Source organism: Trachypithecus francoisi, unplaced genomic scaffold, assembly GCF_009764315.1.
Source record: "Trachypithecus francoisi isolate TF-2019V2 unplaced genomic scaffold, Tfra_2.0 Lachesis_group5, whole genome shotgun sequence".
Lineage (NCBI taxonomy): Eukaryota > Metazoa > Chordata > Mammalia > Primates > Cercopithecidae > Trachypithecus > Trachypithecus francoisi.
In genome coordinates, this window is record NW_022681470.1 from 57,281,366 (window position 1) to 57,403,261 (window position 121,896).

Here is a 121,896-nt window from a genome sequence, read left to right on the forward strand (position 1 = left end):
ACACAAAAATAAAACCCACAAACCTGACAGCGGTAGGAGGAGGCTCTGGAACGATTGCTGAGGCACCAAAAGCTGCTTCTCATTAAGGGTGAGATTTAGTGTACAAGTTTAAACTGGGAACTTGCAAGAGAAGGTAGGTGCTGGAAGCTCTGTCATACTTATTTCTACCTGAGACAAAGCAGTGGATGGGGCTTTGGGGATGGGAGGAGCATGAGTGACCCAATGCCCTTCTTGATGACTTACTAAACAGCACCCATTCTAGGCCACCCATGGCAACCTGTCCTCCTGCACCACTCTGAGGCTTTCCTTCACACCCTCCCTCCTCAAAACCCACTCTCTCTCTTTTTATTTTTATTTTTTTAGAGACAGGATCTTACTCTGTCAGGCTGGAGTGGAAGGAAGAAAGGAGGGAAGGAAGTTATACTGCATATGACTGCAGTAGCGTAGTCTCTTAGACTCTTAGAGCAGGTTTTTGGTTTCACCTACCAGATCCTCACCTCAGGCTGTCCTTTTTTTTTTTTTTGACAGAGTTTTGCTCTTGTTAGAGTGCAATGGCATAATCTTGGCTCACCACAAACTCTGCCTCCCAGGTTCAAGTGATTCTCCTGTCTCAGCCTCCCGAGTACCTGGGATTACAGGCATGCACCACCACGCCTGGCTAATTTTGTATTTTTAGTAGAGACGGGGTTTCTCCATGTTGGTCAGGCTGGTCTCAAACCCCCAACCTCAGGGAATCTGCCCGCCTTGGCCTCCCAAAGTGATGGGATTACAGGCGTGAGCCACAGCACCTGGCCCAGACTCTCCATCTTCACGCTGCTGTGTGCTGACTTCTCAGTCTACTGCAGCTCTTTTGGGGCAGCAATCCTGTCTTCCTGACATTGCTGATTTCAGCAATTTAAATTGTCTTGATTATGTTGATTTCTTAAGGGTTATTTTTAAATGTGATGAAATATTTTATCTTTACATGACTTTATTTTATTTTATTTTATTTTAATAGAGACAGGGTCTTGCTGTGTTGCCCAGGCTGGTCTCGAACTCCTGGGCTCAAGTGATCTGCCTGCCTTGGCCTCCCAAAGTGCTGGGACTACAGGCATGAACCACTGCACTCAGCCTTTTACATGACTTTATATAAGTAAGTGAACAAATCAATAAAAACCGTTTTCTAGAAACACATGACTATTTTTATTCTGGAAACATGATCGCTATACATTTCTTCCTTTGACAAATCGTTCTTGATACCTGCTGGGTATCTGACACATCTGGAAATGATGAACAAAATAGATACATCATCACTGCCCTAATGGAGTTCACAGTCTAGGCAGGGAGACAATCCAATAAGAAAACAAATATGACAGCCGGGGGCGGTGGCTCACGCCTGTAATCCCAGCACTTTGGGAGGCTGAGGCAGGCAGATCATGAGGTCAGGAGATCAAGACCATCCTAGCCAACATGTTGAAACCCCGTCTCTACTAAAATATAAAAAATTAGCCAGGTGTGGTGGCGTGCACCCATAGTCCCAGCTACTTGGGAGGCTGAGGCAGGGGAATTGCTTGAACCCAGGAGGCAGAGGTTGCAGTGAGCTGAGATCATACCACTGTACTCCAGCCTGGCAAGAGAGGGAGACTCTGTCTAAAAAGAAAGAGAGAGAGAGAGAGAAAGAAAGAAAACAAGTATGACATATTAAAAAAACAAGGGCTTGGGTTTTTTAAATTGGCTTTGGAGCCAGATAAACCCATGTTCAAATTTTGAATCTACTATTTACTAGCCCTGTGACCTTGAACACGTTACTTAACCTCTCTCTCGATTTCCTTGCTTGTAAATTAACAATAACAATAGTATTTTTCATACCTGGCTGGAGTGAGGATTAGATGAAATAATATATGTAAAGCCTTTGGAACAGTGCCATATAGTGGTATCTCAGTAAACAACAGCTTCTGTGATTATTATTATTATTAATAAAGCTCCCTTTAAAACATCATCTCCAACCATGTCTAATGAATTGCCACTCAGTATTTGGGTCTCTGAAAAAAACACACATAGATACGAATTAAAACTAAACAACAAACAAAACATTACCTAACTTCCATTCTAGGTTGGACAGTCTTATGAGCACTTCAAGGATAAACACTGCTAGAAATTCTCCCATTAGCTTTCAGTATCTCTGGATGTCTCCGAGTGAATGTCTTTTTTTTTTTTTTTTGGAGACGGAATCTCTGTCATCCAGGCTGGAGTGCAGTGGCATCATCTCAGCTCACTGCAACCTCTGCTTCCAGGGTTCAAGCAATTCTCCTGCCCCAGCCTCCCAAGTAGCTGGGACTACAGACACGTGCCACCGTACCCAGCTAATTTTTGCATTTTTAGTAAAGACAGGGTTTCACCATGTTGGCCTGGCTGGTCTCAAAGTCCTGGCCTCAAGCGATCCGCCCACTGTGGCCTCCCAAATTGCTGAGATTACAGGGGTGAGCCACCATGCCTGGCGTTATGTGTGTGTGTGTGTGTGTTTGTTTGTTTGTTTTAGACAGTCTCACACTGTCGCCCAGGCTGAGTGCAGTGGTGTGATCTCAGCTAATTGCATCCTCTGCTTCCCAGGTTCAAGTGATTCTCCTGCCTCAGCCTCCCAAGTAGCTAGGATTACAGGCACCCAGCACCACACCCAGTTAAGTTTTTTTTTTTTTTTTTTGGTATTTTTAGTAGAGACAGGGTTTCACTATGTTGGCCAGGCTGGTCTCAAACTCCTGACCTCGTGATCTGCCTGCCTTGCCCTCCCAAAGTGCTGGGATTACAGGCATGAGCCACTGTGCCCAGTCTTTTTTTTTTTTTTTTAACCAGGAACAATATGAGAATTTTATCAGCAGCCTCAATCAAGACCAGCTCCCAAATGTGCATGGAAAACCAAGAATAGAAATCAGGCTCAAACGGCACTCAGAAACTGACTCAGAAAACCCTGAGAGCCTCGTACATGCACAGTCAGTGTTCATAAACTATAATAACTGCGTTATTTATATTGGCTTCCAGGTATAAAAATGGATATAAAATGTCACAAGAGAACATTTTGAGAGTGTTTAGAGATATTTTTTTCACAAATTTAAGAAGAAAAAATTGATATTTTTATGCTGCTTCTTTCATCTCTTTTTAGTTTGTTTTGAAGACTTGAAGTCCAAGAGCAAATACCCACTAGTGCCCCAGAGTGGGTCATCATAATCCTGTGATACACTGCCATCTAGTGGCCAATGTGAACACAACAGTGGATGGCTAGACCTCTGTCCCTCAAACTCGAGGTTTTATTGTGCAAACCTATGAGATTCCTTTTGCTGGTACTCCCACTGATTATACTGCCAATAGCTTCTAGGCCCTCAAATGAATGTTTTTCTTTTCTCAATGTGAAGGGCACAAATGGGCTATAATAAAAACCATAAACTACTTGGGTTGAAGAATTAAGTATTTTTCATATTTGGAAAAATGCTATTTGGATAGAATGAAAACCCAGCTAATTTGTAAACAGTGAAAGTGACAGCACAAATCTACTATTTTGAGATCTGAGGGGAAAGCAAGCATTGTGTGAATTCTGTGTCTTAACAGTAATAGCAAATAATGTTGAAGACATATGATCAATGCAGAATAGGTCATTTACTACATGTATGTAAAGCATGATGGGGCTTCATATATGTTATTTCATGCAGCCCTCACAATGGCACTGCAAGCTCCATTCATGCCTACCTAGCAGCTCAAACAGATGAAACTTACACAGCTAGTAGGTGAGGATTCAAGACCAAGACTATATTTTCCTGAAGGCAGATACCCTTCAGTCCTGTCTTCTTAGCTAGTATCTGGCACATAATGACTATTCGGTAAGTATTTATGAATGGATGAGTGCATGAAGAAATGAATGAGTCCTGCCCAGGCACGGTGGCTCACGCCTGTAATCCCAGCACTTTAGGAGGCTGAGGTGGGAGAATCACCTGAGGTCAGGATTTCGAGACTAGCCTGGCCAATATGGCAAAACACTGTCTCTGCTGAAAATACAAAAATTAGCCAGGTGTGGTGGCAGGTGCCTGTAATCCCAGCTACTCAGGAGGCTAAGGCAGAGAATTGCTTGAACTCGAGAGGTGGAGGTTGCAGTGAGCTGAGACCGTGCCATTGCACTCCAGCCTGGGCAACAAGAGTGAAACTCCGTCTCAAAAAACAGAAAGAAAGAGAGAGAGAGAGAGAGAAAGAAAAGGAAAGGAAGAAAGAGAGAGGAAGGAAGGAAGGGAGGGAGGGAGGGAGGGAGGGAGGGAGGGAGGGGGGAGGGAGGGAAAGAAAGAAAGTCCTATGGCAGAAGCCACTAGTACTCACCAATATCTGTGCTCCTCACTTCTTCCTGGGCACACTGCTAGACTGCATTTTCCAGTCTCCTTTGAGGTTAAGTGTGGACATGGGACTAAATTTTACCCATTGGAATCATTACATCCAGACCTGGCCTATTAAAATATTCTACATAGGATGCTCCTTTTCTTTTCCCATCTGCTGGCTGGAAGGAGGGTGGAGCCACAAGGTAGAGTTGGATCCCTGCATGACTGCATGGAGTAGAGTGCCCCACTGACCCACATTAAAATGTGACATGAGTGAGAAATAAAGTTTTATTGTGTTAAGCTGCTCAGTGTAAGGGTTGTTTGTTAGAGCAATCAGCTTGCCCAGACTACTAAAATTCCAAGATAGTCCATTTGAAGTTGTGAATATCGCCTTCTCTATACTAGAAAGATATCCAACATTGTTACCACTTTAACTTAAACCCTGCACAAGTGAATAAAGATCTTTAGATTTACTTTTATAAGTAGCTCACACAATCATTGGTCAGTCTTTATAAAATCAGGGAACTTCTCTCCCTCTTTCTTTTTGTTAGATTTCCACTGAAGCTGAGTTAGACCAAAGGAGGAAGAGTTTTTGCTCAGTCCACTTAAAATGCTAAAGTTTCCATTAGGGTTTAGTATGCAGCCTGTAAGACTCCATGTTTCATGAAATAAAGCTAAATCTGCTCTCCAACACATCTATTTTTAAGATCTCCAGCAACTGATCCTGACTCAGCTAAGCGAATCACGCTTAACTCTGTTGGTGACACATCAACCCACAGAATGGAGGGGTGTAGGACACAAAACACAGTGCGGCTGGGTTTATACTGACACAAGCTCTTTACTACCTGCACAGAGAGCATTCCAAATTATGAAGGAAACACAGCTTGTGGCCATTCTCTTGAATATGTACAATCTATTTATGGTTAAAGCCACTTTGACTCTTTTTACATACGTATGCATGTAATTCTACTTCTGCAACTGCCCACTTAACTTTTTAGTAGGTTTTAAGGCATCTAATTTTTTTTCCTTTCTAATTGTTCTGACAAGGAAATACGTAATGTTCAATACTAGTCACCCAAGACGGCTATTATCTGCCTCTAATTTTCCTCTCTGTCATCTGCCAGGGACTTTCAAGAGGCTTCCTCCTGTGGGATTAGAATTAGCAAGACACCTGAGGAAAGAGGCAGACACATTCATGGGAGAACACTTTATTTCAATTGGTACGTATGCTTATAAAATTCAAAAATTTTTAAATTTGACAAAATCACTTTAGCATATATCTGAAATAATAGACAGTTGAGAATAGTTAGAAAATTCCAACAGAGAAGAATGGTAAGGGAGAATCTGCCTTACCAGATATTAAAGCCAACTGAAAGACACATTCACTGAAACAATGTGGTAGTGACACGAGAATAAGTAAATAGATCAGTGAAGTACAAAAGATGGTTCTAAGATGGACCCTAAAATATTTAAGCTATTAGGATATGGTGTGGTATTTTTAAAATCACAAATCAATGAGGAAAGGTACAGTGTGAAATAAATACAGTTTTCACAAATGGTTAACTACTTGGGGAAAAATCCTCTTTACAACTCATTACACAGCAAAATAAGCCCCAAATACATTAAAGAATTTAATGTGGATGGACCCGGTGGCTTATATCTGTGATCCCAGCATTTTGGGAGGATGAGGTGGGAGAATCACCTGAGCCCAGGAGTTCGGGACCAGCCTGGGCAACATGGTAAGACTCCATCTCTACAAAATATACAAAAAATTAGCCAGGTGTGGTGGTGCGTGCCTGTAGTCCCAGCTACTGGGGAGGCTGGGGAGGCTGGGATGGGAGAATCATCTGAGCCCAGGAAAGTTAAGGCTGAAGTGAGCCCTGACTGTGCCATTACACTCCAGCCTGGGCAACTGGAGTGAGACCCTGTCTCAAAAAAAAAAAAAAAAAAAAAATTAAAGTGAAAGCATTAAAAAGTAGAAAAATATAATGGTGACTATTTATACAATCTGAAGATGATGAAAGATTTTCTAAGCATAAAATTTATGGAAACAAGCCAGGCTCAATGGCTCACACCTCTAATCCCAGCACTTTGGGAAGCCGAGGTGGGCGGATCACAAGGTCAAGAGATCGAGAACATCCTGGCCAACATGGTGAAACCCCGTCTCTACTAAAAGTATAAAAATTAGCTAGGCATGGCAGTGCACGCCTGTAGTCCCAGTTACTTGGGAGGCTGAGGCAGGAGAATCACTTGAACTCGGGAGGCAGAGGGTGCAGTGAGCTGAGATGATACCACTGCACTCCAGCCTGGTGACAGAGTGACACTCCATCTCACACACACACAAAAAAAATATGGAAAGAAACAATGAAACAATGGAACAAGATACCAATTTTGACCCTGTAAAATTTTAAATTACTGATTTTCAAAAATATAACAAAAGGCAAACTAAAAACTATAAAAACACTTGCAATGCATATGATAAAAATGTAGTATTCTTAATGTAAATAAAGCCATAAAAACAAACCAAAATAAAAGCCAAACTAAAATAACAACCAAATGAAAACCCATAAATGGCTTAATGGAAAAATGATCAAAAGGCATAAACAATTTCTTCATAAAAGAAAAAATATAAGTGGTTGTCAGACACAGTGGCTCACGCCCGTAATCCCAGCACTCTGGGAGGCTAAGGTAGGCGGATCACCTGAGGTCATGAGTTCAAGGCTAGCCTGACCAACATGAAGAAACCCCATCTTTACTAAAAATACATAATTAGCCAGGTGTGGTGGCACATGCCTATAATACCAGCTACACGGGAGGCTGAGGCAGGAGAATCGCTTGAACCCAGGAGGCAGAGGTTGCAGCGAGTCGAAATTGCACCATTGCACTCCATCATGGGTGACAGATAGAGACTCCATCTCAAAAAAAAAAAAAAAGGAAGAAAGAAAAAGGAAAAATATGTGGTCAATTAACACATGGAAAAAATGTGTAACTTCATTGATAACTGAAGCATGAAAGTGAACCAAAAGTAAGATGTAATTGTTCACCTATCAAACAGCTTAAAATTTTTAAAAGTGATAATATTGTTGATAAGGTTATGTTGAGACTGATGTTTTCATATAATGGTGATGGAAGTATAAATGTATTAATGTATATTAAACTTCTTTGCAAATTTCATATCTAGCCAGGCACAGTGGCTCACACCTGTAATCCCAGCACTTTAGGAGGCTCAGGCAGGAAGATTGCTTGAGGCCAGCAGTTTGAAACCAGACTGGGCAACATGACAAGACCCCATCTCTACAAAACAAAAAATTAAAATTTAGCTGGCATAGTGGTGGTTGCCTGTCATTGGGAAAGTTACTCAGGAGGCTGAGGTGGGAGGATTGCTTGAGCCCAGGAGGTTGAGGCTGCAGTGAGCCATGACCGTGCCACTGCACTCCAACCTGAATGACATAGCAAGACCCTGTTTCAAGTCAAAGCAGCAACAAAATAACAAATTCCATACCCTTGGATATTATAATCCCACTCCTATGAATATATCCTCAGGAAATAATCAGAGATGTAAGTATTTATGTACCAAAATGCTTGCTGAAGCATCATCTGTAGTAGTGAGAAATTGGAAACAACACAAATCTCCCAAGCTAGAAAATGGTTAAATAAATTATGGTGCACTCATAGAAATGGATTTATGCCATCAGAAAAAATAAGGCTTTAAAGGAATATTGAGTGCTATGAGGAAATGCTGATAATAAGTAAAGAAAAGCAGGGTATATATTACATATATAGGTACATGTATTTGCATACATATATTATATTCGAGAACTAAACAGATATAACAAGATTCCTAAATGTTAACATAATTTTCCTGGGAAGTAAAATTGTGGATGATTATTCTGTTCTTTTTGCTTTTCTACCTTTCTAAGTTTTCCTACAGCAGAACTTAATTATTTAAAAAAATTTACATTTAAAAAAACTATTGGTGTGGCTATTGTTCCTTCAACATTAGTTTGAAATGATCTTTAATATATTTGGGAAGTGGAGGACACGTTTCTTGGGATTCTTTTTCAGATGATTCTTACTCAAAAAATATCCAAATGACATTTTCAGAAAAATTATTCCCATTGTTTATGATGTGGTATCTGGAGTACACACGGGAATTTTTTTTTTTTTTTTGAGACGGAGTCTCGCTCTGTCACCCAGGCTGGAGTGCTGTGGCCGGATCTCAGCTCACTGCAAGCTCCGCCTCCCGGGTTCACGCCATTCTCCTGTCTCAGCCTCCCGGGTAGCTGGGACTACAGGTGCCGCCACGTCGCCCGGCTAGTTTTTTGTATTTTTTAGTAGAGACGGGGTTTCACCGTGTTAGCCAGGATGGTCTCGATCTCCTGACCTCGTGATCCGCCCGTCTCGGCCTCCCAAAGTGCTGGGATTACAGGCTTGAGCCACCGCGCCCGGCCGGGAATTTTTTTTTTAAGGGACAGGGTCTCGCTCTGTCGCCCAGGCACTGGAGTACGGTGGTGGGGTCACAGCTTGCTGTAACCTCAAACTTCTGAGCTCAAGTGATCCTCTTGCCTCAGCCTCTGGAGTATCTAGGACCATAGGCGTGTGCCACCTCACCTGGCTAATTTTTTTTATTTTTTGTAGAGATGGGGTCTCTCTATGTTGCCCAGGCTTGTCTTGAATTCCTGGCCTCAAATAATCCTCCAGCCTTGGCCCCTCAAAGTGCTGGGATTATAGGTTTGAGTCACTGAGCCCTGCCCCACATGGGAATTTTCTTTTTTTTTTTAGACCAAGTCTCACTCCATTGCCCAGGCTGGAGTAGCAGTCAATCTACACAGTATGGCTGGGACATCATTCCAGCTCTGACCTCTTCCCCTGCAACTGCTCACACAATCTCTGGTCCCCAGTATCTCAAAGACCTACAATCTGACCCCAAACCACCCTTCTCAATCTCGACTGCTCCTCTCTCCAGCATTGCTGTGATGTTCTCCGTATCTGGGGAGCACACCTCACCCTCACCCTCATTTGTTCTGTTCCATCCACCTGCAGGGAACAATGCCTGGGATTCCCCCAACCTCAATTCTGCCCATGAGGTCTTCTCCAAGCCCACCTCCCTCCAGGAAGTGTCCTCCAAACTACACAGCCATAATGGCGGCCCTCTCTTCTTCTCCGATTAGTAGCAAGATCCTTTAGAGCAGGGATTTTGGCACAGGGCTTGCATAGGACAGGCACTCAGTAAAGGCTGGTTACTTGGTGGTTGATGGAAGGAAAAAAGGAAGAGAGGGAATGAAGCAGGGAAGGGGAAAGAAGGGAGGAAGGAAAAGGGAGGGAATAGAGCTCACCGGTAGCTGGAGGCTCAGGTTCCTTTTGAAGCTAAAGGCAGAGGACTGGTAGTACTCCAGTGTTTAGAGTGTTCAATACCTATTCTTGATTCTTTAAAAATACAAGAAAAGAGGGATCAAGTAAAGAGAAAGGATAAAAGAAGTCTTGGAGAACGCAAGTACCTCAAATTGACTGCTTTGTATCTCTCTACGTTGATCAGATAGCAAAGAGCTAAGCACTGAAATTCAGTAATGCCTATGCTATGCTATTTACCCTACTAGACACTCACCTGGGCAGGCTAATTTTGTTTTGTTTTGTTAAAAAAGAGCTGAACAGGCCGGGCGCGGTGGCTCAAGCCTGTAATCCCAGCACTTTGGGAGGCCGAGACGGGCGGATCACGAGGTCAGGAGATCGAGACCATCCTGGCTAACACGGTGAAACCCCGTCTCTACTAAAAAAATACAAAAAACAAGCCGGGCGCAGTGACGGGCGCCTGTAGTCCCAGCAACTCGGGAGGCTAAGGCAGGAGAATGGCTTAAACCCAGGAGGCGGAGCTTGCAGTGAGCTGAGATCCGGCCACAGCACTCCAGCCTGGGCGGCAGAGCGAGACTCCGTCTCAAAAAAAAAAAAAAAAAAAAGAGCTGAACCCTGCCTTCCCCCTCATTTCAACATGAAATGATATTTGCCTCAATTCATCCCATGCCTTTCAAACTTTCAGATCCATGTAGTGAGAGGCCAAAGCATATATTATTCCCTCATACATATAAAATAATGAATTACACTGTTATTCATTGAAGCATTGTAATGATAAAAGATTGAAAAATCTATATGTCAACTAATGAGGGGTGAGGCCAGGTTTGGTGGCTCATGCCTGTAATCCTGGCACTTTGGGAGGCCAAGGCTGGAGGATCACTTGAAGCCAGGAGTTTGAGACAAGCCTGGGCAACACCGCAAAACCCTGTCTCTACAAAAAAGACAAAAATTAGCCAGGCATGGTGGTGTGTGCCTGTGGTCCCAGCTACTCGGGAGGTTGCAGCAGAAGAATTGTTTGAGCCCAGGAAGTCGAGGTTGTAGTGAGCTATGATCATGCCACTGCACTCCAACCTGGGCAAGAGAGTGAAACTCTGTCTCAAAATAATAATAATAATATAATAATAAGGGATGGATTGACTATATTATGGCCTAGACAATTGAATACTAGGCAGCTGTAAAATAGAATGGGAAGCTCTTTATGAACTGCTTTTGAAATGATTTCTAAGACATTGCTATGGGAACCAAGCAAGGTAGAGAAGAGTATACACAGAACACACTATTTGATTTAAAAGGTGAAAAATAGGCCGGGCGCGGTGGCTCACGCCTGTAATCCCAGCACTTTGGGAGGCCGAGGCGGGCAGATCACGAGGTCAGGAGATCAAGACCATCCTGGTGAACACGGTGAAACCCCGTCTCTACTAAAAATACAAAAAAATTAGCCGGGCGTGGTGGCGGGCACCTGTAGTCCCAGCTTCTAGGGAGGCTGAGGCAGGAGAATGGTGTGAACCCGGGAAGTGACGGAGCTTGCAGTGAGCCGAGATTGTGCCACTGCACTCCAGCCTGGGCAACAGAGCGAGACTCCGTCTCAAACAAAAAAAAAAAGGTGAAAAATATATATATTTTCTTATAAATGCATAAATATCTATGGAAGGATACATAAGAAACTGGCAAAACAAGATGACTGGGGAGGGAAGAAGGCTTTTTTTTTTTTTTTTTGCCACCCTTTTGTGCCTTTTGGATTTATTTTTATTTTTATTTTTTGAGATGGAGTCTCGCTCTGTCACCCAGGCTGGGGTGTAGTGGCACGATCTCGGCTCACTGCAACCTCTGCTTCCTTAGTTCAAGGAATTTTCCTGCCTCATCCTCCCGAGTAGCTGGGATTACAGGTATGCATCACCACCCCTGGCTAATTTTTGTATTTTCACTAGTGACGGTTTCACCATGTTGTCCAGGCTGGTCTTGAACTCCTGACCTCAGATGATCTGCCCACCTTGGCCTCCCAAAGTGTCAGGATTACAAGTGTGAGCCACTGCACCCATCTGCCTTTTGGATTTTTGAACCAGGTGAATGCATTGCCTCTTAAGGAAATAAGTAAATAAAGCCTCTTATCAAGGACATTTGCGGATGGGTTTTGGCTGGGTATTATACACAGTGATTTACACAGATATGGCCTCTGCCTGCCAGGAGCTTGGGACAGAATCAAACCTTAGTGAGAGGAAAGGCCCAAACGAGAGCCCCACTAAGAGAAGTCAGTGATGGGCAGCCGGAGGGCCGGAAGTGCCCTCCCACACAGAGCAGAGCTCTGCCCTGCGTGCTTCCCTCTCCGGGCTCTCAGACATTCATGTGTCATGAATCATTTTAGATTTGTTTTCTTTGCATTACAACTTGACCTGTTCTAATTTGTTCTAAAAGAAATGCAGTATATGGGTTTGTACTCATGGATCTGGTGAGTCTCACAGGAATAAGAACAGAACTATCAAAGGAGATACTTCAGGGCAGACCTGTGGGCCAAGACTTCATGTCTGATGTCCCTGGAGTGTAGCAGCACAAATCAGAGAACCCAAGCTGAAAGATTCTGTGAATTTATCATGGCTGCTAACAAATCATTATCATGGTCTTTACATTATTTTTATTTTATTTTATTTTATTTTATTTTATTTTATTTTTTTGAGATGGAGTCTTGCTCTGTCACCCAGGCTGGAGTACAGTGGTGCAATCTCGGCCCACTGCGACTTCTGCCTCCTGGCTTAAAGCGATTCTCCTGCCTCAGCTAGCTGAGTAGCCGGGACTATAGGTGCACACTACCATGCCCAGCTAATTTTTGTATTTTTAGTAGAGACAGGGTTTCGCCATGTTAGTCAGGCTGGTCTTGAACTCCTGATCTCAGGTGATCCACCCGCTCCAGCCTCCCAAAGTGCTGGGATTACAGGCGTGAGCCCCTCGCCTGGCCTATTTATTTATTTTAGAGAAAGAGTCTCACTCTATAGCCCAGGCTGGAATGTAGTGGTGTGATCATAGCTCACTATAGCCTTTACCTCCCTGGCCCAAGCGATCCTCCTATCTCAGCCTCCTGAGTAGCGGGGACTACAGGCATGTGTTACCACACCTGGCTGATTTTTAAATTTTTTGTTGAGACAAGGTCTCACTATGTTGCCCAGGCCAGTCTCAAACTCCTGGGCTCAAGTGATCCTCCCACCTCAGCCTCCCAAAGTGCTAGGATTGCAGGCATGAGCCACTGTACCTGGCTTATGGTGGGCTTTATTAATGTCATTGCTGGCTTCTTGCCCAGTGTGCTCTCAATTTTGCTATCTTCAAGCCTCAGGAAAAATCTAAATTGACTAGGATTTTTATTTTCTTCTGGTAATGGGGAAAAACTCATTATTATGAGAAACAGTTTATTAAGTGGTGTATTAAAATACACTTAAGTTTTAGTGTGAGTTCTGCTGACACTTCATTTTCAGTCAGGTCACCTAGTCCTGTGACATCATCAATGGAAATTAATGTTCTGGAATAATGACAGTGCACACAGACTAAGTTACCAAGGAGAGATCTGCTTGTGCATGTCCATATAAGGACATTTAAGTCATATTCTGAGAAATATTTGATGACACAGGAAAGTATTCATGAAACAGAAAATGTTGAATAAGAAAAGCAAGATGCAGCATGCCGAACATGAGAAAGACTGGATGGAAATTAAAATTTTAAAGCTGTTATTATTTCTGTGCAGTAAAAACTATTGGTGATATTTATTTTCTTCTTCTTTTTCCTATCTTCCACAGTTTTACAAATGAGCATTTTTTTTTTTTTTTTTTTTGGAGACAGAGTCTTGCTCTGTCTCCCAGGCTAGAGTGCAGTGCTGTAATCTCGGCGCACTGCAACCTCCGCCTCCAGGGTTCAAGCGATTCTCCTGCTTCAGCCTCCTGAGTAGCTGGGATTACAGGTGTGCACTACTACACCCAGCTAATTTTTATATTTTTAGTAGAGATGGGATTTCACCATGTTGGCCAGGCTGGTCTTGAACTCCTGACCTCAGGTGATCTGCCTGCCTCTGCCTCCCAAAGTGCTAGGATTACAGGCATGAGGCACCACACCCGACCTAATATTTTCATAATTAGACACTAATTTTTAGAAAGATTTCAGCCTGGGAAACATGACAAAACCCCATCTCAAACAAAATACAAAAATGTACCAGGCGTGGTGGCACACACCTATAGTCCCAGCTACGTGGGTGGCTGATGTGGAAGTATCACCTGAGCCCCGGAGACTGAGGCTACAGTGAGTAGTGATCATGCCACTGTACCCCAGCCTGGGTGACAGAGTGAGACCCTGTCTCAAAAAAAAAAAAAAAGAAAAAGAAAGATTTATTTGTATTTAGTGTACTCTACTAGCTAGGAACAATAAATTTGGGCAAGATATCCAGCAACTCTGAAGCGCTGAAACAAAAATACTCAATTTACTAAACCGTTGCTCTCCCCTACTCACCAATGAATTGAGGGTTCCTGCACTTTGAACAACATTTCTGTGATGAACAGAGTTTGCTGCAGGGATCATAAACACCTCAGGTCAGCTGCTCACCTGAAGACAACCTAGTCTATGGAAATGCGTGGGCGGTGGCCAAACCTCTCACCAACAAAGGAGGTTGTGTGGCATTTCTTGCAACCTGACGCCTCGCGATTGATTCAGACCTGTTATGGGGGGACCATTAAGAGGATAAAGTTAATGAATAATAAATAACATATTTACACAGCCCTCGCTATCCCCAAAGAGCTTAAAGTGCTTTATAAAAGAATGATAAATTAGATATTGGGGACACATTCTCTGCTACTGAAACGCAGCCTCTTCTGGGGAGAAAAGTGGCAGTTGTTGAATGGCGCACAGTCCAGATGGACAGGAAGCCCAGAGCTTCTTTTTTTTTTTTTGAGAAGTTTGCTCTGTAGCCCAGGCTAGAGTGCAATGGCACAATCTCGGCTCACTGCAACCTCCACCTCCAGGGTTCAAGAGATTCTCCTGCCTCAGCCTCTCGAGTAGCTGGGATTACAGGCGCACACCACCATGCCCAACTAATTTTTTGCATTTTTAGTAGAGACAGAGTTTCACAATGTTGGTCAGGCTGGTCTCGATCTCCTGACTTCAAATGATCCTCCCACCTCAGCCTCCCAAAGTGCTGGGATTATAGGTGTGAGCCACCGCGCCCAGCCTCCAGAGCTTCTTTTAAAGTTAATTTTACCATTAGCCGGGCGTGGTGGTGCTCACCTGTAGTCCCAGCTATTCAAGAGGCTGAGGCATGAGAATTGCCATAACCCAGAAGGCAGAGGTTGTAGTGAGCCAATATGGGACCACTGCACTCCAGCCTGGGTGACTGAGTGAGACCCTGTTTCAAAAAAAAAAAAGTTAATTTTACCAGAGGAATGCAGATTTAAAAAAACAAACAAACCAGTCACTGGACAATCAAGGAAAAAGGTAGGGGCACCCAGCCCTTAGCAAATGGAAGGAGTAGAAAGAATGAACCCACATTCGTTCAGAAGGAACCAGAATCCCACCTTGGCCTGCTCTCTCTTCTCTTCAGAGCCTGTGACCAAGGAATGCATCTTCCCAGTCAATTGACAGGCATTCGCTGTTGCTGGGGAAATCTCCTGAATTGCACAAGCCTTGGTTTCCTCATCCGTAAAATGAGGATGTTAATATACAACTGAGGCTACAATCATGCTGGAGGAATTAAATCAGATAAAACAGGAACAATGCCTATCTGAGAGAGGTGGTAAAGGAACAAAGTTGTTTTTTTTTTTTTTTTTTTTGAGATGGAGTCTAGCTCTGTCGCCCAGGCTGGAGTGCAGTGGCGCGATCTCGGCTCACTGCAAGCTCCGCCTCCCGAGTTCACGCCATTCTCCTGCCTCAGCTTCCCAACTAGCTGGTACTATAGGCACCCGCCACCACGCCCGGCTAATTTTTTGTATTTTAGTAGAGACGGGGTTTCACCGTATTAGCCAGGATGGTCTCGTTTCACCGTATTAGCCAGGATGGTCTCGATCTCCTGACCTCGTGATCCACCAGCCTCGGCCTCTCAAAGTGCTAAGATTACAGACGTGAGCCACAGCGTCTGGCCTTTTTTTTTTTTTTTTTGAGAGGGAGATTCACTCTTGTTGCCCAGGCTGGAGTGCAATGGCGCCATCTCGACTTGCCGCAACCTCCACCTCCCGGGTTCAAGCAATTCTCCTACCTCAGCCTCACAAGTAGCTGGGATTACAGGCATGCGCCACCACGCCTGGCTAATTTTGTATTTTTAGAAGGGACAGGGTTTCTCCATGTTGGCCAGGCTGGTCTCGAACTCCTGACCTCAGGTGATCCACCCACCTCAGCCTCCCAAAGTGCTGGGATTACAGGCATAAGCCACCATGCCCAGTCAACAAACTTCCTTTCTACTTTACCCATGACAAAATGTTTGCGTGCCTGTCAGGTTTAATGTAAATATGGAATTTTACTTTTAAAAATGACTATTGTGTGGGATCTGAATTTTAATTTTTAAAAAATGATTAAAGGTGAGTGAGGAAAATATTTCATACCTCAGACTTTGTTGACGCCCTTGAGGTTATTGGGTTCTGCACATTTATATTATTCTGTGTCAGACTAGAAGAAGCCACATCTTCCTGAGCAGTGTTGACTGGACTATGGAAGACTGAACACAAAATTAACACTGACTCCTGTCTCAACAGATCTCCAAGTAGGCACTGGTCTAATCTGGAAAATTCTCGCATCTCCTCTGAAGGTGGCATAAGATTTATTCCAAGCTCAGGCCTCACAGGAATCTAGATTTGATACATCTTAACTCATTCAAAGACAGAGATAATGGCAAGGGATAAAGAAAAAACCCTTCCTTCTAGAAATATAATCATGAAAGTTCTCACTCTCAAAGGGTTGTCCAAGGGGTGTTCAGGAAAAATGGCTCGTGCTAGAATTTTTCCTCAGGACTGCAATTTTTTTTTTTTTTTTTTTTTTTTTGAGACAAGGTCTCACTCTGTCATGCAGGCTGGAGTGCAGTGGTGCCATCAGAGCTCACTGCAGCCTCAATCTCCCTGGGCTCAGGTGATCCTCCCACCTCAGCTTCCCAAGTCGCTGGGACTACAGGCACATGCCACCACACCCGGCTAATTTTTGTGTTTTTTGTAAAGATGGAGTTTCACCATGTTGCCCAGGCTAGTCTTGAACTCCTGGGCTCAAGCAATCTACCCGCCTGGGCCTCCCAAAGTGCTAGGATTACAGGCATGAGCCACAGTGCCCAGCCAGGACTACAAAATATTCTATCACCCAGATTAGTGGTAGAGGTGGGAGGTAAATCCTAAAGCAATTCTCTAGATCAAAATAAGAGCAAAGCTATTATGGATATTACTACTAATGACAGCCACCACCTCTGGAACACTTACGATATGTGTAGCCTGTGACAAACCTTTCAGACAATCCTGGCAGCTCACGGTGTGATCCATAGACCAGCAGCATTGCCGTCACCTGGAAGCTTGTTAGAAAGGTGGCCTCAGGCCTTGCCCCAGACCCACTGAGTCAGATCTGAGTTTAACGAGACCCCCAGGTGATTCGTGAGCACACTATGGAGTGAGAAACACCAAACTGCAGATCTCAAACGCAGCCTCTCAAAACACTTTTGCAACTTCATCCTACGTGGTCCTTACAACTCTGCGATGTGGAGTTTCAAGGAAACACAAGGAAACATTATTTGCCCAAGATGGCATCGAAAGATACAGAGCTGGGCCTGGAGCAGTGGCTCACGCCTGTAATCCCAGCACTTTGGGAGGCCAAGGCGGGTGGATCGCCTGAGGTCAGGAGTTTGAGACCAGCCTAGCCAACATGGTGAAACCCCGTCTCTACTAAAAATACAAAAAAAGTTAGATGTGGTGATGGACGCCTATAATCTCAGCTACTTGAAAGGCTGAGGCAGGAGAATTGCTTGAACGTGGGAGACGGAGGTTTCAGCGAGCTAAGATGGTGCCACTGCACCCCAACCTAGGCAACAGAACAACACTCCGTATCAAAAAAAAAAAAAAAAAGGCCGGTGTGGTGGCTCACGCCTGTAATCTCAGCACTTTGGGAAGCTGAGGCGGGTGGATTGCCTGAGGTCAGGAGTTCAAGACCAGTCTGGCTAACATGTGAAACCCCCATCTCTACTAAAAATACAAAAAAAAAAATTAACTGGACATGGTGGTATGTGCCTATATATATATATATATTTTTTTTTTTTTTTTTTTTTTTTGAGGCGGAGTCTCGCTCTGTTGCCCGGACTGGAGTGCAGTGGCCAGATCTCAGCTCACTGCAAGCTCCGCCTCCCGGGTTTACGCCATTCTCCTGCCTCAGCCTCCCGAGTAGCTGGGACTACAGGCGCCCGCCACCTCGCCCGGCTAGTTTTTGTATTTTTAGTAGAGACGGGGTTTCACCGTGTTAGCCAGGATGGTCTCGATCTCCTGACCTCGTGATCCGCCCGTCTCGGCCTCCCAAAGTGCTGGGATTACAGGCTTGAGCCACCGCGCCCGGCCGGTATGTGCCTATAATCCCAGCTATTTGGGAGGCTGAACAGGGGAATTGCTTGAACCGGGGAAGTGGAGGTTGCAGTGAGTCGAGATTGCACCACTGCAGTCTAGCCTGTGTGACAGAGCAAAATTCTGTTTCAAAAAAAAAAAAAAGATACAGAGCTGGAACCTAAGCTCAGGTCGCTGATTCTCTTTCTTATGCTGTTTTTAGATTAAAGTTGTCCTAACCTTGTTTTCCTTCTTTTTTTTTTTTTTTTCCTTTTTGAGACAGGATCTCACTCTGTCACCCAGGATGGAGTGCAGTAGCGTGATCACCACTCACGGCAGCCTAACCTTCTGGGTCCCAGTGATCCTCCCACCTCAGCCTCCTGAGTAGCTGGGACTACAGGCGTGCACCACCATGCCTGGATGGGGTTTTTTTGTTTGTTTGTTTTTTGAGGTTTCTTTTTGTAGAGATGAAGCTCTTACTATGTTGCTCAGGCTGGTCATGGATTCCTGGGATCAAAGGATCCTCCCACCTCAATCTCCCAAAGTTCTGGGATTACAGGCATGAGCCACCACTCCAATGGCTATAACATGGAGGGTAGAATGGGGTACGATGGAGACCCAGGTGACCCTGGCACCCAGTGTCCCCTTGCTGGGCAGGTCTGAAAGGTCAAGCCACTGCTTCCCTTCCTGACGTGAGTAAGTTTAGCCAGACTTTTCTTCCCTGAAACTGCAGTTTCTACTCAGCACCACGTCACTGCCTCTCCAGATTGAAGCACTGCAGCTGAGTGAGTCAACAACTAATTCACAAACGCCTCCCAGAGCCTCTTCTAACCCCTAATTGTTCCCTGATACTCTTTAGCAGCAGATGGGCTCCAGGTCGCTGGAGGAAGGACAACAGATGAAGAGCTCAGAGGAGCTTTTGAGAGTGTGCTGGCTATGAGGGAGGCCCTATACTAGGTGCCATGGGGTAGTTGAGAAGTGGTTACCTCTAAGAAGCAAGAATTTGAGAAAAGGAGATAAGGAAAGATTAGGAAAAAAATTGAAAACAGCTTTGACTTTTCTCCAGACTTTGACATCTACCGATTTAGCCTCTAATTTTGTACAGATTTCCACAATTTAGAAAGATACTTGGGCCGGGTGTGATCGCTCATGCCTATAATTCCAGCACTTTGGGAGGCTGAGGCAGGCGGATCACTTGAGGTCAGGAGTTCAAGACCAGCCTGGCCAACATGGTAAAACCCTGTCTCTACTGAAAATACAAAAATTAGCCGGGCGTGGTGGCTCATGCCTGTAGTCCCAGCTACTCGAGAGACTGAGGCTAGAGGACTGCTTGGACCTGGGAGGTAGAGGTTGCAGTGAGCCAAGATTGCACCACCCCACTCCAGTCTGGGCAACAGAGTGAGACTCTGTCTCAAAAAATAAAAATAAAAAAGTTTACAAAAAGATATTTGATCCTCAAAAACTAACATAAATGAAAATAAAAGTAAAATAAAACCCCATCCTGGATGCACAGGTCTTTTCACTTCTGTACCCCACCTACCACCACCTCTACTAGGGACCTAAATTCTGACACAAAGTCATGACTAATGGTGGAAATCCTAGCACTGGAGAAGGCCACTTAGATATTTGGGGGGCAGACAGAGAGATCTTTCCAATCCCCTAGCGATCACGCCACATGGGAAACGGTCTCTCTTTGTAAGCCAGCATCCAGCTGCAGAAGGCTGCGTCAGCCAAGAGCCTGTCATGTTTGAACTTAGGAGCCTGGAAGTGAGGATTTTTGAAGAACACCTTCAGGAGCAGTGAAGTGACTCCAGGGGAGACAAGAGGATTTGACGCAGAAGAGGCTAAGTGAGCATTCCAGGCCTCAGCAAGAACAGCATTGGTTGCCTATAAATCAGGCCTCATTAACTAGTGCCCTGCCTTTTCTCTTCACAAATCTATTCTGAAGTTAGCTGAATAGACAAAAAAAGGAAAAGAAAAACCTTTGGCGTTCTCTGTTTCCCATCGTGTGCCCTTTTAAGTAAAGGGCTTCTCTACATTGCCAAAAATCCCTGCAAAGATAACTTCCCCAGACTTCTTCCTGAAATGCCTTTTTAATACTGTGTGATTATTGCTCAAGGGACATCCAGGAGCCAAGTCTCTTTGCATAAATCACTAGAAACTTTAAAGGAGACCCATTCTTACTCTGAGGATTTAGAAAATACCTAGTGAGTCAAATATCTATTACATCACAATGCGTGCATTTTCCAACAATGATTACCAGGGTTATATTTTGCAGCTGGTAGATTAAAATGTGTCACCGCCAATACTTCAAGTTCTTCTAAAGAATAAGTCAGGGAAAGCAGCCACTGAGAAGACAGCATTGTAACTGCTGAGTCAACTCCATTCATGTTGTTGTGCTTATTCTAATTCTTAAAAAAAGAAAGAAAGGAAAAAGAAGAACTACGGAAACATGAACTCTTACTGTTCTAGAAACCACTGAACTTTCTGATAATTGCATGTCTACTTTAGAGGCAATGAGGGTAAACTGGAAAATTCCAAGCATGGATAAAATAAGTCAGGAACCACTGGGAAGCACTCGTGTATTTGTTACTAACCCAGTCGACTAATCCCATGACCAATAAGGTCCAAATTGATCTAGGTTTCACCAGAAACATGGTAGCTTCACTTACAGTGTTTCCTAGAATTTTTTTTTTGAAATGGAATCTCTGTCACCAGGCTGGAGTGCAGTAGCTCAATCTCCGCTCACTGCAACCTCTACCTCCAGGTTCAAGCGATTCTCCTGCCTCATTCTCCCGAGGAGCTGGGACTACAGGCATGTGCCACCACGCCCAGCTAATTTTTGTAGTTTTAGTAGAGATGGTGTTTCCCCACGTTGGCCAGGATTGTCTCAATCTCTTGACCTCGTGATCCACCCGCCTCAGTCTCCCAAGGTGCTGGGATTACAGGCTGTGGGCCCCTCTCTGAACCCCTCTCTGAGCCATCACGCCCGGCCTAGTGGAAATATTGATATAAGCTTTAATCAAATTTGACATTTTGCATGTATTTCCCAACAGTGTTTTTTGAGTATTGGACCACGGGTATCAAATATATGAAATTTCAACCATCCTTCAATGCCAAAGTAGCAATGCACTTAGAAGAGTCATCTGATCCAGGGTTTTTTTGTTTTGTTTTGTTTTGTTTTTGAGACAGAGTCTTGCTCTGTCACCCAGGCTGGAGTGCAGTGGTGCGACCTCAACTCACTGCAAGCTCCACCTCCTGGGTTCACGCCATTCTCCTGCCTCAGCCTCCCGAGTAGCTGGGACTACAGGCGCCCACCACCACGCCAGGCTAATTTTTTGTACTTTTAGTAGAGGCAGGGTTTCACTGTATTAGCCAGGATGGTCTCGATCTCCTGACCTCATGATCCACCCGCCTCGGCCTCCCAAAGTGCTGGGATTACAGGTGTGAGCCACCACCCCCGGCCTGATCCAGGTTTTAGACCTTCATGGAAGGGTTATCCTATAAGTATCAGAACATCCTTACAATGACGTCAAGTGGAGAAGTGAAAAAGCATTGCTTTTGACAGTGGGTTGCCCAGCCCTGTAGGACAATGATAAAGTACCAAGAAGCACATTTACACCTGCAGCAGATGCCAGGCGCTAACAGTTGAAGGTGTGCTTTGCAACAGAAAGGGCAATCACTAGAAACACTCCTCAGGGCCACCCAAAACTTGACAAGTTGGGCTGTGCTTGTTCCAACAGCTGGCTCACTACACATTTGCTGGTCCCCCATGGGGAGCTGAGAACTGGTGCACCTGTGAATCAGCCTGGGAGCCTGGGGAGGCCTTGCACCCCCGCAGCTCTGACAGCCACACCTCCACTCCACTCTGAAAGCCAAGCTCTGAGAAGTCAAGGCCCGTATGTCTTCCTGAGTTCCCCCAAGGGACTAGAGGTCAGACGCCTTATCTTTCCTTAGACAAGCTGCCAGTAGAGTTGTACTGCTTTCTGTCTCCATACTGGCCACCATGCTGTTTCCTGGAAAAGCTAAAGATACTTGCTCCAGCCCACAGCCCTGTCTTTCCTGGGATAAGAAAGGCTTTTCAGACAACAGGTGACTGGGATCAGAGAGGGGCCCACCGCCTGCCAGGCCCCCACACTAGGGGCTTCTGGGCCTTGCTGTGGGCAGAAATGGACTGTCTGGACTCTGTCCTATCATGGACCTGCTTGCCTCTCTGCCCGGTCTGATGACCACACGCACCAGTTGAGCCTTCAGCAACCTTCCCCCAACCCCCAGACATTAGCACTGTTTTGGTTGTCACAGAAACGTAATTGCCTCATGTAACCCAGAAGTCCAGTAGAGCAAACCCTCTCTTCAGACACAGCTGGATCCAGGAACTCAATTGACATCCTTAGGCCTCTGTTTCTTTTTCCCTCTCCTTGGTCAGGCCTAGGCCACATGACCATGACCAAGGATGGAACACTGCAACTGGAATCAGATTCACATGATTTAGAATAAGGAAAAAGCAGTTCACCCAATGCATGAGGGATGCTAGACAGAAATTTTAAAAAATCACTGTTCGATACAAGACGCTCGGGAACGTCTCAGACTGGGGATTCTACTCTCAGCCCCCGGGGCCATCTCTAAGGAAATCTCTAAGGGAAAATGTGCCCCACCGTACTCCAGATGACAGAGACACTCAGGGCACCCTCATTAGGCATGCCACAGATATGTGGCTGGCTGTCAGTCATGTCTTATGCAGCCCATCCTCCTGAGGCTCAGCTCTTTTACACGATGCCTTTCTACTGCCTCTCCTTTCTAATGCCTGAAGGCATTTTTGTGATTTCTTATGCTACTTCTTAGAGACACAACATTTATAGCCAATCACACAAGAATGCTACTGTGCCTGCTGGACTGCCAACTGGCTATGTGACTTTCAGTACTTTAAAATCAAGAAGTAACCGGGTGCAGTGGCTCATGCCAGTAATCCCAGCACTTTCAGAGACTGAGGCAGGAGGATCGCTTGAGTTCAGGAGTTTGAGACCAGCCTGAACAACATAGTGAGACCTCATCTCTACTAAAATTCAAAAAAATTTAGCCGGGTATGGTGGTACACACCTGTAGTACCAGCTTCTCAGTGGCAGGGGTATGTGGGTGGGAGGTTGAGGTGAGAGGATTGTTTGAGCTGGGGAGGTTGAAGCTTCAGTGAGCCCTGATTGTGCCACTGCACTCTAGCCTGGATAGCAGAGCAAGACCCTATCTCAAAAAACAATAATAATAAAATAAAATAGGTCAGGCGCAGTGGCTCACACCTGCAATCTTACCACTTTGGGAGGCCGAGGCAGGGGATCACCTGAGGTCAGGAGTTCTAGACTAGTCTGGCCAACATGGTGAAACCCCGTCTCTACTAAAAATACAAAAATCCCAGCTACTTGGGAGGCTGAGGCAGGAGAATTGCTTGAACCCGGGAGGCAGAGATTGTAGTGAGCTGAGATTGTGCCATTGCACTCCAGCCTGGGCGACAGAGCTGAAACTCCGTCTCAATAAATAAATAAATACATAAATAAATAAAGATAAAATAAAATAAACAAAGAGGTGTAGTACATGACTTTCATGTTCTTTCCGTCTCCGCTGTTCTGTGACTCATCAGTCCTAGACGTCATGTGGTCTTTGCTAAGGGAACTAGGATGATGCTGTCATTGAACTGTGTTTAGTAACTGTTCCAATTGCACTTATGCTTTAAAGAATTGGGAAGTTAACTCTATCATTACTTTAGTGTGTGATCAGTTACCTTATTCTGGGATTGTCTTCACAAAAGCTGGGTTGTTGCCCTCCAGGTATCCTTATCGAAGCCGGATCTACTCAAATGAAAGTGGCAGTCACTGGGCCATGCATGCCCAGCTTGGACTGAGCACATGAATCACATGGCTCTGGGTGATTGCCCTAGCCCAGGACAGTCCCCTGCTTTGTCCTTGTCCTTGGGAACTGAAGAGCATCATTCAAAGAATAAAGACCAAGCCCAGAGCTGACAACTAGCTGCCTAGTCCATCCATGGCTCAAATTCAAAAGAAGAGAAGTGCAAAGCCACTTTAAGAAATAGTAAGTGTCAGCAGAAAATCAGGTTTCCAAAAAAAAAAAACTGCATAACTGAAAACACCATGAGTGATTCTGTGAAGCTCTCCCATTAACATAAGGTCTTAAAGAGGTTGCAAGAGGGGAGCCGGACCCCTTGGTTGTAATTAGAGCCACTAACGTAAAGCAAGCCAGATTTACTGGAGTTTTTGTTTGTTCTGAAAGCTCAGAAAGGTGCGGTGGCCTGATTTCCTGGGTACTATGCAGCTGGGGGAAACCTAAGAGTTGTAACACTGTTTCAAAGCTGCCTGCATGATTTCATATTGTAAAAGTGAAGTGTGAAAAATCTTTCTTTTTAAATTTTACCTGCATTAGATCACCTTCTAAGGTTACTAAAGCTCCTAATTAGAGGGCAGGACTCATTTAGAATGAAAAGTGGTTACCATTTTAACCAGTGATAAAAGCTGGCAGACCCTAAGAAATGACTAACAAGAATGCAAAGTAATCAAGAAGCCCTTGTGTTTTACTAAACTGTAAGTACCTTTTGCAAATCTTGCTAAGTGGTCACCTCCAGCAGCGAGGTAGGATGTTTGAAGGTGAGACAACTCATCAGAGTGCACTGGGTTCAAATCCCAGCCCTGGCCCTTGTTAGCTGTGTGAATTTTAACCTCCTCTCCGTGTATAAAATGGTGAGCTTAAGGGGCTCCTGTAAAAATGAATGAACAGTGTCAGGCAGTATGTGAGTGTGTAGGTATCTCTTTAAATGTGCTTATCCACCAAGTATGGTGGTTCACACTTGTAATCCCAACATTTTGGGAGGCTGAGGTGGGCAGATCACTTGAAGTCAAGAGTTCAAGACCAGCCTGGTCAATATGGTAAAACCCCGTCTCTACTAAAACCCCATCTCTACTAAAAATGCAAAAATTAGTGGGGCATGGTGGTGCACACCTGTAATCCCAACTACTCAGGAGGCTGAAGCAGGAGAATCACTTGAACCCGGGGGGCAGAGTTTGCAGTGAGCCAAGATCGCGCCAGTGCACTCCAGCCTGGGCAACGCATTGAGACTGTATCTCAAAAAATAAATAAATACAATAAATGTGTTTACCATATTGCCTGAATTGTGAAGCATATACACTCTCATTTTCGTGGACCGCATTGGTTGGCTCTGTGCTCTGTGTCATTTTTCTGCCTCTCCTAGAGCCTTTGGTGTTTGCAACAGGAATTTCAGGCTTCTCGACTTGATAGGGGAAAAAAAAATGTGGCGGCTAAAGGGCCACCCTGTAAACCCGACCCCATTAGGTAACTGCAAACCTTACAGAAATAAATGAACATATCAGTGCTGGTTTATGTGTCAAGTGAGGTGTGTTCCCTAACCTGTCAGCAAGCCGTATTTTATTTGGATAAAGACCCTGAAATCAAGCACCTTTACAGGCTGTTGCAGCCACTCCCATTCTGCTCAGCTAAGCGGCTGCACCCTCAACGTCCCCACAGTGCAGCTGTGATCCTTCCTAGGGGCCCTGGGCTCCTGTATGCAGACTAGTTCAAAGCATCTAGGCCACACCACCACATCCTCTGCACTCCATAGAGGTGAAGTGGAACTGAGCCCACATTAGGCCAAAACCTCCAAAGAAGCAAAATTTTGCATTTTGTAATGGGTGGTGATTAGCATCCATGCGGCCTTACCATGCCCTATCCCGGGGAGATCCCAGAGAGGACACTATTAAAGTCTCCCACACCTCGCCCATGTCACTTCCTGGAGTATGATGTCAGGAGTATAGGGTCCTATAGCAGAAGACAGGCCTTTGTAGTAGAATCTGTTTGTGACTGCAAGTGTGTGTGGGTGTGGGTGGGTGTGGGTGTGTGTGTGAGAGAGAGAAGAGAGAAGAAAGAAAGTCACAGTTAACACTTATTTGGCACTAACTTTGCACCTGGGCACAGGCTAAGTGACTTTCACACGGTCTGCCTCCTCCTGCAACAGACAAAAGACCTTTTCCCTTTATGCCCTCTCTTTCTGAAGACCTGTCTCCTGCTCTCTGCAAACTTTCTTTCCCCAAGAAGTGAACAGGTTTCAAGGGTATTGCATTTTTCTCATTCTCTGGTGGGAGGGTGGGCCCCAGCTTCCCTCTCCGTTTCATTTCACTGCTGGGTAGAGGAGATGGAGCAGCTTCTAGTCCCAGGAGGGAGGGGAGAGGGCAGGGAAGAAATGATGTGGGATGATTCCTTTTCTGCTTGTTGCAGTTTGGTAGATTCCCTCCCCTCCATTTGTTTTTCTTTGATTATCACTTGGGAAAAGGGAAAGTCAGGCCTATTAATAACCCTCATCAAGTCTTCATTCAAGATCAACTCGTCTATTAACATGACTTTGACTTTATTATGTGAATGAAACGTTTGTCCCCTGTTCCACCTAGTGTTCCTTACATAGTCCTATATAATTAATTTCACACTGGAAGGCAGGCACTATGCCCAATCTCTCTATCCTAAGTCTTTTCTTTCTTTTTTTTTTTTTTTTTTGAGCAGAGTTTTTACTCTTGTTGCCCAGGCTAGAGTGCAGTGGCATGATCTCAGCTCACTGCAACCTCCGCCTCCCAGGTTCAAGCAATTCTCCTGCCTCAGCCTCCCAAGTAGCTGGGATTACAGGCACCCGCCACTACACCGAGCTAATTTTTGTATTTTTAATAGAGATGGGGTTTCACCATGTTGGCCATGCTAGTCTCAAACTCCTGACCTCAAGTGATCTGCCCGCCTCAGCCTCCCAAAGTGCTGGGATTACAGGCGTGAGCCACCACCGCGCCCGGCCTCTCTATCCTAATTCTTGAATTCCCCTTCCAGTGGGGGAAGAGGCCGGGAAGGGCATTTCCTCCACACTCCCAATAGGACCTTGAGATTGTTTGCCTTTCTGAGTCTAAACTAAATCCTCTTCACTTGGCTCTATGCTGGGGAGGCTGACCCATACGGCCCATTCTAGGACATTCTCTTGCCTTATCTGGCTTCTTGTTGGATTTGGCCCCAGAGGAGTCTGGAGGGAGGCAAGAGAGTGAAGACGAGGCAGTCATTTCCCCTGCTCCCTTCCTCGCTATGGTTTTACATCAGACGAATTAGGTCCCTGACCAAAGGAACTATCAGGTAGCCCACTCCACAAAGCCCACACGACTTTGTTGTTGTTGTTATCTAATTAAGAACAACAACAGTTAATCAATTCTTCCTGTGTGGGTTTATCATACTCAAGACACTTTTTTTGAGACAGAGTTTTGCTCTGTCGCCCAGGCTAGAGTGCAGTGGTGCAATATCAGCTCATTGCAATCTCCACCTTTCAGGTTCAAGGGATTCTCCTGCCTCAGCCTCCCGAGTAGCTGGGATTACAGGTACCCACCACCATGCCCGGCTAATTTTTGTATTTTTAATAGAGATGGGGTTTCACCATGTTGGCCATGCTAGTCTCAAACTCCTGACCTCAAGTGATCTGCCCGCCTCAGCCTCCCAAAGTGCTGGGATTACAGGCGTGAGCCACCACCGCGCCCGGCCTCTCTATCCTAATTCTTGAATTCCCCTTCCAGTGGGGGAAGAGGCCGGGAAGGGCATTTCCTCCACACTCCCAATAGGACCTTGAGATTGTTTGCCTTTCTGAGTCTAAACTAAATCCTCTTCCACTTGGCTCTATGCTGGGGAGGCTGACCCATACGGCCCATTCTAGGACATTCTCTTGCCTTATCTGGCTTCTTGTTGGATTTGGCCCCAGAGGGAGTCTGGAGGGAGGCAAGAGAGTGAAGACGAGGCAGTCATTTCCCCTGCTCCCTTCCTCGCTATGGTTTTACATCAGACGAATTAGGTCCCTGACCAAAGGAACTATCAGGTAGCCCACTCCACAAAGCCCACACGACTTTGTTGTTGTTGTTATCTAATTAAGAACAACAACAGTTAATCAATTCTTCCTGTGTGGGTTTATCATACTCAAGACACTTTTTTTTGAGACAGAGTTTTGCTCTGTCGCCCAGGCTAGAGTGCAGTGGTGCAATATCAGCTCATTGCAATCTCCACCTTTCAGGTTCAAGGGATTCTCCTGCCTCAGCCTCCCGAGTAGCTGGGATTACAGGTACCCACCACCATGCCCGGCTAATTTTTGTATTTTTAGTAGAGACGGGATTTCACCATGTTGGCCAGGCTGGTCTCGAACTCCTGACCTCAAATGATCCTCCTGCCTTGGCCTCTCAAGCTGCTAGAATTACAAGGCATAAGCCACCACGCCCGGTCCACTTTCTTCTTTTAAAAGGGGCCCATGACTAATATTAGACCCTGTGAGGCTGCTGGCATCTGATGATTAGCTGGGCAATGCATGGTAATCTGCAGTTGTTTACTTCGCCTGTGGGTGTCGCCATTGAGCCAATGAGTGACTACCCAGGTGGCACTGCCTCTCACTTGCTGATTGGAAAGTGGTTTCTGCCCTTTTCAGGTGTGTTTGCATCAAAATATTATAATAAAAATAAGTACCATTTATTGACAGATATCGAGTAATTTCTCATTTTGCCTGCACAATAGAAAAAAGGCTGCAAAAACCTATTTATAGGCCATTGCTATCCCAGATCAATTATAAATCAAAATCTCTAAAAGTCAGGTTTTGTTTTTGTTTTGTTTGTTTGTTTGTTTGTTTTGAGATGGAGTCTCACTCTGTCGCCCAGGCTGGAGTGCAGTGGTGCAATCTCAGCTCACTACAACCTCCATCACCCAGGTTCAAGTGATTCTCATGCCTCAGCCTCCCTAGTAGCTGGGGTTACAGGTACCAGCCATCACGCCCAGCTAATTTTTTGTATTTTTAGTATAGATGGGGTTTCACCATGTTGGCCAGGCTGGTCTCGAACTCCTGACCTCAAGTGATCTGCCCACCTCAGCCTCCCAAAGAGCTGGGATTACAGGCGTGAGCCACTGCACCTAGCCAGGTGTTCGTATTTTTAAAAAGCTACCCAGTGCTGGAAGCAGTGGTTCACGCCTGTAATCCCAGCACTTTGGGAGACCAAGGCTGGAGGATCATTTGAGATAGGAAGTGGAGGTTGCAGTGAGCCAAGATCATGACCATTGCATTCCAGCCTGGGAGACAAAGCAGGACTCTGTCTCTGGAAAAAAAAAAAAAAAAGCTACCTGGGTGATACTGATGTGCAGCTAGGTTCGGGACTCTGCTCTTGGTGCCTAAAAGCAGAATGTTTAGATCCAGATTACCTGGCTTCATCCCATCTTCATCATTTACCTGTAGCAGCTGTGTGACATGGGGTAAGTCCCTCAACCTTTCTGTGCTTCACTCTTCTAAACTTTCAGAGAGAGCTAATAGCTCCTAACTCATAAGGCTGTTGTGAAAATTAAGTGAATCAATGGATAATTATTTAGTAAGTGTTTGCTAACATTGTTTTTATGTCTAATGAAGTTGTGGGTAACCCTTGAGAGTCTCCAGAAAATTCTTTCCAAGTCTCATCAGAAGCTGTCAATTATGTATATGGTTGTTATGCATATGGTGTAGAACAGAGCTGCTTCTGTCCTGAGCAACAAATGTAGCTATGTGCCCCTGGTGTGGGGCCTAATTTATCTGAACCAACCATTGGGGTCTGGTCATTGCACTTTCTGTATTCCCTTGTTCCTCTGCCTAAACGCTACAATTCTTCTGATCTCTGAGGTCTTGCAGAAACTGATAACAATTTATGCATTGTAACTGCTGTGCTGCTTTGTTACATAAACATTAGGTCAAGAGCAAGACCCTGAGAATGCAGTTCTGACCAGCTGAAACAGATGGTAACTGAGCCTTCCAAAGGCCACACTCCCCTCACATTTATTTACCTGGCAGGCAGCAGAATGAGCCCGTTTTGCTTTATGTGCAAAACTTTCCTCTCCGGCCAATTTTCTGGTGCCCCTGATGACATATCGCAAAATGAAATAAAAGTATCAAGAACAGTAATTTATTCCTGAAATACATCTTCCAAGAGTTACAGATATCTACCACGTCGACCTCTCTTAGCCCGAACCTGAGCTGTCACCCACATTAAATTACTTTCTAAATCAGAGGTAAACTTTATATCATAAAATACCATTCATAGCCACATCAATCCAACCTGAAATCTGCATTACTCTCTTGACCCGAACTCCTAGATATCCACAATTCACAGATCGACCAGCTTTGCTCTATCAATATGCCTTACCCTGGTGGTGTATTACACTAATAGATTACTGGAGCCAAAGCTCACTTTGTTGATGTATAAGAGCAATACGTTAAGAGAGCCCCAGCTCACTTGGATGATGTATAGTTGAAATGGTCGTCTGGGGGAAGCATGCTGGTGATGTATGGCCCTGACAAGGGCATCAACTGGAGAGAACAAGTTCAAAGTGGGTTCAGTTTAACTTGTAGAGGCAAAGAGAAACACAACTTAGATCCCACCAGGCCATGTTCCTACTGGCCTCCCAAGGCCTTCTATTTGCAGGAAAGTAAACAGCTGCACATGCAGTTAAAGAGTGAGGTCTTAACCACTTTTGCCGTAGAAATTATTGTTTGCAACTACTATAAATCTCTCCAGAGGCTTAGATGAAAACAGAGACACATAGATGTTACTTTTACTTTTTGGGTATAAATTTCATAATAAAATTAATAAAGGAAATTACATAGGGACATATCAGTAATTTTTACATTATTGAGCAATGGGGAAAACTGTAGATGTGTGCACCAAAAGATATGTCCCAGAATGTTGATATCAGCATTACTGTAATTACCAAAAACGGAGAATGACACCAAGGTCCATCAACTGTAGAACGGAGTGTCAGGTAACTATGGCCACACTTATCCCCACGGCATACAGCAATAGCATACTTTTTAGCTCATGCTTCTATGGCTGGCTCATCTAGGCTGGGCTCTGCAGGGTTCGATGGAGCACTGCTTTACACACCTCTCATCCCGCTCCTAGGACCAGCTTGCACCTATTTGTCTCATGGCAACAGCAGAGAGACAAGAGCTGGCAAAACGAATCTTCAGAGCACTTTTTTCAAGATGGCATAACTTCTGCTAATATCCTCATAACCAAAGCAAATCACATGGTCAAACCTATGGCAGGGAATTGCACCCTGCCCACAGTGGGAAGGCACTGAAAAGTTACATGACAAAGGCTATGGATACAGGAAGGATGGTCAGTAATGCAGTTTATCGGCCAGGCATGGTGGCTTATGCCTGTAATTCCAGCACTTTGGGAGGCTAAGGCAGGTGGATCACCTGAGGTCGGGAGCTTGAGACCAGCCTGCCCAATATTGTGAAACCCGTCTCTACTAAAATTACAAAAATTAGCCGGGCATGGTGGTGTGTGCCTGTAGTCCCACATACTCAGGAGGCCAAAGCAGGAGAATTGCTTGAACCTAGGAGGCAGAGGTTGCAGTGAGCCGAGAACCGAGATCTCACCACTGCACTCCAGCCTGGGAGACAGAGCGAGATCCGTCTCAAAAAAAAAAAAAAAAAAAAAGCCGGGCACAGTGGCTCACGCCTGTAATCCCAGCACTTTGGGAGGCCGAGGCGGGTGGATCATGAGGTCAGGAGATCGAGATCATCCTGGTTAACACGGTGAAAACCCGTCTCTACTAAAAATACAAAAAGTCTCAGCTACTTGGGAGGCTGAGGCAGGAGAATGGCATGAACCTGGGAGGCGGAGCTTGCAGTGAGGCGAGATCGTGCCACTGCACTCCAGCCTGGGTGGAAGAGTAAGATGCCGCCTCAAAAAAAAAAAAAAGAAAAGAAAAGAAAAGAAAAAAGAAAATGCACCCTATCACCGTTTATTATTATTATTATTATTTTGAGATGGAGCCTCGCTGTCTCCCAGGCTGCAGTGCAGTGGCGCGATCTCGGCTCACTGCAAGCTCCACCTCCTGGGTTCACACCATTCTCCTGCCTCAGCCTCCGGAGTAGCTGGGACTACAGGCGCCCGCCACCACGCCTGGCTAATTTTTTGTATTTTTAGTAGAGACGGGGTTTCACCATGTTAGCCAGGATGGTCTCAATCTCCTGACCTTGTGATCCACCCGCCTCGGCCTCCCAAAGTGCTGGGATTACAGGCGTGAGCTACCGCTCCCGGCCACCATTTATTATTAATGCAATAATAAGTCTAATTTATTATTAGATGAATAAATTGTGACAGTCATACAATGGAATACTATATAGCAATGAAAATGAACTACCACTATACGTAACAACCTAAATCTCATAGAGATAATATTAAGCAAAAAAGGTTAAACACAGGAGTTCATAGGTATGATTCTACTTATAGAAACCTCAAAAACAGGCACAACTAATGATGGTGTTAAAAGTTAGGGTGGGGGTTACCTTTGGGATCAATGACTAGGAGCAGGCATCAGGAGGGCTTCCAATGTTTGTGATATGATACACCATTTCTTTATCTAAGTAGAAGCTACATTGATGCATTCACATAGTGAAAATTCTTGTGGGACACATATAGTTTCTGCATTTTATACATTTGTTATGCTTCAATTAAAAAGTTTATTTGAAGAAAACTGAGCATGCAAAGTAGCATGACATGCCTGGGGCAGATTAAAAAATAAGAAGACATTTAAAACAAGAATGACAGGACAGATCATCAGAGGGGCAAAGAAAGGAAGGAGCTTCCCTCTGGGAGTTGGTTTAGTCTTGTCCTTCTACGGTTAAAAACAAACAGGCCAGGCACAGTGGCTCACACCTGTAATTCCTGCACTTTGAGAAGCTGAGGTGAGAGGATAGCTTGAGCCCGGGAATTCAAAATCAGCTTGGCCCACATGGAGAAACGCCGTCTCTACAAAAAATACAAAAGATTAGCTGGGCTTGGTGGCATGCACCTGTAGTCCCAGCTACCCGGGAGCCTGAGGTGGGAGGATCACCTGAATTTGGGAGGTCAAGGCTTCAGTGAGCCCTGATCAGTCACTACACTCCAGCTGGGCAACAGAGTGAGACCCTGTCTCAAAACAAACAACAAACAAACAAACATTAAAAATGCTTGCTAACTAAATATACACTCAAATGAAACCAGAGAGGATTTGAGTCTGAGAGTGCCATCTATACTTTCAGAGTACTGCATTAATTAGCAGAGAGGATAAAAAAAAAAAATTCTCCAACAAACCTGAGTTCTAATCCTGGGCCCTACCGACTTTCTTACCCTATAACCTAGAAGAATTATTGCTCCAAGTCTCAGTTTCTTTAACTAGGCTAGTAATGATAACAATAGTACCTCCTTCATAGAGTTGTTTTGTGATTATATGAGCAGTTGCATATACACTGCTTAGCTTAGTAATTGCCTAATAGTAAGTGTTCAACAAATACAAGCTCTTGTTATTATCTATCTATCCACCCACCTATCCTCCACCCACCTATCCATCCATCCATCCACCCATCCACCCATTCATCTATTCACCCTCCCATCCATCCACCCATCTAGCCATCCATCCACCCATCCACTCATCCACCTGTCCATTTATCCATCCATCCATCCATCCACCCACCCACCCATCCACCCATCCATCTACCTACCCATTCATCCATTCACCCATCCAGCCATCTACTCATCCATCCATCCATCCATCCACCCACCCATCCACCCGTATATCCGCCCATCCACCTTTTCATCTATCCACCCACTTGTCCACCCATCCATTCCTCCATTCATCATTCAACCCTCTCTTCCTACCATCACCACTTCATCCACGAAGATTTATACAGAAGTGTGGAATTTGGAGTTTATAAACCAGTATTTGAGACCTAATTCTAATTCTTTCTGCCTGTGCAATCTTGAACAAATAGTTAAAATTCTCTACATTTTTTGTTTATTCTTTGGTAAAATGGAAGAGAGTGCTTATCTTTACATTATGAAACTACTATGAGAAGTAGATGATTCAACTGGTTGGGTGCGGTGGCTCATGCCTGTAATCCCAGCACTTTGGGATGCCAAGGCGGGCTGATCACCTGAGGCCAGGAGTCAAGACCAGCCTGGCAAACATGGCGAAACACCATCTCTACTAAAAAAAATACAAAAATTAGCTGGGCATGGTGGCAGGCTCCTGTAATCCCAGCTACTCGAGAGGCTGAGGCAGGGAGAATTACTTGAACCTGCGAGGTGGAGGTTACAGTAAGCCGAGATCGAGCCACAGCACTCCAACCTGAACAATAGAGCAAGATTCTGTCTCAAAAAAAAAAAAAAAAAAAAAAGAAAAGGAAAAAAAAAGAGAAAAAAGTGAGAGAGAAGTAGGTGATTCATTGAACTCCCCTGAGGCAAAATATTTACTTATTGGTGTGACAAGGTTTGTCTGACAAAAGGAGAGCTATGCCACAGTATGGAAGTATAAAAGACCTATAAAGCAGTCCCCTTCATACATATCCTCACCTTCCTACTGCATATCACACTGTGGCCGTGCCAAGATCCCTCACATCAACAAATTTAAAACTCAGTTTATGATGTCTCCTCTTATGAGCTGAATTAAGTGTTATCCTCAAAATTCATATGTCGAAGTCCTAATCCCCAGTGCTTCAGAATGTGATCTGATTTGAAGACAGGGTCTTCACAAAGGTAACCAAGTTAAAATGAGGTCATTGGGATGGATGCTCATCCAATACGACTGTGTCCTTATCAAAAAGGGAAATTGGAAGATGACGTGCAGAGAGGGATGATGATGTGAAGGGACAAGGAAAAGACAGCCATTTGCAAGCCAAAAAGAGGGGCCTGGCTGAGCATGGTGGCTCTCGCCTGTACTCCCAACATTTTGGGGCACCGAGTTGGGAGGATCACTTGAACCCAGGAGTTCAAGACCAAATTGGGCAACATAGCAAGACCCTGTCTACACCACACACACACACACACACACACACAAAATGAGGTGTGGTGGCATGTGCCTGTAATCTCAGCTACTCAGGAGGCTGAGGCAGGAGGATTGCTTGAGCCCAGGAAGTTGAGGTTGCAGTGAACCATGTTCACACCACTGCACCCCAGCCTGGGAGACAGAGCAAGACCCTTTCTTAAAATAAATAAATAAATAATAAATTTTTAAAAAGCAGGTAGAAGGAACAATTGGGAGACAGACATGCATAGAGGGATGACAATGTGATGAGACAGGGAAAAGATGGCCATCTATAAACAAAACGAGAGGCCTTGTTGGGCATGGCAGCTCATGCCTGTAATTCCAGTGCTTTGGGAGGTTGAGGTGGGAGGATTGCTTGAGGCCAGTTCAAGACCAGCCTGGGCAACATCATAAGATCCCATCTCTACATAAAAAAAAAGTAACTGGACAAGGTGACATATACCTGTAATCCCAGCTACTACTCTGGAGGCTCGGGTGGGAGGATTGCTTGAGCCCAGATGTGAGATGATTGCTTGAGCCCAGGAGTTCAAAGCCACAGTGAGTCATAATCATGCCACTGCACTCCAGCCCAGGTGAAAGAAGGAGACCCTATCTCAAAAGAGAGAGAGAGAGAGGACTGGAACCTCCTACCTTTCCTCACAGCCATTGTATTCTCAGTGTCTCAGTGGCAGGCAGGGCACACCACAGGCATTCCATGTATATTTGATTGAAAGATTTTCGTAAAGGAGGTAGAATTTGAGGGATGGCTAGGACTGGATAAGATGGAGAAGAGGAGAGATGGCCTGGAGCGGACAAGGGAATAATTAAGACCTGTCATGCTGCAGAAAGACCAAGGAGCATCAGAAGCTCCAGAGATTTTTCATTTTTCTTGTGACGACCCTTCTGAAAGTACCGCTCTGCAAATAACTCAGAAACTCCTTGCTGATTTGCACATGGGTTAGTAGGAACTTGGGTTGCTGTTGTGGAAATTTCCCTTAGTGTCTAATACATTTTATTTTACTTCAGAAGGGATTTTCCATAATCTAATCTGTGTGAATATCACTTGAGTACTTAAGCTTTTGGTAAGTTTCTGGTCATGTATTCTGGGCCAATGTGAATTTACTTGCCAATGGGGACACTTCACATTTCTTAATCCGTTAGCCTCAGGATAACGTGACAACCTATTGGTTAGGGAGGATATGGAAACTGAGAGAAATGCAAAAAGAAAGAAAGATCTCTATATAAGCAAAAATTTCAGACTAGCATTAAGGCTTTTGTGTCATTCTAAGGATTCTGCAAACTGTATCCTTCCCTCTAAAAGTAATTGAAATGGGAGTTGAGGGGCCAGACTTGAACATAAATACAATACAGGCCGGGCACGGTGGCTTACGCCTATAATCCCAGCACTTTGGGAGGCTGAGGTAGGTGGATCACAAGGTCAGGAGTTCAGGACCAGCCTGGCCAACATGGTGAAACCCCATCTCTACTAAAAATACAAAAATTAGCCAGGTGCAGTGGCGGATGCCTGTAATCTCAGCTACTTGGGAGGCTGAGACAGGAGAATCACTTGAACCCGGGAGGCAGAGGTTGCGGTGAACTGAGATCACACTGCTGCACTCCAGCCTGGGTAACAGAGCAAGGCTCCATCTCAAAAATAAATACAATACAGTATAATGCAATACAGTACAATACAATGCAATGCAATATAATACAATACAATACAATACAATACAAATGATGAACTGTAGCAGTGTAAGGTAGTGGCAAAAAGTACAGAATTTGGTATTCAACAAACCAAAATCTTAATCTTTCTGCCTCCTCCCGCTGTGTGATCTTGCCCTAGTTATTTAACATCTCTGAGCCTTAATTTTGTTATCTGTGAAATGGTGGCAATAATGGCACATTGCGTGTTATTTTGAATTATTGTGAACATTAAATGAGATCATGTTTGTAAGACACTAGCCCATGTAAGTACTCAACAAGGTCACAGTGCAAGCTCTCAGGAAGTGTTAGCTATGACCGTATTTGTCAGGGAAGACCGATGGCCAGAGGTCGATGACGTTAATATAGGTGCGTGTCCAGCGACTCCTAAAAGGAAACAATGCCCACTGGACATTCCACACTGACTGGGCTGCTAAGTCACCAGGAGAAGCGGTGAAGAGGCTACAAGTCTTTTTTTTTTTTTTGAGACCGAGTCTTACTCTGTCACCCAGGCTGGAGTTCAGTGGTGCCATCTCAGCTTACTGCAACCTCTACCTCCCACATTCAAGCAATTCTCATGCCTCAGCCTTCTGAGTAGCTGGGATTACAGGCATGTGCCACCACGCCCGGCTAATTTTCGTATTTTTAGTAGAGACAGGGTTTCACCATGTTGGCCAGGCTGGTCTCAAACTCCTGGCTTCAAATGATCCACCTGCCTCAGCCTCCTAAAGTGCTAGGATCACAGGCACAAGCCACCATGCCCAGCCCTGGCAGTCTTTTCCTGGGTTAGAATGCTTAAAAAATGGCTGATTCAGAACTGAGGGACTAGGACTTAGCCTGCCAGAAAAACCTGAAGAGGAAGCACAGGTGTAAGTATAAAGAGCACAAAACACAGACAGTGAAGGGAATGAAGCCTTGAGAAGCAGGTGAAGATGGAGAGTCAGGCCTCTCTGGCACAGCTCAGGGGCTGAGGCACCTGGTTGCCACAGCGGGACCCAGCAGGGACAGGAGACAGTCCAGGCAGGGTCTGGGACTGGAAACTGGGTAGATAATATTAATACACTCATAATAACAAATGTAGTGAAACCTGCATGCCGGTCACTCTCTGAAGCAATTCACATGGCTTAACATTTCCGTTCTCTCACAACGACCCCATGAGGATGTACGATCATCTCTGGGGACCATGAGAGAAGCAGGATACAGGGAGGCTGCAGAGTCATGCAGTAAAAGGCCAGGCAGAAACTCCAACCCACGTCTGGCCGGCCCGAAATCCCACGTTCTTGCCACTCAGTGCTGCCTCTCTAAACTCTGCCCTTTCTGCTTGCACTTTTGTGTTTCTGTGTGTTTGGTTTTTACCCTCTGCCTCTTTCATCAGCTGTTTTGGGCAGTAGAGGCCCTAGCACTGTGCTCGGCTCCAACACAGTATTCTTGTATTTTTTTAGCTTCTCCCCAAACTTGTAATTTTACTTTGTGAAAAGAGTGAAAACAAGGAAGCACTAAAAAAAAAAAAAAGTTAAAAGTTTAAATCTGTAAACTGTGAGTTCTGGCCGGGCATGGTGGCTCACGCCTGTAATCTCTTTGGGAGGCCAAGGTGAGCGGATCACAAGGTCAGGAGATCAAGACCAGCCTGGCCAACATAGCAAAACCCAGTCTCTACTAAAAATACAAAAATTAGCTGGGTGTGGTGGCACGTGCCTGTAATCCCAGCTACTTGGGAGGCTGAGGCACGAGAATCACTTGAACCCAGGAGGCAGAGGTTGCAGTGAGCTGAGATCGTGCCACTGCACTCCAGCTTGGCAACAGAGCAAGACTGTCTCAAAAAAAAAAAAAAAAGTAAGTTCTATTTTTAGCCTCCACTTTATATAAATAATCACCAATCCCCTCACAATGGCGATGCAATGTCTCAAGCGATTATGAGCCCATGCCAAAGTTTGATTTCAAAGTTGCTGCCAGAAAGAGGTTTTTGAGCAAGTCAGTTCAACGAGTCCTTTTTGGTAGAGACATTTTCTGGAAAGAGAAGAGAATGGTTAGAGACTCATTTTGTGTGTGTGTGTGTGTGTGTGTGTGTGTGTTTGAGACAGAGTCTCCCTCTGTCACCTAGGCTAGAGTGCAGTGATGTGATCATGGCTCGTTGCAACCTCGACCTCCCAGGTTCAAGCGAGCCTTCCACCTTACCCTCCCAAGTAGATGGGACCACAGGTGCACACTTCCACTCCTGGCTAAGTTTTTTTTGTTGTTGGGTTTTTTGTTTTGTTTTGTTTTGTTTCGTTTTTTGTAGAGACAAGTCTCACTATGTTGTTTAGGCTGATCTTGAACTCCTGGGCCCAAACAATGCTCTCACTTTAGCCTCTGGGCTATGTTAAAAAAAAAAAATTTGGCCAGGTGCGGTGGCTCACACCTGTAATCCCAGCACTTTGGGAGGCCAAGGTAGGTGGATCACCTGAGGTCAGTAGTTCAAGACCAGCCTGGCCAACATGGTGAAACCTCATCTCTACTAAAAATACAAAAATTAGCAGGGCACTCGCCTGTAGCCCCGGCTACTCAGGAGGCGGAGGCAGGAGAATCACTTGAACCTGGGAGGCAGAGGTTGCAGTGAGCTAAGATTATGCCACTGCACTCCAGCCTGGCAACAGAGCAAGACTCCATCTCAAAAAAAAAAAAAAAAAGTCTGGTTAAAGAGTGTGTAGTCAGTCAGGTGAGTGAGTAGCCCTGGCTTCCCAGAAGTTCAGAATCTCTTTTTGTTCCAGTAGAACATTCCTCAAGCATTGTATCAGGAATGCTAATTCCTTCCCAGAAGGAGGTTGTGAGTTACATCATAGCCTGGGGTTGAGGCAGTTTTCTTTTTCTTAAATTCCTTCCTTGTCCACTTGAACTAACTTGTTTCTTCTAAATTATGTGGTGGGGAGGGAGGTTTAGTTTTAAAGAGGAAAGTAGGAAAAGAACATGAACTCAAATCAAGAAGCTTAAAGAAGTCTTTCTCACTTTTCTGTTCTTGAATAGTAAATAGGTGAAGTTTTATCTAAAATCCCTAAGGGGACCTGGAATGTTGGCTCACGCCTGTAATCCCAGCACTTTGGGAGGCTGAGGTAGGTGGATCACTTGAGGTCAGGAGTTTGAGACCAGCCTGGCCAACAAGGTGAAATGCTGTCTCTACCAAAAAATACAAAACTGAGCAGGGCATGGTGGTACGAGCCTGTAGTCCCAGCTGCTCGGGAGGCTGAGGCAGGAGAATCACTTGAACCGGGCAGACTTCAGTGAGCCGAGATCGCACCATTGCACTCCAGCCTGGGCAATAGAGCAAGACTCCATCTCCAAAAAAATCTCCTATATCCTCCAGGTGATCTCCCTGTTTCCAGCAGGGGAGATCACCTGGAGGATATAGGAGATGCTATTCTGATGCTCTCAGAAGCAGCAGGTTCTGGGCAGCAAGCAAGTGGGTCAGGGAAGGAGGAGATGGGGGCATTGTTGGAGCCCAACTGCCCTGGAGTGAGATGGAGGAGAAGGGATGTGAGGGAAGGGGAGAGCATTACAGGACTCTGAGAAGCTTAGAGCCTGCTGATCTGGGAGGTCTAAGGAGGTTATTAACAGATATGACCTTTATGATCTGGAAGAAAAAATGCAAGAAGGACGACTTCCAAATCCTAAGAGCTGAGCTTGCACTAAGTATAATGCCAAACTTAAATGACAACAATGATAACAACAAAAAGACAGAGCGATCCATCTGGACAAGTTTTCAAAAATGGAACTAACCCAGGCTTTGCTCAGCAGGTGAAAGGATAAACCCGTTGCAGTATAGCAATACAATGGAATATTCCTGAGCAATAAAAGGGCCTAACTACAGGTTCATTTAACAACATAGATAAATCACAAAACATTTTGTTGAGCAAAAGAAATCAGACACATACCTAAATATATACTGTGGCCAGACATGGTGGCTGATGCCTGTAATCCTAGCACTTTGGGAAGCCGACGCTGGCACATCTCTTGAGCCCAGGAGTTTGAGACCAGCCTGGGCAATATGGTAAAGTCCCATCTCTACCAAAAATACAAAAATTAAACCAGGCATGGTGGCGCACACCTGTGGTCCCAGCTACTTGGGAGGCTGAGGTGGGAGGATTGCTTGACCCCAGGAGGTCGAGGCTAAAGTGAGCTGAGATCATGTCACTGAACTGTAGCCTGGGTGAAAGAGCTGGACTCTGTCTCCAAAAAAAAAAAAAAAAAAAAAAAAGCAAATATGTACTGAATTATTCCATTTTTATGAAGTCCAAGAACAAGTAAAACTAATTTATTATGACAGAAATCAGAAAGTGGTTTGGCCATTGGGAGGAGAGAAATGGCTGGAAACGGACATAAGATAACTTTCTAGAATGATGGAAATGTTCTATACCTTATTTTGGGTGGTGATTATGTGGGCAAATACAATTGGCAAAATGCACTGAACTAAAGGCTAATGACATGTTCATATTTTGTATGTGAATTTTTCCTCAATTAAAATAATTTACGCTGGGCTCAGTGGCTCATGCCTGTAATCCCAGCACTTTGGGAGGCCAAGGTGGGCAGATCACAAGGTAAGGAGATTGAGACCAGCCTGCCAACATGGTGAAACACCATCTCTACTAAAAATACAAAAATTAGCCAGGTGTGGTGGTGCATACCTGTAATCCCAGCTACTCGGAAGGCTGAGGCAGGAGAATCACTCGAACCCAGGAGGTGGAGGTTGCAGTGGGCAGAGATCGCGCCATTGCACTCCAGCCTGGGCAACAGAGCAAGACTCCATCTCAAAATAATAATAGTAGTAATAACTTAGGCTGGGCATGGTGGCTCATGTCTGTAATCCCAGCACTTTGGGAGGCTGAGGTGGGTGGATCACCTGAGGTCAGGAGTTCAAAACCAGCCTGGCCAACATGGTGAAATCCTGTCTCTACTAAAAATACAAAAATTAGCCGGGCGTGGTGGTGCATGCCTACAATCCCAGCTACTGGGGAGGCTGAGGCACAAGAATTGCTTGAACCTGGGAGGCAGAGATTGCAGTGAGCTGAGATGGCACCATTGCACTCCAGCCTGGACAACAGAGTGAGACTCTGTCTCAAAAATAATAATAATAATTTAAAAACAACTATGGATCTAGAAAGTTCCTCTTAGATGGTAATTTTTTAATCACACAAACTGTAACTAGGGTTTTGTCTTTTCTTTGCATTTTGTTTTGTTTGTTTGCTTCATTTATTTATTCAACAGGTATTTACTGGCTCCTACTACGTGCCAGGTGTTGTTAGGTGCTAGAGATACAACAGTGTGCACAACAAATGAAAAATTCCTGCTCCCACAGAGCTTACCTTCTAGTGAAAGGAGATAAACAGTAAATAAGAAAAATAGGCCAGGCACGGTGTCTCATGCCGGTAATCCCAGCACTTTGGGAGGCCAAGGCAGGCAGATCAGGAGGTCAGGAGTTCGAGACCAGCCTGGCCAGCATGGTGAAACCCTGTCTCTACTAAAAATACAAAAAATTAGCCGGGCATGGTGGTGCGCACCTGTAATTCCAGCTACTCCAGAGGCTGAGGCAGGAGAATCACTTGAACCCAGGAGGCGGAGGTTGTGGTGAGCAGAGATCGCACCATTGCACTCTAGCCCGGTCGACAGAGCAAGACTCCGTCTCAAAAAAAAAGAAAAATAAGAAAAAGTTATGGCATAGTATTTAACTGGTGAAAAAAAAAGCCAAGAAGACATTAAATCAGGGAAAGAGGACAGAGCGAGTTGTGAAGGAAGGGAAGGAGAGGGAGGGAGGCCTCGTGGAAATGACACTTGAGTTAAAACTTCCAGGAAGTGAGACGGAGCCACAGGGATTCCTGGAGGAAGAGCGTTCCCCGCAGAGGCAACAGCATGTGTGCTTCTTAATTAGCTTCCAACAGGAACTTATTTTAGAAAAAAGGGATATAGAGCGTGGACTTCGGCCCAGGAATTCTGGTTCTGAGATTCTGTACTGCAAAGCCAAGAGGGCTCATTTTCCTCATCTGCAAAATGGGATCATAATAGCACTCACCTCCTGGGGTTATTGTGGGGATCAGGTGTGGTCAAATAGATAATAAGCTTAAGATTTTTGGTCTGGGTGACTTTGGATGGATGGTGGATCCATCTGGGTGGATGGTGGCATTTTCAGCAAAAATAAGGAATACAGAAATAATTAGATTTAAAAAGTATAGAGTTGGGAGGCTGAGGCAGAAGAATCACTTGAACCCAGGAGACAGAGGTTGCAGTGAGCCGAGATAGCGCCACTGGACTCCAGCCTGGGCAACAGCGTGAGTCTCTGTCTCAAAAAAAATAAAAAATAAAAAAGATATAGGATATGAGTTAATTCTTTAGATACTGTTAGATTTAAGGTGCTTGTATTATGGCCAAGTAGACAATTGAATAAGAGCGCTCAAAAGAAAGAAATGTATATTTGGGAGTACCAGCTTATAAACAGTGGTTACATCATTCAAGTAGATAAAATTAATAATCATGGCCACCATTTCTTGAGTTATCATGCATCGGATTTTCTGTGCTAAGTGCCTGTGTCTGTGAGGTGTCGTGTCACTTAGCCCTCAAAGCCATGACCCTCAGGTAGGTACTGTTACTATCACCAGTTTAGAAATAAGAAAACTGAAGTTCTAAGAGTTAAGGAAGTGGGCAGAGAAGTAGGGAGTAAGAAGCAGAACCTCTAGAATCCACGCCCTCAACAGCTTCACTATGCATTGATCTCTAGGGAAAGTAAGGAGACTGCAAGGAAAAGGTCACACTAAGCACCAATTTTTTTTTTTTTTTTTTGAGATGAAGTCTCGTTCTGTCCTCCAGGCTGGAGTGCAGTGGCATAATCTTGGCTCACTGCAACCTCTGCCTCCTGGATTCGAGTGATTCTCCTGCCTCAGCCTCCCAAGTAGCTGGGATTACAGGCGCCCGCCACCATGCCTAGCTAAATTTTGTATTTTTAGTAGAGACAGGGTTTCACCATGTTCGCCAGGCTGGTCTCGATCTCTTGACCTCAAGTGATCCCCCTGCCTCAGCCTCCCAAAGTGCTGGGATTACAGGTGTGAGCCACCGCTCCCGGTCTGGGCGCCGAATTTTTCTGTACAAATTTGTGGAGTACACATGACATTTTGTTACATGTATATAATGCGTAGTGACAAGTAACTTAGGGAACTTAGGGTGTCCATCTCTTAAGTACAATACATTTTTGTTCAACCAACACACAAAATTCTAATGTTTAAAAGATCTTGTGGAGAATAAGCAGCTCATGAAAGAGATGAAAAAAGAACAATCAGAAAACTCTGGCATATTCTACCATGGAGACATGAGAGGAAAGAATTTCCAAAGAAAGGGAGCAATTAAGCGAGATTAAGACTGAAAAATTCCTTTGGCTTTTGTAATTAGAAGTTCACTGATGACCTTGGTGAGAGCAGTTTCAGCTGGGGGAGTTGAGGCAGAGGGCAGTGGGGTGACTGGGGAGAGAAGGAAGGGAAAATGGTGATCACGCATCACAGCACCCGAAACAGGATCCTGGAGAGACAAAAAGGGAGAAGAAAATGGGCAAATAGCTGGCGTGGCTATTTGTGCTCATCATCACTAATCATCAGGGAAGTGCAAACCAAAACCACAATGAGATTTCATCTCACACCTGTTAGGATGGCTGTAATCAAAAAGACAAGAGGTAAGTGTTGGCAAGGATGTAGAAAATAGGGGGCCCGATCGGGGACGGTGGCTCACGCCTGTAATCCCAGCACTTTGGGAGGCCGAGACGGGCAGATCACGAGGTCAGAAGATCGAGACCAGTCTGGCCAACATGGTGAAACTCTGTCTCTACTAAAAATACAAAAATTAGCCAGGCGTGGTGGCACTTGCCTATAATCCCAGATACTCAGGAGGCTGAGGAAGGAGAATCGCTTGAACCCGGGAGACAGGTTGCAGTGAGCTGAGATCGTGTCACTGCACTCCACCCTGGGTGACAGAGCGAGACTGTCTCGAAAGAAAGAAAGAAAGAGAGAGAGAGAGAAAGAAAGAAAGAAAGAAAGAAAGAAAGAAAGAAAGAAAGAAAGAAAGAAAAAGAAAGAAAGAAGAAAGAGAAAGAAGGAAGGAAGGAAGGAAGGAAGGAAGGAAGGAAGGAAGGAAGGAAGGAAGGAAGGAAGGAAATAAATTAGGGGGCCCTTTTACACTGTTGGTGGGAATGTGAACTGGTATAGCCATTATAGAACATGGTATGGGGGTTCCTCAGAAGCTGAAAATAGAACTACCATATGACTCAGCCATCCCTCTTCTGGGTATATACCCAGAGAAAATGAAATTAGCACCCTGTAGAGATGGCTGCATTCCTATGTTCATTGCAGCAATATTCACAGTAGCTAAGATCTGGAAGCAACCTAAGTGTCCATTGATGGATGAGTGGATAAAGAAAATGTTACACACGCACACAAACAGGAATATTCTGCCTTAATAAAGGAAATTTTGCCATTTGCCACAACGTGGAGGGAGCTTGAGGACGTTGTGCTAAGTGAAATAGCAGACACAGAAAGACAAATACTATATGATCTCACTTGTATGAGGATTCTAAAAAAGTCAAATTCACAGAAGCAGAGAGGAGAAGGGTGTTTGCCAGGGGTTGGGGATGGGGTGAGGAAAATGGGGAGATATTGATCAAACGATACAAACTTTCATTTATCAGATGAATGAATTCTGGGAGTCTAATGTATAGCAAGGTGACTCTAGTTAACAATACTGTATAGTAGGCTGGGCGCAGTGGCTCATGCCTGTAATTCCAGCACTTTGGGAGGCCGAGGCAGGCAGATCACAAGGTCAAGAGTTCAAGACTAGTCTGATCAACCTGGTGAAACCCCTGTCTGTACTAAAAAATACAAAAATTATCCCGGCATGGTGGTGGGCACTTGTAATCTCAGCTACTCAGGAGACTGAGGCAGGAGAATCACTTGAACCTGGGAAGCGGAGGTTGCAGTGAGCCAGTATCCTCCCACTGTACTCCAGCCTGGGTGACAGAGCGAGACTCAGTCTAAATAATAATAATAATATTAATAATAATACTGTATAATATACTTGAAATTTGCTAAGAATAAATTTTAAGTGTCCTTACCCCCTACACGCACATTCACAAATAGTAACTATGTATGGTGATGAATGTGTTAACTTTATTGTAGTAATGATTTCACAGTGTGTTTGTATATCAAACCATCACATTGTACACCTTGAATATATACAATTTATTTGTTAATTATACCTCAATAAAACTGGGGGAAAAAACCTTTATTTTTTTTTTGAGATGGAGTTTTGCTCTTGTTGCCCAGACTGGAGTGCAATGGCGCCATCTCAGCTCACTGCAACCTCCACCTCCCAAGTTCAAGCAATTCTCCTGCCTCAGCCTCCCAAGTAGCTGGGATTACAGGCACCTGCCACCACGCCCGGCTTATTTCGTATTTTTAGTAGAGATGAGGTTTCACCATGTTGGTCAGACTGGTGAACTCCTGACCTCAGGTGATCCGCCTACCTCAGCCTCCCAAAGTGCTGGGATTACAGGCGTGAGCCATCGTGCATGGCCTTTTTGTTTGTTTGTTTGTTTTTTAAATAAAGGCCAGGTCTCATTATGTTGCCCAGGCTGGTCTTGAATGCCTGGGCTCAAGTGATCCTCCCACCTCGGCGTCCCAAAGTGCTGGGATTATAGGTGTCATCCACTACGCTTGGCCCGTAAATACACCACACACACACACACACACACACGTATATATATATATATATTTTGAGATAGTCTCGCTCTGTCGCCAGGCTTGACTGCCATGGTGCGATGTCGGCTCACTGCAACCTCTGCCTACCGGGTTCAAGTGATTCTCCTGCCTCAGCCTCCCGAGTAGCTGGGACTACACGCAAAGCTAATTTTTGTATTTTTTAGTAGAGTCGGGGTTTCACCAAGTTGGCCAGGATGGTCTCCATCTCTTGACCCCATGATCCATCCGCCTCAGCCTCCCAAAGTGCTGGGGTTATAGGCGTGAGCCACCATGCTTGGCCCATAAATATTTTAAAAACAGGGGGATGTAGGGCTGTAGAAAATGATATCCATTTTCCAAATTCCAGAGATTCTCCATCTTCTTAGTGGACAGCACAATCTGCTCTTCGTGAAAATGAGGCCCTCTAGTGGGCAGATGCTCGCTCTTTAGACAAATTCACAGGTTTTCACTGAATATTAGCCAGAGAAACGAAAGCCTGTGACTTACCACAAAATAGCTCTTATATTCTTTTTCTTTTCTTTTCTTTTTTTTTTTTTTTGAGATACAGTTTTGCTCTTGTCGCCCAGGCAGGAGTACAATGTGGCCTTCTCAGCTCACCGCAACCTCCGCCTCCCAGGTTCAAGCGATTCTCCTGCCTCCGCCTCCTGAGTAGCTGGGATTACAGGCGCGTGCCATAACGCTGGGTTAATTTCTGTATTTTTAGTAGAGACGGGGTTTCACCTTGTTGGTCAGGCTTGTCTCGAACTCCTGATCTCAGGTGATCCACCCCTCCCGACCTCCCAAAGTGCTGGGATTACAGGCGTGAGCCACCGTGGTTGGCTAAATTCTTTTAAAAATCTATGATTCTCTGAGTTTAGGACCGTTCTGCAACAGGAAATACGCAGTTTCCAGTTACCATCTGCTTAATCAAAAGTTTACCCCTGAATTCTGTCTTGAATAAGTCAGCGATTCTCTGGTGGTTCTCCTGTATGTTCGAATGTAGTGTGTGTTTTTTGTTTGGTTGGTTTTTTGTTTGACAGTCTCCCTCGGTCTCCCAGGCTGGAGTGCAGTAGCGCAATCTCGACTCACTGCAACCTCCGCCTCCCAGGTTCAAGCGATTCTCCTGCCTCAGCCTCCCGAATAGCTGGGATTATAGGCATAAACTGCCATGCCTTGTTATTTTATTATTATTATTTTGTAGACAGAGTCTCGCTCTGTCACCCAGGCTGGAGTACAGTGGCGCGATCTAGGCTCACTGCAACCTCTACTACCCGGGTTCAAGCCATTCTCCTGCCTCAGCCTCCTGTGTAGCTAGGATTGCAGGCCTGCCATGCGTCACCATGCCCGGCTAAGTTTTGTATTTTTAATAGAGATGGGGTTTCACCATGTTGGCTGGGCTGGTCTCAAATTCCTGGCCTCAAGTGATCCACCCGCCTCAGCCTCCCAAAGTGTTGGGATTACAGGCATAAGCCATTGCACCCGGCTGAGTTTAGCGTGTTTAGAGGTCTTTTTTTTTTTTTTTTTTTTTTTTTTGAGACGGAGTCTCGCTCTGTCGCCCGGGCTGGAGTGCAGTGGCCGGATCTCAGCTCACTGCAAGCTCCACCTCCCGGTTCACGCCATTCTCCTGCCTCAGCCTCCTGAGTAGCTGGGACTACAGGCGCTGCCACCACGCCCGGCTAGTTTTTTGTATTTTTAGTAGAGACGGGGTTTCACCGTGTTAGCCAGTATGGTCTCGATCTCCTGACCTCGTGATCCACCCGTCTCGGCCTCCCAAAGTGCTGGGATTACAGGCTTGAGCCACCGCGCCCGGCCTAGAGGTCTTTGACATTGAGAAAATACAATGTTATGAACAACTGGGATCCAATAATGTTAGGCCTTTCAAAAGTCCATGAGGCAATCTAATCTTTTTCAGGTTGTTATGGCTTAACACCAAAAGCATACCTAGCATTAAGTAAATAATTATTGGAATGAACGAATGAACCTAGCTATCAGATATTAAAACAAACTTAATGGCCATGCTCCACATCTAAAAATCCCATAAACTAATATTGGCTAAAGGAAGAAAGATGGAAAAACTCAGTCTTAATTATATCATGCAGTGACTATAACTTGCAAAATCCGGAGCACAAACTTACCTGATGAATCATGCACAGGAAGCTGGGCACAGAACTGTTTTTAAACTGAACCAAACTACTGATACCTTTTCCCCTCACCTATGATTAATTCTTACTTTCCACATTTAGGGAAAACCTTGAAATGCTTACTGGCACACAGGCTCTGTAAACTGAAGTATGCTAGTTAGCTAACTAGACAAAACAACCTTTTGCTAAAACTTTCAGATGGACTCCATGGAGGACATATAGCACATTATACCTTCTTTAAGAGCAGTAAGATAATGTTTAGTTATCTTTATTGTCCATTTATTATCATGGGACAAAATGACAGCAGATATATTTTCAAATATGCCATATTTAAAGGACTGCTATACAATTTGGTACATTGGCAGAATGTTATAAATGGCATATGCCTGCACCAAGTGTGATCTTATATACATAGCAAGGGTTTTGTAGCTGGTAATGAAAAGGACAGAAAATAAATTTACTAACAGTCTACTACTTGCCAGGAGTTATTCCCACATTTTTCTCACTAAATGCTCATAGATATCCATGAGGTGGGTATTACTTTTCTTTCTGCAGATGAGGGAAAGGGAGTGAAGACAGTAAGTAACATATCTAAGGTCATGTAGTTACTAAGCAGCCTAGCTGGGATTCACACTCCAAACGTGTGAAAACTATGTCAAACTCCAAAGCTCATGCTCTTTCCACATACCACATGGTGATAAATCTATTCCTGGCATAATCAACTAAAGAGAGGCAGAACAATGTTAAAAAAAGAAAATAGTTGTTATGACAATATTAATATTTGTTTAGTGTTTCCTAATTATTTATTTGATTTTCAACACTAGCCTAGCTATTATCAAGGCAGAGCTATTTTGAATGAAGAGTAAACAAAGAAAATCAGTAAAATAAAAAAGCATAGACCAAGAGGCAATTCTAATGCTGAAAAGATTTATTAAAGGCATTCTCTTTATAACATTTCTTGTCAGTGCACATGATTCCAATAGCAAATATTATTTCACCATTCATTCAAATACAGTATCACAATGTATTTAGTATAAATATATATACAAAATTTTATAAAGACACTAAAAAGTTTCTGACCAATTAAGTCATGAGTTTACAAAGCACAAACTGAAGATTAAATACTGAATATTAAGATGAAAACTACTATACAGATACTTTAGGAAGTTCTTCAAAGAACTGCACCTCCAGGGAAATCCTCATATGTACATCTACACTCCAGCAAACTGGACAAAGTGCTACTTGCCAGAGTATTGACTAAATACAAATACATATAGAGCTTCAGAAAGAATACAAGGTCAAATGCCAAAAATAAAAAAGAAATGAAAGCAAATGTGCTACATTGCACCATTTTAAAGAGCTTGAAACCACCACACAGGTTCACTAATACTGTTCTGACTGCAGTGACCGTATTTACTTACAATCTCTTCCTAACAAGGAAACTATCAGATTTATACATGGTACTAATGGCCAATTTCAACTAGTTATGCCAAATGTACAAGTAGTATCTGTAAATTTGAAAAGGACAAATGAAAGGATCAGGTTATTTAAATGACTTATTCTCTAGGAACTGCTTGATATCACCCAAGCAGAGTTAATAAGTATCTCTTCAAATTATACATACTCTTGAGGTCAAAAATGTCAAACTATTTCCTTAATGTAAGATCCCACAAGTAGAATGTTATCTTTATTACTTGATCATAAATAAAGGTTTTTTTTAAAGCTGTGGAATATAAGGATCTTTAATCTTCATCAAACCATATACAAATTATTTCATTATACCTTTAACAAAACAAGCATTATCAAGAGAAGGTCCAATCTCTGATCTCCTAACCTCATCCAACAGTTGAGTATTATTCTGGCAACATTTAATTAGTTTTAAATTATATTCATAAACCCATTGTGGAACACAGATAACACAGTAAACTATTATGCCAGAAAGCCATATTATTAATATATAATTATACTATATTTAGGTAGCTACTTATAATTTGGAAAGAAATAGCAAGCTACACCCTTGAACATACTATTCAAAATGGCAACCAGTTAACCCTTTGAGAAAAGAGTTTTTGATTAACGATGCAAATTAAGTTGTCTTAGTTAAACCTGTATAGGCCATTTCACCATAAACGTCATCCCAGCTGTTTGAGGAGAGAGAAGGCATAGGCACAAAGGTAACTGATTGTTCAGGTTTCCATTCATGAGAAAATAACCCTTTATAAACAGACTAATGAACCAACTACGGATAGTATACCAATGTTAAACACTTTAAAGATAAAAGGGTATTTTATTTATTTACTTAGATGGAGTCTCACTCTATTGCCCAGGCTGAAGTGAAGTGGCATGATCTCAGCTCACTGCAACCTCTGCCTCTCAGGTTCAAGTGATCCTCCTGCCTTAGCCCCCCTAGTAGCTGGGATTACAGGCATGTGCCAACATGCCCAGCTAATTTTTATATTTTTAGTAGAGACAGGGTTTTGCCATGTTGGCCAGGCTGGTCTCGAACTCCTGACCTCAGGTGATCCACCTGCCTCGGCCTCCCAAAGTGCTGGGATTATAGGCGTGAGCCACTGCACCCAGCCTTTGATGAAAAGATTTTTTTTTGAGACGGAGTTTCACTCTGTCGCCCAGGCTGGAATATAGTGGCACAATCTTGGCTCACTGCAACCTCTGCCTCCCAGGTTCAAGTGATTTTCCTGTCTCAGCCTCCTGAGTAGCTAGGATTACAGGCATGCACCACCATGTCCGGCTAATTTTTTGTATTTTTAGTAGAGACAGGGTTTCACCATGTTGGTCAGGCTGGTCTTGAACTCCTGACCTGATGATCCGCCCGCCTCGACCTCCCAAAGTGCTGGGATTACAGGTGTGAGCCACTGCACCCGGCCAATAAAAAGATACTTTACAGATAAAAAGACATGGACTTTTTTGAAATATCTGTACTGATTTCTCTTTATACTCTCCTGCACAGAGAATTTTGCATATAATTTCCTGCATAGAGAAAATTGCCTAGCAAGTGTTCTTTTTCTTTCATGGGTGGTCATAAAAGTGCCTACATATCAGTATTCACACCCACTGAATCCTACTGGGTGTGCATTCCTCTGGGCTCACTGCTGGGGATGAGCCATGGAGCTCATAGACACGCTTTGGTACACCTTTATTCTTGCTGCCATCAATCCCGCTTGATTTAGATTGTTGGTGTTCTTCTTCGGTATTTTGATTATAAGTTTCCCAGGGTTTCAACAAATCAGGGCTTTCTTCAGATTCAAAACAAAAGAGGAGAGACTTAGCTAGAGATTCTAGTTCCTTGTGGACAACATTAGTTACTCTACTCTCATAGCTGTCAACAGAAGTAGAAGGCACACCGAAGTCACTGTAAAAATCACTGGCCAAGTTGTGAATACTTTCAACACAATTCTGGAGAAGATTTACATCACTACTGCATCCTATATGCAAGAGAGAGAGGGAAAGGTTAATTAGTCTTTTCAGTTTTCATCAGGCATTTATGACTTTTATAGACTCTAGATATCTTTCAAGTCAGAGTGATCCTATTAAAACAATTCCAAACTACTGAAGATTAGTCACATAAAGTGTTTATTTGCTAGATAAGCACTTGGTTTTTCAGGATCTAATTATTTAGGCAGAAGTACTGATATGCATATTACGTGGGAATTTAATTACAAATACAAGTTCCTATATGGGTAACTAATATCAGTGAAGTAGCATTGGGCAGGCTTCAGTTAATGACTAAAACAATGAAAAGGTTAGAAATAAAAAGGAAAGATGTCAGCCGGGCACTGTGGCTCATGCCTGTAATCCTAGCACTTTGGGAGGCCGAGGTGGATGAATTGTTTGAGGTCAGGAGTTTGAGACCAGCCTGGCCAACATGGTAAAATCCCATCTCTACAAAAATACAAAAATTATCCGGGCCTGGTGGCACATGCCTGTAATCCCAGCTACTTGGAAGCTGAGGCAGGAGAATCGCTTGAACCCAGGAGGTGGAGGTTGCAGTGAGCTGAGATCGAGCCACTGCACTTCAGCCTGAGCGACAGAGCGAGACTCCATCTCAAAAAAAAGGAAAGATGTCTAAGGTTCCTTAAAATATAAAATTCTGGTTATAAACTCCATTTGAGAATATACCTTTCAGTGCAGAAATAATAATTTCAATAGCTTTCTCTAAGCAATGTTTTAACTTTAAGAATTCTGGAGCACGATTAGCCATCTTCTTGAAATCTTGGTATTCAAAGTTTTCTTCTTTTACTTGTCTTCGGAAACTTTTCTGTATAAATAAAGTTAATGTTTAAAATAATACATTAACAGGTTCGATGGCAGTAAGGCTTAGTCAATATGATTTCATTTGCCAGAATCTTCTCTTTAAGAAAGAGAGTTTAATTTCCTCACCAGTGCTTAACTCTATTTCTATAAGCAAGACCAAAATATAATATTAATTACTGTTTTCAAAAGAAATCAGAATTTTCAATTAATTTTCAGTCTGTCATCCTATTACATGAGAAAGGAATAAAGTAACAGTGCCATTTATTATCCAGTACCTTAAAAGATACATTTATTTCATTTTTAAGAGCTCAAGTTTATAATAGTTCTCATTTAAATACAAATTTTTAAGCCATAGCGATTACTCTCCTTTTTAACACATTGATCATATACTTAATTTTTCTCTTTACCTGTGACATGAGAATAATCTATCTAATCTATCTAATTCACCTGTATTTTAAAATCTTTGAGCACAGTGATTTTTTTTTTTTTTTGAGACAGAGTCTCTCTCTGTCACCCAGGCTGGAGTGCAGTGGCCGGATCTCAGCTCACTGCAAGCTCCGCCTCCCAGGTTCATGCCATTCTCCTGCCTCAGCCTCCTGAGTAGCTGGGACTACAGGCGGCTAGTTTTTTGTATTTTTTAGAAGAGATGGGGTTTCACCATGTTAGCCAGGATGGTCTCAATCTCCTGACCTCGTGATCTGCCTGTCTCAGCCTCCCAAAGTGCTGGGATTACAGGCTTAAGCCACTGCGCCTGGCCCACAATGATTATTAAACAAAATTTTTTAGCCTATAATGACCATCCAAGCAAAAGCTGAGGTATTAAACCAGCAGCAATAAGAAACAGATACATTTAAAAATTTCTATACAATCCTTTATCCATTACTAGAACTAGTAAGTTATGACACACATGAAAAAGATAAAGAGCTATCTTACATGCTACAATTAAACATATACAAGAGTTGTCTCTGGCTAAGGATAAAAACGGAAATAAAAATATCTAAATTTGAACCAAGCAAAATGATAAAAAATAAGCAAAATTAAAATCAATTTAAAGCTTCTCTTACAATTTTCGATTCGGCAAAGATGTTTTCAAGAGATCTAATCAATCCCATGGCATTAGTTTTCATTTCTTTGGTAACCTATAGAGAATGTTAAAATGTTTTATTATACTTTATTATTCAGAAGTATAAAAATCATAGAATTGCATAGGACCAGACTTATAAAGTTCTAGTCTAGAAGCCCAAAGATTGGAGTTCTATTTCTGAGATTGCAATTAAATAGCTTGAGAGTATTTAAATCATATATGTGAAATTTCTTTCAAAATAAATCGCACATTGACTTCTTTCCAAATAAGTTTATTTGAGTTTTAAGAGCTCAACTTTATAATCTCTCTCATTTATTTTATTTACATAAAAAACTTCAAGCCATAGCAATTACTCTCCTTTTAAACACATTGATCATATAGTCTGTATTTTCTATTTACCTGTGACATGGGAAAATAATCAGTCTAATTCACCTGTATTCACTAATAATTTCTTTCAAAATAAATTGCACATTGATTTCTACATTAAATATGGATACCCCCTAATATTTGTTATAACAGAATTTGTTATACTTAAGTATTTATAGATACGAAATTTCTAAAATTTCCCTTGGAAAGGGGTAACATATCAAGCAAATACTATAAGAACTTCACAAATGTTTTGTTATTTGATTCTCCATTATAGTCCTATGTTGCCCATGGTGTACCTCATTTTATAAGTAAGGAAACAGACCTTGGTTCCTAACTCCTAAGACTGAGAACTAGGGTGGGAGCCCACATCTAAATTCTAAGCCTTTGCTTTTATTCTATCCAATGCTGCCCCCTAAGGTGCTTTCCTGCACAATTTCTGCCGGGGGATTCTTTTTCAGTATTTAATTGGTTTTGCTCACAGAGCTCTTCCCTAGCTCTAATTCAGATTTGTGTTACATGCTTGAAAAAAAAAAAGAATATCCAAAAGAATATCCAAATTATCTTTCCTTCCTGACTCCAGCTTTAAAACTGTAGCTCCAATGCCTTTTATGTTTCAGCTTATTTTCTATTTCTTTGGATATTTTATTCTTCTCCGATAGGGTCTTAGAGGAGTTTTAACTCACAAGAATAGATAAACTAAAACCCTACCATGAATAACAAAGTACAGGTTTGTCATACTATAGAAAGAAAATGAGAGAAAGGAGGGTATGTAGATAGTGTCAATTGTATACAGGATGGGCCTGGCCCTTTTGCTGCTTATTTCCTCAAAACAATACCAAGGCTAACACCTGCACCTACTTCAACAGCTTACTAAGCACATTTCCATATATTATTTCATCTATACTTTTAATTTATTCTATACCCTTCTGCACTTATCGCCAGCAGAAATTCTTTGCAATAGTGATAGACTGCAAAAGTGGTATCACTTTGCAAATATGGTGAAGTGTTTTAGTGATAAATGGTGCTGCTGCCGAGCAAAACCAAATTTGAGATGTCAGTGGTGGTCTGAATGAGCCTTTGACAGCTCAGTATGTCCCTTTCTTCAAAGTTGCACTATGGAACTGAAATCAGCCTCATGCCTATTGGAGCGCAAGCTTGATTTAGTGACAATATGAGCTCCTAAATTTAGTAACAATGTGTTATTTTTATTATTATTATTTTTTTTTTTGAGACGGAGTCTCGCTCTGTCGCCAGGTTGGAGTGCAGTGGCACAATCTCGGCTCACTGCAATCTCCACCTCCCAGGTTCAAGCAATTCTCCTGCTTCAGCCTCCTGAGTAGCTGGCACTACAGGCACGCACCACCATGCCCAGCTAATTTTTGTATTTTTAGTAGAGCCGGGGTTTCACCAACTTGGCCAGGATAGTCTCATTCTCTTGATCCACCCACCTCGGCCTCCCAAAATGCTGGGATTACAGGTGTGAGCCACTGCGCCCAGCCGTCTTTTTATTTTTTAAAACAAAAAAACACAAAGTGAGAGAGGCAGACATATATTGAGAAAAAGAGAACGTGTGCAAGTAAGATGAATGACTTAAGATTTACCAGGCACTACATTTTGAGTATTTTCATATATGTTGTTTCTTCATCTCATATGATCCTCAAACAATTTTATGAAATAAGTATGATCATCCTCATTTAAAAATGGAATGACTGAGGCTCAGGTAAGTTGTTGAAGGCTACATAGGAAGTAGAAGAGCAGCTTAATGTTCCATGTCTTCGGCCGGGCGCGGTGGCTCAAGCCTGTAATCCCAGCACTTTGGGAGGCCGAGACGGGCGGATCACGAAGTCAGGAGATCGAGACCATCCTGGCTAACATGGTGAAACCCCGTCTCTACTAAAAAAAAAAAATACAAAAAACTAGCCGGGCGAGGTGGCAGGCGCCTGTAGTCCCAGCCACTCGCGAGGCTGAGGCAGAATGGTGTAAACCCAGGAGGCGGAGCTTGCAGTTAGCTGAGGTCCGGCCACTGCACTCCAGCCTGGGCGACAGAGCGAGACTCCGTCTCAAAAAAAAAAAAAAATGTTCCATGTCTTCCCCTATTCTGAGATGGAGTTTTTCTGGGCAGAGAGAAATCTATATAACCCTGTAGTATGAGCAAAGGGATGGAGAATCTCTGTGGCTTACACAGAGTTTCACCTCAGATTCTAAGATGAGCTAGAAGTACATTAATACCAAGGTTTTTCTACACAACAACAACAAAAAACCAACTTACTCCATGCCTTCCCAGAAACAACCACCCAGAGGGACAGAAGGCAATAGTCCTCCACATGATCTACTTTTCTAGATCAAACAATATGTATATAAATGAGGAGACATCTTAGTAGCTAAGATCTCAGGAACCTCAATGTCCCCAGGTAGCACTGTCCCAGCCACTTGACTCCAGCAAGAGCAATGGAATGGACAGGGATGGTTTTTGTTTGTTTGTTTGAAACAAGGTCTTGCTCTGTCGCCCAGGCTGGTATGCAGTGGTGCAATCACAGCTCACTGCAGCCTCAAACTCCTGGGCTCAAGTAATACTACTCCTGCCTCAGTCTCTGGAGTAGCTGGTACTACAGGTACATACCACCATGTCCGGCTAATTTCTGTATTTTTTGTAGAGACGAGGTCTCGCTACGATTCCCAGGCTGGTTTCGCACTCTGAGCTCAAGCTATCTTTCTGCCTTGGCCTTTCAAAGTGCTGGGATTACAGGCATGAGCCACCATGCCTGGCCAGGGATGGTTTTAATATGTTGTGACAAGACTCTAAAACAGACAAGTCTCTGAAATTCAGTCTCATAAGAATTCGAATTTTTTTTTTTTTGAGACGGAGTCTCGCTCTGTCCCCCAGGCTGGAGTGCAGTGGCCGGATCTCAGCTCACTGCAAGCTCCGCCTCCCGGGTTCACACCATTCTCCTGCCTCAGCCACCCGAGTAGCTGGGACTATAGGCACCCGCCACCTCGCCCGGCTAGTTTTTGTATTTTTTAGTAGAGACGGGGTTTCACCGTGTTAGCCAGGAAGGTCTCGATCTGCTGACCTCGTGATCCGCCCGTCTCGGCCTCCCAAAGTGCTGGGATTACAGGCTTGAGCCACCGCGCCCGGCCAAGAATTTGAATTTTTATCTTCCTAATCCCCACTTCACTAACAGTAATTGTCAATAAAGAAAACTAATCCATGAACAATAGTTTTAAAAACTTATTTACGTAGCATGTTGAGTTTTGGAGTCAGGCAGAATATAAAATCCTGGCTCAGGGCTTAATAGTTGTGTAATTAGGCAAAGTACTCCAATTCAATGAAATGAAGAATATAAATTCCCACCTTGAAAAGTGATATGAATATGAAATATGATATTCATAGGGCTTTTTCTTACTGACAAAGTACAAATGCATTAAAGAAATGGCTAAGATTTACCACTGTTACATGTAAAGCACCTAGTCCAGTAACTGTCAGAGGAAATTAATCAATAAATAGTTTACAGCCTGTGAAGTAGGTATGATTACATGTGACAGGTAAAGAAATAGGGTCAGAGCATTAAGTGACTTGCTAAATGATAAGTGGAAAGTGATAGAATCAGGTTTCAAATACATGTCTTCTAATATTAAAACCCAGATCTTTCCTAAGGTGCTAAGTAATGTTAGTTAGCTGGAGGATGGGAGGACACATATTTTAGGAAATCACTGAAATGCTTATTGGTTCTGTATCTTGATATGAAATATCTTACGTGAATGCCCCAGAAAAATATTTAGTTCAATATACTGAATCAATAAATGTTACTAATAGTTTCCATTCTTAGAAGAGGCGAGGCCTAAACAAAGCTAAGGAAGAAAATGACAACCAGAAAGCGAACACTAGGTGTCACTACCACACTCCACTCTCTGCTTAGGAGTTTACAGACTGAATCTTGAAAATAGCTGCAATAGGATCAAGCAAAGTATTAACAATAGAGGCTACAGTGAATTAAGAATAACTTGGGAAAATATCACCATAAGATCATGATGTCAGCCTCTTCAGTGAAAAATAAAACAAATTAAAACATGAATTTATAGAAATCAAATTTGTTGATTGAAAAAAATCAACTTTATATATTATTTAGTACTATACGGAATATTCTTTTATTCATCTTACCTCATTTTTTGTACACTGCCTTAAGAGTTCATGCTGAAGTTCTTTTGCTTTTTCAAGTCCAGAATCTAATAAAATCTTCATTCCTAAGCCTATACCATCACAAATAGCATCCATGAATTCCTCCTAGAAAAAGTATTTAAGCATTAACTAGAAAATTTAGGTTTTATATATTTTATTTAAATTCAGGTTTTATATATTTTAAATTATCAAGTAATTAAATTATATTTTCTGCTTCCTTTAGGACTATAATACAGCCCAAGTTTATTAAGTTCAACTAAAGCTAGAATAAGAACTAACAGTCTGTAGTCTATAAAGAAATAAAATTAGCAAATCTGTAATTTAGTCTCCCATATATAACATATTGTAAAGAAAGTTCATCATCTTTAAGCAGGGCTCTATATTGCTAGAACACAGGAACTTTTTTTTTTTTTCCTGAAACGGGGTTTCGCTCTTGTCGCCCAAGCTGGAGTGAAACAGCACAATCTCAGCTCACTGCAACCTCCTCCTCCCTGGTTCAAGCTATTCTCCTATCTCAGCCTCCTGAGTAGTTGGGATTACAGGCACCTGCCACCACACCCAGCTAATTTTTATATTTTTAGTAGAGACGGGGTTTCGCCATGTTGGCCAAGCTGGTCTTGAACTGCTGACCTCAGGTGATCCACCAGCCTTGGCCTCCCAAAGTGTTGGGAGTACAGGTATGAGCCGCCGCGCACGGCCAGAGGACAGCAACATTCTAATATAATACAATATTTTCAATAGCATAAATAGTGAAAGTAAGAAGATACAAATTTTCTGGTATTACAGGGTTTTTCATGTGTTGATTGGCTGAGAAAACACTCCATGGTAGATGGCTAGCATCAAATTAAGGATCCGAAAGGTAAAATAAGGTTTGCAAAATAATCCAATATATTTAAAACAGTTTTTTTTTGGCCGGGCGCGGTGGCTCAAGCCTGTAATCCCAGCACTTTGGGAGGCCGAGACGGGTGGATCACGAGGTCAGGAGATCGAGACCATCCTGGCTAACACTGTGAAACCCCGTCTCTACTAAAAAATACAAAAAACTAGCCGGGCGAGGTGGCGGGCGCCTGTAGTCCCAGCTACTCGGGAGGCTGAGGCAGGAGAATGGCATAAACCCGGGAGGCAGAGCTTGCAGTGAGCTGAGATCCGGCCACTGCACTCCAGCCCGGGCGACAGAGCGAGACTCCGTCTCAAAAACAAACAAACAAACAAAAAACTGTTTTTGTTTTTTTTTTTTTTGAGACGGAGTCTGGCTCTGTCGCCCGGGCTGGAGTGCCAAAAAAAAAACAAAAAAAAAAACAAAAAAAACCAGTTTTTTGTTTGTTTGTTTTTGAGACGGAGTCTCACTCTGTCGCCCGGGCTGGAGTGCAGTGGCCGGATCTCAGCTCACTGCAAGCTCTGCCTCCCGGGTTTATGCCATTCTCCTGCCTCAGCCTCCCGAGTAGCTGGGACTACAGGCGCCCGCCACCTCGCCCGGCTAGTTTTTTGTATTTTTTAGTAGAGACGGGGTTTCACAGTGTTAGCCAGGATGGTCTCGATCTCCTGACCTCGTGATCCGCCCGTCTCGGCCTCCCAAAGTGCTGGGATTACAGGCTTGAGCCACCGCGCCCGGCCTTAAAACAGTTTTTTTTGTTTGTTTGGTTTGGTTGGTTTTTTTAGATGGAGTCTTACTCTGTCACCCAGGCTGGAGTGCACTGGCACAATCTCAGCTCACTGCAACCTCTGCCTCCTGGGTTCAAGTGATTCTCCTGCCTCAGCCTCCTGAGTAGCTGGGATTACAGGCATAGGCCACCATGACTGCCTAATTTTTGTATTTTCAGTAGAGACGGGGGTTTCGCCTATTGGCCAGGCTGATCTCGAACTCCTGACCTCAAATGATACATCTGCCTCGGCCTCCCAAAGTGCTGGGATTAGAGGCATGAGCCACCATGCCCGGCCCAAACAGTTTTAAATCTTACTGCAAAACTACTAAAAGTACAAGCTATTTTGAAAACTTAAAAAGAACTTGCCATGTTTAGTACTGTCCTATTATCAAAAGTCTAATATTCCCTCTGATGAAGTCTGTCTAAACTAACACTGCTAAATTACCTGGACACTGGCAGCTTTATCGTTACCATTTTCTAGAAAATGCAGCTTGCTCCCTTTCAGAACTGCTAACTGCCCCACATACTTTACAGCTTGTTGTACAATTTGGATTGCATTCTTTTGAGCCTCTTTTATCATTGATGAAATATCCGAACAGCATCCCTGTAAGATAAAAATGGACAAGTGTATCAGATACATGAGATTATAACAGGTGGTAAAGAAAAGATAAGGGCCGGGCACAGTGGCTCAAGCCTGTAATTCCAGCACTTTGGGAGGCTGAGGTGGGTGGATCACCTGAGGTCAGGAGTTCAAGATCAGCCTGGCCAACATGGTAAAACCCTTTCTCTACTAAAAATACAAAATTTAGCCAAGCATAGTGGCACACGCCTATAATCCTAGCTACTCAGTAGGCTGAGACATGAGAATTGCTTGAACCCGGGAGGCAGAGGTTGCAATGAGCTGAGATTGTGTCACTGCACTCCAGCCGGGGCGATAGAGTAAGACTCCACCTTAAAAAAAAATAAAAAAAGAAAGAAAGAAAGAAAAGAAAAATGTGCCGGGCATGGTGGCTCACGCCTGTAATCCCAGCACTTTGGGAGGCCAAGGCAGGCAGATCACAAGGTCAGGAGTTTGAGACCAGCCTGGCCAATATGGTGAAACCCCACCTCTACTAAAAATACAAAAATTAGCCGGGCGTGGTGGCGGGTGCCTGTAGTCCCAGCTACTCAGGAGGCTGAGGTAGGAGAATTACTTGAACCTGGGAGGCGGAGATTGCAGTGAGCCAAGATCGCACCACTGCACTCCAGCCTGGGTGAGAGAGCGAGACTCTGTCTCGCTGATTTTCAAAAAAGAAAAAAAAAAAAGAAAAATCATCTGGAGAAAATAAATTCTGCATTTATTGACATAGTGATCTCACTTCATAAATGTCTCAGAACCAGAAAACATGCAGCCCTGTAGCTACTAAAGGTGATAAAATGAGTAAGACAGTCTCCACCCTCAAAGACCATACACACTAATAGGAGACATAAGGTAAGTATAAAATTAACTAAATATAAGACAGAATTAATAAGTAAAAGCCAAAAGAAAGACAAAGAAGGGTGGCTCTTTTGCCTCTGAACTTTTCCTGTTCTGATAACCATCTGACAATTAATAAAGATACGATTTTCTCAGGAGAAATCGAGAGGGAGAGGAAGGGGAAGCAAAAGGGGTGAAAAAAAACCCAAACCCCTTCAAACAAAAGCCTTCCCACATGCACTCAGAGAACACATATAAAAAAGGAATAAGGAAGCTTCTCTTGAGCTTTTCCTCTTTCTGTTACCTGCCCCCTGTAGTGACTCTTCAAAATACTTCTCTTGGCCTGCTTTGTGGAATATGCTAATTGTATTGCTACAAGAAAAGGATTCTCAAACTATACTTAGTAGAAAGAATAGTCACTAAATTCAGGTTTACTAGCTTAACACAAGTCTCTCCTGAGCGTAATCTAACTTCGCCTCCAAGTCACCTGGTCTCTCCATCCTTGATTCCTTGTATAAGATTTCCCACAGGGCTATGAGTTGAAACCCACAGTTCAGTTCAAAGTGTTCTTCTCAGAAAACGAAAAGAAGGAAAGAAACTTCACACCAGTTACCCTAAGAGAGACATTCTTTTTTTTTTTTTTTTTTTTTTGAGACAGAGTCTCACTCTGTCGCCCGGGCTGGAGTGCAGTGGCTGGATCTCAGCTCACTGCAAGCTCCACCGCCCAGGTTTACGCCATTCTCCTGCCTCAGCCTCCCGAGTAGCTGGGACGACAGGAGCCCTCCACCTCGCCCAGCTAGTTTTTTTTTTTTTTGTATTTTTTAGTAGAGACGGGGTTTCACCATGTTAGCCAGGATGGTCTCGATCTCCTGACCTCGTGATCCACCTGTCTCGGCCTCCCAAAGTTCTGGAATTACAGGCTTGAGCCACCGCACCCGGCTGAGAGACATTCTTATAACATTAATTCATCTGATCCTCACAGCAATCCTGCCAAGTAGGCATTTCCAGTTTTATTTTCCTGTGAGAAACAGGAGACTCAAAAATTTAAGCAGTTTGCCCAAAGAGGCACAACTAATTTAGCACGCGTTCAAACATCGGTTTTTCTTTTTTTTTTTTTTGGACAGGAAGTAGAATTTATTGGTGAGTATTAAGAAGGGGGCAGCATATTAGAAGTCCTCATGAGTGCAGGGCCCGCCATTTGTCCAGAGGACCATGATTGGGGGTGTACTTGACCCCACAGCCATCTGGGATGAGCCGCTTTTCAGCCACCATGTCTTCAAATTCATCAGCACTGAACTTGGTGAAGCCCCACTTCTTTGAGATGTGGATCTTCTGGCGGCCAGGAAACTTGAACTTGGCCCTGCGCAGGGCCTCCATCACATGCTCCTTGTTCTGCAGCTTGGTGCAGATGGACATGATAACTTGGCCAATGTGAACCCTGGCCACAGTGCCCTGGGGCTTTCCAAAAGCACCTCACATGCCTGTTTGGAGCCTGTCAGCCCCAGCACAGGACAACATCTTGTTGATGCGGATGACGTGGAAGGGGTGGAATCGCACCCGGATATGGAAGCCATCCTTGCCACAACTTTTTACCATGTACTTATTGGCACAAATTCTGGGCAGCCTCCAGGGCTTCAGAGGACAGCTGCTCATATTCATCTGACACCATGTGGCCACAGAGCGGAAACTCATCCACTTTTGCCTTCTTCAGCCCCAGGTCGAAGATACGAATCTTGGCATCAGGGACACCTTGGCAGAAGCGAGACTTTGGGTACGGCTTGTTCTTACAATACCGGTAACAACCGGCGGGGCAGCGGCCCATGGCGACACCAGGATCTTCAGCGGCGCGCCGAAGGGAAAGAGCCAAACATCAGTTTTTCAAGTGCCAGTAGTGAGTTTTTGTTTCGGGTGTTCTCCCACTATTCTAGTACTGCCTCTAAAATCTGAGAGCCAACTAAGCACTGACCATCCTTCAACAAGCTTCCTTTCCTAGGCTCGAACTTAAGTCAGACCCTTCCCTTCTGGGTCTCTAGCTTTGCTCTCTGGCCAGTCCTACCTTTCTTTTTCATAGTTCTAGGCTGTCAGAAATTCTCCTTCATCTACTACTTCATCCACACCTGTTTGCAGTCCACCACCACCACCACCCTTTGTCTTAGTCATCCTATTTCCTCATTACCTATGTCCAAAGTCATCCTTCATCTCATATGAATTTATAATTCATTCAATAACAAGTATCCAACTGAACATCTATCACATAATGGGGCCTTGTGAAAAAAGACACCCACTGTCCTCTACCTTCTCAGAGCTAACTGTCCACTGGGATGTACAGGTTTATAAATAGTATGTTATATTAAAAGTCATAACGGGTGAAGTTCAGGGTTACTAGAGAAGCAAATAAGACAGGTGCCTAACCAAGTCTCGGGGAGACCTAGAAAATCCTCCTGAGGGAGAACAATGGACATTAAAAACAATCATCTGATTTCAAGTTTACTAGTTAGATCAGCTAAAGATTTCCAAATACCAGCTAGTAAACAGCCCATTCAGGAAGTATTTGACACAACAAAACGCCTACCACAATAATAGAATTTGGAAAGTCTTTTGATGGGCACTATAACATAAAATTTGTTCAAGTGTCCTAGAACATTTTATTACACGGTCTAATTATCCTTTTTTAAAAGTGAAATCTAACCCTCTTAGTATTTTCTTTTTAAAAATTGTTTATTTTTTGTTATTATTATTGAGACATGGTCTCATTCTGTCATCCAGGCTGGAGTGCAGTGGTGCAATCATGGCTCATTGTAGCCTCGAACTCCTGGGCTCAAGCAATCTTCCCACCTCAGCCTCCCAAGTAGCTGGGAACATAGATACATGCCACCACAGCTGGCTGATTTTTAAATTTTTTTAGAGACAAAGTATCTAACAAGTTGGATACTTGTTATTATTCTCTATGTTGCCCAGGCTCCTCTCAAACTCCCAGGCTTAATTGATCCTCCCAAAGTCCTAGGATTACAGGCATGAGCCACCATACTCGACCATTATTTCCTTATCTGCTCCTTTTGTACATTCAATGAATTTTTATGAAGGAATTTGTTAATATGGTAGATGACTAAGTATTCTCCAATATCAATTTTCCACTTCTTCCATAGATCCCTTGATTTTTGGCTTGGCATATAGGTGTCCAGAATTTTTTTTAAAAATAAATTTCCTCATGACACTTGCAGCTAGATGTAGTCAAATGATAAAATTCTAGCCAAAGATATATACATAGATGTGTCATATGGTGATTTCCAGAAACCTCCCTTAAAAGAAGGCAAACTTGGTCGGGCGCGGTGGCTCAAGCCTGTAATCCCAGCACTTTGGGAGGCCGAGACGGGCGGATCACGAGGTCAGAAGATCGAGACCATCCTGGCTAACATGGTGAAACCCCGTCTCTACTAAAAATACAAAAAAAAAAAACTAGCCGGGCGACGTGGCGGGCGCCTGTAGTCCCAGCTACTCGGGAGGCTGAGGCAGGAGAATGGCGTGAACCCGGGAGGCGGAGCTTGCAGTGAGCTGAGATCCGGCCACTGCACTCCAGCCTGGGCGGCAGAGCGAGACTCCGTCTCAAAAAAAAAAAAAAAAAAAAAAGAAGGCAAACTTCAGCCAGGCATGGTGGCTCACGCCTGTAATCTCAGCACTTTGGGAGGCTGAGGGGAGCAGATTACCTGAGGTCAGGAGTTCGAGACTAGTCTTGCCAACATGGTGAAACCTCATCTCTACTAAAAATACAAAAATTAGCCAAGCATGGTGGTGGGTGCTTGTAATCCCAGCTACTCAAGAGGCCGAGGCAGGAGAATCGCTTGAACCTGGGAGCGGAGGTTGCAGTGAGCCGAGATCGCGTCACTGCACTCCAACCTGCGTGACAAGAGTGAGACTCTATCTCAAAAAAAAAAAAACAAAAAAACAAAAAAGAAGGCAAACTTCGCCCTATCCTTCTCACCACTCCTTCTACCCTGCTGTGCTGAGCTCAGATGGGGCTCCTCCATGGTGGGTCATGAAATCAGGGGCTACACTTTGGGCATGGCGGAGGGGACCACTGGGAGGAGCCTGGATCCTGAGGACTCTGTGGATCACAGCCACCGTGTCTACATCTAGATTTTATGTGAGAGAGAATAAGCTTTCCTCTTACTACTTCTTACAGCCAAACCTAATCTTATCTGATACAAGATAAGCAGGAAAACAAAATTATTTCCTTGTCTCTGTGTCAGCAGGATTGTGGCCAATTGAGTCTGAGTTGAAACCCAATCCCATACCCTGAGCAAGACTCCGTCTCTCTTCCCAGTATCCCTTATTGAGGGCCAGCATGGTATAATGGTAGAGCACGAACTGCGCCCAAGACTGCCTGGGTCCAAGTCCAACTCAGTCATTTACTAGTTAGGTAACACTGGATGGTATATTTATTTTCCCTGTGCCTCCATTTCCTCATCTACAAGACGGTGATAACAACAGTGCCCACTGCTGGGGTTGTTATAAGGATTAAATGAGTTAATATTTGTAAATCACTTAGAACTACTCGTACATAGACAGCCATGTAAGTCTTTGTTCAATAAATCAATTACAGACATCCACAGTCTCAGGACTTCAAAACAGAACATACTTTTGAAAATCATACAGAGCTAATATTGGGGAAGATACAGACAGTAGAAAGTCAATAAATAATTATTGAATGAATCCTTCAAATGATAATAAGCAAATCAATTTACCTGCAAAAATAACTGTAAGTAGCCTCCCAGTTTTTTAACTTCTTGTCTCAATTCATCCTCAAGTCTTGCCATGTTGGTGGTACAAGGCAGTATATTACTCAGCCAGTGTTTCATTAGCACTACTAGCTGCTCAAAAGCACATGCAGTCTGAATGGTAAGTGACTGGATTGCTCGATCAGAAGAAAACACTTTGAAAGAAGAAGAAAAATTACTAGAAGAAATAATATCCAAATAAAAGAACTCATATATGATCATCATTGAAACATTTAACATAGTTAAAAGATGCATGCCAGATGTGCCAAATAATCATTCAAAACAAAGTGCAATGTGCAGAAAATAATCATTTATGTGAGTTAACAAAAGCAGTGGGATTGCTTACAGTTATCTTGACTTTCTTCATCTTGTTCTTCATGAGCCTTGGAAATGGCAAATAGCCCATTATAAATTTTAAGAAAACTATTCATTAGGCTGTCTGCTATAGTTCTTTCTTCATCATAACTCTGTCCAAGAAAATCTAATGAAGAACCAATCAATTCTTTGCAAATTCCAGGAAGAAATGACTCTGCTGAATTTGAGTAAATGGTGCTTGATTTGTCCATTAAACCTAGATCAACAGAAAATAGCCATTTTAAGCCTTGTTTTTGGAATAATACTTTCTTTTTTTAAAAAATGGGATCCTTACTTTATGTATTTCCACATTATTTAAATGTATTACAACAACAAAGCATTTTTGTGTTCGTTGTGAAATTAGAAAAACAAAACTATTAGTATATATAACATTGTATGCTATGCTGTACTTGGAAGTATATCTTCCATGCTATACTTGCATATGTTGATTTCCAGGGTGCTCCATAATGTTAATTCTGCAGAAACTGCCCCTCTGCGGCTTGCAAGTGTTACTCATATACTATTTCTCTTCCAAAAATATTCAGGCATAATGCTTTCAAACAGATGTTTTAATGCAAGCATATTATAGGATCATTGATCAATAAATTCAACATAGGCTATACTTATTTCAATTCAGCCTCATTTCTGTATGCTAAAGTGAAAACACAATTCTATTTATGGATCAATTAACCTTTCAACAGCATCAATCAATCCATAGATTTAGTAGCTCCCTGACTGTGCTATGAGACTATAGAGAATCCAAATATCCCACGTAACCATTGGTTTAATCTCTTTATTTTTTGGTAGGAATTAATTTTCTTTTCTTTCTTTTTTTTTTTTTAAGAGACAGGGTTGGGCCAGGCACGGTGGCTCACGCCTGTAATCCCAGCACTTTGGGAGGCCAAGGCTGGCAGATCACAAGGTCAGGAGATCGAGACCATCCTGGCTAACACGGTGAAACCCTATCTCTACTAAAAATACAAAAAATTAGCTGGGGGTAGTGGCACGCACCTGTAGTCCCAGCTACCTGGGAGGCTGAGGCAGGGGAATTGCTTGAACCCAGGAGGCGAAGGTTGCAGTGAGCCGAGATGGCACCACTGCACTCCAGCCTGGACAACAGAGCAAGACTCTATCTCAAAAAAAAAAAAAAAAAAAAGAGACAGTGTCTTGCTCTGTTGCCCAGGCTGAAATGCAGTGGTTACTCACAAGCGTGATCATAGCATACTGAGCCTCAAACTCCTGGGCTCAAGCAATCCCTTGGCCTCAGCCTCCACAGTAGGTGGGACTACAAGCATGTGCCACTATGTCTGATGGGATTAATTTTCCCTAACACCTAAAGAACTGTAATTGATGAAAACAATGACAATTACATAAGATAAATTTAGAAATATAATTGGATTCACAAACTGGAAAAGTAGGCAATTATAAACTATATTAAAAGTAATGTCTCAGCTGGGCACAGTGGCTCATGCCGGTAATCCCAGCACTTTGGGAGGCTGAGGTGGGCAGATCATCTGAGGCCAGGAGTTAAAGACCAGCCTAGCCAACACGGTGAAACCCTGTCTCTACTAAAAATAAAAAATTAGCCCGGCATGATGGTAGGCGCCTGTAATTCCAGCTACTTGGGAGGCTGAGGCAGGAGAATTGCTTGAACGCGGGAGGCAGAGGTTGCAGTAAGCCAAGATCGTGCCATTGCACTCCAGTTTGGGCAAAAAGAGCGAAACTCCATCTCAAAAACAAAAATCAAAAACAAAAAAAAACATAATGTCTCAGTACTTCTACTTTACAATAGTTTCTCCTTGAGGTGTATTACAATCAAGGTAGGCTAAAACCAACTGATTATCTACAGTTTATACAGCACATCTCTGAGAGATGGATCTTCTAAGCACTTCTAAACCAGAAATAAATGAAAAGTTTGAAAGATTCATTCAGAACCTCTGGAAATAACTTTATCCTGGAGTCCTAATATATTGAGTATAATTATTCTTATTTAATAGACAAGATTAAGTTTTCTGGTTCATTTCATAGGTGTTTAAAAGCAGCAAACTAAAAGGAGATAGAATAAAGGCATAGGGTGGGCAATATTAAAACACTAGAACAAAGGTAAGAGTTTGGTTTCTAGGCTAGGCGTGGTGGCTCACGCCAGCACTTTGGGAGGCCAAGATGGGCAGATCACAAGGTCAGGAGTTCGAAACCAACCTGGCCAACATAGTAAAACCCTGTCTGTACTAAAAATACAAAAAACTAGCTGGGTGTGGTGGTGGGCACCTGTAATCCTAGCTACTCGGGAGGCTGAGGCAGGAGAATCGCGTGAACCTCGGAGGCGAAGGCTGCAGCAAGCCGAGATGGCACTACTGCACACCAGCCCAGGCGACAGTGCAAGACTCCTCTCAAAAAAAAAAAAAAGAAGGCCAGGCGTGGTGGCTCACGCCTGTAATCCCAGCACTTTGGGAGGCTGAGACGGGTGGATCACAAGGTTGGGAGATCAAGACCAGTCTGGCCAACATGGTGAACCTTGTCTCTACTAAAAATAAAAAAAAAAGAGTTTGGTTTTGTAAAGAGAAAAAAGAAAAGCTACAAAACCCAAAGCTACAGTAGGGTAACGATGATTCAATATCATTATGGTGATAATGACTATAGTATAGTCATCGAGAATAGTTAAGTACATATTCTCTATTTAAGAAGATAATTGTATTAATGCATTCTAAAATCCAACAAAAACATTTTAGAAATATCTGCAAAAATACAGTAAAATATATGGCCCTGAATTTTACAAGTTAAGATACTTGCTCAACTTCCCAAAGCTAGAAAGTGCTAGACACTGGGGTACAGCCCCCCACCCCCAGGCCTGGTGCCCCTTCCACCACTCACAGCTGCCCAGACAGGGTCCTACTAAGTTCACATGTGGGTTTCCATTTCCGTCTTTGAAAACCGCAAATAAATAAAGACCTTTTCTATCTCTGACTTCCCTTAAAATTATTTTTGTAAAGTATCTTACTCAGATAATACCAAATAAATAAGTTGCTACCACAGATATATATCTTTTTATTTTGCTGGTAAATAAAAAACCCACAGCATATTTTAATCTACCTTAGATTAAATAAGTAGTAGGATCACAATTATCTTCCTAAAAGAAATCCTAATTTCTAAAATTTTAAGATGAGACATAATACCTTTTATGGCTACTCATATCCTATTAGAACCTTTATCAAATAGATATTATGTTACATAATTATTTTAAAATTTTTGTTTACTAAATATGTGTACTGTAAAGTGCATATATCTTAAGTGTACAGCTGATTTATATATGCGTACATATGTAAACCCCACTTAGTTCAATGTATACAACATTTCCACCATTCCATCCCAACAGGTTTCCTCTTCTGGGTTACTAACTCCCAACAGAGGTAACCACTATTCAGTTCTGAACTACTCTGGCTTTTGTCACCATAGTTTAGTTTGCCTGTCCTTAAACTTCATATAAAAGGAATCACGTAGTATACACTCTTTTGTATCTGGCTTCTTTAACTCAACATTATGTTCCTGGAATTCGTCCAGGTTATTGTGTGAATCAGTCATTCCTTCTTTTTCATTGCTGCATAGTAATCTATTGTTAGCAGGTAGTAATTTTTTTTTTTTTTTTTTTTTTGATGGAGTTTCATTCTTGTTGCCCAGGCTGGAGTGCAGTGGTGTCATCTCGGCTCACCGCAACTTCTGCCTCCCAGGTTCAAGTGGTTCTCCTGCCTCAGCCTCTCAAGTAGCTGGGATTATAGGTGTGCGCCGCCACGCCCAGCTAATTTTGTATTTTTAGTAGAGACGGGGTTTCTCCATGTTGGTCAGGCTGGTCTAGAACTCCCAACCTCAGGTGATCCACCTACCTCAGCCTCCCAAAGTGCTAGGATTACCGGTCATGCAGGTGCCTGGCCCAGCAGGTAGTGATTTTTAAATTGTTAATTATTACAGGTAGTTACACATATACAATTTACAGTGTATCCTCTCCTCCTACATTTTAAAATAACATTATAATAAATATTGGTACAAAATATTTAGAGGAATAATTCCTTAAGATTTTTTTAAAAATTGAAATAATTTTGGGATAGATGATACATAGATCATTATGCAAAATTCAGAAGAAACCAAAGGGTATGCAGTGAAAAGGGTGCCTTCCTTCCTGTCCTGTCTCCATCCCCACGCTGCCATGTACCACCAGCACTTTGGGGTTTTGGTGTAGTTCTCCAGAGAGATCTTATTCATTTACAAGCACCTATGTCCACATCTTCTTTTTTCTCTTCTTCACACAAATGATAGAATAAAATACTCACATAATGAGTATTTTATTTTTCTCTTTTTTCTCTTCTTCACACAAATGATAGAATAAAATACCTCACACAAATGATAGAATAAAATCCGCTGCACTTGGCTTTTTTCACTTGTAAGGAAGTAATGTTCTCATACATTTTGGAACAAACACATCTTCCACATTTGAATTAGTTATTCTACTAAAAGGTTTTGAAATAAATCACAGAGCACAGAATTTTTGAAGTGGAAAGGAGTTTTACAGAGGAATCGGAAGCTTCCAGGAAATGAAATGATTTGCACAAGGACAAGAAAAAATGTAATGGTAGAACAAGGACTTAATGCTTTTCTTGCCATACAGAAAATGTGAAGAAAAAAATACCTGATGAATGTGAAGAATGCAAATTCTTAATTGGGTGAACTTGTATGTCATGTAAACAACCAGAAATTCTTCTATTCTTCATCAAACTCCTGCTCCTGAAAAAACACAAACCATAAGATTAGCAGTTCTACACCACATGGAATAATATTATTAAGAATATTTATAAGTTCTCTAAAGAAAATGGACATTCATGTGTGTGTTTTTCATTAAAAATTTTCATCCAAGGAAAAATTCATTTGGTTAACTGAGCAAGAATTTTACTATTTACAGGCACTGTTCTAGGCAGATAGTTAATTAAACAGAATAAATATTTATTGAGCACTACTATTTGCAGGCTCTGGATATTGTGGTAAAATGTGGCAAACCTGGTTTCTGGGCTCACTAGGCTTAAAGTCCAGAACCAAAGACACAAATTAGGCAAATAATGACAATAAAGTAATGAATGTGATGAAGGCATACAGTGTTGTGGCAGACTCTATAAAAAAACTTGACCTGGCCCAAGAAGCCAGGGGGCCTCCTTGGAGCAGTGACCCTCAAGGATAAGTAAAACTTAGCCAAACAGAGGGCAGGCTTGGGAAACAGGGAATAGTGTCTCAGACACAAGCAACAGGAAGACTTGATAAATGAAAGTAGTGTACATGCAATGAACTAAACGAGGTTCAGAAGGACTGTGGCCTATGATGTAAGAGACAGAGTACCAAGGGATGAGGCTGGGAGGTGCACAGGGACCAGCTTGAGGTGGTCTTTGTATGTCAATAAAGCTTGGATTTTATCCTGAGCAAATTATCCAGGGAAGGATTTTATCTTATTTTTTTAAGTGGTCGAGTTGGGATTTATTTATTTTCTTTCAACTTTGATTTTAGGTTCAAGGGGTACACGTGCAGGTTTGTTACATGGATAAATTTCATGCTGTGGGGGTTTGGTCTACAGATAATTTTGTCACACAGGTAACAGGCATAATACCTGATGGTATTAAAGAGTTTTTCAATCCTCACCTTCCTCCCACCCACCATCCTCAAATAGGCCCAGTGTCTATTATTCACTTCTTTGTGTCCATGTGTACTCAATATTTCAAGGAAAGATTTTAAACAGGGAAGTGATTTAGGTAAATAAACATGTAAGTAGGTATCTACTACACTGTGTGCAAAGCATAATACCTGTGAAGTGCAGCAGTGGTACAAATGGAAGAAATGTTTCTATCTCTAATTGCTCTTTTTGCTGACCTCTTTTTCCTCAGCCTATAAAAATGCCCCAATTTCTGCTTTGAGTTTGCTTGGCTGCCTAAGCTATTATTTTCTTTCTTTCTGTTTGCTTCTTGAAAATGGAGGCCACCCTTTCTGCTACTGGAGAAAGCAGCCTACCTCCATATTGCCATTCATCTATAAATTTTTAAACCCAAATTCTAATTCCTATGTCGATGAAACTAACAGAGCAGTGATCTAGATCTAAATTTAGTGGATCCTTTTAAGTATTTTTTCCTAACACAACTCTGTACTACAGTTGGCCACTCAAAGAAAAATACTATTTGTTGAAAAGATTATTAAGCCAAAGCATTCTATCACTAGTAGCCTAAATGTTTCAAATATAAAATTTTTGCTATGAACTCCTACAAGAACACAGAAATAGGACTGATAAAAGGGAAAGGAAAGATCAATTCTCAAATACTAGTTTTTCTACTTAGCGGTGAAAAAAGTATATTATTACAGCAAGTCTAAACTAGGAAAACAATTATTCCTGCAACAATATCATAGTTAAACAATGTTTAAACCCAAGTAAAATGCTTGTCATATTACTTTCAAAGAGTTTTTACTTAACATCAGAGGGAAATTTACTTTTAACTGTCAACAGTATATATCAAAATTTATAGGCAGCCAAACCAGTCTATTTTATTGCAGAACGACTGTGGCATATCATTGCCCAGTAGAAGTTCTATAATTAAGAATCTGTCAGTGTTTCCATTACCTGCAGGCATTCTCAGAGTTTGGAATTCTGTCATAAACATTCTTACAAGGCTGAAACTTCATATACAAGGTCTCAGACTAAGAGCAATTCATTTTTTAAAAATATGATACTTTTAAATTATAGAAGTATCCAAAAATATCTCTGTGAAATGAAAACACCCAATTTGAAAATCTTAGAAAATGCTGAGATATTTTGATTTTTGGTAACATTTTAAATTTTTGCTGATTCCCTAATTATTAACTTAAAAGTCAACAGAAAATATGATGTAAATTACCAACATACAAGAGGCTAAAAGTTTTTTTTTTTTTTTTTTTTTTTTAGAGACGAAGTCTCCCTCTGTCACCCAGGCTGGAGTGCAGTGGCGGGATCTCGGCTTGCTGCAAGGTCCGCCTCCCAGGTTCATGCCATTCTCCCGCTTCAGCCTCTCGAGTAGCTGGGACTACAGGCGCCCTCCACCACGCCTGGCTAATTTTTGTATTTTTTAGTAGAGACGGGATTTCACAGTGTTAGCCAGCATAGTCTAGATCTCCTGACCTCATGATCCACCCACCTCGGCCTCCCAAAGTGCTGGGATTACAGGCGTGAGCCACCACGCCGGGCCCCAGTAGGCTAAAAGTTTAATGCTCATTATTAATGGTTATATTGTGATTTACAATTCTAAATATACAAAGTTTAAATCTGTTTATAGCCGGGTGCAGTGGCTCACGCCTGTAATCCCAGCACTTTGGGAGGCCAAGGTGGGTGGATCACAAGGTCAGGAAATTGAGACCATCCTGGCTAACACAGAAACCCCGTCTCTACTAAAAATACAAGAATTAGCCAGGCGTGGTGGCGGGCGCCTGTAGTCCCAGCCACTCAGGAGGCTGAGGCAGGAGAATGACATGAATCTGGGAGGGGGAGCTTGTAGTGAGCTGCGACCGCACCACTGCACTCCAGCCTGGACGACAGAGCGAGACTTCGTCTCAAAAAGAAAAGAAAAAAAAAGCTGTTTATAATAAAAATAATACAAAACTAGTAATCCTAAAATCCAAAGATATTCATAAATCATTCTGTGATGAATTTATTGGTCTGGTTTAAATTTTTGGGTTACTCTAGGTTGGCTTAAATATCTCAAGCCCTATCTACTCAGTTTCACCTAAGGACCATATTTAGCTTACTTCAGTGCCAGAAGCCAGCTCTTTCAAGTCCTCAAGACAAATCACTTGAAAATATTACCATCTGTTACTGGTACTGGACAGAAATCAGCTTCTCTGTATTCTAAGATTTAATCTTATTCAATATATATTAAGCATCCACTAATAATCACAGCTGCCATTTATTGAATGCCCACCCACTGTAATATGTGCTTTATATGCACTATCTCTAATCCTCATAACAACTCTGCAACATAACCATCATCAGTTCCATGTTGTCAATCATAGTGGTCACAGCAGAAGTAGCAGGAGCAGCAGCTGCTCTATACATAGGACCTCACTTAATCTTAATAATAAATCCCTGTAAAGTAGGTATATATTACTGTCTTCATTTTAGACAAGAAAATTGAAGGCTAGGGATGTAATGTCACTTGTACATGACCACACTGAGCATGGATTAGAACCCAGGACCCTGATGTCAGAGCTTGTGACCTTTTTACTATGCTATATTGTAGGGGATACAGACATGTTCCCTACACTCAACAAGCTCATTTCTGTGTAAAAGATATGCTTTGTATTTCATTCAAGATAATGCTTGCTATGTATTAGCAATTTCTTAACATAGCTTAGAGGTTATCATATGACCAATAAAGCAGAAATAATGGGGGAAAGCTGCTATAAAATCGTTTCATCTCTTTGAGGAAAATCATAAATGAGTTTAAAATAAGCCAAGTCAAAAACAATGCTATAGGCCTAAAACGATTTAGAAACCCGAATGGATTCTGATCTGCAGCTGAAGGCAATGAAGTTTAAGAAAACAAAAAACTATTAGCTTAAACAGAAGGATGCTACTCTTTCATATACAATGGAGAGGTGATATGGCATAGCAGTTAAAATCAGGAGCTTTGGAGTCACCCAGACTTGGATTTGAGTACCGGCTATTCCTCGTATCAGCTCTGTGACTTTCGACAAGTCGCTCAACCTCTCTAAATTCTCAGTTTCTTCATCTGTAAAATGAGGGTAATGACAATATCTACTTCATAGGTTTGTAGTGTGTACTAGGTGAGATAAGGCTTACTAAGCATTTAATAAATGCTCTTAGTAACAATGATGCTTCTGCTGACAGATAAATACTATTGACCCTTACATCCAAAAAATCTCCAGCTCCATCCACCAAAGTTCTAAACCCAAATATACACCTGGATGTCCCCTGAGAATCTCAAATTCTTCATGTTCAAAATTAAACTCCTCTTAAACGCTCCATTTCAGGCAACATGACTTTCCTCTAGTCAGTCACCCAATTTAAAACCAGGAGTCATCCTAGCACCCTTCACACCTTCAGCCCCACAACCAGTCTCCTCTGCATCCTGAATATGTATAAAACTCCACTTTTCTCTTCACTACATTTAAAATCCTTCTGTCTAGCCTCAGTTCAGGTTTTTGTCAACTGCTCCTGCCTCTACTTTCCTCAATTCCTGGTCTTTCAGGACAGGGGGTATTTTGTATTCATCTCTGCTTTCTCAGGGCATGGCAGACAGTAGTCATCAAAGAAATACTTGCTTAAAAACCAAACCAAACTAGGAGGCTAAATTGGCTCCAAGGCCTTTCCAAGATACCATTTTGGCTCTCTATAATCTAAGTATCTGAGGTCTATGCAGAACTAGTTTTTCCTTGAAAAGCATCTGTTATTCACCATGGAAGACTTTTATGTTTTGAGTTAATAAGCAACATTTGTCACATATAGAAGTTGTCTATCACCATGATTTATTCTTTTGTGGAGTTCATACTAGTTTACTGCATTTAAAATTCTGTACCTTACAAGAAAATATCATAGAATATACCAAGTTCTTGAGAAAGGGTAATTTTTTTTTTTCTTTTCTTTTTTTTTTTTTGAGACGGAGTCTTGCTCTGTCGCCCAGGCTAGAGTGCAGCAGAGTGATCTCGGCTCAGTGCAAGCTCCACCTTCCGGGTTCACACCATTCTCCTGCCTCAGCCTCCCCTGTAGCTGGGAGTACAGGTGCCCGCCACCATGCCCGGCTAATTTTTTGTATTTTTGGTAGAGACCAGGTTTCACCACGTTAGCCAGGATGGTCTCGGTCTCCTGACCTTGTGATCCACCCACCTTGGCCTCCCAAAGTGCTGTGATTACAGGCGTGAGCCACCACACCTGGCCAGAGAAAGGGTAATTTAAAAGTAATTAAATACTGTTCATTTTTACGGAAAATTTAATTTACGCTTCTCTAAGTCGCTCTTAAGACTTACATGATGAAACACTGAAAATCTGGTTTCTCTTCTGACTAATAAACAATTTAATGCCCTAACTGCTGTAATTTGGCCACTAACATATTATTCCTCTTATAGTTCTGGGTTTCCTATCCAGGTATCTATCATGACAATGGTTCTTTTAAAATAAGGAAATAATATATATGATATACAATTTACACACACACGCGCGCGCGCGCGTGCATGCGCGCACATAGAGCAAGAAAACCACTAACAAAAATGTCTTTACCTCCTTCTAGAAAGTGAAGAAACTGGTGCATCTGTAATGTCGGGTTCCCATTCATCTTCAGGATCACAAAAGACATCTTCATCTCTGTTACTACCATTACTCTAAGAAAAATATAATATATAGTTTCAGTTAATTTGGGGTGGAAAAAATGTTTAGTAACTAAGAAAAAAAAGATTAAATCCTTTGTTACATTTAAACCATAAAATTAGCAAGATTATATATTATCTGATAAGTCTAAAAAATCATTCCTGATCAAATTAACAATCAATCACACGATGATACGGATAATATTAAAAGACATCTACTTTTAATAAAAACAATAGAAATCATTAAATAATTCAGGAATAATAAACTTGAGATTTATAAGAATAGTAAAAACATAAACAATAAAATCCTCAGGAGAGACACAAAAGAATAATCTGACAAAGTTAAGATGTAGTCACTTCCTGGTTAAATATATTGATCAGGATTATAGTCTATATTTTACATATTTAAAGTAATAACAATTACAGTTCTAGCAAAATGCTGCATAGAACTTGATTCAGAAACAGTATAATTATACAGAAAAATAAGTAAAAAATTACAATGAATGGTTAAAAGTAGGAGGTAAGTTAAAGCTAGGTTAATTCAACCACTAGGTTTTAAAGTATATATCAAGGCAAGAATAATCAAATGACCTCCATGCTACTTTTGTTGTTCTAAAAACACAAGCAATTCATATTAATTGTAGAAAATTTAGAAATTATTAATACATATAAACACAAAGAAAAAAATTAAAACCACTCATAAACCCATCATTATCACATAAACATTGTCAATGCTTTGGTATGATTGCTTTCAGCCTTTTCGGATTTTCCATTATGAATATACTTCACATTTATGACATAAACCCTACTTCTTCATGGCGTAAGAATTCTCTTTTTTTCTTTTGTAGGGAGAAGGCTGGTATAGAACTACTGGGCTCAAGTGATCCTCTCATCTCAGCCTCCCAAAGTGCTGGGATTACAGGGCAACCTTGACCTTCCAGACTCAAGTAATCCTCTAACCTCAGCCTTCCAAGCAGCTGGGACTCCAGGCACGCACTACCACATCTGTCTAATTTTTAGATTTTTGGTAAAAGAGAGAGGGTCGGCCGGGTGTGGTGGCTCATCTCTATAATCCCAGCATTCTGGGAGGCTGAGGCAGGCGGATCACCTGAGGTCAGGAGTTTGAGATCAGCATGGCCAACATGGTAAAATTCTGACTCTACTAAAAATACAAAAAAAAAAAAAAAAAAAAATTAGCTGGGTATGGTGGCACGTAAGCCAGATACTCAGGAAGCCGAGGAACAAGAATTGCTTGAACCTGGGAGGCGAAGGTTGCAGTGAACCAAGATTGTGCCACTGCACTACAACCTGGGCGACAGAGCGAAACTCTGTCTCAAAACAAACAAACAAATAAGCAAACAAAACAAAAACTACGTTACGCAGGCTGTTCTTGAATTCCTGGGCTCAAGTGATCCTGCAGCCTTGGCCTCCACCGCGCCCGACCCTGCTAACATTTCTTTTAGGATTTTTATAGCTGTGTTCATATTAAGATTAGTTCATAGGCCAGGCACAGTGGCTCATGCCTGTAATCCCAGCACTTTGGGAGGCCGAGGCGAGTGGATCACAAGGTCAAGAGATTGAGACCATCCTGGCCAACATGGTGAAACCTCGTCTCTACTAAAAATCTAAAAATTAGCTGGGCATGGTGGCGCGCAGCTGTAGTCCCAGCTACTAGGAAGGCTGAAGCAGAAGAATCGCTTGAACCTGAGAGACAGAGGTTGCAGTGAGCGGAACTCGCGCCACTGCACTCCAGCCTAGTGATGGAGTGAGACTCCGTCTCAATAACAAACAAACAAAAAAAAGATTGGTTGGTAATTATCTTCTGAGTCATCTTTTCAGTTTTTGTGGGTTTTGTTTGTTTTGTTTTTAATCAGTTATTCTAGCATAAGATAAACTGTGACACTTTCTATTTATTGCTATGTTCTAGAATAGTTTAAACAGAATAAGATTTATCTGTTCTTTGGCAGTTTAAAAGAGCTTACCCATAAGAGTGTCTGAGACTAGCACCTTCTTTTCCTACACTTTTTTTTTTTTGAGGCCAGTTTGTTGACGAACGTTTCAAATTATTGCATGGTTATTCACCTATGAAGTCAAATTTCATAATTTATCTTTTTTCTAAAAAGTCTTTGTAGGAAACTGTCAAATTTATTAGCATAAAGTTTTATAGTAACATAATTTTTAAATGTTTTCTTTATGTTTACTTAAATGCCACTTCTCATTTCTAAAATCACATTTATCTTTTCAAAGAACAGGAGCTTATATTTATTAATTCCTAATTAATTAATTATTGCTTTTATCTCATAATGATTCCTTTCATTGCTTTCCTTTGTTTTATTTTGTTTTTATTTTCATTTTTCCATTAAATAATTGAAGTGTTAGGCTACAATTTGGCAGCATCCTCCAAGTTTTTCCATATGATAACTTTGTTACTATAATGATCTAAATAGTATATAGTTCCATATGGAGTTACATTATTTAAAGGTAGTATATTTTACAAATAGTAGCAATGCAACAATTTAATACATGCTGCAACTATTTTAGGGATAATTTTATGGATAATTAGATAATATGAACTTTAAACTTTAAATTCATACCTCTCACAAAGCACCATAATAAATTCTATGTGATTCAAAGACGTGAACTTTTTTTTTAATTAAAAGAAAATGCAGGGGCTGTACAATGTTTAAGTAAGATCTCTGGAATAATGGATTCAAATTTACCAAATTAAAAATGCCTGTATAACAAAATGAAACCACCAAAAAGATGATATAATTAGGGAAAAAAAGGGCATGATAAATATAAAGGCTTATCAAAATATGTAAATAACTTTTAGAGCTATATTAATTTCCTACATTTCATTTAACAAAAAATTCAAAGAGCATGAACACATACTTTACCCATAAAGAAAAAACAGGCGGGCGCGGTGGCTCAAGCCTGTAATCCCAGCACTTTGGGAGGCGAGATGGGCGGATCACGAGGTCAGGAGATCGAGACCATCCTGGCTAACACAGTGAAACCCCGTCTCTACTAAAATAATACAAAAATCTAGCCGGGCGAGGTGGCGGGCGCCTGTAGTCCCAGCTACTCGGAGGCTGAGGCAGGAGAATGGCGTAAACCCGGGAGGCGCAGCTTGCAGTGAGCTGAGATCCGGCCACTGCACTCCAGCCCGGGAGAGCGAGACTCCGTCTCAAAAAAAAAAAAAAAAAAAAAAAAAAAAAGAAAAACAGTGAAATCCCAAGTCCCTAGATTTACTAGTTACTAAAATACAGGTTGCGGCCGGACGCGGGGGCTCACGCCTGTAATCCAGCACTTTGGAGGCTCAGGCGGGCAGATCACGAGGTCAGGAGATCGAGACCATCCTGGCTAAGACAGTGAAACCCTGTTTCTACTAAAAATACAAAAAAAAAAAAAAATTAGCCGGGCGTGGTGGCAGGCGCCTGTAGTCCCAGCTACTTGGGAGACTGAGGCAGGAGAATGGCATGAACCCGGGAGGCAGAGCTCGCATTGAGCTGAGATTGCGCCACTGCACTCCAGCCTGGGGGCAGAGTGAGACTCCGTCTCAAAAAAAAAAACATACAGGTTACGCACAATGGCTCATGCCTGTAATCCCAACACTTTGGGAGGCTAAGGTGAAAGGATTGCTTGAGGCCAGGAGTTCAAGACCAGCCTGGGCAACACAGCAAGACTCTGTCTCTATTAAAAAATAATAATAATAAGGCCAGGTGCAGTGGCTCACGCCTATAATCTCAGCACTTTGGGAGGCCAAGGCAGGTGGATCACCTGAGGTCAGGAGTTCAAGACCAGCCTGGCCAACATGGCGAAACCCTGTCTCTATTAAAAAAATACAAAAATTAGCTGGGGCTGGTGGCAGGCACCCGTAATCCCAGCTATTCAGGAGGCTGCGGCAAGAGAATCGCTTGAACCTGGGAGGCAGAGGTTGTAGTGAGCTGAGATTTCACCATTGCACTATAGCCTATGTGACAAGAGCAAACTCCATTTCAAAAAATATATATATATATATTTTGAAATATATACACACACACACATATATATACACACATATATATGTGTAAAATGCAAACTGGTAACATTGGTAAATGGCAATATTTCTGGCAAGCAATTTGTCGGTGAGCATCAGAGTATAATAAAAAGTTCATATTTTTAGTTTCATTTTGGAAAATAAAATATGAGAAAATAAGATATTAAAAACTACTATGTACAGAGATTTTTTAGTTGTGACTATAACAGGCAGCAGGCAGCTGGAAGCACTCAAAGCACAGCAACGGAGAAATGTAAATATGCAAAAAGGTACATTAGGCTTAGGAAGATCATTTCAAACAATGTAATATGATTTATGTCTATCAAATTTCTTCTTTCCTTAAGCTTAAATGTAAAATTTTTTAAATATACAATTATGACAATAGATTCCACTATTAAATTTCTCTATAGTACCTATAACTGTATTAAAACAATCCAATAAAACTCCATTTAAATGTAAAAATAAATATATATAATTGTTAATACTGGTTGTTTTAGGTAATTGACAGATTGCCTTTTGTTTTCCAAATTTTCTATACAGAGAATATGTCACATATATATATATATATATATATTTCACCAAAAGCAGGTACTTGAACTTTTATACTTTTTTATTTTAAAAAGTTTATAGAGATTTTAATAATATTCCAAACCTCATAAAGTTCTTTCATTGCTGCAAGTTTAGATTCAAACTTTTCCAGACTCCAGAATGTTGAGATTCCTAGTTTCAGGTTACGAACCCGAATAGAAGTGTCAGAACTACTTTTATCTGATACATCATGTCTGAAAGAAAAACAAACAAAAAAAGCTTATCATGAAACATACATACCCATTTATACTTAGTTTTCTGGGGTAGATAATTTCCCTAAAAATTCCATCCACTGATTAAGTCTTTCCACAGTTAAGTATTTTTATTATAGTAATAATCATATAAGTATATAACATATAAAAATAACAAAAAATTTTTAAAGTCAAAAATTTCTAATAAGGTATGTTCCTTTTGAACAATGAAATACTGATACATTTTCAACTCAAAAGAAAATTAGCAAATTACTAAAACAAATAAAATTATTTTATTTATAAATACACTAGCATGTTAATTGTTGAAATCTCTCTTACTCCAGAATGACCTCTGAAACAGTAAAGTCTCACTGTGGATTCTGATACCAGCTCTTTCCTACAGCTGTAGAATGGACTTTAGAGAAACTAAATGATAGCCAGGCACGGTGGGTCACGCCTATAATCCCAGCACTTTGGTAGGCCAAGGCAGGTGGATCACGAGGTCAGGAGTTTGAGACCAGCCTGGCCAACATGGTGAAATCCCATCTCTACCAAATACAAAAATTAGCTGGGTGTGGTGGCACATGCCTGTAATCCCAGCTACTCGGGAGGCTGAGGCAGGAGAACTGCTTGAACCCAGGAGGTGGAGGTTGCAGTGAGCCCAGATTGCGCCACTGCACTCCAGCCTGGGCAACAGAGCAAGACTCTGTCTCAGAAAAAAAAAAAAGAGAGAGAAACTAAATGATATAAAGGCCAACTTGTTTAAAACATTTATAATCAGGATAATTAATTACTTACCTGCCAAAAACATAGTATGTTTTCAATTTGCTGCTGATAGCATTGGCTTCCTGAATCATCATTGAGAGTTTCATAGAGCTCCAAGTTGTCTGCACTAATACAAAGCACACAGAAAAGATTCAAAATACATACATGGGCACTAACATATATCATTAAGCAAAACAATTCCTAAAAAAAATTACTGATTGTAAATTAATGGTTTTAACTCTATATTGCAGAAGGATAACAATATTTGAGTAATTTAGTGAAATAAAACATTTTTCCTGTAAAATGAGGTCTTTTGCCTGTGGAAAGATTTAAGAAAATTGAAGTTGACATAAAAAAGATAAGCCAAAGACAATACTTTACTTTCTAATATCTAGAAAATAATTTTTTTTCTAATGTCTTTTTTATTTCTTCCTCATTTCTAAATTCTTTCAAATATTGGGTATTCTATAGCCTTACTTATATAGAAACACGTCCTTTTGTATTTTGTCTAAAAATTAAAATATATATGTGTGTGTGTGTATGTCAAGACATTAAAATAAAAAAGGAAAATAATTTAGTGCATAATTTCATTTTCTTTTTTTTTTTTTTGAGTTAGGGTCTCACTCTGTTGCCCTGGCTATAGTACAGTGGCTGGATCATGGCTCACTGCAACTTTGACCTCCCCAGGCTCAAGTGATCCTCCCATCTCAGCCTTCCAAGTAATTGGAACTACAAGTGCATGCCACCACACCCAGCTAACTTTTTTATATTTTGTAGAGATGGGGTTTCGCCATGTTGCTCAGGCTGGTCTTTGAACTCCTGGGCTTAAGCAATCTGCCTGCCTTAGCCTTCCAAAGTGCTGGGATTACAGGCATGAGCCACCACACCCAGCTCCTAATTTGGATTTAAGATTCGGACTGGGCACAGTAGCTCATGTCTATAATCTCTACATTTTGGGAGGCTGAGGCAGGAGGATCACTTGAAGGCCAGAATTTCAAGGCCTGCCTGGGTAATATAGTGACACCCTATCTCTAGAAAATAAAATAAATTAGCCAGGCAAGGTAGCATGCACCTGTAGTCCTACCTACTGGGGAGCCTGAGACAAGAGGATCACTAGAGCCCAGGAGTTTGAGGTTGTAGTGAGCTATGATGGCACCCTGCACCCCAGCCTGTGTGACAGAGCAAGACTTTGTCTCAAAAAAAAAAAAAAAAAAAAAGATTTTACCATGAATATTTTCTATATTGTTCAGGCAAACTTATAACCAATACTCTACTAAAAATAGCTTTTTGGAAGGATAAACTCATTATTCACAAGAATTAAAAAATCAAGTAATCATTGTAAGGCACTATCTAGGCCCTCAGAAGAAAAAAAAGTATTTATTTCTGGCAATAGACACAAAGAGTATTGGCTGGGTGAAGTGGCTCACACCTACAATCCCAGCATTTTGGAAGACAAAGGCAGGCAGATCACCTGAGGTCAGGAGTTTGAAACTAGCCTGGCCAACATGGTGAAACACCGTTTCTACTAAAAATACAAAAATTAGCCAGGCGTGGTGGTGCATGCCCGTAGTCCCAGCTACTCGGGAGGCTGAGGCAGGAGAATTGCTTGAACCCGGGAGGCAGAGGTTGCACTGAGCTGAGATTGCGCTACTGCACTCCAATGCACTCCAGCCTGGGCGACAGAACAAGACTCTGTCTCAGGAAAAAAAAAAAAAAAAAAAAAAAAGAGTGTTAATATTTTAAAAGTTATTTTAAAGAAGTTATAGAAAGTACACAACATACGTACCAAGTATTCTTGCTAAAAAACTGAACCTGAATTTGATAGGCCTGTAGATCTAACTACCACTTTCTAGGGAACACTGGAACAGAGAAGCCTGTTAAGCAATACCAGGGAGACACAATCAGCAACATCCAGAATCCAAAAAACCTCTACAGGACAAATCATCTGATTTCTTCCACAAATAATTAGAAGAGAAGAGTGAATTTACAGATTAAAACTTAAATGGCACATCTACCAAACACAATGTGTAGATCATATTGGTATCCTGATTCAAACAAATTAAGTTTTTTTTTTAAAAGGATGAAACAATCCAGGAAATATGAATATGGAGTAAATATGTGATGTGTAAGAAATTATTATTAATATAGTTATCATGGCAATGCTTAAAAAAGTGACAGAGAAAGAGAGAGAGGGACAGCAAAAAGAGAATCCTTATCTAGAGACACATAGTGAAGTGCGTGCACCTTAAATGGTATGATGTCTGGGATTTGCTTCAAAATAGTCCAGGAAAGCAGTGAGTTTGAGGATAGTGGCAACACGATTGAACATGTGTTGATAATCATTGAAGTTGGATAAATATATAAAGGCTTACTGCAGCAATCTCTACTTTTACAGTTTAAAATTTTCCATAATAAAAAAAGATTATATTAAAAATATGCTGTGTTTTACACAGAAATGTACCCAAAAAAAGTACAATCAAAAGTCTCCCAGGACTTGGCTAGGCATGGTGGCTGACACCTGTAATCCCAGCACTTTGGGAAGCCAAGGCAGGCAGATCATCTGAGGTCAGAAGTTTGAGACCAGCCTGGCCAACATGGTGAAACCCTGTCTTTACTAAAAATAAAAAAATTAGCTGGGCATGGTGATTCATGCCTGTAATCCCAGCTACTCAGAAGCTGAGGCAGGAGAATCGCTTGAGCCTGGGAGGCAGAGGGTGCAGTGAGCAGAGATCACACCACTGCATTCCAGCCTGGGCAAAATCCCAGCACTTTGGGAGGCTAAGGTGGGCGGACCATGAGGTAAGGAGGTAGAGACCATCCTGGTCAACATGGTGAAACCCCGTCTCTACTAAAAATACAAAAACTGTACTCCCAGCTACTTCAGAGGCTGAGGCAGGAGAATCGCTTCAACCTGGGAGGTGGACGTTGCAGTGAGCCGAGATTGCGCCACCATACTCCAGCCTGCCAACAGAGCAAGACTCTGTCTCAAAAACAAAAAGGTCTCACAGGACTTAATGGCTTCACTGGTGAAATCTACCAAACAATTAAAGAAGAATTAATGCTAATCCTTCTCAAACTCTTCCAAAAAGCTGAAGAGGAACATTTCCGAGTCCTTTTGCAAGGCCAGCATTACCCTGATACGAAAGCCAGGCAAAGACATTACAAGAAAAGAAAACTACAGGCCAATATCCCTGATGAACATAGATCCAAAAACCTTCAATAAAATACTAGCAAACCAAATTCAACAGCACATTAAAAGCACACCATGATCAAGGGGGGTTTATCACTGGGATGCAAGGATGGTTTAACATATACAAATCAATAAATGTGATATACCACATTAACAGAATAAGGATAAAAATCATATGATCATTTCAATAGGTGCAAAAAAGCATTTGACAAACTACAACATCCTTTTATGATACTGTCAACAAATTAGATATAGAAGAATGTATCTCAACATAATAAAGGCTATATATGACAAGCCCACACCTAACATCTTCAATGGCAAATAGCTGAAAGCTTTTCCTTAAGATCAGGCACATGATAAGGATGCCTACTCTCACCACTTCTATTCAACATAGTGCTGCAAGTCCTAACAAAACCAGTTGGGTAAGAAAAAGAAATAAAAGATATCCAAACTGAGAAGGAAGAAGTAAATTGTTTGTTTACAGATGACATGATCTTATATATTAGAAAACTTTAACACCACCAAAAGTGAAATAAGCCAGACATAGAAAGATAAATACTATATGATCTCACTTATATGTGGAATCTAAAAATGTTGAACTCATAGGCACAGAGAGTAGAATGATGGTTACCAGGAAATATAGGATAGAGGAATGGGAAGATGTTTGTCAAAAGGTACAAAGTTTCAGTTATACAGGATCAATACACTCTGGAGGTCTAATGTACAGAAAGTTGCCTAGAATTAATAATATGATATTATATATTTGAAATAAGAGAGTATATCCTAAGTGTCCTCATGACAAAACAAAAAAAAACTAGGTGAGATGATAAATATGTTAACTAGCTTGATTATGGTAATAATTTTGCAATATATGTAAAAACATCACGTTGTACATCTTAAATATACATAATTTTTATTTGTTAATTACACCTCAGTAAAGCTAGAAAAAAAACTCTTAAGAAAAAAATGTCTAAGTGAAAAAGAAAACAAAGTAATCCATGAAGAAGCACAACTATTAACAGATATAAAACAAGGATTAAGAATTAGAGTAAGATTTTTTTTTTTTTAAACATGCTGCACATTGAAATTTTGCTTACTATTTGCTCAATTGCAGTACTACTAATGAATTGCCAGACTTGCTCACAGTTCAGGAGGCTAGACGTCTGAGATCAGGGTTCCAGCATCAGCCAGGTTCTGGTGAGGGCCCTGTTCTGGGCTGCAGACTACCATCTTCATGCTATGTCCTCACTTGGTGGAAGAGGTGAGGGGACTCTCTGCAATTTCTTTCACAGGGGGAATAATTCTATCTATGAGGGATCTACCCTCATGACTTACTTACCTACCAAAGGCCCCCACTTCCTAAGACTACTGCCTTGGAGGTTATGAATTCAATATATTAATTTTGGGGGAACACAAACATTCAGTCAGAAGCATTGATATAATAAATATTCTAAAACCCGAATATTCAAAAACAACCATTCATACAAATTTATTTAGATCCAGAAAAGTCAACTAGAATAAAATATTTTGAATACATAAAGGCAACTAATGGTAACATTTTAGTAATTATATTACATATAACATGCATAATTTTAGAAAATATTTGCTAAAATCAGCACATACTCACTTGTAAAAGTTTTATCCCTATTACTCCGATTCTGCTGTAGAATTTGTACTTCTTTAGCAATTTTTTGCTTTTCAGTTTCTAAAGCTTCCAGAATTCTTGCATGGCGAATGCTGTGGTCTTCTAAAGCCTAATTGATATTCATTCATACAGACCCACATGTGAGAATATGCAAATAGAGAAATTATAACACCACATTGAGATGATGGATATGCTAATTTGCTTCACTATAGTAACCATTTTACAATTTATATACCCCATAACATTGTATAACTTAAATATACACAATAAAACCTATTTTAAAAAAACAGATTGATGATAACACACTACAGTAAACCTCATTTTATAGTACATGTTTTATTAAGCTTATATAGTTTACACGTTTTATGTGTTTTATTAAACATGAAAAGCTTTTAAAAATGATTTATAAAATTTCCTTATAAAATAATTTTCCCCACAACAGTATCATTAGGAATTTTTGATGACATAAATTAATCTTTTTCTTCCCATTGATAGAAGTTTTAAAAAACTAGAAAAAAAGAGGAAAATAAGTCATTATATTAAAAAGACTCCTGCATGTGTATACTTATCACAGCACAATTCACAATTGCAAAGACATGGAATCAACCTAAGTGTCCATCAACCAATGAATGGATCAAGAAAATATGGTGTGTGTGTGTATACATACACACACACACACACACACACACACACACACACCATAGAATACTACCCAGCAATAAAAAATGAAATATCTTTTACAGCAACTTGAATGGAACTGGAGGCAATAATTCTAAGTGAAGTAACTCAGGAATTGAAAACCAAATATCAGCATGGTCTCACTTATAAGTGAGAGCTAAGCTATGGGCATGCAAAGGCATATAGAGTGGTATAATGCAGCAGTCCCTAACCTTTCTGGCACCACAGACTGGTTTCATGGAAGACAATTTTTCCACAGACAGGGGCGCAGGGGTTGGTTTCAGGATGAAATGGTTCCAGCTCAGATCATCAGGTATTAGATTCTCATAGGGAGCGTGCAACCTAAATTGTGAACTGTGTGTACTCCTGGTACAAGGTACATTGAAGATTCAGAAAGAAGGAGGGTGGGAGAGGACAAGGAATGAAAAACTACCTACTGGGTACAATGTAAGCTACTCAGGTGACAGGTGCACTAAATCCTAGACTTCACCACTATATAATTCATCCACGAAACCAAAAGCCATTTGTACTTCTAAAGCTATTGAAATAATTGTTGTTCAAGATTTAAACAGTTGGCCGGGCGCGGTGGCTCAAGCCTGTAATCCCAGCACTTTGGGAGGCCGAGACGGGCGGATCACGAGGTCAGGAGATCGAGACCATCCTGGCTAACACGGTGAAACGCCGTCTCTACTAAAAAATACAAAAAACTAGCCGGGCGAGGTGGCGGGCGCCTGTAGTCCCAGCTACTCGGGAGGCTGAGGCAGGAGAATGGCGTGAACCCGGGAGGCGGAGCTTGCAGTGAGCTGAGATCCAGCCACTGCACTCCAGCCTGGGCGACAGAGCGAGACTCCGTCTCAAAAAAAAAAAAAAAAAAAAAAAGATTTAAACAGTTCTATTTTCTTCTCCTAAAACTCTCTGAGGTGGTTCACTAGTCACTTTGTGTCTGGGAGTTGACTAGTAGATCTATAATAACTGTATTATGGTACCAATACTTTGCAATTACTAGGAGTATTTTCTTCCACCCCCAACTCCCACCCTGGTTTCCCCGACCCCACAAACTTGGAAAAAAGAGAAATAAAATTGCCATTTGAGAGAGTAAAACCTTAAGATTAAGATATAAGGAAACAAAACAGAGCTTGCAAACTTTAGTGTTCATCAGAACATCCCACAGGGCTTCTTAAAATAGGTTCTATGCCCCACTCTCAGTTTCTGCTTTAGTAGTTCTGGAGTGCGGCCTAAAACTTTGCATTTCTTTTTTCTTTTTTTTTTTTGAGACAGAGTCTTGCCCTGTCACCAGGTTGGAGTGCAGTGGCACGATCTCGGCTCACTGCAATCCCACCTCCCGGGTTCAAGAGATTCTCCTACCTCAGCCTCCTGAGTAGCTGGGATTACAGGCGTGCACCACCATGCGCAGCTAATTTTTGTATTTTTAGTAGAGACAGGGTTTCACCATGTTGGCCAAGATGGTCTCGATCTCTTGACCTCGTGATCCATCCGCCTCAGCCTCTCAAAGTCCTGGGATTACAGGTGTGAGCCACAGCGCCCGGCCTAAAAATTTGCATTTCTAACATGTTCCCAGGGTGATGTTGATGTTGCTGGTCTAGGGACCACCCTTCAAGAACCACTAATAGAAAGAATGGCCCAAAATGTTGACAGTAAGTTGCCTGAAGGTATTAACATTCTGGTTTTATCCCTTAGGCTTGTGAAACTGAATAGTTGAGGTGGCCCCTGAAAGATGCCTCTATCCGCAATGACATGATAAAAGCAGGCAGGTGCCTAAGCTCGTAAGACTGAGGTAAGGAATGCCCTACTATGAGTTCTGGAAACAGGCTGCTTGCTGCTCTTTCCACAGGCAGATGTTTCATTGTGACATCAGGATGTGACCCAGTATAAGAGCTGTGCCTTTTTTCCTTCTTCATTTGTGCCCTAGTACTATTTCAGTTATTTAAATTACTCGGCATGACCGATGACCAGATAGTTGTAGATGCACAAAAAGAGAAAACTGGAGTGGAACTAGATGGAAATAAGAAGTCTGTCTCTTTCAAAATCTCTGTGTGATGTGTGAGCAGATCTGTGAGCAGTACCAGGATACAAGCTTTCAGGCAAGAAGTACTTTTCTCATCTACACATCTACAAACCTGGATTTGGCTCTCTTCCGTCAACATACCATAAGCAACTTCTTTGGAAAAAGAAAAAAATTCAGCTTTTTCTCAGAATACAGCAAACTGGTTACACAATAAAATTACCTGTTTTGTAGCCAAAGCCTCCATTTCTAATCGCTTTTTGTTGACATATATTTCCTGTTCAAGATGCTGCTTTGCCTTTTGTAATTCCTCAATTTTGTGATTAGCCTTCTGGTTATTTATTTCCTGCATTTTTTTCCTTTGAGACTCTTCTCTCTTTAAAGAATGATAATAAAAAATAACCCAGGCAAAAAAAGTAGCAAAAAAGTACAAAAGTCCCTTTCTTTAGCCAATGTACAAGAAATTACTCACTAATAGAAAAGTTGCCCTATTAAAGCTTCTCCACTGCATTCAGGTTAACTAAAAATAAATACCACTAGTCAAACTTTTTAACAGTATTCTCTAAAATGGGCTTCTGGGAACCCAAGATTTCCAATAAACCATGGAGACAACCATGACTCAAGCGGCTAGAGGACAGAAGTTTCTCTTTATTTTTCTTCTTCTTCCAGTAGCCATTGTCTATTATTGCCACCAACTTGTCTCTTTTCTTTTCTTTTCTTTTCTTTTTTTTTTTTGAGACAGGGTCTTACTTACTCTGTCAAGGTTCACTGCAGCCTTGACCTCCCTGGGCTAGGTGATTCTCCTATCTCAGCCTCCTGAGTAGCTGGGACTACAGGCGCATGCTACCACGCCCAGCTAATGTTTTAAACTTTTTGGAGAGACCGGTCTCCCTACATTGCCCCCGGTTGGTCTTGAACTCCTGGGCTGAAGTAATCTGTCCACCTTGGCCTCCTAAAGTACTGGGATTACAGGCATGAGCTCCCATGCCCAGCCCCGACTTATTTCTTAAAGTAAAATTAAAGAGGGCCAAGACTCACTGTGGCTTTGATTCACTAATCTCTGATCTCTCCCATCTCCCAGTTCCCTTAAAGGGACGTAATCAACTTTATAGGCAACACATCACTTGGGGTACATTGTCGGAAAAAAAAATAAAACCAATTCTGCCTTTTACCAGTTCTGCTTCCAGTGCTTTTATTTTGCTTTCATACGCAGCTTTTTGAGAAGAAAGCTCTTGCTGAGCCATTTCTTTTGCAATCTGGATTCCTTGCATCATTTCTTCCTTTGCCTTCAACTGCGCCTCTTTTATTTCTGCTTCGAGTCTACAGTGTAGCAAGATGTTTACAGGATACATGTTAAGAATTCTTTATACATCATAATAGTCTTTTTTTTTTTTTTTTGAGACAGAGTCTAGCTCTGTCGCCCAGGCTGGAGTGCAGTGGCGTGATCTCGGCTCACTGCAAGCTCCGCCTCCCGGGTTTACGCCATTCTCCTGCCTCAGCCTCCCGAGTAGCTGGGACTACAGGCGCCCGCCTCGTCGCCCGGCTAGTTTTTTGTATTTTTTTAGTAGAGACGGGGTTTCACTGTGTAGACCAGGATGGTCTCGATCTCCTGACCTCGTGATCCACCCGTCTCGGCCTCCCAAAGTGCTGGGATTACAGGCTTGAGCCACCGCGCCCGGCCCATCATAATAGTCTTAATCCTACTGAAAAGTTTTCCATTGAACAAAAGTTTAAACCTTAAAACTTAATTTCTGATATTCTATCAACAGTGTTTTTAAAATCTTCACTGGCTCTACAATTGTTTACACTCAAAATTTAAACACACAGGATGAAAAATTGCTTATTTCTAACTTAGTTACTATTGCAGATGCCTGATATTTAAATAAGTATATTTTTCTAATGCTTAAGGAAAATAAACCATGCAAAAATATGTCATAATAAACAGTGCAGTAAAATTATAGTTAATATTATAATAAATACAAAATAAGGTTATTTTATGTTAAACTCGTTAGAGCAAAAATTATATTTCATACATCAACAGTTTTTATGTTTAGGTCATAAGTTAGGAAAATATTGAAATGACTAAAAATACATGATATAAGAGCTGATAAGGTAGAGATTGTATCATGTATTTTAAACCATTGATAATAATTTGATGTTTTGATAAGTCAAAACATGAAATTCGCTTTGTCACTTCTCCATATATGGGAGAGAAAGCATCAATGATTACAGAAAACTAAAGACTCTTTCTTCTCAATAAAATCAGTGCTTTAGTAACTACATTATACAGAAATTTCCATTCCCAATTTTACTGAAAAAAAGAATAAGAATATCAAAAAGAAGGCTAGTGGATATCACAGCTAGGGAGAGAGGAGAATGGCTATTGTTTAACAAATACAGAGTTTCAGTTTGTAATAATAAAACATTTCTGGAGATGGCTGCTGGTGATGGTTTCACAACAATGTGAAGGCACTAGGGTGGGCACAGTGACTAAGCCTGTAATCCCAGCACTTTGGGAGGCCGAGGCAGGTGGATTGCTTGAGCTCAGGAGTTCAAGACCAGCCTGGGCAACATGGTGAAACCCCATCTCTACAAAAAAATACAAAAATTATCCGGGCATGGTAGTGTGCACCTGTAGTCTCAGCTGCTTGGGAGGCTGACGTGGGAGGACGGCTTGAGGTCAGGAGGCGGAGGTTGCAATGAACCGAGATCGTGCCAACTTTATTGTCCAGGCTGGACAATAAAGCCAGACTCCGTCTCAAAACAAAACAAAACAATGTGAAGGTACTTAACGCCTTTGGACTACACAATTAAAAATGGCTTACATGGTAAATTTTGTGCTATTTATAATGTATTCAATTAAAAAATTATTTTTAAAGAGCAAAAGCAGGTTGAGGCTTCTTAAAAGGTGACAAAGCAGTTAGTCTAGTCTGTAACTAGTTCTTGATTCCTCCTCCTTTCATCCTCTTTAGCCATCAAGCCTTGTCAATCTTATCTCCTTTATGTTTCCTTCCTACCTAACCACACTATATTTATCTTAATTTGATAGTCTCTTAGCTGCATTTGCAGGTTTTAAGCTTGCTCTATCTCTAATACATGCTCCAGATTTGAGTGCTGGTGATCTCTCTAAAAATGTGATTCTGATTATAAGTGTCTCACGTCTGCTCAAAATTCTTTAATGTTTCCCTTATCCTTTAATATAAAGTCCAAACTCTTTAGCATTTTATTTGTATATACTTTACCATTTAGCTTACAAGGACACTGCTTATGCCAGAAATCCTACAATACTGCATGAACTAAAACTGGGGCACAAGAAGAAAAGAAAAAGAAAAGCACACTTTCCCAGTCTTCCTCTGGCTAAATTCTAATCGTCTATTGGGATTCTCCTCTACGGGACGTCTTCTCATCTTCTAGAAACCTTCACTGATAACTGATCAGGGCCAGGTGTCACCCCGTGAGCTTCCACACCACACAGTTCAGGACTCTTGTCAGAGCACTGTGTCACAGCACTGTTAGAACTGTCAGCCCCTTGAGATGATGAATTCCTCCAGCACATGAGCTAAATTTCAATCCTTGTTCTTTATATCCCCAGCATTTGGTACAGTGACAGACACATAATAGATGGTCAATAAATATTTGCTGAACTAATGAATGTACCAAGAGAAAAAATTATATCACTAGAAACCAGCACCTAAAGAGTTAATTATTAGAGACTGGCACAATATGATTAACTCTGTTGTAGATCTCTCTCATACACTTACTATTTCATATCAACAGCAATACTCACTGTGATCTCTGTGCCATGAGCAACTCATTTTTTGCAAATTCAAAGTCTTTTGGACCCTCACTTATAGGAGTATCTCTTCCGGATGGCCTTTTTCCTTTCTGGACTTCTACTGGATGATTAAATCTAAAATAATGATCTCCACCAAGAATCACTCGATCACCCTAAAGCACACAAAAAAATGTACTACTTGAGATGAGTCTCAACCAAAAAATTACATGAGAAAATTCATTATGCCCAATAGTTCAATATAGTCTAGTATTAACGATAAACATAAACATCATAGCAATAAACATTTATTACTTTTTTTTTCTTTTGGCACAGAGTCTTACTATGTCACCCAGGCTGGAGTTCAGGGGTGCAATCTCAGTTCACTGCAACCTCGGCCTCACGGGTTCAAGCGATTCTCCTGCCTCAGCCTCCGGAGTAGCTGGGATTACAGGCGTGTGCCACCACGCCCAGCTAATTTTTGCATTTTTAGTAAAGATGTAGTTTCACCATGTTGGTTAGGCTGGTCTCGAACTCCTAACCTCAAGATCCACCCACCTCGGCCTCCCAACGTTTATACTTTGTATATACCAAACACTGCATTAAGCACATTACATATACAGCCATAAATCTCTTAACAACAGGGATATGTTCTGAGAAGTACACTGTTAGATGATTTCACAGTTGTGTGAACATCATGGAATGTACTTACACAAACCTAGATAGTATAGCCTACTACACACCTAGGCTATATGGCATAGCCTATTGCTCTTAGGTTACAAACCTGTACAGCATGTTACTGTATTGAATACCGTAGGCAACTATAACACAATGGTAAATATTTGTATATCTAAACAGAAAAAAAATACAGTAAAAATACAGTATTATAATCTTATGGGACCACTGTGATCTATGTGGTCCCTCATTGCCCAAAACATCATTATGAGGTGCAAGACTGTATGTTATCTCATTTACCATTCACAACAACTCAGTGAGATACATATAATCATCCCAATTTTAGGAATGAGGAAACTAAAGAGCACAAGGCTTAATAATAACAACAGACATTCATTGAGAGCTTACTATTGGCAGATACTATTCTAAGAACTATATACACAAATTATTATTTCAGTTAATCCTTCACTATCCCTGAAAGGCAGGATATACAGTCACAATATGTCTGGGTTTGCCTGCAACACACTGCTGATGTTTGTCCTCTTGATGTAATTATTAATAAAGATCTCAAAAGTGTCCTGACTTGGGTGATATTGTTTAATCACCTAGTTAAATAACTTGCCAAAGGTCACATAGCAAGTGGCAAAGCCAGGATTTCAACCCTGTCTGTCTGATTCTAAAGCCTAGGTCTTTATAGGACACATAATGATGCTGTTAGTGGTCAGCTCTTCAGGTACTGATTCATATAAATATAACTTTTGTCTTTGCACAAGAAAGCAATCAATAGGAAAAAAGAATTTTTGAAATGAAAAAGTACTTAATCTGCTTCAACACCCTTATCTTATAGAGAAAACCAGAACTCAAAGAAATTAAATGACTTGTCCAAAGTCAAACAGTTTCTTATATTGTAGTACCCATCCACTTACATGATGTAACACCGTGAGTTCCAAAATATGTTTTCCATTTACGTATGTCTTTGCTTCCTCAAGTGGGATAATACTCACTGTCCCACCTAAATTTGTGATAGTACTGTTAAAAAAAGAAGCACATTGTTACAATTACAGAACACACTAAAAAGTAAGAAAAAGGCAATATGGGATAATTCTGCTTGGGCTATTCCTTTGGTGTTAAGGTTCATACCAATATGTAACAATAACTTTAAATTATTTTAGTTTCCTCCAACTAGATTTTTTATTTTTATTTTTTGAAACAGAGTCTTGCTCTGTCACCCAGGCTAGAGTATAGTGGTACAATCTCAGCTCACTACAACCTCTGCCTCCTGGGTTCAAGCAATTCTCCTGCCTCAGCCACCCAAGTAGCTGGGATTACAGGCAACCACCACCATGTCCAGCTAACGTTTGCATTTTAGTAGAGATGGGGTTTCGCCATGTTCATCAGGCTGGTCTTGAATTCCTGACCTCAAGTGATCCACCTGCCTCGGCCTCCCAAAGAGGTGGGATTACAGGCATGAGCCACTGCATCGAGCCTCCAATTAGATTTTTGAAGTGTGGTGAAAAAAGCCTGGCCTCTAGCAATCCAATCCACCAGTGGTGGGAATATTTTTCATTGGGTGTATTTTTATTATAACTTCTTCGAAAACAAAAACCTTCACCAAAAAATTAAAAAAAAAAAAAAAACTCTAGCAAAAAACATTAACATACTGCCAATGATTTCTTATGAATAAAATAGTTTTAAGTGTTTTTTTAATTTTCTAAGCTTCTGGTTTTACATATGAGCTTTAACAGAAAGAACAAATATTTTTCCCCTCTTGAAAACTGGGGTACTACAGAGGAAGGAAAAACATGGAGATCAAAGTGTACTTCTTAAGTAATCTAATTAACTGGATGATAAGGTGATACTGCGGAAAATCAGCTATAAGTGCTACATATTTGAGACTTTTTATTCAGAGAACAGGAAAGAAACTCCAAAGTCCAATTCATCTTTGGATTAACTGGATAGAAAGAAAAAGAAAAACTGCAACAAAAGCTGAGTCCTAACCAAAGACCTTTTTAGCTGTTGATGAGGCTCCAAGATATGTGATTAGAGAATAACAGTTTAATTAAAGCATCCAGAGAAAAGTATATGGAAAAAATAGTTCATCCTTAGGCACTACATCCCTCCCACCAGTCTAGTGTCTTATCCAGGTGAAGGTTTACACAATGTGTACTTGTTCTGATCCCTTTCCTCTCCTAATTATATCTACTCTGCTCTCAAAATTCCATGGCCTACCATTCTGGACTCCCCACAATCTGGCTTCAACCACCAACTTCCCTCATCTGCCACTATTTTCCCATAAGAACCCCATTTCACACTCAGTCAACCATATGAATACTCTGAATTTGCCTTAATGTCAGCTTTCCTCCTTTCTTTGAATCATTCCTTCCAGATAGGACATGCTCTCCCTTCTTGCAACCATTCTTGAAGGCCCAACTTACAGTCCTCTAAGAAGCTATTCTTTAGGGTTTAAGTTAGAAGTCAATTCTTCCTTCTCTTCACTTTTAAGCAGTAAGTATGCAGCACTCATATAACACTTAATATGCATTAATAAATACTGAAGTTCTTTTTTTCTCTTTCACATGACCAGCCTCAGCCATGAAGTTCTTTTATTCATTAAGCCTCCAAGAGCCAGGTATGTGTCAGCAGTGAAGACAGACCTGAAACCAGCTTCTCTCATGGTCTAGTGAATGAGATAAACTGAGGAAGGTACTAAAAATGGAAGTAGAGAGTTAGAGGCAAGCAGGAGGCTTCCAAGTTCCTTACTGGACTCTTAACTCTTTGGGAGCATTTTCTGTATCTTTGCCACAGATGTTAATAATTCTGTATTTATTTGTTAAAGAAAATAATTAATTAATAAAAGAGCAAAAGAACCTAAAGAACAAGAGGATATGCCCGACCAGATATAAAGATTCATAGCCAGGTGCAGTGGCTCACGTCTGTAATCCCAGTACTTTGTGAGGCCAAAGCGGGTGGATCACCTGAGGTCAGGAGTTCAAGAGCAGCCTGGCCAACATGATGAAATTGTCTCTACTAAAAATACAAAAATTATCTGGGCATGGTGGCGTGCACCTGTAATCCCAGCTACTTGGGAGGCTGAAGCACGAGAATCACTTGAACCCAGGAGGCAGAGGTTACAGTGAGCCAAGATCACACCACTGCACTCCAGCCTGGGTGACAGAGTGAGGCTCCATCTCCAAAAAATAAAAGATATAAAGATTCATTACAGGCTGGGTGTGGTAGCTCACACCTGTAATCCCAGCACTTTGAGAGGTCGAGGCAGGCGGATCAGCTGAGGTGGGAGTTTGAGACCAGCCTGGCCAACATGGTGAAACCCCATCTCTACTGAAAATACAAAACTTAGCCAGGCATAATAGTGGATGCCTGCAATCCCAGCTACTCGGGAGGTGGAGGCAGGAGAATTGCTTGACCCCAGGAGGTGGAGGTTGCAATGAGCTGAGATGGTGCCACTGCACTCCAGGCTGGGAGACAGAGCAAAACTCTGAATCAAAAAATAAATAAATAAAGATTCATTACAAAGCTTCAAGTAATTAACACTATAGAGTATTAGTAGGAAGAAACAGATTCCCATATTTTTAGGAATTTTTTGTAGGAGCACTACAGATCCAAAAAGAAGCAATAAACTAATATATGGTACTAGGAGAAATGGCTGTTCTTGTGGAAAATAAATGAATTTAGACCCCTAATTCCCACCAAATAAAAAATTCCAGACATTCAATAACTTAAATGTGAAAGCAAAACTTCAAAACATCTAGAAGAAAATTTAGGAGAAATTTTCTCAATGTAGAGGTCATAGAGACCTCTTTTTTTTTTTTTTTTTTTTGAGATAGAGATAGAGTCTCACTCTGTCACCTAGGCTGGAGTACAGCGGGGTGATCTTGGTTCACTGTAGCTTCCACCTCCCAGGTTCAGGTGATTCTCATGCTTTAGCTTCCCAAGTAGCTGAGATGACAGGTACCCACCACCATGCCGGGCTAATTTTTGTATTTTCAGTAGAGATAAGGTTTCACCATGTTGACCAGGCTGATCTTGAACTCCTGGTCTCAAGTGATCCGCCTACCTCGGCCTCCCAAATTGTTGGGATTATAGGCATGAGCCACCACACCTGGCCAGAACATTCTTTCTCTTTTTTTTTTTTTTTTTGAGACAGAGTCTTGCTCTGTCACTCAGGCTGGAGTGCAGTGGCATGATCTCGGCACACTGCAACTTCCACCTCCTAGGTTCAAGCGATTCTTGTGCCTCAGCCTCCCAAGTAGCTGGGATTACAGGCGGGCACCACCATGCCTGGAAACCTTTTTGTATCTTTTGTAAAGACAGGGTTTCATCATGTTGCCTAGGCTGGTCTCAAACTCCTGAGACAATCCGCCCACATGCCTGTGCTAGGATTACAGGCATGAGCCACCACGCCCAGCCAGAACATTCTTTCTTTAAGATATAAAAACTGACAACAATAAAGGAAAAGACTGATGCCAGGTCCTACAATAAAATTAAGAACTTCAATCAATCAAAAGGCACCAAAGAGAGTAAAAGGATGTTACACATTAGAAAAAAAGATATTTATACCAAAAAGCTCATGAAGGATTGGCAACTCCTACAAATTATTAAGAAATAAACAAATCAGTTGAAAAATGGACAAAAGATATGAAAAGGCAAGTCACAATAGTAAACAAAAATGGCCAATCAACACATGAAAAAATGTTCAACCTCATTATTAATCAAAGAAATGTAAAACGAATCCATAATGATATACTATTTTATGTTCATCAGATTGGCATAAATTAAAGTCTGACAGTACTAAATATTGGCAAGGATGTAGAGTAACAGGTATTCTCAAGGCCAATGAGAGTAAAAATCCATTTTGGAAAATAATTTGAAATTATCTACTAAAGTTGAACATGCACATATTCTACAACCTAGTATCTCTTCTCTTAGACATACAATTTAAAAGCGCTTTCCAAACTTTGTAAGAGATAAATTCATACAATGGAATGCTTCATAGCAGTGAAAATAAAACAGGACCAATGTACATAAATCTTAGAAACACAATGTAGAGTCAAAAAAGTTTACATATACTATCATTCCAACAATAAATACAAGTATCATTCCATTCATATGAACAAAATTCACATAAAATAACATTTTTAAATTGGTCAATCCAACCAAAAATTCTGTTACGTAAGATAGATAGTTTATTTTCATGTGCATCATTATAATTCTTCAATCAACAGACCAATTATGCCAAAACAAAAACAGAGCTTTACACTGTACTTTATATTGACAGTAACTGACCTATCATTCTTACAACACACTCAGAATGTATGTTTTTCCTGACTAAACAATAGGTTTGAAGAATTATACCAAACAATAAGTATCAATGAATATGCCATATGAAGGAAACCACATGTTATCAAGATATAAACAGGTGCCTTTTCTTTTTTTTTAAAGGATTAACATACCAATGATCATCAGCAATCAGCACCCCAGATAACTGAATATCATGGCTTGAGTTTGGTTTATACTTTCCAACTGTAGTTGTTCCTTCTTTTATCATATATAGCAGCATCTCTGATAGTTGTGGATCTTCATTCAGATTAACAAGGTTTGGTAAATGATTGTCCATTTGAAATGTAATTCCTGCTTTCTGGTAGAAGTCAGAAAAAGAAATTAATCTTAATCACAGTATGAAATTGTTAAATTCACCTAAAACAAATGGTCTATATTAAACATTAGAACAATTGTATATGAAGTCTCACTAAATTACTTGTCTGAGACGGAGTCTCGCTCTGTCACCCAGGCTGGAGTGCAGTGGCATGATCTCAGCTCACTGCAACCTCTGGCTCCTGGGTTCAAGCAATTCTCCTGTCTCAGCATCCCATGTAGCTGGGATTACAGGCATCTACCACCACACCCGGCTAATTTTTGTATTTTTAGTAGAGATAGGGTTTCACCATGTTGACCAGGCTGGTCTCGAACTCCTGACCTCAGGTGATCCACCTGCCTCAGCCTCCCAAAGTGCTGGGATTACAGGCATGAGCCACCGTGCCTGGCCCTAAAGGTTTTTTAGACTCTCTCCTCCTTCCTTAGAATCTCTCCTTTGTTATCTCCCTACCTTCTTTGTCCTTCACCATCCTCAGTCTACTCATATATCAATCTATCATCACCAAATTGGATTTATTCATACTGACTGACGGTCTTTAGAATAGATCAGTTTCTTTTGTTGTATCTTCATTGCTGTCACCTTAGGCCCCCATCAACTCACACCAAAACTATGGAAGCAGCCTCCTAATCACCATCAACAGCTTCTGTTTTCAATCCATCTTATATCCTATGCCAGTTAATTCTCTTGAAAGGATATTCTCAAAATGTAAATCCCTGGTCACTTTCAACAGTTTCTCACTTCCTACAGGATAAAACTTAATTTCCTTGGCCTGGAAATCAAGTCCTACATAAACTAATCATAACATATCTTTCCAATTGTATCTCCTTACGATCTCATATAAACTGCTTCCAATAAAACTGATCTACATACCCTTTCTAAAGACACCTCAAACTTTTCTACCTTTACTTTCAGAATTTTCTCTTCCAAGAATGCTCTCTTCCTTTATTCTTCCTATTAAAATCTTACACAAACTTCAAAGCCCATCTCAAATGCCACCTCTTCTATGAGGTTGGATTGGCCACACCACGGAATTTTCCCTCCTTCTCCTGAATTCTTATAGTACTCCCCTCCTCCAATCACTTAAAATACTTTTCATTACATTAGGTTCAGCCATATGAAACTGCCAGTGTTCAACCATTCTTTACCTACAAAAATGGCAATTGCTTATGGCTCAATCTAATGAAATCACATTGCATTTCAGTCTTCTATTTACGTTTTGTAAATCTCTCTCTGGATCACAAACTCTCTGAGGGATGAAACTGTATTTAATAACCTTGGCTTCCCCTGTTCCTGGCACAGCATAGACACTTAATATATATTTGTAGAACCAAAGTAAATATAACAAGATGGTTTATTCATATTTTAACTTTCCAACTAGCTTATGGACTGGCTCTAAGCAATCAGTCTTCATCTTAACATTTCTTTATATTAATTTTCCTTATGGTATTGCTCTGTACAGAGTCAGTATACAGTAAGTATTTGAAACATTAAATTTACATGCATTGGCATATTGGCGATATTTATTTCTTGGCATATTTCTTTTATTTTCAAATCAGTTTAGAAAGTTGAAATAATACCTGTAACTCTTTTGTTTCTTGAAGTTTTCTTTTTTCAGCTTGTTCAAACTTTTCTTTCCACACTCTTTCCAAAGACAAAGAAAATAATAAGAGTTAAAAACATCCAGATATATAAGATTGAGAGTCAAGAGACAATCAGTGAAAATTAAGGAACTACCTAGTAATATTTAAAATATGATAATCTGGGAGTGGGCTGCTCTATTCATAAGGAAGGTAGGGAAAAAGACTCAGTATCCTCTTGAGGTCCCTGCAATTCCTATGATTCCAGAACAACACACTTAACATTTAGAGTACTGACTATATTCTACCTTTGCATTTCTGCCATGTCTCTCTCCTGTTGATGCAGTTTCATTCTTAAGGATGTTATTTCTTGCCGACAGAGCCTGTATCGTTCAGGGTCAATATTCCGATTATTTCGCTGAGCAGCTTTTAGCTTTGCAATTTCTGCCTTCAATTCTGAAGATTTATACAAAGATGCATGAATAATAACATTTAATATATAATTTCCACAGTAAGCATAATCCTCCAATCTTCTATTTCATTTGAAGTTTTAAATACAGTATTACTAAATAAAATAGAATATTGGAGAAATCAGCTTTATTTTACTTATATAACCTATAAATCTTTACTTAGTCTTAACCTGAAATATGCTCCCATATTAATTAACTTTCCCTGTTCATAAGTAGGAAAGCTGTATAATGTATTGACCAAAGTGGGACACTTTCGAGAAGCAAAAGGGGAATTGTTAAAGTGGAAGTAAGTTTATTTAAAAAGTAAAGAAATAAAAGAATGGCTATTCACTAGGCAGAACAGCCAAAATCAAAGATTTTTCAAGCTAGAATTCAGAATATTTATTTATTTATTTAGACAGAGTCTCACTGTCGCCCAGGCTAGAGCGCAGTGGTGCAATCTCGGCTCATTGCAACCTCTGCCTCCCGGGCTCAAGCAATTCTCCTGCCTCAGCTTCCCAAGTAGCCAGGATTACAGGTGTCCACCACTGCATCTGGCTAATTTTTGTATTTTTAGTAGAGACAGGGTTTCCCCATGTTGGCCAGCATGGTCTCGAACTCCTGACCTTAAATGGTCCGCCTGCCTCGGCCTCCCAAAGTGCTGGGACTATAGGTGTGAGCCACTGCGCCCGGCCCAGAATACTTATTTTTAATGAAAACAGTCCCACTTGTGAAACACAAGGGATCCAAAAGGGAAAGGATGAACCAGGATAGAGAAAACAGATTCTTCTCTGGCTCACATATCTGAAGTGTCTATCACCTTCTGCTAAAAAGGGCAAGAGGACAAAGGGGCATGAAAAGATGATAGTTCTACATCAGCAAAGATAAAACTGTACAAATCAAGATTTCTTGCAGGCATTACAGTCTATCCTAAATTGATGATTACCTAGAGATAAACAGAAAGCAGTATTTAGAATAAATGAAGTTCAATCTAAACTAGAAACTCAAGCTCAAATTGTCTTTGGGTCAATGAACTAAGCATGAGCAGAGCTAGTACATAAAATGTCAATGGAAGAGAGGTCATAAAAGAAAAACAGTAAATAGTTTTATTGGTTTTTTGCTGCACACATCTATGACTCCGTGTGTAAATTTATTGTTTAATGCTTACTGTTTCCCCCTTACCCGGACTCTGTTTTCTATGTTCTTTTTCTAATTGTCTTTCTTCTTATTTATTATCTGTCCTTCTACTTATCATCCTCCATCACTATAGGCTGATGACTAGAATCTATTAAAATAGTTATAGAAAAAAACCTCTGATGTTCATAAATTGCATATTTTAAGACTGCAACTAATAATACCTGAGACTAAATTGTGGCAAAATAATTTTTAAATTCCGAGAAAATATTCACCTCTAATTAACTTAGCATTCATATCTTCATTTACTTTGGCAATGTTGACTATTAAACGGGCTTGGTTAGCATATCTAAGTGTGCTTAATGTTTCTTCTATGTTGCTGGCAGCAGGACTAATCGTAGCAATCATTGCAGTTTTTGAATTTCCACCCAGACTTTCTTTTAACAGCCTGCAAGAAAAAAAGTCATAATAAGACTTTGCTTCTAAAACAACTTAGTAATTATCTAGAAAGTACAAAACAAATCAATAGGGTATATAATACGGCATTATTATACTGTATTCAAATACCATTTAAAACTTTTTCTGGTATTAGTAACTATTTCTAGATCTCATGAACAATTTTTCTCTCTTACACTTTTTATATTGTTTGAGGAGGCAACAATCTGGGCAGAGATTTTAAAATGTGGTTAATCATCAAGTATTTGTGACTGTGAGCTACCATAGGGAAGGTGCTATGTGTCTTAGTCATCTTTGTATTCCCAGTGCTACCACAACCTTTTGAAGTAGGTGCTCAATAAATGTAGAAAATGATGAATGAACATTGAAACAAAAATTCTATATTGTACTATAAGCAAAATCTTTATTTTAGAGAAAAACGGTATGAGACTTAAAACATATATCAGTGCAAAATGAATATCACTATTCTTAACTTTCATAAGACATGAAAAAAATCAGATTTTCCCTTACAGGTTTCAAGGTGGCAACCACATTATAATAAACCAATTATAAAAACACATTACCCTCAAGTAAAGATGCAGTCCTTATCGTAAATGCCTATCAGAACTGAATATGAAATCCATACAGATGTAATCTGAATGTAACATATTGAAAATTAAATATACATTCACTAATGAAAACATTTTTGAGCACCTATGTATTAGTCACTGTGTAGTAAGCAAACAAAATAATTCAATTTCTCTTTATACAAGTACCAATATGTTTGGTAGTACCACATATGTTCAAACATCAGGCACAAATAATAGTTAAGTACAAGAACAGTTATTTACACTCATATAGTACATATTATGTAATAAGAATTGTAACTAATAATCCTCACCCCTAAAACTAATAATCCTCACTTACCCCTCACTAACTGATTTTATTCCTATTTTACAGATGAGGAAGCAGGCTAGAATATTAAGTAATTTACCCAAAATTACAGAGCTTATAAGATGCTGAGCTGAGATTCAAATCCAGGTAGTTTGGCTCTAGATTTCATAATGCTTACCACCTTTCTCCATTGCAAAGTTAATGAAGTCAGTCTATCATTCTTTTCCCCATAGTATTCGCTATATTTTATACAATTCTTTATACGTCAAAAGATACTTGCCATGTAAGAACGGATTCACGATAAGGAATAAAAACTCTCTTTTGGTTTGCTTGTTCAGAGAGTGCAGATATAACTTTTCCCAAAGTTAGCAAGGACTTATTAATACTCACACCTTCCTGCATGCAAGAAAAAAAAAATTTTAACTTAAAATACTTCTCAGAAAGAAATTTATTTCACAAAATATATTTCTCCCCTCATATAATTACTGAGTAAACACTTTTTTCTTTCCTTTTTTTTTGAGACAGAGTCTCACTCTGTTGCCCAGGCTAGAGTGCAGTGGCACAAACATGGCTCACTGTAGCCTCGACCATCCAGGTTCAAGCGATCCTCCCACCTGAGCTTCTCAAGTAGCTGGGACTACAGACACATGCCACAACACCTGTTTATAAATACTTTTTTCTATAAACTACCAACTTTCTTATGACTCAAACATATTTTCTTTAAGTTAATCATAACCAAAAAGTACATATCTCTTTTTCAGCCACAGCATTGCAGTCTATAAACTGCAGATAAAGATGTATTTGGGGGGAGGTTAAGTGTATTCAGTTTGTATTCTCCTTAAAATAATGACCTCAGGAATAAATTTCATCCAAAGGAGAAAACCATTCCATTTACCTTTAGTCGATCTCCACTAGTATGAGCTGTAGAGCAGCGCTCACTGCCTGCCAGATCTATTAGGTTAATTCGACTTGTTATTCTGTGATCGTGTTCTTCCCCTTCCACAAATTCTGTCTACAGCAAAATGATATTAAATTAAAATAACTTAAGTTCTATGACTTGGCAAACAATATACGCTTTTTAAAGGGAAAGTTGTAAAAGATTACACATCACTCTTTTATTTTTTAAATTGTCCCTTCTTGTTTTTTGAGACAGGGTCACTCTGTCGCCCAGGCTGGAGTGCAGTGGCGTGATCACGGCTCACTGCAGCCTTGATCTCCTGCGTTCAAGCAGTTCTCCCACTTCGGGTCCCCGAGTAGCTGGGACTAGAGGCACATGCTGCTACACCTGCTACTTTTTTTTATTTTTGGTATAGACAAGGTCTCACTGTGTTGCTCAGGCTGGTCTCAAACTCCTGAGCTCAAGTGATCCTCCTGCCTTGGCCTCTCAAAGTGCTGGAATTACAGGCGTGAGCCACCGCACCTGGCCTAAAATCATCCCTTCGTGAATCTGTGATAATTTATAACACAAAAATATTCACACGGTCTACTGAAAAGAATATATTGAGCAGTGGATAGATTATGCCAAAATAAACAAATTACTTTAAAGAGATTACAATCCATAACCACTCAGTATATTAAAGAAATAACAATAAATAAAAAGTTTAATGCACAAAGATGTTGCTTATCCCAGCATTATAACAGCAAAACATTTAAAAATAATATAAATGTCCAACAGTAGAGAAAAACTTGAGGAACTATAATAATTAATGGAATATTATATAGCTATTAAAAATTATTTTATAAAAATTTTAATATAAAATTGTTACAGATTTTAACAGTGTAATTTTAAGTGAATTTAATTGTGATGGTAAAAAAAACTGAAAGATTATATACCAAAATGTTTAGAGGGGTCCATCTGAGTCGTGGAACCTAGGGCTAAATTTTTAAAAATCTTTTACTTTCTGATGTTTTTCTAAATACTCTGCATAATTACTATACATTATTTTAAAACATACTATCATATATTGATATGATCATATCAATGGTATAATAAGCATCTATTATTGATTTTAAAATTTGGTAAATAGAATACTGCCATAAGTCATTTGGTCATTGACCAAAAGTCACTGAAACTAAGGTATATTCCCTATAATCAAATTGGATTTACATATTTATATGACTGTACTTTTACCTTTTGATTTAAAGAAGACAGTAAGAAAAACATGAATTACTTAAATGTATTTACTATTTTGCCTGTGGAAAAAAAATACCTTGGTCTGGGTCATCACCAGGGTGAAAACTGAATGAGATCGGGAGCTTTTATCATTCATCCCAGTAGCAGCAGTAGCTCTTTGTTTATTTCCCAATTCTAGCCAACTCTTGTAAGAAAAAAGGAAGGAAGATCAGATCAGCAGACTGTAATTCATTGGTATAAAAATTAAGAGAGCTAACATATTCGTATTTGTAATTAATTTATAAAATGAAATGAGTATATATATTTTAATAATTTATATTCCCATTGCCTTTTTTTCTGTCATAGAAATCTGAGGCAAGACATAATAACTTTAAAAGACTGTTTCCATAACTCTAAGCTTACATGAAGGTTAATATTTTTAATATAGAAGAGCAATTATTTTGATTAAAACTTAACAAACAAAATCAGTTTGTGATAAATTAAAGAAACTAACCTTTTATTTGTAAAACAGCAATTAAGAGAAAATATTTAGGATTATGCTCTTTCTATCTAGTGAAAAGAAGACAAAATGCAATCAATCTTACCTGGATATCAGTGTAAGAACTGACAACATTCCTATTTTTAAGAAGTGAAAAGACAAAATCAATTTTGTTGATGATTGTATTCTTGTTCTCATAAAACAATAACAACATTTCAATTACATATTTACTCTCTGAAGGTCACAATGGACTAATTCATGAATATTATTTTACTGATTCTCCCAGAATCTTTTATTTTCCCCATTCTTAAAGGACAGGAAATAAAATAATGCTTTAATTTTAACAAAAAGTATGATTTTTCTTAACACAATGAAGCATCTTAGCATCTTAACATAATACTGAAGTCTAAATCACAATACCAAAAGATATACTTTAACACATATGTATATGCATAGGTATATTTATATGTGGGTGTATATGGGTCCCAATACAATCCCGGATGTATTAAATGCAGCTGAGTTAATACTTAATCACTTTTCTTTTCCTTTAAGAAAGCATTTGGAGTGTTGGAAAAGAAAGTAAAGGACTCCTGGCATGTATCAAACTCTTAACTCTTCTTACTACCTCCTTTCCTGTTTAGCTTAGAGTCATAGGTATAAAAAGCAAGTTGAGAGGGAAGATTTAATTAATGATGAAAGGAAGGGGTAAAAGGGAGAAAAAGCAAATATTTACTTCATACTCAGTATAATGAATATTCCATGGCAGACACTTTACAGGTACTGTGAAAGACACAAGCAAGTATATAAACAAGTAACCAACACGCTATGGAAAGAGAGGGAAAACTCAATTGGACAATATCAAAGGTAGAAGGCGAAATAGTTACCCAGGGTTTCAAAGTTAGGCAGGCCAATGAGAATACAATAAAGATTATGGGAGAGTAATATTCACTCTATTCATTTGTTTTATACTCTTTGCCCTTGCTGAGCCAAACACTTACATTGACAGTGCTTCAACATATGGTCCATAAACAGGATGTTCCCTCACTCTCAGCTAGTAGAAGCAAATACATACATCATTAGGAGTAAGACAAGTATTTCATATAATTTTAAATGATCGCTTTTTCTATATCTTGAGTTTAAGGTAAGAGATTTGTCTTTATCCAGGAAAAACACACACACAAGCTCTCAACAAAAACAAATCTGTGAGGCATTAGGAAACAGCTTCAATATAAAAAACTTTATAGTAGTACAACATGCAATAACATATTGTAGCATCAAATGTCTTAATAGTTTTTTTTTTCTTAAAAACTGGTATCAGAATTGTCTAATAGACAATAATTAGAACAATGTATTTTAGCATCAGATGTCTTATCTGTTTGTTTGTTTGTTTGTTTGTTTTTGAGATGGAGTCTTGCTCTGTTGTCCAGGCTGGAGTGCAGTGGCACAATCTTGGCTCACTGCAACCTCTGCCTCCGGGGTTCAAGCGATTCTCCTATCTCAGCTGCCTGAGTAGCTGGGATTACAAGACAGCACCACCACACCAGCTAACTTTTGTATTTTTAGTAGAAAGGAGTTTCACTGTGTTGGCCAGGCTGGTAGCGAACTCCTGACCTCAAGTGGTCTGCCCACCTCGGCCTCCCAAAATGCTGGGATTACAGGTGTGAGCCACTGCACCCAGCTTATCTTCCTAGTTTTTCAGTAAGACATTTGAATTTTAAATCTTGCAGTAGCTATGATTTATATACTTTTAAATGTTCTCTAAAACATACTCGTTAAATTTCAGACATTAAAATTTTTCTTTATTGTTACATTATACACTTTCAACTTTGTGAGCAGAAGCTTTAAACATACAGAAATCATAGAAGCAAACATCAAGTTTTGTTTAAGTTTCTTGATGTTGCCAATAGTAAACTGCACAACCATGGGCAAGTGAAGAAGGTAGCTGACTTTTTTTTTTTCTTGAGACAGACTCTTGCTCTGTCGCCAGGCTGGAGTGCAGTGATGCAATCTTGGCTCACTGAAACCTCCACCTCCCAGGTTCAAGTGATTCTCCTGACTCAGCCTCCTGAGGAGCTGGGACTACAGGCATGCACCACCATGCCCAGCTAATTTTTGTACTTTTAGTAGAGATGGGGTTTCACCATGTTGGCCAGGATAGTCTCGATCTCTTCACCTTGCAATCTGCCCACCTCAGCCTCCCAAAGTGCTGGGATTACAGGCGTGAGCCATCGCGCCCGACTGACTTATTTAGATTTTTGTTTATTGTGCTCCAAGGTCCATTGTAAAATTAAAAATTTTAAATTCAAATAGCAGTTTTTTAAAAAAATGATATAATTATGAAACTTTCTATTCACAGATTATCTACAAGGTATGAATTTGCTAAGTAACCCATTGAAATACATATTCTATAATAAAACATAATTTTAAAAAGGTTTACTACGTTTTGGCTTATAGACTATTAGGGATCTGGTGTTCAACTTACACGGTCCAACTAAATCTTGGAACAACTATTTTATCTTTAGTTTTACACAATTCTTTATTAAAATAAAGAGGTTAAATCTAACAACTAATTTAATTTCTACTAATGATAATGTTCTGCTTATTTTCTTTTTTTCATTTTTTATTTTTTGGAGACAAAACTCTCACTCTGTCGCCCAGGCTGGAGTACGGAGGCTCGATCTTAGCTCACTGCAACCTCCGTCTCCTAGGTTCAAGCAATTCTCTTGCCAGAGCCTCCCGAGTAGCTGGGACTACAGGCGCAAGCCGCCATGCCTGGCTAATTTTTTGTATTTTAGTAGAGACAGGGTTTCACCATGTTGCCCAGGCTGGTCTTGAACTCCTGAGCTCAGGCAATCCGCTCCCCTCAGCCTCCTAAAGTGCTGGGATTACAGGAGTGAGCCACTGTGCCCAGCCAATGTTCCACTTATTTTCTAAATAATCTAATCGGACTATAGATCCAAATATTTGCTGTCATATATTTCTAGTAAAACTTTAAGCTATATCTGGCCGGGCGCGGTGGCTCAAGTCTGTAATCCCAGCACTTTGGGAGGCCGAGACGGGCGGATCACGAGGTCAGGAGATCGAGACCATCCTGGCTAACACGGTGAAACCCCGTCTCTACTAAAAAAATACAAAAAAACTAGCCGGGCGAGGTGGCGGGCGCCTGTAGTCCCAGTTACTCGGGAGGCTGAGGCAGGAGAATGGCGTAAACCCGGGAGGCGGAGCTTGCAGTGAGCTGAGATCCGGCCACTGCACTCCAGCCCAGGCGACAGAGCGAGACTCCGTCTCAAAAAAAAAAAAAAAAAAGAAAAAAAAAATAAGCTATATCGTCCAGAGAACTCAAATAATTAGATGTATTTATAAGAACAGAAATTCAAAACAAATAATAAATTGTTTTAATCTTACTGGTTGCTTTCTCTGCCCATTTTCATCTTTACAAACCAGAAGATCATGAATTTTTTCATTATATACTTCAAAGAAGCTCATTTCAATGTGATAGCTGACCTAGTAGGAATAGAAACACAGTATATAATTTATTTTAATGTTTTGCAAATAATATCTGTGATTAGGATCTAGCATCCAAAATATATAAATATATAAGAATATCTTACAACTCAACAACGTAACAGCCCAATTTTAAAATGCACAAAGGACTTGAATAGACATTTCTCCAAAGAAGAACATACAAATGGCAAACAAGCACATGAAAAGATGATCAACATCATTTCTCAGTAGGGAAGTGCAAATCAAAATCACAGTGAAAAACCACTTCACACCCACCAGGATGGCAATAATACGAAGAAGAAGTGGAAACCAACAAGTGTGGGCGAGGACGTGGAGAAACTGGAACCCTCCTCCATTGCTAGTGGATGTAAAATGGTGCAGCCACTTGGAAAATAGCTGACAGTTCCTTGAAAGGTTAAAAATAGAATTACCAGGCCGGGCACAGTGGCTCACACCTGTAATCCCAGCACTTTGGGAGGCCGAGGTGGGAGGATCATTTGAGGTCAGGAGTTCAAGACCCGCCTGGCCAACATGGTAAAACCACATCTCTACTAAAAATACAAAAATTAGCCGGGCGTGGTGCCGGGTGCCTGTAATTCCAGCTACTTGGGAGACTGAGGCAGGAGAATCACTTGAACCCGAGAGGTGGAGGTTACAATGAGCTGAGATCGTGCCACTGCACTCCAGCCTAAGCAACAGAGCGAGACTCCATCTCAAAAAAAAAAAAAGAAAGAATCACCATAGAAATTTGGAAATTCCACTCCTATACATCCAAAACAATTGAGAACAGGTATTCAAACAAAAACATGCACCAGTGTTCACAGCAGGACTATTCACAATAGCCAAAATGTATAAACAACCTAAACGTCCATCAACTGATGAACAGATAAACAAAACTGGATATCCATACAATGAAATATTATTCAGTCATTAAAAGGAATGAAGTACTGTATATGCTACAATGCAGATGAACCCCAATACATTATGCTAAGTGAAAGAAGCCAAACACAAAATATCACATACTGCATGATTCCATTTATATGAAATTTCCACAGAACATGTAAATTCATAGAACAAAAGCAAATTAGTAGTTGCCAGGGATTGGGGAGAAGGGGGAATGGATTGTGACTGCTTAATGGGTAGAGGGCAATGAAAATTTTTTGGGACTAGAGGTAACAGTTGTACAACATTATAAATGTACTGAATACCACTGAATTGTATACTTTAAAGTGGTTAATTTGATGTTATATGAATTTTATCTCAATAAAAAAATTTTAATATGAACAACAACAAAAGTCTTTGCATTTCTTCTTAACTTCTACATAAGTTTCAATTAAATCCAATAAGCATACCTACCTACTGTGTGTATGGCTTTAGGTTATTGTCAGAAAGACCTTTATGTAAGACAAGGTTCTTGCCCATGAGGCTAAGATCTCAGAGACATATAACATACCTTCCAATAGACAAAACACAGCAATAGAAAATTAATTAAGAAACAAAATGAGATGATTATAAATAAAACGAGTAATCAGAAAAGGGAAAATTTAGGATGGCCAGAGAGAACAGGGAAGGAGGAAACAGAATGTGAGGCATGAGAGACAGAGTAGACTAAACCAGAAAGAGGGGTAGGGCATTCTTGGGTAAGGACAGCAGCATCTGTGCACCGCATGTGCTCTGAATAGGAAAGACACCCTGTAGGCTGACATTTTATCTGGTAAGATGGAGCCTTAAATTAATTCTTCCTGATTGGGGCAGAAAGCAATCATTAGACTAAGTAGGCTGAGCTTCTCCTCCTTTTGACTCAGAAAGATACAGTGTAGAGGCCAAAAGGAAAACTTTGCTTCCAAACAGTTCTTCTAACAGTTAGGGCATGGTTTCCTTATTAGAGAATAAATTTCATCCACTGACCCAGAAGTGAGTCAGCAAGCATCTAACAGAATTGGAAGCTTCAAGGGAGTGTCAAAGAGATTTAAGTTCAATTCACCAAATATTTATTGTGCCCTACCAGGTACAAAGCATTCTTCTAGGAGCTGTGGGAAAATATGAGATGAACTGGACATAGTTTTTATCCTGAAAGAACTCAGAATCTAATTGGATATGCAATATAGTACATGAGTAATAGAAGACAGAATATAGTTGGTATCATGAGAGAGAAACAAAACACTTCCAGACAAAGAGACCAGGTATATGGGAACACCAAGTAATTATAAGGTCATTGCCAAATGCTGTGAACAGGGATGGGGGCTGTCAGAATTCAATAAACATGTAATAACGCTTTTATTATGTAAAGTAGTATTTTATGTTATAGAAGCTCCAGGAAGACTTAGAAATGAAAATGTAGTGTGGGGAACGAATTAGAAAAGGTAGCTGGGGCCACATTGGAGAGGACCCACTTTTTTCTTCTCCTTTGAGGCTCCTGGCATCGTGCTTGCTACACCACCTTCTATTACCCCCATCCACATACTATTATCTTCTACCATCCTGATACAACCACATTTAGTGGGGTTCACTATGTACCAGGCACTCTTCAAATCCTTTTGTATAGATCAACTCATTTAATCCTCACCACAAATCTATGAGAATGATATTGTCAATATCGTCTCTATCTTCTGTTCCGAAACACAGAGACATTGAGAAAATTGTTCAAGATCACATTTCTACTGCAGTGATGAAGCTTACATTCAAATTCAAATAATGTATCTCCCAAGTCCAAGCTCTTTTTTTTTTTTTTTGAGACAGAGTCTCGCTCTGTCACCCAGGCTGGAGTAATGGCATGATCTCAGCTCATTGCAATCTCTGCCTCCAGGGTTCAAGCAATTCTCCTGCCTCAGCCTCCCGAATAGCTAAGATTACAGGCGACCGCCACCACACCCAGCTAATTTTTGTATTTTTAGTAGAGACAGGGTTTCACTATGTTGGCCAGGCTGGTCTCAAAAACTCCTGACCTCGAGTGATCCACTTGCCTCGGCCCCCCAAAGTGCCGGGATTACAGGCGTGAGCCACCATGCCTGGCTGACCATGCTCTTAAGCATTCATTACACTATGGCATTCAATGACATAGTCATTCCATGCAAAAATCTGAGCCTCCCATCCTTTGAAATAATTCCAAAGACCTTTGCCTCAACTTTGCTTCAGCTTCACTTATCTATCTCTCCCTGGCTTTACCTTCAAATTACTATCCTTCTAAAATGTGAACAATCAATAGAGGACTCTACCCTACAGGCCCACAGCTTTCTCACTCTCTTACGCCCACTAAACTTGGACTTGAATCATATTTCATCTCCTAATCTCAAGACCACCATGTTTCTATTGATCCCCATATTCCTCTTATTTTCAATTTAATTACTGGGAATGAGAGGTTGAGGGTAAAAGAAGAAGACAGAGGAGAGGCAGTATATCCACAGAGCAGACAGAACTCATCATTACTCAAATCTACTTTTCCTCTTGTGATCTCAAAAAATGAGATCGATATCTAATCTGGTTGTCCAACCAGAAATACTGAATTCTCTCTCCCTCATCCTCCATTTCCAATAATCAGCAAGTCTTACCAGTTATACTTACTAAGATAGTCCTTCATGAGTCAAGTTCTGCTTGCCTCTCTAGTTTATTCTTTTTTTTTTTGAGACGGAGTCATGCTCTGTAGCCCAGGCTGAAGTGCAGTGGCGCAATCTCGGCTCACTACAACCTCCATCTCCCGGGTTCAAGCAATTCTCCTGCCTCAGCCTCCCAAGTAGCTGGGATTACAGGCATGTGCCACTATACCTGGCTAATTTTTGTATTTTTAGTAGAGACAGGATTTCACCATGTTGGCCAGACTGGTCTCGAACTCCTGACCTCAGGTGATCTGCCCACTTCGGCCTCCCAAAGTACTGAGATTATAGGAGTGAGCCACCGCCCCCACCCTCTAGTTTCTTCTCTTATCACTCTCCACCCTCAAATTCCATGCTCAAAGCAAAGTAAACAATTTATAGATTCCTAAAGGCTCCTTACTTTTTTGCTTTGAAAGCAAAGCATGGTACATGCATGGTACATGCTGCTCCCTCTTCCTGGAATGCCCTTCTCCCCTTCTTCACCAAGCTAATAATGCTATGTAGCCTTCAAAAATAAGCTCAGCTGCTCCTTCTTCTAAGAGAATGTCTCCCTCCAACCTTGTATGTTCTCACTTATATGTTCTATTAGAGCATCTACTTTAGTTTGTTTAGCATTTAATTGATTGTACTTGGCTGTTAACTGACTTATTTCTCCCACTACACTCCTTTGAATACAGGAACTGGGTCTTTTAACTCCAGACCCCTAATCTAGCACAATTTTCCCAATTTCCCTTATCATAAAAAATACTGGAGGAAAAACACGAAAATTGTAAAATCCCAAGCTCTACACCAGACCAACTGACTCAGAACCCCCAGAAGAGATTTTTAGCAAGTATGCACACACGTATACACATGCACATATATGTCCCTGTCAAGAATCCCCAGTAATTCTTATGACCAAGTAAATTTGAGGAAAAAAAAAACTGATCTAACAAGCTGCCTAGCAACAGCGGAATGCTCAGTAAAAGCTAGCTGAATGTATAAATGAATAAGTGAAATAGGAAGCCAGTACAACCTATTCAGGTGTAGTACAGTAGAAAAAGCGTGGCTTTTGAAGTCAACTCTGGGTTCAAATCCCAATGTCACTACTCTTTCTGATTCACATTGTCCAAAAGTTTATGCCTGCTGTCCTTAGTTAAGTCTGTGCACCTATCTGACTACAAAGACATGTATAATAGCACATAGCTACCACATTTGTGAGCCTCTACGTATACACAAAACTAAAGCAAAAACGAGAGAAGACAGAAGAGACAACTTCACTATCACTGCCCACAAGGTGAAATTGATTCTGAATTTAGAATTTCCACCCTCCCTCTCCATACCACTGTTCCAAAGAATAGTGATCTATAAATTAGAACTGATCTTCCATTAAGTATTTCCTTAGTGGCTATGACTGATTTCAACTTAATGTGACTATTTTCTACTCTGATAAGAAGCTTGCAGATATTATAAGAACATACCTCTTGGGTTTGTTTTCTGGCTACTTGAGAAAAAAGATCTTCACAAAATCTTGGAATTATTCCTGGTTCTTCACTAAATCCCATCATCCTGAAAAATACATTATGAATAAGGAGGAAATAAAACTAATTCTTTTTTTTAAAATTCTTTTTGGGGAAATAGGCAGGAAAGGGAGTAGGAAGCAAGTTCACGGAATCTCATAATTAAGAATCTGGACTCTGGAGTCAAATCTGCCTGAGTCCAAATCATGACTCCAAGATACTTAACCTCACTAAACTTAAATTTCCTCTACTGTAAAATGGGAATAATAAAACTATGTAATTCAGAGAATTGCTGTGAGAGAATATAAGCAAAGTCTTTAGCACAGCGGCTGGAATATAGTAAGAACTCAAATGTTAGCTACTGTTAAAATGCTGAGTATTTCCTTCTAGGACAGGTATCATTATCATAGCTACCATTTATCAGATGTCCCCCTACTCCTTTCTTTTTAAGAGATGGTGACTAAGTTGCCCAGGCTGGACTCGAACTCCTGCACTTAAGCAATCCTCCTACCTCAGCTTCCCAAGTAGCTGAGACTACAGGTGTGTGCCACCACATCTAGCTTAGACGCTTTACTTTTAATTCTCGCCAAAATACTTACAAGATAAGCTCTCTGGGCCTCAGTTTACATAAAATATACAAAGTATAATAAAATGGGGCCAATGATAATTACAAGATGAACTGTATCAAGGTAAATGTGTAAACTGAAGCCCAGAGGCTAAGTAAATTGCCCAAGTTTGCAGAACTAGTATATAAAATGGATGAGATTTGGGTCAAGATCTGTGTGGTTTCAAAACTGTATTATTTCTATCACCCCCATGCCACTTCTCACAAAAGTATATTTAAACACTTGGATAATTGTATTTCCAATACAACTTACGTATATGATTTTCCAGAGCCAGTCTGACCATAAGCAAAAAGACAGGTATTGAAGCCTTCAAAGGCTCTTTCTAGGAGTGGTGCTGCTAGCTTCTCATAGACAGTTGTCTGGCTAGCGTAGTGAGGATGACATTCATCAAAAGACCAGAATGAAACATCATAAATAAAACTATAAACTTGTTTCATGTCAGGATGTTCCACAGTTATTTCTTTCCCACTCATGAAGACCACCTGGGATGCTTTTTCAATCTTCTCTCTTGAAAGAAGCACAAAGAAAAAAATCAAGTAACTAAAATTATCATGGGTATTATTCTCACAGAACATAATAAATACCTCAAAACTATTTAAACAATCTTCCAAGGCAAGATAATCCTTTAGTTTTATGTGGAAAATGCAGATAAGCAAACAATTTTAGTGGGTTTCCAAAATATATTTCCTGTGGCTTCAGTGCCACCAAAGGGAAAATTCCAGATTTCTCCAGAAAACCTATCCTACTTTTACAAGATTTTTTTCCTCTTTTTTTTTCCTCTTGAACTATACCTTTCCCCATCCCACCTACTATAATCTACCTATACTCTTCGTTCAAATCTAGAAACATCTTTATTATACAAAGTTGGGGGGTACCAATCTAAATAAAGCTGGCATAAAATACAAATATAATTTTAACAAACTCAGTTGACTATAAGTTTGAATCATAAGTCTCTCTTGGCTACTAAAGATCTCTCCTCCTTCCTCTAGATTCTCTCCCTTAACATCATGAATCTTCATGTATACCCTTTTTCCCTTTGAGACTTAGGTGGAAATCTTTCACTTACTTTAGATCTACAGAAAAACATCATCACTCCTTGTCTGGCTCCAGATACCCACTCCCTCCCCCCTCCACCCCTGACTCTGTGACTGCTTTAAATCAGAATTTATTCTGGAAAAAACACCTGCCTCATCAATTTGACAAGTACTCTACCCTTGCCCTGCTTTCACATCTTGTCTGATGAGTTTGGAATCAGGCATTTGGTTCCTTAATAAGTTCAGTATATGCACCCATCTTGCGTTTTGTCCCTACCAGCTCTTTCTATTGTTTCTCTTCCTATCATGGTTCTTGAGGCTCTATTAGGCATTCCAATTCTCTCAAACCAACTCACCCTCAGTTCTCCCTCTTAATACTAACCCATTTGCACAAAAAAGGTTCTACAGTACTGTATAACTTGCCTTTAACTACTGACCCCTTAGGTTCAAACTGGAGGTTCCTGCCCCAATGCAGTGGTCACCATATCCTCTTCTAACTTGCTTAGATACACAGCTTCAAGTTAAACACTATTAGTCCTGTGAAGTTTTTCACTGTCCCTTAAAATATTTTAAACAACTACATTAAAATATTTTAAAACAATTATATTTTGTCACATTCACATTTTCTCATGTCCATCTTTTCCAACCTTATCTTTAATCTGTGTCTTTCCCATCCACAACCACTTTTAGAGAGAGATTTTTTGCCATCAAAATCAAATCTAATGTATCACTGCATTTATAACTACTATATAGTAATTGGAGATGATGATGATGGTAATCACTACTCTGGAAAGGGTTTTGAAAGGACCTCTTTAGGGAACCAGTAGTTATTTTTTTTTTTTTTTTGGAGACAGAGTCTCATTCTGTCACCCAGGCTGGAGTGCAGTGGCCTGATCTCAGCTCAATGCAGCCTCTGCCTCCCAGGTTCAAGTGATCCTCCTGCCTCAGCCTCCCGAGTAGCTGGGATTACAGGTGTGCACCACCACACCCGGCTAATTTTTCTATTTTTAGTAGAGACAGGGTATCACCATATTGGCCAGGCTGGTCTCAAACCACTGGCCTCAAGTGATCTGCCTGCCTCGGCCTCCCAAAGCACTGGGATTACAGGCGTGACCCACCACACCTGGCCTGTTATGGCTCTTTTTAAGGGATAGGTATAACATTCCAGCATATATTGCAGATCTGAAAGCAGATTTCATTAGAGACCTAAGTGACTTATTCAGACTTTTTAAAAGCAATATATCTAGAGAAACTTCAACATAAAAAATATGGTGATTCAATTTTTTAATTTTATAGTCAGTCATCAAAAATTATCAACACACTACAACTAGACCTAAAAGTTCTCTCTATGTAAAAATATTGCCAACAAGTTTCAAGTTTGAAGATGCATGAATACAGACCTTCCAAAGGCAGAGAGGAATTAAAGGTACGTTACATGTAACTGCTTGGCTTTAGATTTTAAAAGGCGTCACATACCTCTTGGTGAAAGGCCTTACGCGTACTGCCACTGTCACTTGACTATTCTCTACTTTTAAGGGGTCTTTTCCTGCAGAGGTGTTCTGAACTACAGTTTCTTCTTCAGGAAGGATTGTATTTTCTGCTGACCTTTCCTGTTTATTCGCAAGAAAGGAACTTTTTGGTCTTTGTTTAACTTGAAGGTTAGACATTTTATTCTTCAGTATTGATGGAGCTGGGCTCTTAAGCTGAGGCAGACCGCACTTTGGTGTCAATTTGTGTTCTGTTGTACATTTTGTAGGTGTTCTTTTTTCTAAGCTCCCAAATTTATTTGAAGTTTTTGCAATTTCCTTTCCAATAGTTCTATGATGCAAGTTTCCTGTTCCCGACACTTTGATATCCAACTTGCTCTGAGTAGGTTTCATTGTCAAGTGTCCTGATCTAACAACTTCAGTCTGACTCAGGGAAGCAATGGGTGCTCTATTACTTGAGTACTTAAGTGCAATATTTTCATTTGCTCTACTGGGGGCAGAAAATGTTTCTTTGTATTTCTTATCAGCCATCATTTCAATGACTTGTGGATCTTCATCTAAAGGTACACAAGAGGCAACAAAAGAGTTTTTAGCATTATTTACAATCCTTACATTTGTTCTCCCTTCCTTAGAAACAACATTATTTTCTGTTTCACCTCCCACATTCAGTGTCATTTTGACAGAATCTGTTTCAGCTGTCTTCCACTTTTCTTCAGAATCTGTTTTAGCACGACGTTGTAATGCAAGATGTGTTTCTGCTGTTTTTTCAGTTGTGTCTTCCAAATCCCTACCAAGTAAAGAAGATTCTTTGTTCCTTGTAGTTCTTCTCTGAAGTGTCAATCTACCTACAGGATTAGGGGTAAGGGGCATGTTTGCTGTTTTTTCACTGGCAGAAATAACGTAAGTGCTATTTATGTCTCTGACTTTACCTGCAGATCTCAATAATGGATCATCATTTTCACATTCTGACATACCTGACTTCAAATGCAGCTTAAGTCGGCTACTGTGGGTGAGGGCATTCAGTGATGAACTATTTTGGGAAGAAGGAATATCAAGAATATCGCCGCAGTTATTTCTATTATGAATACTGTGTAATGACATTTTGGCAGACAGTTATTTTAAAAAAGAATGTTACTAAGACTCTAAACTCTTCTTTGGACATTCATTTGATTTCCAGCCATTTCTTATGTATCCGTTTCTGAAAATATCTGCTAAACTGAAAGAAAAAAAAAAGATTTAGATTACATAGACTACAAACAAGCTTTAAAAATATATAGAGAACATCTCATTGTGTAAATTCACAGAGGCATACATTACAATAGATCACAATCTGCAGCTCAGATACTGCTTCCTAGCAACTTCAGGCAAGTCTCTCAGATAACTTACCATCATTATTCAACCAATATTGACTAACTTTCCACTAGTGCCAGGCCCTCTAATAGATAGTGTAGACTTCAAAGACAAGAATACAATTCCCATTTCTTTAGTCTAGAAGAAATATACTGATAAGCCATATATCAGGCCAAATGTGTCAAGTGACTTAGGAGATGTAAAAAGTGCATGTCAACATAGATTTTCAAGTACTCCCAGCTTGGGGAGTGGGAAGGACTAAAGGAAACCCTAGCACATAAATCAGAGTGTGGAGCAAAGTATTTTTATAAATACCTGCTACATGCATTTTTTTTATTTTTTATTTTTTTGCCAATGTTCCATAAGAAGGTTTATTTTATTTGTAAAATTTTTTTTTTTTTTTTAGATGGAGTCTTGCTCTGTCGCCAGGCTAGAGTGCAGTGGCAGGACCTTGGCTTGCTGCAACCTCCACCTCCTGTATTCAAGCGATTCTCCTGCCTCAGCCTCCCAAGTAGCTGGGACTATACAGGCACCCACCACCACACCCAGCTAATTTTTGTATTTTTAGTAGAGACGGGGTTTCACCATGTTGGCCAGGATGGTCTCGATTTCTTGACCTTGTGATCCACCCGCCTCGGCCTCCCAAAGTGCTGGGATTACAGGCGTGAGCCACCGCACCCAGCCCATGTATGTTGAATACAGGAATGCCTACAGAGAAGATTAAATTGATTGGTGTCAGGAGGCAGATTATTCCCAAGTACCACAGGCAGTAAGTACAATAAGAACTGTAAATTAATTGCGTTGAGAAAAACTATGCAAGATTAGATAAACAGACAACCCGCCCTTTAGCAGTAAGACAAATTATACAGAGGTGTATGTAAATACACAGCAACAGTATCTATCAGGTATTAACGTTTTAAAGAAAGGGAACAGCAGTGACAGCTAAGAGACCTGGCTTTTAGTCAATTTAGTATCCAACTCCTTACAAGGATGTAAACAAGACTTTAAATTTGCATGCCGGGTTCTAACCTGTAAAATGACACTGGTTCAAACTATTGCAAAAATTATTGCTATAGAGGAACAAATTAATGGAAGGTAATTTTTAAATGAGGCTTTTAAATGTTTACACAAATAACAGTCGTTACAAAAAAAAAATTCGTCAGGTTATAAGCATCTCCCATCAACGTTTCAACTCAAAATACAAAATTCTCCAGTTATGAAATGAATTTAAGGGCAAAAAAAAGATTCTGGAAATTCTCTTGCAACTAAAAACCATTTGCGATTTGCACAAATCAATATGGTTTCTGT

The 121,896-nt window shown here is 41.0% G+C and overlaps 1 protein-coding gene and 1 pseudogene across 2 annotated transcripts; both read right to left on the minus strand.

Moving 5' to 3' along the window:
* Positions 1–51,471: 51,471 nt before the first annotated feature.
* Positions 51,472–120,848, minus strand: KIF14 (kinesin family member 14). Its single transcript, XM_033195535.1, has 29 exons — positions 119,228–120,848; positions 116,970–117,224; positions 116,053–116,140; positions 110,904–111,002; positions 108,497–108,549; positions 107,605–107,635; positions 107,097–107,204; positions 105,782–105,898; positions 105,167–105,282; positions 103,833–104,005; positions 102,283–102,430; positions 101,975–102,038; positions 100,195–100,379; positions 95,650–95,752; positions 94,064–94,224; positions 91,449–91,596; positions 90,500–90,652; positions 87,558–87,684; positions 82,774–82,867; positions 81,849–81,978; positions 77,072–77,172; positions 71,465–71,559; positions 66,779–67,003; positions 66,400–66,587; positions 60,647–60,805; positions 58,541–58,663; positions 53,993–54,067; positions 52,794–52,932; positions 51,472–52,099 (listed from the first exon to the last, which is right to left on the minus strand). The coding sequence occupies exons 1-29, from the start codon at positions 120,337–120,339 to the stop codon at positions 51,720–51,722; spliced, it is 4,950 nt and encodes a 1,649-aa protein (XP_033051426.1). The 5' UTR covers positions 120,340–120,848; the 3' UTR covers positions 51,472–51,719.
* Positions 62,762–63,541, minus strand: LOC117074269 (annotated as a pseudogene). The gene has a single exon (XR_004433538.1). The product of XR_004433538.1 is annotated as a 60S ribosomal protein L10-like (transcript).
* Positions 120,849–121,896: the final 1,048 nt, after the last annotated feature.

Excerpts from the sequence above, each read along its gene's own strand:
- KIF14 (XM_033195535.1), bottom strand. The coding sequence starts at position 120,339 with ATGTCATTACACAGTATTCATAATAGAAATAACTGCGGCGATATTCTT. Across the intron at positions 87,685-90,499 it reads AGGCTTTGGCTACAAAACAG|GCTTTAGAAGACCACAGCAT; the intron begins GTAATTTTATTG and ends AATATCAATTAG. Across the intron at positions 52,100-52,793 it reads TATTATTTCTGCACTGAAAG|GATGCAGTAGTGATGTAAAT; the intron begins GTATATTCTCAA and ends TCTTGCATATAG.